The sequence below is a fragment of the Excalfactoria chinensis genome, chromosome 1, assembly GCF_039878825.1.
Source record: "Excalfactoria chinensis isolate bCotChi1 chromosome 1, bCotChi1.hap2, whole genome shotgun sequence".
Taxonomy (NCBI): domain Eukaryota; kingdom Metazoa; phylum Chordata; class Aves; order Galliformes; family Phasianidae; genus Excalfactoria; species Excalfactoria chinensis.
Window position 1 is genome coordinate 174,145,535 of NC_092825.1, and position 130,059 is coordinate 174,275,593.

The 130,059-nt window shown below is 40.3% G+C and overlaps 1 protein-coding gene across 2 annotated transcripts; it reads left to right on the top strand.

The window, feature by feature from the left end:
• Positions 1–19,333: 19,333 nt before the first annotated feature.
• Positions 19,334–108,123, top strand: SLC36A4 (solute carrier family 36 member 4). 2 transcript variants are annotated; one of them, XM_072337727.1, is made up of 11 exons: positions 19,334–19,411; positions 27,932–28,052; positions 29,522–29,612; positions 30,783–30,871; positions 31,893–31,988; positions 33,543–33,627; positions 38,933–39,157; positions 40,167–40,265; positions 55,802–55,971; positions 60,428–60,597; positions 104,127–108,123. In XM_072337727.1, the coding sequence occupies exons 1-11, from the start codon at positions 19,384–19,386 to the stop codon at positions 104,432–104,434; spliced, it is 1,482 nt and encodes a 493-aa protein (XP_072193828.1). In that variant the 5' UTR covers positions 19,334–19,383; the 3' UTR covers positions 104,435–108,123. The 2 variants fall into 2 exon arrangements, with proteins under 2 accessions (XP_072193828.1, XP_072193836.1); XM_072337735.1 differs by having other exon boundaries at positions 19,349–19,411; positions 30,783–30,842.
• Positions 108,124–130,059: the final 21,936 nt, after the last annotated feature.

The following is a 130,059-nucleotide window of genomic DNA, read 5'->3' on the forward strand; positions in this document are numbered from 1 at the left end:
CCGGCCCATTGGCCAAAGCAGTCAGGTGCTTGTGGCAGTCCGCTCCTGGATGGTGTCACACAGAAGCAGCAGTAAACCCATCTAGCCAAGCCCAGGTGAAAAATAAACTACAACAAATTTGCCTTTACATTTTGTGCTATGCAGAGTTTGTGCTATGCAGAGTGAGTAAGGTTGGACTATTCTTATATTTGTTCAAATAATTCTAGTTCCTCTCTTTCTAACATGTCTAAGTCTGTCAGGACAGCCCTACTGGCACTTTTCCTCTGTGTAGTTCATCCTTAACTCATGATGACCTCTTGCACCCCTCTCTGTCATACTGCATCATTTGCTGAGGTTGTTTGCTTACAGAAATCTTTGTGGGACTTTTGAGCCAGAAGTGAATAACTGCAGCTGTGGGAAGCAGTGCAGCAATGAGCATGGAGGTTAACAGCTCCTGCTGCCTACAGACACAAAATCTTACCCAGCTGACATTTTACAGCTGTGCTAAGGAAGCTAACGTGATTGCTGGCAATTGGCTGTCACGTAGGAGGCGATGTGCTAAAAAGGGCTGTGACGTTCAAAGGAGCTGAACAAAACAACTGATGTCATTGTTCAGACAAGAAAAGGTACTTCTGCTGATGGGATATTGGTTCTGTCATGAGAAACTGAAGTCCCTTAATGGACAGGCTGGGAAGTGATTACGGCTGATACAAAGAACAGAAGGTGTCATGCTGACCTCAGAGTGCGTCTGTTGGTATACAGACTGCCCTCGTGTCACACTGGCTGGAAATGTGAGTTGTCAGAGGGTGCTTTCCTTACGCTTCCACAAAATTGCTTGCATGATGATTTGTGCTAAAAATAATTTGCAGATCCCAAGAGCTAAAGGGGAGATCGCAGCTCTTTGAGTTGCCCAAGGCAGCCCCGGGTCACCCTGGTGAAAAGCACAGGACTGTGTGCAGACTGGGCTCATCCTTCCTGTAAGTCACTCAGGTGCTGGAAGCCTTTCCACAGTTAACACAGGTCTTCTCTATCTCAGTGTAATTTCTTTACATCTAAATGCGATCATGACGTAGTTGGAGTAAAGATTACTTTTTTTTCCTGAATCAGGACAGTTAGAGAAGTAATTTGAACTGGTACGTTTAAGCAGGAGGAAGAATAGCTGGGAAGGAAATGATACAGCCACTATCAAACTTCTGCATTCATTTGCACTAGTCAAGCGATGGCTTTGGTCAATAGGATTTTACTGTTGCACAGCTCTCCTACAGAGCAGCTGTAATCCCTCATAGCCCATTTGGCTACCATGAGATACAATTAGAAATACAATTATTGATACTAACTTTCCATTTCTTTATTCCCAGGGGGACTTCAATGAACCTTTTTCAGCCTTAAGACTGTGCAGCAAAATAATATGTCTTATTTTGTGGAAGTAAATAGGAATTACATTTAGTGAAAACGGCATTCTTCATGGGTCGAGAGATGTAGACTGTATGGCAGGTACTTTAATAAATGCATTGCTTTCCATAAGGAAGGAGAGAACCAACCACAAAATCACAGAATCACCAAGGTTGGAAAAGACCAACACGATCATCCAGTCCAACCACCCACCCATCACCAAGAGTAAAGAAGTAAAATACACAAGCTATGTAAGTACTTGCTTCTAGTTTCACATGGATCTGGAAAAACATATCTAAAGAATTACCTTATGTCCAAATAGCCTTTCACCTACATTCTAAGGAGTACCTGGGCTACTTCTAAGGAGTTTTCTGATGTAATACTGATGGCTGAGTAGCACAGCATGTTGCAACATGGTGACTTTTCGCATGGTCAGTAATCTCTGACTTGTTCCCTCCATCCTCCTCAACTCCAAATTAAGTCACAGTACAGGGGTAAGAGCTTGGGTTACCATGACCCACCTACTGCAGATCTTCTGTTGGTAGGCAACAAGTTCACTGAGCACTAAATAACCTTGTTTGTTTTACACCCAGGATTCATTTGGCCCATTTGATTTTGAATGATGAATCCTCCCATTGAGAACAGACCTGGACAATTCATTTTCTGAAAGACCCACCAGGGAATCTCTTTTTTTCCCCCAAAAGACTTTCCTGTGTCAGATTTACCAGACTTACAGCTCCGGAAGAAGTTCTTCTCCATAGGAGAACACAGGAAGAAGGTGGCAGGAGAGGTTTCCACCTGGGACCTCCATCCCTAAACATTCAGGATCACTCGGGAAAAAGAAGGTGACAAGTCATGGCTTTTCTCCATATTTAAATAGTGTCGCAGTGTTGTAGGAGCAGCATCAAACATCATTCCCAGGGGTCAGCACTGGGGCCATCCCTGCTTACTGGAGTGTGTCCAGAGAAGGGCAATGAAGCTGTGAGGGAAAATGGAGCACAAATATTACAGGGGGCGGCTGAGGGAGCTGGGATTGTTCAGTGTGGAGGAGTCTCAGGGGAGACCTCATTGCTCCCTATAACACCCTGAAAGGAGGTTGTGGTGAGGTGGGGGTTGGACTTTTCTGCCAGGTAGCAGTGATGGGACAAGAGTGAATGGCCTCAGGTTGCACCAGGAGATGTTCAGGTTGGATATTAAGACAAAATTAGTTGATTAAAGCACCAGTAGCCCAATCATAACATGGATTTAAACTGGTCATTTGTGCTGGAGCATTTGTTATGTAAATTGCAAATTAATTGAATGTGTGAAGGGTGGACAGTGCCTGTGGATCATTCCTCAACAATGTTTAACTGATCTATTATGTTTGAAACTCAGTCAAGTGACAGCTGGTTCTTGCAGATAACAGCTGATCCTTACAGGGTAGATTCAAGCATGGACACATTCGAACATACGCACATCTTATCATCCAAAATCTCTCAGAGGATATGCTGTTTTCAGACGCAAATGTTAAAAAAGACTGATAAAAAATACACATTTTTTTCACAAGAACACATATATTTTTAATTTGATTTGTTTTTAAATGACTTAAATTCATCCATCAGTTTCTTTTAGCAGTCAACTGAGGACAAATATTTTTAGTGAAGCTGAATTTGGATTTGAGGACATGAAAACTGCAGGTTAATTGAAATCACAGAAATAACTGAGCTTAATTACTAAATGACTAAACACTCTCCCAGAGTGAGGATGTGCATGCAGGGAAGGCATTCGATGACAGAAATCTTTGCACAGTCTGTAGCACTGGGTACATAGTTCTGTAAGAGTGAAGCAAACTGAGAAGGGAGCTTAAGTTTGGAGGCATTACGTGTTTGAGAAATCAAGGCTTTCTGTTGAAAGTTAATCAATAGCCATTGCTCTATTTAATGATCTGTTCCAGTGACAATGTAATGATAAACTACACTTCTGCTTAAAAGTACTACAAGAGATAGGTACTATGCAAATGTGCAGGGATGAGATGAACTTGTGTTTCTTGTTAGCCATAAATACTGGATTGATGCTTCTGATATTCCAAATAGGAGCCATTCAGAAGTACTCTGCAGGCAGAATCTGGACACACGGAATAGTCTGTACAAATTCTTGCATTGCGCACCTGTGGAGCGGTACCCACAGGGTCTCCTATATTACTATAAGAGAAAAATGTGTGAAGTTATTGGAATTCAGAGTCAGGAAAAACTATCTCCAAAAATTCAATGTCTCAGTGCTGTAGCACTGGCACAGGCTGCCCAGGGAGGTGGTGGATGCCCCATCCCTGGAGACATCCACGGTCAGGCTGGATGGGGCTCTGAGCACCTGATGGAGCAGTAGATGTCTCCATTCATTGCAGCGGAGTTGGACTCGATAGCCTTTTAGTTTCCCTTCCAACTCAAACCATTCTATGATTCTATGAACTATGGAGGAGATATTTTGAATTCTTCTACCTTACTTTCAAACAAGCAAATGAACAAACCGCAAACCAACCAACAAAAGACCTTTTGTTTAATGAAGTAATATTTTTCCAGCACACTAAGTATGAAATCTAAAAAAACATTCTCTTATTGTGGGTAATGCTCTTATGTCTATTTCTGATGATTTAATTGATCAAAGAGATCAACCCTCTTTACTGATTCAGATCCTTGGAAAATCTGAGGATCTTCGTAGACACTCTCAGCTGATGATCCTTGAGTTGATGTGCAGTGCTTCCATGCCTTTCCACATGAAGCAAGATTTTCTTCGTTACTGAAGTTCTATAAAGCATTTTTGAGCTTACAAGAGAATGGAACACCCTGAAAAGTGCTGTTTATCTGTCACAACTCCTTCATTTTCTCTCCTTTCCCAGCAGTTTAATGAAGCACTACTGTATGACCAAGAGCAGGTCACACTATCTGCCAAGCTCTGACGTTTTTCACAAAGCCATACCAGATGTAGATTGTAAATGTCTTCCCATTCAGCCTAATGAAGCATTCTTCCCATAGGAATTGGGAAGAGAAGTTGAACTGATTTATGACCAAACTTGATGACTTTGTGAGTGGCGTTAAATGATAAGTTTGTCCTGTAATTGCAAGCAGCCCAGGTGTCCTGCTGGCTCCCTTGTCCGTGAAGAAAAAAATAGCATTAAAAAGAAAAGTGAAACATCTTCTACTGACTTGGGAAAGTTTTGTGGCAGTTCACCCCCTGCATCCCATTAGAACTTTGGGATAAACTTGCGCTTACACTCACTTATGGTACTTCTGCAAGGGGAACTGGGCCCTCAGCAACTTGCTTACTTCTGTCACCAGATGTAACTGTAGAGCAACACTGTTAGCAGCTGTTTTCCTCCACATGAGGCACTTGCCATTTTGCTCTAATTTGTACTGTTTACTTCTGTAATAGGAGCAATTACAGTATTTCATTAGCAGCATTCCTTAACAATGAACTCCTCAAGGAGCAGAACATTTACAAGTGGCCCTAGCAGCTAACACTAAAAAGCCCAATTTATTGTTTAATTATATCTTCATCCCGTAGGGATTAAAACATCAAGGTATCACTGAAGAAACTCACCTAGCCATGACTGAACATTAATACATAACATTAGGAACAAGAGAATAAGTCTTTAAATAAATTCAAACTCATGTTTATTTAAGCAAATGTCACTCACTTAAGAAAATTAGAACTTCTAACTAATTTTCTTCCAGGAAAGTGTCCAAAGAGAAGCTGTGGAAGCACTATGGGCATATATTAAAATATTCGCTGTGAGCATCTTGTGCTGTTGGATCTCAACGTTGTTTGAGTTCTACATAGGAATATTTAAGCTTTTTTCACTCTGCTTAGAAATGTCTTCCACATTCTGTAGACAGCAATTCACTGGGATAAAAAAATACATAATGGGATTTGTACTGTTTATTAAATGGTAAGCCAGCCACGCCTTATAAGCCTGAGAGTGTCTGTAACTTCTCTGTGAGGTGTGAGTTGGCATAATTTCATCTAGTTGCTGAATGGAAACTAATTCCAAGATCAAGACCTGAAAATGTTGCTTGTTTTTCACGTGCTTAAAATAAACTGGATGGATAGGACAAGGGGGAATCGTTTTAACTAGAAGAGGGGACATTTAGGTTAGACGTTAGGAAGAAAGAATTTACTCAGAGGGCAGTGAAGCCCTGGCACAGCTGCCCAGAGAGCTGTGGTGCCCCATCCCTGGAGGTGCTCAAGGTCAGGTTGGATGGGCCCTGGGCAGCCTGAGCTGGTGGGGGGCAACCAGCCCATGGCAGGGGTTGGGGCTGGGTGGGCTTTGAGTCCCTTTCCAACCCAAACCATTCAATGATTCTGTGAGATAATTTGCATGCATGAATCAAAGGTATCTTCCTGTGCAATAAAATAAACTATTTAAAAAGGGATACAGATAATTAATGCTGTGACTTGTCTACTGATCAACCCTCTCTCCTTGCTCTGAGTGTTCTTAGTTTGAGATGGAGCAGCTGAGGATGTAGGAGCGTACAGTTCCTGAGTGAAGATGTTCTTTGCAGAACATGTGCTTATCTGAAACAGGCTTTCTCAGAAAGAAAAGCACCAAGAAGGACATGTGTAAAGCTCTTCACACGCTGCTTATCAATCCTATGTCTGGCACAGCATCACTGCAGGCAAGCACTGTGTTTGCAAACAGCACCGATAAGAGCTCTGTTTTGATACCAAGTCCTGTCTATTATGGATATAGCCTAAATCTCCATAACATAGCAGAAGTGTTTGGTTCATCTCTACACAGACTTCAATAATTAGTCTGCAGCAGAAGTCATAAGGGTGTTTCATGGCTTTTCCATCTCACTGGCTTGCTTGCACAAGCTTGTGCTTTAACTCGTGATGTCTATGTCTTGAGCATACCTAAACTTCAGTTCGGAGCTTGATTTCTGGTTATGAAGAGATTGGGCTGGTACTCAGGAACGGAGTTCTGGTTTCTTGCATACTGCTACATGAACATGAAAAATGGCTGATGAAACAGCAGTTTATGGTGCTGAGTTCACACCAAAATCAGTTCAGGGAACTACATTTCTGTAAAGAAAATATTTTACTAGACTGTCCAAACTGCTGATCACCCATAAATGGCACAAAATCTCTGGTTCTAGAGAGCTTTCCCAGATTTGCATGTTCTTTCAAGTTGGAGCCTTAAAAAGATGCCAGCTGTTTCCCAAACCCTCCTGAGTAGATGAACCTATCTTGATATTTACGCCAGAGAAAGAGTAGTCTCCTGGATTTACAACACCAATGATTCCAAGGAATGCAACATGAAATAACCAGGACACAATCAGGACAGAGTCAAAGGACAAAGAACCTTTATATAGTTCAGAGGGATCAAAAAGTCATTGGAGCTCATTCCAATTAGAGGTAGGATCATAGAATCATTTGATTTGGAAGGGGCCTTTAAAAATTATCTATTCCAACCCCCCTGCAATGAACAGGGACATCTACAGCTCAGATTCCTATCCAACCTGACCTGGAGTGTCTCCAGGGATGGGGCACCCACCACTCATCTCCCTTATTGTAAAAAATACTTTCTTTACATCCAGTCTAAATCTCCCCTCTCAGTTTGAAACCATTTCCCTTGTGCTGTCACAACAGATCCTGTTAAAGGGTCTGTCCCCTTCTTTCTCACAGCCCCCCTTTACATACTCTTGGGTCTCCCCAGAGCTTTCTTGTCTCCAGGCTGTACAGTCCCAGTTATCCCAACCTGTAAGAATGATGTATTTCCTCATTCTCAGAGCAAAGAGCATTGCATACCTGTACTTACACTACAGTTCACAACAGCACTAAACCGTTACCATCCCTAGAAAATCTTGTACCATTTAGACAGGCTTCAACACTTAATGGGTTGTCTGGTTTGGACAGAAACTCAATGGGTTTGATGTGAAAATGAGCTTGGTAGCTGTGTGCTGTCCTTGTGTAGACATCACACTAATGACTCTGATTTGCTGAAAACTGCAAGGATCTGTGGTATTTCCAAATGAATCTCAACACAGAACTACTGCTAGAGATAAAGAGCCAGCTGAGGCTTTGTTGCCAGTAATGCTTTACAGAACCAATCACACCATGGCCACCACTGCAGCATAATGTCTGGAGGAATGCAGTTCCTAGAAGCACCGACAGTTAGGAGTGCTGGAAGGAAAGTATATCACAGCCATTTTTAACATGGTATTGAAGGCTTTTCCAAGCACCATCTCTTACTGAGACCCAGCTCTGGCATTTTACTGCTACAGAAGTTGGAGATTTGCACACGCACACACATGTGTGTTCAGCACTGGAAATCAGATTAGTGAATCTCAGCACTCTAAGGACATTTTGTTTGGGGACTCTGCCTGGAGTACCATTTATTAAACAGATCTGCTTGGCATTAATCAATGCCAAATTAATAAATAGCTGCATGTTATTTTCCTAAACTTGCTTGATTATTCTTCTGCCTTGGATCAGCTATGATAATATTTATTCCAACGGGATCTCATTAGTTGCAATGCAGGAAATTACTGCTAAATTAACTGGCTCAAAATATTAGTTCTGTATATACTTATCCATAGAGCTATTCTTAAAAATTCTTGGGTTCAAGTAAGTATAAGCTTCTTCATGAATGAACTGATGATCCCATATTAGCTCCTCAGTCTTTTGGGTCTGTCATTATTTAAGGCCTAACACTTGCTGAAGTTGCAGTTCCGTTATCTTGGATGGACTTTCTAGATCAGGCTGACTGTGAAATTCTCTGAGATAACATTATGTGTGAAGGAGAATAAATGCTGCAAAGAGACTGGAGGTTAATTTTACCTGTTTGCAAAGGTCTCCAAAGCAGAAATAGATCAAGCAAGATTTGCAGAGTAAAAAAAGATGCTGGCGGATTTTGGAATAAAGTTTAACTTGGTAACTTCTTACGAAGGTCTAGACATTTTAATACAGCATTTTCAGCTCCCTCCTTTCAGTCCTTCTCAGGCCACGTTTACCTCAATAGTATGTGGTGCATTGAAGGGCAAATAGTTGGAGGACTCTACAACTTTCCAGCGTTTTTTGTGTTCATTCACAATCACCCGTGATTAGTTCTTTACACACCTATAATACAATGATCACTCCTGCAATTGATACAAAGATCATTCCTGCAATTGTCAAGGCAATAAGCCTTTTTTTCCCTCTCTTTTTTTCCTAGGTATGGTCAGTATCAAGTATGCAGCCTTTCTTATTTGAATTGTTTCATGTAGAATGATGAGGTCAAATGTTAGACACATTCTCAGAGATATTATTTATCACTGAATCATAGAATGGTTTGGGTTGGAGGGAACCTTAAAACCCACCCACATCCAACTCCTGCCATGGGCTGGTTGCCCCCCACCAGCTCAGTCTGCACAGGGCCCATCCAACCTGGCCTTGAGCACCTCCAGGGATGGGACACCACAGCTCTCTGGGCAGCTGTGCCAGAGCCTCACCACACTCTGAGTAAATTATTTCTTCCTAACATCCAACTGAATTGTCCCCTCTTTTAGCTAAAATTCATTCCCCCTTGTCTTACTGCAATGAGACCGAGTAAAAAGCCAGTCCCTCTCCTGCCTGTAAGCTCCCTTCAGGTACTGAAAGGCTGTGAGGAGGTCTCTGCAGAGCCTTCTCCAAACTAAACAAGCACATTTCCCTCGACCTTTCTTCATAGGAGAGGTGCTCCAGCCCTTTGATCACCTTGGTGACCCTCCTTTGGAAGTAAATTAACCGAACTGAACAAAACTATTGGCCTCGTAAAGGAAATATTTCCCCAAAGCACTGCTCACTAAAGATCCAGAATACTCTTCCTGGAGAGTACACACTGGCAAGAGATTTCTTGTCCTTTGCATAAAGAATAGCAATAAAAATAAGACATTAAATCTAAATTCAAATTTTACTACACATTTACCTACTCAGGAGGGAGGAAGATACTTACATGCAACTGCTCCAAATCTTGGCAGGGCTACTGGACTCTGCAGGCTGCTTGTTTTGGAAACAAATCCTATTTCTGAACCCGACGACAAGAAGCTGTTTACAGAAGCTCACTAAACTCGGTATTTATGTGTGTTGGAGGGCATTATTTAAACTTTCAATCTGTCTCTTTTATTTCCCCATGGAACGGATGCAGCCAAGGGCTATGTCTGTATCACCACGTTAAGCACATTCTCCAGCACTTGAACCAACTTTCAAACTCTTTTTTCCTCCCAAATAGAGTGACTGTTTAATTGAGAATGGCCTGTGCCAAGTCCTAAATTATGCCTGGGAGTTGGTTAGGAAGCTTTAAGCACAAAAATACCCCAGGCACTGCCCACCAAATAAATAGTATAAACGATAATTTGTTAGTGTCTAAGACTGTGCCCTAGCACCGTTTAATTTACTGTTACTGCTTATTGCAGTACATGCTGATAATACAAAGTACTTCAGATGATAGCAATGCGAGCCATGCTTAGATGTCAAATATAATTCAGAGATTCATTGGAATAAACACAAAGGGAGCTATTTCCTACTTTAGAACTAGAGATATTGAAATAGATATTCATTAGTTATCCATGTTAGTATTAGTTCTGCCTGCTACGCTTCTCAAGAGGGTGAATGATGACCATTCACAGATGGCCAATAAAAGTCACATTTATTTAGGCTGTTACCCAAAAGGGCGAGCACTTAAGTGAACTCTGTCGGGCAGAACCCATCCCCATGAGCACGCAAATGTGACCAGGAGACGGGTTCAGCCATATACACTCTTCCCACAACATCCTGGCTGTGGGTACAGTGATGTGAGCCAGGTTGGGCTTTGTGGCCAGATGCTACAGCTGCTCCCTCCTTGGGAGCCAGATTCTAACTACCAGTCAGAGGAAAGGGCAACAAGCTTTTGCTCCTGGGATTTTATTGTAGGTCTTACAATCCCTTAGGTTTTTCTCTTATAGTCACTCTTCTTGAGTAAACTTCCCACACAAGACTTTACCTAAGATGGAAAGCAAGCTTTCTGTTTTAACAGTGGCAGTGGGAAGCTCAAGAACACAACTTCCTTACAAGGCTCAAAATCCTGGAAGCAGCAAAAGAGATCTACAGTTAGATTAATTGATTTCTATTTAAATCTTCTTGCTTTCCAGCTCCTGTGAAGATAAATGGAAGAATCAACAGTATTTTAATTGGGTTTGTTGATACATACTGAAGTTCTGTATAAACTAATAAGAAACCAGGCCACTGTGTTAAACTGCCAACTGAAGTTATCCTTCTAGCATTTCACCACAAAGAATCATGGAACCAACCACTGAATGGGCTGAGCTGAAAGGGACCTCACAGCCCACCCAGCCCCAACCCCTGCCATGGGCTGGTTGCTCCCCACCAGCTCAGGCTGCCCAGGGCCCATCCAGCCTGGCCTTGAGCCCCTCCAGGGATGGGGCACCACAGCTCTCTGGGCAGCTGTGCCAGGGTTGTAAAGTCTTTCCCCCTGACAGCTAATGTAAATCTCACCTCTTTTTGTTTAAATCCATTCCCCTTTATCCTACCAATATTCACCTCATGTAAAAAAATGTTTCCCCTCCTGTTTATAAGTTTCCTTTAAGTACTGGGAGGCTGCAGTGAGGCGTCCCCAGTGCCTTCTTTTCTCCAGGCTGAGCACTTAGCAATTGGAAAACAATCTAATTGACACTTCTGCTTAAAATCACTTGGCTTACAAAGTACTTCGCTGCTCAGTACATTCATTAAAAAAATAAAATAAATCATCAGTGTTGAAAGAACGATACACGAATGTAGCCACTAGATGGGGAACAAGAGCTGGTCAGAGAATGAGAGCATCAGCTTGGATGAACTTGGGGAGCTCTCACCAGCCAGCCTCCCGCTGATCGCTAATACCTCCATAACTTACCACACTGATGCATCTCGGCACTTCTATAGGCATTTACAAGTGGGTTGTTCAATGAACTGGAAAGTCTCTCTCTCTCTCTCTCTCTTTGTTTTGTTTTGTTATGATTTGGGAATGGTTTTGATGAATTGGTGAGGGAAAAGAGTATTTTAAGATAGCTGTGATAATTCCTTGCCTTTCAATGGCGCTGCCTTAGGAAATGATTGAAAGGTGGGCCTTTGTGAACCTTAAGATGTTCCACAAAGCAAAGTGCAAGGTTTTGCACTTGGGTTGAGGTAATCCCTGATACGTGTACAGACTGGGAGAAGAACTTCAGAGCAGGCCTGCTGAGAGGAACTTAGGTAGATAAAAAGCATAATGTGAGCTGGCAGTGTGTGTTTGCACCCTGGAAGGCCAATAATATCCAGGGTTCCATCAGTAGGGAGGGACCAGCAGGGCAAGGGAGGTGATTGCCCCATTCTGCTCCATCCTTATGAGCTCCCCCCCCTTTACTGAATCCAAGTCTGTGGTCCCCAAAACAGGAAAGATATGGAGCTTTTGGAGAGGGTCCAGAGGAGGACCAAAGATATTCCAAGGACTGGAGCACCTCCCCTACAGGGATAGGCTGAACAAACTGGCCTTGTTCAGCCTGGAAAAGAGAAGGTTGTGGGGAGACTCATTGCAGTATGTAAAGGGAGTTCATAAACAGGAAGGAAAATAGCTTTTCACAAGAACAGATTGTGATGGAACGAGGCGGAATGGCTTTAAACTAAAGGAGGGGAGATTTAGATTGGACGTCAGGAGGAAGTTTTTTACTGACAGAGTGGTGAGCTGCTGAACAGGAAGAGAAGTTACGGGTGCTGTGTCCATGGAGGTGCTTAAGGCCAGGTTGGATGGGGCCCTGGGCAATCAGATCCAGTACTTGATCTGGCAGCTGATAACACTGCCTGTGGCAAGGAGGGTGGAACTTGGTGTTCCATGTGGTCCCTTCCAACCCAATTCATTCTATGATTCTATGTTCTCTTGCATTATCTCATCTACATGACACCTTATAGAAACACAGCTGCCAAAAGCAGGAGTGATAGTAGTCAGTGTGTTAAGGGAGTGCAGTTCAAGTCCTTACAATGTCACAGATTTCTCTTTAGCTTCGGCCTTTTAAAAACCAACCAACCAACCTTTTTTTTCCTTTGCAAGCATCATATAATGGAATTTTCCTTCCTTATATTTTAACTTTAGCCAAGTACCAGAAATGTGGTCCAGCTTATTGCATAAAATTAAAGGTAACATCTGACCAAAATGAATAAAAAATGAAAATGAAATGTGGAAACATAATTTTAAACCGAGAATTTTAAACAAAAAGATACGTTGGTGTCAGTCAAAATCTGTCTTAAGGTGTGACATTCAAAAGGGGTCTGGGCTGTGAACTAAAAATGGTCATAGAAGGAATTAAGTCTAAAGGAAAAGTAGATAGAATCATAGAATCATGGAATCACCAAGGTTGGAAAAGACCTAAAAGATCATCCAGTCCAACCGTTCACCAATAGCTCCCACTAAACCACGTCCCTCAACACAACATCCACTCGTTCCTTGATTAATTAATAAGACAAAAGGCAGATTGGGTCAAAACTATTTGCTGAAGTTTTTAATGTAGTGAGACAGACAGAACTAAGTCTAATTTGACATCTTAACAAATGACTTCTCCCAAGTCCTGATAGGACTTTGAAGTGCACCTATAATATGAGCGTACTTTCACAGTGCCAATTTTGGGAGCAGCAATAACAGTCTGAGACAGAAAAAGGGAACCAAAAGATTCCTTGTCAACATCTTTGGCAGCGTCTTGGCTTCAGACTGAAAGGACTGGCTCCTCAATAAAGGACTGGCCCTGTAGGTTTATTGTGACGATTGGCTACAGGTTTGTTTTTAGCACGGTATTCTTAGAAATGGTGTAATCTGTTAGCTGTGCTGCCATTAGAAAGATCAACCAAATTTGGACCAGAGGGTTCATGACCTCAAATATAGGAAATTTCTTCCAGAAGAAGGGACAGATCATTAATACTGTCTATGTTGTCAATGCTTGTCTTGTGGATCATACCAGGAGGTACCAGCTAGCCAACTTTACTGTAGCAGATGGACACAGAAACCGAGGTCAGAGTCTCCTGCATCCAACTCTGACGGCCTTTTTTTGGTAATGGCTGGCTCTATGACACCAGACTTGGTGGTAGTCAGACCAATGACAGTCACTGGGGAAAACAGGACAGAGTTATTTTTACCTCAGCCTGTTCAGGCAAATTAAGATAGTGTGAAAATAAAAATATAAGCAGCTGACATTTTTCAGTTGCTGGTTCTGGTAGCACAACAGTGGGAGGTTTTGGGGAAAACATGAATGTGATTGAGGCTGTTTGTGTAGGAGGGGAGAGGCCAAAGCAGGAGACCAAATACATCTGGGCTAAATGGTGATCCTAAACAAATCATTCCTACAGCATGCAGTAAATATAGAGTTGATTTACAAGCCAGAGGGAGAAAGGAAAGGGTATCTTTCTTCCACATCCAAGTATATGAGGGTTTTAAATGTCCATCAGCCCTCCAAAACCCTCTCCCTTCTCCACTTCCATTCATTCTGTTCTGGATACCAGTATTTCATAAATACCCTTGATGCCTTTTTGACTTTTTGTTTTTGAGATAATGTTTACTTCAGCATAGCTTTATTGATTCTGGGAGGTTTAACTTCATCTCACACTATCATTAGTGTAGGTGGACATAAAAAATTGATCAGCATGATGGTAAGAAAGGCTTCTGCAGGCATCCTGAGTTTCTGAAAATGATACAAACACATGAGTACAATCTGGGGTTAGCACCCAGGAAGTGGTTTGGCGTGGCAGTCACAAGAACGGAGTTAGAGTTGTAAAAGCCATTAACAAATTTCCATGGCCTTTTCTCTCTTCCTAGAAGAGGCACTTCCTACCTTTACAGGATCCCAGGATGGCTGAGGTGGGAAGGGACCTCTGGGTCCATCTGCTCCAACCCCAGCTCCAGCAGGGACACCCAAAGCAGGGTGCCCAAGGCCTTGACCAAGTGGCTTTTAGGAAGATCTCACAATGGTGGAGATCCCACAGCCTCCGCAGTCAATCTGTGCCGGTGCTTATTCAGAGCATTCTCTTGTTTCACAGAATCACAGAATCACAGAATCACAGAATTATAGGGGTTGGAAGGGACCTCTAGAGATCACCGAGTCCAACCCCCCTGCCAAAGCAGGCTCCCTACACCACGTCGCACAGTTAGGCGTCCAGGCGGGTCTTGAATATCTCCAGAGAAGGAGACTCCACCACCTCCCTGGGCAGCCTGTTCCAGTGCTCTGTCACCATCACCATAAAGAAGTTCTTGCGCACATTCGTGCGGTACTTCCTATGCTGAAGTTTCAGCCCATTTCCCCTAGTCCTGTCCCCACGCACTACTGAAAACAGACCAGCCTCGCCACTATGGCTCCCACACCTCAGGTATTTATAAACCTGGATCAAGTCCCCTCTCAGCCTTCTTTTCTCAAGGCTAAACAGACCCAGTTTGGTGTTTGGTGGATAACATGAGAAATTTCTGAGCAGATCTGGTATGAGGACCCAGCACTATCTCCAACGTGTGTAGCAGAGCAGCCCTGAAAAAATGACTTCCAGAGGCCCCTTCCAATCTTCCAAATCTAAAAGGAGCAGAATCTGAAGCAATGCTTAAACACTGATGGACAGGAGTCACACACAAGGAAAATAAATGGTGGCTATTCTCCATTTCCATGGCTAGACTGCAGTAGTCCAGATGGCTTATTGCTTGCTCACAGATTTAATACACTATGCAGGCAGCAACAAGTCATCGGTCATTTTCTGAATTACCTATATTGGGTCTGGCTATAAAGACAGTGTGCGTGATTGATTTTTATTTTGTTTAATAGAAGGGCTCCTATGGATAGAAAGACAGCTTCTAAATGCTTCCTGAAGATATGATGCTGACCCGAATTTCTAAAATGAGTGCCAAATGGAAGCCTTTTCAGTTTGCATGGAGTATTAAATAAAGCTAGGAGCAGATGAAAAAGAGCTGGATCATCACGTTCACTGAACAAATCAGTCCTACTGCAAGTCTTGCACATATGGACCAATTACAAATTTCAGAATGATGAACTGATCCCAGGAAAATTCTACAGGCCTATTTACCATAGAGCTCAGCTGGCTGATGGTTATGAATTTCTTAGGAGCTTTCTGGCTCCTTCTAATATTTCTTGTTTGATTGAACTGAATTATATGGAAAAGTCGTATGTAGCTATTGTTCTGATTTCCATAACCAACATTTCCTACAGCTTTCACAAATATTTTCAGTAACAGCTTTTTACTATTGGCTAGCAATGATTTTACAGTATCCCATTACTAGTTTTGCTGCTGGAAGCTCAGTGAGGCAGATAACCCTCCCCCTCATCACGCTCCGCTTTGAACACTACTTCAGAGGAATACAAGGGCCACAAAAGCTGCTGGATGGAGAATTCCCACAAGATGCATGAAAAGAATCCCTGCAGTGTATGAGGTGGTGTGGATTTTCAGTTGCTCTGAGCTGCAGTTCTCTGGAGGTTTTCTTAAATTAGATCAGGCTCTGGGAGTAATGCTTCGCGCCATAGGCTATGATAGTTCCCAAATCACCAACAGCCACCCTAGGGCTCTGCTGCTGGGTCACATCTTTTTTTGTGGTATCACAGCCAGTGCCTTCAAAAGAGATCTGGGCTTATATACTGTCTAGATGTGAGAACCAGGAATAGTAGTATTCTCTTGTAACAGGGGGAAAGATTTATCTTACCATACCACAATTCTTGTCCTTTACTCAGCCATTTACTTTCCGTTCTTGTGTGTGTATTAAATGCCCAGAGAACACTGTGGGCAGTGAGACCAGGTGTGGGCAGCCTGAAAGTGCAAAAGCTGCTGGGGCAGTAGTGGGAGAGTATGGAAACGGAGGGTGCCAGACTGTGCATTCTTGTCATCAGTGCTTTTTGGGAGCAGGCTTGAAGAGAACTGTCCCTTGAACAGTGAATGGACTTACAGAAATCTGGTTAGATATCCAGAACGTGGGTGCTCCCCTGATCAGTGTAGCACAAAACACAACAGACCATATGCTGGAGGCAGATGTCAAGACCTAAAGGCCACGTGCAGTATTTTACACACCATTTAATAAACATTACGGTAGGTCCCTACAGATGCTCAGACTAATCTGTGTTATATCTGTAGGACATCCATAGGCTTCACTGTTCTTCAGCTTGTAACACAGGTGAATTGAGTAGAATAATGTGGAAAAACATTACAAATCTGAGACGCTACCCAAAATGATCATATTATCTTCTTTAGTGTGGCTTAGTAAGTTTGTCATGCACTACACCTGGATTTCTTTATTCAAGAGTAGTGATACATGACCTGGCAAAGATTTGCTAGTATCTAAACAGACGATCTGCTTATTGAAGGGATGCTGCACTTTGACTTTGAACAGTACTGAAAGTAAGTTGACAATGGCAGCCCATTACATTAAACAACTAAAGAAAACCTTGATATTGGCAAAACTTGACCGACAAGTCCCTTATGCAGATCCACATGCAGATACAGATCTCTTATTTTCATTAAGCGACAGAAAAATATTGTACTTGTGCCTTGTGACAATGAGTCATGTTGGGAAACATCCTGCTGGCTTTCTCACATGTTTCTGATATTTGAACGGTGCCGAGGATTTCTGTTTGAAGTATGAACCACCGACAGCTCTTGTGACAGCTGCAGCATCTTCTGTAATCATATTTATTCTTCATCAGAGCTTAAAGAGAATCAACACACTGCGGGCTTTAAACATTTGGTTACTCAACAGCCCAATTTTACAGACTTTAGGATTTATTTCTCATCACATCTATGGCAATCAAATCTGCGAACAGCAGTTTGGGAGTTTTAAGCATAGCTGTTGAACACGGTGGTCCCTTTAAGATTTGTTTTCTTAAGCAGTGACAATGAAAACACACATTCTTTAGCTACACACCTCATGAACAACCTCAGGACACACCATGTGCCACCCAGCTGAAAGCAGCCCATCAGAAAAACCACCCAGGGCTCCTGGTGAACCTCAAATAGGATGTGAATCTATCAGACACAATGAAAACCAACCTGTGGAGCTTCTTCCAAAAGACTCATCATGCTGAAGAAATACAAGCTGTTCCATGCTTAGCCTGAAACTTCATAGCAGGAAGATGTAACAAAACAGTTTCTGAGCCAACACACATCAAACTAACACCCCCCCTAAAAACTTAAGTCTGCAAGTTATAGTTAATAGTTAATAGTTATTTTGCCAAAAACCAAAAATAGGAATGCTTGGAAACTGGCCATTACATACCAGAAAAGAGAACATAAGGAATTTATAAGAAAGGAAACTCACAATTTTGACTGGTGAATTGGAAATATATATAAATGTTTTCATGTCAGCCATCAAATGAGCCGTTGCTCTTTGATTCCTAGGTAAGCAATAAGCTGTTTGGGACGCAATGAAACATGGATACAGCATTCGTATTCAAGGTGATATCAAAGCGTGCTCATGTGGGCATGATATGTGATCATGTGGTTATAACAGTGATATAAACCTTGGAGCAATGCCAACCGTTTGCCAACCAGACAGGATTACAGACTACAGGCAAACAGATGGCAACATAATTGAGGGCTACCAGTGGCTCATTAAAGCATCACGCAAACTAATCATCTTGTAACTTAGAACCTGCATCAAGTATTAAAATGTGAACTGCTACAAAAAGGAGAAGTATAACTCGTCAGATGCAGGCAGAAAGCTTTTCAGTGTGTTTGTATGTCTGCACTTCTGACGCATCAGGTACAGGTTCAAGAGGACATGCCTTTTTGGATGACATACGATTCAACTATAAGAGTTATTGCCTCAGGGTGGTCTGGAAGACAAATATAAAGAGCCTGAAAAATAAACTCTGCAAAGAACTGGAAGAAAAGTCCCTCAAAACTTGAGAAACCTCTAAACTAAATCTAGTTTATATCTGTGTGGAAGAAACCAGTAAAATCAACGAGTTGAATTCATGACTTCTAAAAGGGATTCTACAAATGCTATTCAGAATACGAAGCTTAAGGTAAATATGCATTCGTTGACTGCAATATTCGTAGCATGAAATCATTTTGCATTGATTTATGGATGCAGAAATAAACCAGATGCCTGTATTGAAGTAAATCCTCCCATTGTTACTAAAGAGGAACAATACAAATATAGTAAAACCACGAATATCCATCACAGCGTAGACTCTCCTAAATTTTCTGAACATTTATTGATCTCCACCAGTTATCTGATACATTTTTTGGACCATACTTGATAAATCTTACTCAGTACATCACAAGCCTCTTCCCTGAGGAGTGACCTCTGATGCAGTAGTGGAAAGCAGTAGAAATAAATGGCTTTCCACTGGATAGAAACTGATGATAGAAAGTCACAGTTTTTCTTAGTGGAACTTTGTAGATAAACTGAATTCATGATGCCTATATAGAATGGCCTGGGTTGAAAAGGACCTCAAAGATCAAGTTTCAACCCCCTGCTGTGTGCAGGGTCATTAGCCATCAGCCCAGGCTGCCCAGAGCCACATCCAGTCTGGCCTTGAATGCCTCCAGGGATGGGGCATCCACAGTCTCCTTGGGCAACCTGTTCCAGTGCATCACCACCCTCTGGGTGAAAAACTTCCTCCTCATATCTAACCTAAACCTCCTCTGTCCCAGTTTAAGACCATTCCCTCTTGTCCTATCGCTATCCACCCTTGCAAACAGTCATATTTCCTCCTGTTTATACACTCCCTTCAAATACTGGAAGGCCACAATGTCTCCCTATTCTACTTCACCCTGACCAGGGATTTAGACTGATCACAAGGAAGCACAGGGTGAAGCTCAGGTATGTCCCGACGCAGGCGCGTCTGACAAGGCGTCAACGCACCCAACATGGCGGCCACCGCCAACCCACCCCGGAGGACCAAACCCACTCTCTCCCGCGCGTCCTCTCCTTCCGGCCGCTATCTATGGTTCGCCCCCGCCAGGCGCGGCTCGGCGCATGCGCAGCAGCGGGCCGGCCGGCTCCACATTGGCGGAAGGGCGCGGAGAAGGCGGTGTGAGATGGACGCCGCTGGCGGGGAGGAGCTGGGTGAGCTGCGCCGTGCGCGTCGCCGGCGGGAGAAGCCGGTGGGCAGAGAGACGGCAGCTCGCCGCGGGGCGTAGAGAGGAGCGGCGTGAGGAGCGGCCGGACGATGTCCTTCCCCCTCCCCTGGAGGCGGAATGGTTCGGCCCACGGGGGGATGCGCTGCGGCGTTCGGCGCATCGCGGCGGGCGGGAGGAACCATCCCACAGGGGGAGGGGAGCGCTGCGCCGCCTCGCTCCTCATGAGCGGCCCGGAGCCGGTCCGGCGCTGTGGGGGCACCGGGCGGGGATGAGCAGAGCGGGGCGGGCCGGGGGCTCACGGGGGGCAAGTGTCGGCCTCGCTGCAAAGTGACAGGGAGAAGCTTCGTTGCTTCAGTCAGCTGCTCCGGTTTGCGTGAATGCCAGGGGTTGTCAGAGCCTCAGAACGAGGTTATTGCTATTATTGATGGGATTACCTGCTTAAAAATGTAGATAAACACATGATTAAACTTGAGATTTTTTTTTTTTTTTTGAAATTGCTGACCGGTCCCGTTGAATACATCTTTGGGTTGTACCTGCAGTAAGTTTGCAGATGGCACCAGGTTGGGAGTAAGTGCTGGTCTGATTGAAGGTAGGAAGGTCTTACAGAGGGATCTGGACAGGCTGGATCAATGGGCTGAAGCCAACTGCGTGAGCTTCAATGAGACACGGTGCTGGGTCCTGCACTTTGGTCACTACAGCCCCTGGCAACCCTACAGGCTTGGGCAGAGTGGGGGAAAGGATCTGGGACAGCTGGCTAATGGCTGGCTTGAATGCAAGTTAGCAGTGTGCTCAGGTGGCCAAGAAGACTGGTGGCATCCTGGCTTGTATCAGAAATAGTGCAGCCTGCAGGAGCAGGGAGCTGATGGTCCCCCTCTACTCAGCACTGGTGATGCTTCTCCATGAGTTTTGGGCCCCTCACTGCAAGGATGACACTGTGGCACTGGAAGAGGCTCATAGATGGGCAGTGAAGCTGTGAAGGGTCTGGAGCACTGGGGTTGTGTAGTCTGGAGAAGAGGGAGACGTGATTGCTCTCTGCAAGTGCCTGGAAGGAGGTTGTAGTGAGGTGGGGGACACACTCTTTTCCCAGGTAACAGCAATAGGATGAGAGGCAGTAGCCTCAGGTTGCACAGAGGAGGTTCAGATTGGATATCAGGACAAATTTCTCCTCAGGAATAGTGGTGAGGTATTGGGACGGGCTGCCCGGGGAGGTGGTTTCCCTTACCGTCCCTGGAGGTGTTCAGGAACCGTGGAGATGTGGTGCTGGGATGTGGTGTGTGGGCATGGAGGGGGTGGGCTGTTGGTTGGGCCAGGTGAGCTTAGAGGTCCTCTCCAACCTTAAGGATTCTATGAGTACTTAATAGCATTTAAGTTCTTAACCATGTGTCATCAGTTGATCACATATTAATCATGTAGAAATGCACACCTTGGTCTACATAGTGCGCTGGATTAAGTGAGACTTTGCAAATAGATGTGCTATTGTCAGCTGGGGTAAAAGAGCTTCTCTGCAGGAGCATAATAAGCTGTGAAGGCCCTTGGGTTTGTAATTCATGTCCTGTTGGTTTTCTGGATTTTGATGGTTTTCATGCAGAAGCAAACAATTCTTCCTGCTCACTCAGTGGCATTATCGACTTCTCAACCTTTATTAATAGAGAAAATCATATCGTAAAGCAGAATAAATTGGCTTCTACAGCACAGTCTGTAATGGAGAGAAACATACAATGCAAGATTACCTCCTTCTGCCCCAGATAATATTTAAAGCAGCTGCACTATGCATAGCACAGAGGGCGAGCAAAATATGTTAACTTTGAGTCTGTAAATAATGTTATCATGTAGCAGTTAATAAAAAGATAAATGGATCTTCTTTAACACACGAGTTTTCCTTTTAAATTTTAATTTTGGATTTTTTTTCATGTTTTCATTCCTCTTCATTCATCCAGATGGAGTTAAGGTAGCAGGAAATGAGCCGGGGGGCGTTGGTTGGTATGTGGTTGGATGGGATTATCTGTTAGCTCCCCCTGGGGCTAGGAAAGGACTCCTAAGCCATTCAGTCCAGGCAGTCGTGCTCTGGGTACTGCTGCTCATTAACCTCGTGCTCACTGAGAGCTGTTGTGGTGGTTGTGGTAGAGCTGGTGAGTCATGTGTGTTTATAGACAGTGCTGTGCAGTTCACCTGCAGAAAACACTGTGAAGGTTCTTCATAGGCTGAAGGTGAGGGTGTGGAGGAAAATACTTGTGGTTAAAGGCTTAGTTGAGAGTTATGTTGTGCGTTGCTTACTGAACTAGTTGTGGATTCCGAAAGCAAGTGTTAACTGTTTTCTCTGTGGCTAAATGTTTTGAGAGCCCTGGTGCTGGCTGCTGAGCTGAACAGCTTCTCCACGACTTCCAGATGATAAATGGACATCTGTAAATCAAATGGAATTGCTGTGCAAATGCCTCATCTTGCAGTGGTGGCTGTTGCCTGTGATGGTGCTGTGTTCCTGTGCTATGGACCAGGAGTGTATCTGCTGTGCACAGGCCTGGTTGTTAGTCTTGTCCCATGTAGAAGCCACAGCTTGGCTATGTGTGTGGGTTATCAGCGTAGCCCATGATAAAATACCAGCTTCAAATCGTATTTAGGCTAGTATATAGAATCAGTGCTTCTGATTTTTGCTTTTATGAAGCAATTAAAACAATAACAAATTAAATAGAGTCTGCATTCCTGTAACATACACTGTGAGTCACCCTCTGTTTGATAAACACTTTGTAGGACTGTGAATCTCCTGCTGTGTTTCTGGCTGTGTTAGAAGTTCTTGTGTAGGAGCTGTGAGTAACTGAAGTATCTGTAAGATTCAGTTTAATTAATGCTTTTGCCAGGCGTATAATGTACATAGATTGCTCCAAAAGTAATGCCTCCTATTTGTTTCCTTGTAAACGACAACAGATACGAAGAGCTCAGTGACACTGTTTGGTAGAGCAAAACTCTAGTTTTCAACATAGTCACCACTGCTAAATGTTTATATTTTTTTGCCAGTAATGAATGAGAGCCTGCATGCTACGCTCATAAACATCTGCACTGTGACCCACTGTCAGCATTGCTGGAACATACCGTTGCCTCAAACAGTGTCTATGATCACGATGCTCTCCATAAACGTTCAGCAAGCATTAATGAATGTCAGTGGGAACCATCTTTTTTCACACAAAAGCATCTAGTTGCACACTCTGCCCTTCCATGTTGGATACCGTTCTGCCCCTCTGCTGCCCTCTGGTGCGATGCCATAACACCAGCATCCACCTCCGGTGTTGTGGGCCGACAGAATAAAATAGGAGGCATTACTTTCAAGTAGTTACTCTAACAAGATCTGTCGTCTTCCATAAACAGAGTAAAACCAGCTGATACAAATGATGATAAGCCATATCCTGCCCTCAAATCTTTTTATGCTTACATGTCAAATCCAGTTCTTGCTGTTAGATCACGCTTCCCAAACCCTCAAGGGAAACAAAAACAAGTTGCTAAATTGATTTGGAAAGCAGGTTTTAGATAAGAATTTGCCCAGGGGGGTGAACTTCACTGAAGGAACAGCAGGAGATTATTTGACTGCGTTTTTCATATTTCTTTGTCTTTTAACTTGGTTGGCAGCTGTGGAAACAGCCTCATCCTTTTGTTGCTCTTTCAGCTATAGATGATGGAGTTTAGTTTTGTCCTTAGTGGAGCTGAGGGCTTCAGTTAATTTTTGGAGCGTTAATTGCTTGAGCAATACAGAGAAACTGACTGAAGTCCTTAGTGAAAATACGTTCGGTTGCAAGACTTTCTAACTAAGGGATTCCTTGAGTGTGCTACAGATAGGTTTAGAATTAAGTACATTTAGTAACAGCTCAACAGTTTCTTTGGCAGTAAGTCTATAGAGGTATGGTTGAATTGTAGGTGGTAGGAAGATGCACTGAACAGGAAATATTGGTCAGCATAACTTAAACATTGCATTACAATCACCTGCTGTATAGTAAGTGATTGCCTCATGGCTGAAGTTCCTCAGACGTCTGAGGATGCAGGATCGATGTTTGTGTGATGTAGCATAGCATGCATCTGTCATGGATCAGTGACGCCTTGTTGATTGTAGCAGTAACGCTTGCAGAGCTTTTTAGCATCCTTCTTTTGTGGGTGTTTGCAGAAGAGTGCAGAAACAACAAGAAATGTTGAAATAACAGGTGAGGATGAAGTGCTTGGTTTGACATGGTTTCTGTAGTAGGGCAAGCAGGAAAGGGGTTTGTATTAGCTGATAGAAAGACATTTGATAATTGTGTGGTACTTTGGCTGAGTAGAAGCAAAACATGCGTAGAAGTGAGTTGTCATTCTGTGCTGAATCATGAAATGTAATGCAAAAATCACGGAATCCACTTCCAGCCCCCTGCTGTGGGCTGGTTGCTGCCCACCAGATCAGGCTGCCCAGGGTTCCTGCCTATCAGAACCTCCAGGGGTGAGGCATCCACAACTGCTCTGTAAATACCATTATTGGAGTGGATCTTGAATAGTGTATAATGTTGGGTTGCATGTGGAGCAGGTACCTAAGGAAGACTGAGATGTATGCTATACCATATGCTTCATGAGGCAACGGTCAGCCAGGTTCACTTCCAGCTGAGGCTTGGCATGCTTGTGCTGGTCTTGTAGTTTGAATTTAATGCCCTATTTATGCTTGTTGGATCATGCTAGGAAGCAGTCTAAGTTAACACGCATATTCCATGCTAAAGCTCTGGCAGTGACTGTGTACTTCTCACAGACGGTCTCAGGCAGGCTGAGTACTTGCTCTTCTACTTTGTGGGTATGTATCTGCTCTGCAGGACAAAGGAAGGTTAAATTATTTTCACCAATGTGCTCTACACAACATGCTTGGATCCATTAGATGTGTGTAATATCCCAAATAAGCTCTCAGCAGAAGTATGGACTGTGCAGCTGGGACGCAGCTGCAGTACCTCAACAGTAGAGATCTACCATCAGACACAGAGGGATGCTGAGCAAGCTGCATGATCCAAAGATGATATTATGCCTTACTGCTGTCACTGGTGGCTGATTCATTCCTATACTGTAGCCCTAAGCTGTCCACGAGTCATGGGATCAAGGAAGAGTGATGGGAAGAAGGAGGCAATTCAGGAGCTTTGGAATGCCTAGTTATAGGTGGAGAGGTTGCAGTCCCTTTTTTGGATGATGAATCATTCTGGAAAGTCAGCATCTTCATTTTGTAGATGTGAGAACATCCTTGTGCTTCCATGCATGCTAAATACAGGGAGTTTAAATAAATCATGATTGTATATTTTGACTGACCTGCGTATGTCTTCTGTTTTGTAAATTCTTACATTCAAAAGCACTTTACTGTTTGTCACAATCAACTGCTGAGTGGGACAAATGAGTTCAGGGCTCAAGCCCAGAAGGTAAAGCTGACAGGGGAATGGAGCAGTGAGTGTCTGCTGCAGGCAAGTGATGAAGAGGTGGATGAAGCTGTCTTTAAACAAGTGGAAGAAGCCTTCTGCTTGCAAGTCCTGGTTATCGTGGGGGTGTTTACCCTCCTAATGCCTTCTGGGAGGCAGTGTCACAGTGTGCAAAGAAATGAGGATCTGAATTAAATGACCGGTTATTGCAAATATGAGTGTTTTGCTTTGTACAGTGGTTCACACGTCTTTGTGGAATGTACTGAAATAATACTGACTTTGTAAAAAATATAAGACCAAATAAACCATAAAAACATGCACAGTTCTTATTTTCTTAGAGGGATCTGCTTTGAAGTAGTCCCTCAGTGAGCTACAAAAGAAAACCCACAAGGCCAGGTTGGCTGGGGTCCCGGGCTATGTGATCTACTGCTTGATTTAATAGTTGGCTGCCCTGCCTGTGACACGGGGGTTTGAACTAAATGATTTCTGTCCCTTTCAACCCCAAGACACTCTATGATGGTTCTATGGTTGTTAGACTCACTGTTTCAAAATATGAATATGTTCCTGATTGTGTGCCTGCTGGGTGAAACCTCAAGAATTGGCACTTTGTTTGGGCTGATGTTAGAGGGGAAAGACTTGGTGAGCACTGAAATGAGCACAGCAGTAACTCAGCTTAGGGAGACAGGTCATGGTGTCCTGCAGTACAGCTCAGCTCAATGCACCGGCAACAGAGGGAGGGCACCTCTTTGCTGACCCTTCTTCTGGTCAGTACAGATAGTATAAACCATATAGTGAAAGGTGATTAAATCTATCTCAACTTGTGTAATTAGAATACGGCCGAGTATCAATTTGCTGTACACTATACTGTCCATTTAGATATCTGACTTCTGACACTGCGTTCCACTGCGCTCCTCTTGTTTTTTTCCAAGTGCCTTCAATACTGGTGTCATTGACACTTAGTTCAGATGAGTTGGTGCTGTCTTTAGGTGAGGTTGATCTACACGCTTGGGTTTTAACTAGCTGGATTTCAAGGTGAGACTGGATCAGGCCATGGGTAGCCTGATGTAGGTGTATTATCCCTGTTCATTGCAGGGGAATTGGACTAGATGGCCTTCAAAGTTCCCTTCCAACTCTAAGGGTTCTATGATAAACTGCCTTCTATCTTATTGGATACATAACACCTGTTCAATAGTTGTTTGAAGTTCCTGGTGCTTGTGTTTGGCTTCATTGCCCTGCTGTGGGGTTAGACTTAAGGTTTAATAAAGATCTTTTTGAATAGCTGATTTTCAGCGTATTCAGTATTTCCTATCAGGCTTTGTACACGTATCTTGTTTTTACATCAAGTAGTGATTTTATTAGGTTGATTACAAGAAGTCCCTAAATAAAGCTTTTACCTGGCAAGTGTGTGTTCCGCCACGTACTTTGGAAATGCCATCCCTTCTTTGAAATGCTTCTGCAGTGGCACCGGTGTTACACATCTGTTTGAGATCTGTTTTATGAATGGGTGCTGCAGAAGGCAAATAACCTTTTTGCTGTTGGCAGGATTTGGTTTATTTAACTGTAATCATTTAGAAATGGTTATAGTTTAATCAACATGGAACTGGCAAAAGCTGTTAGTGTTGTCTGAGAGGCAATTTTCACTGCAGGCTGCTTGCTGTTGCTTAGAGCTGTTATTTAACTGGATAGCAAGATTGCTTATGTTGACTGCAGCGTCAGTTTATGCTGCTTTAAAAGGATCTTGAAATTACAGTTCAAGCATGTAGTGTAATTCAGTTATCTAGGTTCTCCTGACAGTGATAGGGGATATCTTTTAGTGTACCTGTTGTACCAGTCAGTTGTCTTGGATACAGGACTCAAAGGTGTAATGAGTAGGTCTGTGATGATACTACGCTGGGAGGAGTTGTTCACTACCTCAAGGATAAAGAGGCATTGCAGTGAGATCCTGATGATTTAAGAGAGCTGGATGACCAACCATAATGAGTTTAACAGGAGAGAGCGCTGAATTCTGCATCAAGGTGGGGCAGCCCTGAATGAGTGTACAGACGTGGGGATGTAGATGCTGTAGAGCAGCCTCAGGGAAAGGGATCTGGGGGTTGGTTGGCAAGTTGGATGTAAGTCAACAGGGTGCAGCCAAAGGGGCCAACAGCACGCTGGGTGCATCAGGCCTTGCACTGCACTGCGCTGGTGCATCCTCACCTCCAACACTGGCACTTGTTTGAGAACCACAATACAAGAAAGATATTAAAGAGGATCCAAATGAATGTTACAGAGATGGGGGAGGGTCTGGAGGACAAGGTGTATGAGGGGCGGCTGAAGTCCGTGGTGTGCTCAGCCCAGAGCAGAGCAGGCTGAGGGGAGGCCTGATGGTGGCTGCAGCTCCTCACAGGGAGTGGAGGGGCAGCGCTGAGCTCTGCTCTGTGTGACAGCAACAGGGCTCAAGGGAACAGCATGGAGCTGTCAGGAGGGCAGCTGGGGGTGAGGGAAAGGGGCTGCACCAGAGGGCGGTGGGCAGGGAACAGCCTGCACAGGGCAGTGGGTACGGCCTCAAGTGCTGGAGCTCAGGGAGTGTTTGGATGCTGCTCTTAAACATTGGGTTTGATTTTGGGAGGTCTGGAGGTCCTGCATGGAGCTGGAGAATCAGCTCTATTTGATTCTTGTTGGGTCCCTTCCAACTTGAGATACTCTGTGATTCAGTGGTAGGATGGAATGGCCGGGTGGAGGTTGCCCTTACTTTCTGCTTGTAAGATCTGGGCATTCAAGATCAATTTTGTCCTTTTCTAGCACTGGATGACTTTTCTTCCCGTATGTTGTATCAACTTTTGAAACTGTATAAACCATCATTGTTTTGATGATACAAAGTCGTTTTCCTTAAATCTGTGGTGTCTGGCCATAAACCAGCCTACTTTTGAATAATGTGAATGTGCACCCCTTTAAAGTGAGACAGCATTTCTTCTGTAGACATGTGATGTAAATAGCTATCTCTCCAAGCCAGCTTTGTACTTGGTAACATAAAGGAATCTCAAGGACTGGCAAATTACTTAAAATTGTCTTTTATTTCTAAACAATACATTTCTGCCTAAGACTAAGTTTGTTTTGACTCTGTTGTTTAGACATGGAAGTAATGAAGCCCTTGATTGATGAACAAAATTCAGATGTTTCGGATGAGGAGCGCGAAAACAGTTTGCTGCCAGTTGAGAAGCATTACCAACTTGACAGTGAAGAAGGCATTACGTACGTATTATTCTTAACTATCAGCTTGTTAAAATTTGTTGCCTCCAACTTTCTTCTCATAAGTAGCTTACCAAACTCTTAAGTGGTTTACCTGCAGCCACGCTATGGTTCTGTAGGTATACTTAGATACATTGATGCATAGATACTTAAGATACATTGGTAATAGATTATTTGTTGAAGCTATGTTTGAAGAACTTGTAAGGTCTGTTTTTGTTGTTTTTTATTGTGTAAAGCTGTCATAGTCACAAAACACAATTCTGACAGGTAATTATTTTGAGTGTTGTTATTATAAAATAGCTTAGATGAAACTTTGAATCTTTCTGATACAGAATGACAATAAAATTACACAGAAAATGGCCTTTAGCAAGCTGGAATTGGGACCTGGAGGTCAGATTTATATGTCCTATGCGAAGGAACTCATTTCTAGAGAATAATAAGAGCATCCTTTGAATGTGCTGTACCACTTTAAAGTAGGTAGAGCAAAGAGATGGTTTACAGATCATCCTTATCAATGATCTAGACAGTGGGATTGAGTTAACCCTCAGCAAGCGTGTTGATGATACCAAGATGACACAACAGGAAGGAAGGCTTCCATCCAGAGGGATCTGGACAGGCTCAAACAGTGTGCCCATGTGAACACAGTGAGGTTCAAAAACACCAAGGGCAAGCTGTTGCATTTGAGTTGGGGCAGTCCCAGGTATGTCTGCAGACTAGGAGAAAACACTGGGAACAGCTGTGCAGAGGTGGAGAAGAACCTGATGGTTGAAAAGCTGGAAGGCCAACTGTATCCTGAGCAGCATCAACAGTGTAGTGGACAGCAGGATGAAGGTGGTGGTTGTCCCCGTCTACTCTGCACTCAGGAAGCCCCATATGGAATACTGCATCCAGTACAAGAAAGACATAGAGCTGTTGGAGCAGGCTCAGAGGAGGGTCACAAAGATATTCAGAGGGCTGGAACACTTCTGTGAAGAAAGGTTGAGGGATCTGGGCTTGTTCATTCTGGAGAAGACAAGGCTCTGGGGTGGTCTCATCACGGCCTTTTGTGCTTGAAGGGAGCTTGTAACAGGAGGGAGAAGTGACTTTTTGCATGGTCTGATGTTGATAAGACAAGAAAGAACAGTTTTACAAATATACTTAGATTGGATGTTAGGTAGAAATTTTCACTGAGAGGGCAGTGAGGCCCTGGTACTGGCTTCTCAGAGAAGCTGTAAATGCCCCATCCCTGGAGTTGTTCAGAGCCAGGCTGGATGGGACCCTGGGCTGCCTGATCTAGTGGGTGGCAACTGTGTTCATGGCAGGGAATTGGAACAGATGTTCCTTAAGGTCTCTTCCAACTGAAGCATTTCTTATATGCTAATAAATGATGGAGTAAAATAAATATGCTAATAAATGATGGAGATAAATTTTCCCCATCCAGCGTGAGTGTGCTCCTAATGTGGTTGTGTGATGTGTTCTGTTTGTATCCTTAGGTTTGTACAAACGCTTACCCACCTTCTCAAAGGAAACATTGGAACTGGGCTTCTTGGTCTACCACTTGCACTAAAAAATGCTGGCATTGTGGTAAGATTGAATCATTTTTCATAGATAGTAAAATTACCTATGAAGATCTATAAATACGTGACGGAGCCTGAAAGATGATATAGTTGCCATGTGTACCTACCTACTTTGGGTTGTTTCCTATTTTTCCTTTTCAGTGTGGTAAGGATGTAAAAGTTGACCAAAAAACGAAGTTTTTTCTTTAAATCTCGGTAATTCTGTTAGAATATGTCATATTTTTGCTTGGCCAAAACGTTGCTTTTTCTGTAGAAAGCAACAGCAACAAAAAAAAAACAAACCAACAACAACAAAAAGAAAAGTCTGAAAACAGAAAAAAATTGATTCATTCAGGTTCTTGTGAATGGGATTTGGTTCTGGGTTGATCTCATCTTTACCCAGACTTTTCTGTAGCCAGATTGTATGTCAGAGGGTGTACTGCTTTCTTCTTAAATTAGTCTTCCGTTTCTGAGCACAATTAGTTTACACCAACTAACAAACAGTATCATTTTCTAAGGTAGTGCAAATTTCATCGAGTGTAATTTTTAACTAAATGAGACAGTTCTTTATTATAGGAGGCTTAATGTAAGGACGAAAGTTATGTGTATAGCAAGTACCTTCCGTGAAAACTTGTGGTCAATCTTATGTTCTAAAAGAAATTGCTTAATTCAGAAATTATCTGTGACTCAGAATGGTAAAAGTTAGCAGGGGACTGATTGTGACAAGGTTATTTTTTCCCCCCTTTGTTTTTATTTTTTATTACACTGCACATCATCAGCTGTTCTAATGTAATGGGAACAAGCCTTGAAAATGGCAATGCTGATGACAATGAAATGGGATAGAAATGTTCAGTGTTCAACCTTCTCTTGTGGTAATTCTTTTGATGAATATCTTAATGAAACCGTTAATGGGGGAAGTTGTTTGTGCCCCCTTGCTATTCACTGCATGATCATCTCTAAGACATCGTCTATCAGACAGTCAGTTAAAAGGGAGGAATGCCATAGAAAGTCAGCTGCAAATCCTCCAGTGGGTTGGGGGAGGGGAGGTTGCATAACATTTGAATCCTTAAAATCTATTTATGTGCTGAAATGTGAATTTTTTGCATGTAAAAATTTTACTCCAGTGTATTTTCATGAGAAGTTCTGTTTATATTACTTTTGTTGTTTATATCCTTCCTTCTTTTTGTCTCGACACCAGGTTGGACCAGTCAGCCTTGTGATCATAGGAATTATATCCATTCATTGTATGCACATCTTGGTACGTTGCAGCCACTGTCTATGTCAGAGGTAAATGTGGAACTACTCACTCTGTTGCTGAGTTGGAATGTTATTTTTTTTCTTCTCCAGTTCTGATTTTTGGTCTGTGGAATGACACGACATTGTGGCAATTTCTTCAGCTCAAAATCTTGTACTTAACAAAAGGGATGCACATAGTTTTGGTACAACTGCAACTGATAGCTGTGCTTTGAGCAACACTACATTAATACATTGCAAAAAAATTATCTGCTCCTACACAAAATTAAGCTGGTTTAATATATATTGTCCAATTTCCTGTTCCCTCTCTTAATAGGGAGGTAATCAGGTCTTTGTCATTACAGTATTAGTGGCTTACCTTCAGTCCTTTAGCCCTCTTTTATCTGCATAATTTTCTTAGCTTCTGAAACTTCACAGCTCTGAAAAATGTTCAATTTATAAATTGTCAGTTTATGAACACAGAATAAACAGAGAGTTGTTAATTTATTTTATGCTTACATGTGAGCTCCATTTCTTTGGACTGTGGCAATTGGATTCTTCAAAATCGTGGTGCTAAGAGATGTGTTAAAATGATAACAGTGAACAGATAAATGCTACACATTATTCCAAATGAGATCTAGAACACTTTGGGAAAAGTGGTTTCAAATTGGGCAGACAGTATTTCCATTAGTAGTCGTTGTCATTAACCACTTCTATATTGGTCAGGTGTTAAAGGGCAGCAGTGAAAATTCTCATACTAATGTTTCTGAACTGAAATCACACAAAGTAGTGAGCATCCATGTAGCTGGGAAAGCTGTCATTCAGAAAAAAACGTAAACTGATTTAGTGTTATTGAATTAATGGGGAACAGCTTTGGTTTACTTGCTTAGGGAGTGCTAAGATATTCCTTCGTGTGAGAAGGAAGCCCAAGCTGTACTTCTAAAATTCAGTAACTGCAGAGTGGAGTCACAAATGATTCCTTATAACCCTGTGAGGCCACCAGCCTTCTCAGGGTGGAGATCTAGGCTCTGATTGTTTCTATTAACTCCATTCTTTCTTCATTTCTTGATCTCAGGTTGAAAAAATCCTCACTGGGTTATAGTGATACAGTTAGTTATGCCATGGAAGTGGGGCCTCTGACTGCCCTTCAGAAAAGATCCTCTTGGGGAAGGTAAGTTGACAGTGGAATTTAATTTAATAAATCAGTTATTAAAATGAATGGCTACACTTGGAGTGGTTGGGAGATTTGCCTTTTATTGAGATGTAGCTAGTTCTAAAAATGTGTTCTCCGTACTTGGAACAACAAATACTGTCACATAAAATTACTTCCTGGAGTCAACTTGTACGCTGGGAATGACTGGGGAGTAAGTCTGTCTGTAAGGCATTTCATTTGTAAGGAGCTGTGAAGGAAGGAATTCTGACATGTAGAACAGGAAGGCATATGGTATAACAAGAAGTTCATTCTGTATTGTCTAATGTAGCAATGAAAGTTTCTGCCGGCTTTTACCACAAAGGCGTTTCACTGCATCAGACTTTGCTTTCTGAGCGAGTTGATACTGCAAACATGAATGACTTTGTGTGTTTAGTTCAGAAGGGATCAAAGCCATCTTTTATTTCTGAAAGATCATAGAGAAATAGTTACTACATTGTAACAATATTATTCCAAATGAGAACAATAGTTACAGGAGCAGCCTGCAGGTATTGATAGCTTGTTGTCTCTCTTAAATACTTAATCCCTCTTGGAAAAAAAGAGCATCGTGTTGTCTTTGCCATCTGTTGCTGTATAGCTTACGGTATGACTACACAGTGAAACTGAAAATCTGAGTTGCTGTTCCATGTTAATTGTAAGGTTTTTTTTCTTCTCCTGAGGAGAAGAGTATTTTTGTCTTGTTATTTTCAAGGATTTAGCACTTCGTGTTGTGTGTTTTGGTTGTCACTTGATTTCACGTGGGACCGAGGGAAGTTGTGTTTCAGGATCTTTAGTGATGACTTCATAGGAATGGACTAGAGCTGAGAATAGAGGGAGATTGGGCTGCAATAGAGTGGAAATACTGTAACACACCAAAGAGTTACATGCCACTCGTGACAGTTCTGTATCCACAATCACTGTGCTTCTGCAAATCTGTTCACTGGGGCATTTCTCTACTGAGGAACTATTAAGAGAGTTTCATTATGATGTGTCTTCAGGCCACCATCCTATGAATCATTATTCAAAAACAATATGAACCATAGTTTAGAATGTTGTTTTTTTCCCAAGAGACACAGCGTCTGAATGTGTATGTGGATACGTTTGTATAGATCCAATTAGCTGTGAAATGTTTGTCATCTTGAATTGCTGGAGCTTATGTAACTAAGACTGTATGAGATATTTCATCTCTGGTATCAGTGGAAGACAGCTGTGTTGTAGTGCTAAATTACTGCAGCAGAAGTTATTTGCAAACTGAGTGTATATGTCCATTGCTTATATTTGTGCAACACCGTTAAATGTTTGATTTTCCTTTTATGACACTTTAAAGCATGTGATATACCTTAAAAAAAAAAAAAAAGCTTACAAAATCACTTCCACCACCAAAAAAGCCACAAAACCACTTTATTTTTGTCAGAAGAGGAACCTACATTCCAGTGTTGGTGAGATTAATTTACAGGAGTTATAATTGTGTGTTAGATAGAAATAGGTTAACATATGGGAACTGTAATGTATGTTTGTTTGTTTTTCCTTTCTCAGGTATATTGTGGACTTTTTCCTAGTGATAACACAGCTGGGATTTTGCAGTGTTTATGTCGTATTCTTGGCAGAAAATGTTAAACAAGTGAGTAAAGATACTGTATGGGAACAGCTTTGGCATTAGATTTCTTTTTCATTACTTTCATTTCCTTCTGCAGTCCAGAAGCACTTGTAGAGTGTGGAGCTGAGAGATGCACAGAATACACACTGTCATGGTTTCCTCCAAATTGCTTTTGGAAAAAAGGGGCAGTGTGCAAAGTGATCTAAATTTGCTTATTGTGCAGGTGGTTGTAGATTCATTGCCCTCTGATTTGTTTGTCAAATTTCAAAGTGAATGTTAAAAAATGGTAAAAAAAACCATGACTGCATCTGGTCCTGCATCCAGTTTTCTCTGAACATTTCTGTTTTATCGGGTCTCGCTGCTGCCTTTTTTTAAACCTCTGATCTCCTACGTGTGTTTCACCCTTTTTGTGTTACAGGAATCTTTCTTTTAACCTGTTTCTGTTTAATCTCTTCTGTTTTCCACACCTGTCTTGCAGTTTTTTGGCTGCTTATTGTCTCACAGAATCTGTTGAATCTAAACCAGTCCTGATCTTGCTCTTAAAAAAATACCTGGTCTTGGGATTTCCATAGCCTCTCAGTTAATTGGTTCCAATGCTTTGTCATCTGTTAGACAACTTATTTGTGTCTAAACTAGAATTGATTATTTGCAATCTAAGTCTGTTGTTTCGTGCTCTGCCTCCAAGTATTTTATTGCATTTTAAGTATGGATGCCTTTTACATTTTTGAATATTGATATCACATCTCTCCTCATGTCCTTTTTAATCTAAAATTTCTGATTTCTTCCATCTTTATTTAGATGTTTTCTTACTTTCTGTGAACATTCTGCAGTTGGTTACGTTCTTTTTGCTAAGTTGTATCTGAGCAGTTTTTTATGCTAGTCCCGTTGAAGTTTTACTTGTGACCAGTAGACTTGAGAGGTTTTTTAGCAGGTCTTGAAGTTCGTATTCCAGAACTGACATTTGAGTGTAATGATCATCTTGCAGGAGCATGTCGTTATTTGTTCATGATTGATTTGTGATTCACTGTGACTTCTTGATCCTTCACTGCACAGTTACATGCTGGCATTTCTTCTAGTTCATTTTATACTGATAGTTTTTGCTTGCCTATGAAATTCTTTATTTGTCCTTACTGAATTGATGTTTGGCAGATCTCAAGGCTGAATTTTCCTTCTGCATTCTTTCACTTTCCATTTGAAAAGACGTTTAACCCATGCTTACTACATCCCTGCTATTAATGAAAATGTTAAATATTACTGCTTAAGAAGCATTTCATGTCTTCATGTAGTATTAAACGGATGCATACAAACACGTATCAAGATGTTGTATACTTTAAATATGAGTATTAATCATTAGAGAACTACTGTGATTAGTTTATGCAAGCTTTAGATGTCTCAGGCTGTCTAAAAGTCAAATATTTTGTAATGTTGGATTTATGAAAAAGTCAATTAAAACTTGCAAGTTTTAATGAACCGCAGCCAGGAATGTCTGTATACCTCCCAAGCTGCCCTCAAACTTTTCAATAAAACCAGACTGTCCTTTTTGTGCCACACAGTCATTTGTCACTGATAAAACCAAACAAAAACATGCATGGGAACACACACACTGGAACTCACCTGAAGCATTACTGCTCTAACACACACAGCATGAGGAATAAGCAAGACCATCTAGAAGCCTTTGCTCGGTTCTAGAGCTACGACATTGTTGACATAAGTGAGATTTGGGAGAAGTCCTGTGGCTGTTGTGTCACGATGGACAGTTGTAGGCCCTTCAGCAGCAGCAGTCAGGAAGGGCGGTGAGGGCTGGCACTGTGTGTGAGGGAGGAGTTGGGCTGTTCCTTATTCAAGGATATCTTGAGATTGGCTACCCTTGCTCTTGTGGGTAACTTTTAACTTCCCACATGTTAACTGACAACACGTACATTGGTGTTGTGCATGTACATCTAGCAATACATACTGATCATACATCTGATACAAACAGGCCTGGAAAATTCCTGAGGTGCACTGAAGAGAACTTCATAGGTACAAGGGGTTCTAATAAGGCACAGGTATGTACATTTGTTGCTTGTAAAAAGAGAGGGCTTTATGGGAGAAGTGATGACTGGTGATTGTCTTGGCCATGGTGACCATAAAGTAGAATCATAGAATCATAGTAGTCAAGTTTTAAATTTTTGGTAATAGGAGGAAAACTGCCACCAAAACTTTGACCCTAGATATAGGGAGAGCAGACTTTAGGCTGCTCAAAGAACTAATTAGCAAGGTCCCTAGGAACCTGCTTTTGAAGATAGCGGGGTCCATCAGTGCTGGTTGCTTTTCAGGAGCCATCTCTGAAGAGTTCAAGAGCAGGTAATTCCAAAGTGTCAGAAGTCAAACAGAGGGGAGGACTGATGTGGCTGAGCAAGGATCTTCTAGAGCTTGGTTGGGAAAGTTAATGGGTGTTAGAAGTGAGGCTGGGCAGCATGGGAGGGCTACAGAGATGCTATTTGCCATTGTAGGGAGGGGGTCTGTGCAGCCAAAGCTGTGTTAGATTTGAAGCTGGCCAAAACTTCAAGGGACAACAAAATGTTTCTTTTCCTTTTTTTTTTTTTTTGAAGTATGTTAACAGCAAATTGTTCCATTACTTAATGAGGATGGTCACCTAACAGAACAGGGACACAGGCAACGTAGAGACACTTGCTGACTTCTTTGGCTCTGTCTTCAGCTCCAGTGATGAGTGCTGGGATGCTCATAGCCCTGAGTTATGGAACTTTTACTGGAGTAGTGATGGACTTCCAGCCAATTTATTTTGACCTTAAGCAAAAGAAAAGACTGATCACCTGTTTTATAAGTTTAGCTTCCAAAAACTTTTACAGAAAACCCATTGCTGCTTTCTCGAAGAGCTGAAAGCTGGGAACAGAACTTACAGAGGAAACAAACTCTGTAAAAGCAGTAGCTGTGGAGACTCATGATGTGTACCCTGTGAGTGAATTCAAGTCATCAGCAGTTCAGAAGTGCAATTTACAAGTATATATGATGTACATTGCCCTGTGCCCTTTCTTATGGGAGGGAGGTGGTGTTTGCTTCTGGGCAACTTTTCTGTTTGCAGAATTCTGTCCCTTAGAGGGCACCAAAGAACAGAAATTAAACAGCTTTAAATCTGTTTATTTTGGTTAGTGGAAGAATGAGGTAGGTGAGCAGGAGAAATGAGGGAGTGGAAAACTAAGCTAAAGGAAAATCATAGTATTGGTGTTAATGATCCTAATCCTTGACCAGTACTCTTGCTATTACGAATAGCATGCATTCTGATTATCATCAATGCACAAAATGTCTGAGGTTAGCAGGGATCTGCCAATGCCTGCTCCAGCTGTGCTCCAGCAGGGGAACCCAGGGCAGGCGTACCTAGGGCCACATCCAGACAGCTTTGGAAGACCTCGAAGGAAGAGACCCCACAACCTCTCTGAGCAACCTGTGTCAGTGCTCCATCATCTGCGCAGCACAGAAGTGCTTCCTGGTGTTTGGAGGGAGCCTCTTGTGTTCCAGTCTGTGTCCAGCTGTTGGCAAGTCAGTGTGTGCAAACTTGACAGCCACACGGAACAAGGCAGAACTTCCACTGACATCTCTTATTTGATATTCCTAGTTAAAACTAGTACCAAGCCAAACTTTGCAGTCTTTTTCCCTTGTTTTATCTACGATTTCAGAGTGGTGACAATGTGAGTCTAAATATTTATTTAATCTTTTGAATTCTGGAATGTTGATACACCCTTCTCACTGCTGGAGATGTAGTGTAGCTTCTGGTTCTAAATCTATTCTGGTTATTCTGTGGGATTAGAACAATGCTGACTGCATTACCTTGGATTTTTCGGGATGATTTGTGCTTCAAGTCTGTTTCTAATTGTATTAAATTTCAAAGAAAGTGTTTCTAAAGGAGTTTCTTCCTGGGGCATCAAAGAAACTCGGGCTTGTGATTTCTAGATATGTCTGTCAGGATGCAAGTAAGGTCTTAAATGTAAAGACATCTAGAATCTGGGAAGAATGGCAAAACTGGAACAAAGAGTGGGGGGTGATTGCAACAAGACTGGACAAGGGACACAGTGGGATAGACAACAGAGTCTGCCCAGAAGATCACAATCTCCTTTCTCTCCACAGTTACTTTGCTTTTCCTGCTTGAGTAACAGAAGACCTCAAGTGGAGAGTCTTGGCTCTTATCTACTTGGCTCATGAATATTTGCTGAGTTTGCTGGAAAGGTGTCATTTTCTCATTGTTTGGTGATAAAGCTAAAATATGCAAACACATTCTTTCTGTGTGGGAGCATTTTATTGGATCTTTGGCAGTTTGAAGATGACCTGTCAATAGGATGAACTGTGAAACATTTTTGTGTCCTTTTCATTGCGAACTACAGGACTACAGTGACAGAAAGAGTAGGATTTGGAATATAAGCAAGAAGAGTGGTCTTGGTTGAAGCAACTAAGGAAACTGAATTCTTCTGACACTGTTCTTACATGAAGCATGTTTGTCAATTAAACTGAATTTTCTACACTTGCTAACTGTGCGTGCCTCGTATCAGGAGTATGTTGGCCAATTTTGCACAAGTGCATAATCTTCACAGATAGAGCTGAAGTTAGCGGATGCTGTGCTTGGGATATATAAATGAAAAATGTAATGAAAAGTGGAGTATATAAATAAAATTAAGTGAAGCACTACTGTAAAGGAATCTGTTTCAGACATCACACACCATCATGAATTTCTGATTGAGGTACTGTGACACATAGAATAAAAGTTATTAGGTATCAGAAGTTATGCTGCTTGCTTAGAACTGTTATGACTAGATACAAATACTTGTATGTAATAGTAGTACTAGCAATGGGACTACATGGAATAGCCTCAAGTTGCTCCAGGAGAGATTCAGGTTGAACGTTAGGGAAAATTTCTTCTCCAAACAAGTGGTTAGGAGCTGGAATGGGCTGCCCAGGGAGGTGTTGGAGTCACCATCTGTGGGGGTGTTAGAGAAACATTTAAATGTTGTACTGAGGGACATGGTTTAGTGGGAAGTATTGGTGGCAGCTGGATGGTTGGATTGGATGATCTTGGAGGTCTTTTCCAACTTTGGTGATTCTATGATTCTGTGCTCATGTAGATTTCTTCTTTAGTCACGAATGGGATTATGGTGAGGTCCTTTATGGCCCAGTTTCATCATTTATCTTGAGGATGAAACATTTGCCCTTTCTCTTTGCATTTTGAGTATAGAGAAACCCAAATGCTTGACATTCAGTGCCGGAAAAAACTGGAGCATGATGTCTAATGTGACCACTCAATGCTGCTTCTATTGAAAACGTTTCTTTTTTTTCCTTATAGATCCATGAAGGATTTTTGGAAAACGAAGCTGCTATAAATGTCAGTGTTACCAGCAATTCTTCGGAGAAAAGGAGTACTGATTTACGAATATACATGCTTTGTTTCCTGCCATTTATAATCCTTCTGGTCTTCATTCGTGACCTGAAGAGGCTGTCCTTGCTTTCATTTCTAGCCAATCTCTCCATGGCTGTCAGCTTGGTGATCATTTACCAGTATATTGTTAGAGTGAGTACAGAACAGTTTATTATTATTATTATGGATGTGGTTTTTACATGTTGCTTAGGATAGTTAATCTCTGACCAATAATTTCTGACAATTTCTGAAAGTCAGAATTATCTTGTAATTTGGGCTAACGGGCACCTTACCACTCAAGACACACTTTAAACATATTTTTATGGTATTTTTGAAATAATGGTTAATATTGCTGTACTTAAGATACTGAAAATATGGATTATACAGTTTATTGAGTCTTTGAGTGGAAGAGAGTGGAGTGCACTCAAAACTGCAGAGGTCAGTCCATCCCAATGCATTCCAATGGAAGAAGAGTTTCAGAGTTTGTTTCTGGTGTTTCTCCAGTACAATTACTTATTTAAGGACAGGTACTGCATTCTTCTGTCTCCTAAGATGTTTTTTGATTTTTCTGGATTGCTGCTGTTTTTAATGTTCCGGGGCACTTGGAAATAGAACAAATTGAAATGGTGGCTGAAAACATATACAGAAACCTCTACATTTTTTCATTTGTACGATTTTGGAAAGTATAAATAGTGAACACCATTGCATGCACAGTACCTAGATATATGGTGTGTGGTGTATGGTGCTACTTGTAGAGAAAGCTTTCTTGCAAGTCATAATAGAGGCAGGAAACAGAGAATGAGGAGGAAGGCAGGAAATATAGCTCGAGGTGTTGGCTAGAGTAGAATCATAGAATCACAGAATGGCCTGGGTTAAAAAGGACCACAGTGATCATCCAGTTTCAACCCCCTGCTGTGTGCAGGGTCACCAACTACGAGACCAGGCTGGTCAGAGCCACATCCAGCCCTCCCTTGAGGCACCTCCAGGGTCTGGGCGTCCACAACCTGGGGTAGAAGGCAGAAGTTCCACACAAGAGATTGGGGAAGACTATTCTTTTGTCAACATCTGCTGATTTTTCTTTCCTAGAGACTAAAGCAGCAATCAGAACTGTAGGATCAACGGATGTTATTTATGTAGTGCTGTTTTGCTTTGTTTTCATTAGGATATAGCAGATCCTCGAAAACTGCCTCCCATGGTTGGCTGGAAGAAATATCCACTATTTTTTGGAACAGCAGTATTTGCTTTTGAAGGAATTGGTGTGGTAAGTTGTTATCATCGACTCTTCAAAATATGCCTGATGGTGAAATATAAACAGTTTAAAGACTTTTGGTATTTATTTTTTCTTGTTGAAGCAATAATCTTCCAGGTATATGAAATGTATTATAATTTATCTCAGCTAAAAGTTGAGGACAGAACATCCCTTTACAGGGGTATTTTAGTGGTTGCTGATTGCTAATTGAACACTTAGCATTTTCACATTTACAAGAATGTATGTAATACATAAATAGATGAAGACAGCAAGGTAATAATAATTAGTACCTTCATGTAACATTCAGCTCATAATATGATAAGACTATAATTATAATTCAACAGCTTAGTTTGAAGTGATGGGTGCACAGAAAAAAAACCCAACCGGTTTCAGTGTCTGTCCTTATCTTTTGAGGTCACAAAAGAGGACAGAAAATGGTTTATCGTAAAAGTATTATTTGTCTGGCCTCAAAGTTTTTTATAGGGATGGCTTCATGGCAATGGTGATGACAAGACAAAGTCTAGAAATTTCCAAATATTGTTTTGACTCATTGACTCGTGACAGTGAATCTCACTGTTTCCTGAAATATCTTAGTGATTTATCACTCCTAAAATACGTTTTTGGAGAGTGAGGTTTTTTTAAGCTTTTGTATTCGGATCCTGTTGCATCGAAGGACTTTCTGATTGCATCTCACACTAGCAAGGTTTGCAAGTAAGTTAGCATTTTTGTTCCATGTACTGTCTCTTTTTAAAAGCAGCCAAAGAAGCACCTAGGGATGGTAGGTCATAATGTTTGCAAACTGTTCAGAAATTACTGTGTACGCTCTATTTGTTATTACCATAGCTATGTACTTCACCAAGTGCTAGCGAAAGTCCTAACTCCGAGTATGTTATGAAAGTGTTTTCACAAAGTGGGTTTATGGGCCTAGTGATGATGAATCTTCATTTCTTAGGCTGTTTTTCACTGTTTCCTAAACTGAACTGACTGATGTAGAGGTTTAGCTACAATGTGATTGCACGAACCTAAACATCTTTTTTCATGTCATCTGGAAGTTCTGCCACAGCAAATGAACCTAGGCTGTTTGATGCCCACGGCAGCTCTTGACCGAAAAAACAACAACGCAACAAGTTAATCAAACAGATTGGGCTGTGTTAAACTTAATGCTCTTAAGTTGTATGAGGGGTGACCTCAGTGCTGTCTACAACTGCCTGAGTGGAGGTTGAAGTGAGGACACTGATCTCTTTTCTCAGATGATAAGGGATGGAAGGCCAGTCAGTGGCCATAAGTTGCACCAGAGGAGGTTTAAATTGGATATCAGGAAGGATTTATTCATGGAAGGGATGGTTAGGCATTGGAACAGGCTGCCTGGGGAAATGGTGGAATTGCCATCCTTTGAGATTATTGGTGGAATGTGAAGCTTATGGACATGGCTTAGCAGCAGACCTGTGGTGTTAGGTGGGTGGCTGGACTTCCATCTTGATGGCCTTTTCCAGCCTAAATGATTGTATGATCCTACACGTCGTGTTCTGTTTTCTAAAAAATTAAAACAATTTTTTATAGAATGCCAGTATAGTAGTTTTTAAAGTCATCCTAGAAAGCTGAGCCTTTAGATATTGATTTTTATGTATTAATATGATGACATGAGCTGTTCATGTCTTTTTGCAGGATCAACCCAAACTCTTGTTTGATGTGAACAGTTTTGTCATTTTACTAAATTTCAGGGAAGTTCTCTTGTAACACAATTCCTACAGCAGAAATAAAGTTAGTTCTGTTAGAGGGCTGAATAACAGTAATGCACACTCAGCTGAAGCAGTGCTGCACTTTGGTGTGCTTGCTATTCGTTTTTTGTTCAGTATGAGTATTCTACAGAAGCGGGATCACTGCTGGATTGTATAACGTACCTGCTGCAGCTTGCACTTGTCTTGGCAGCTGGGTGCTGATGATCCATCTGCTAACGGGAAGAGCTGTCAGCAGAGTAGGCAGTGATTTCTTAATGCTGAGCTGGAAACAGGGATTGAGTGCTTAGTATAGTAGATCTGGTGGCTATTGTTAATAATGATGGGAATCCATTTGGGATTTCAGCACGTCTAAATTAATGTTTTAAGGTGAGGATGGCCTTGTGAAAACTGTACTGAATAGTGGCATAAACAGCGGTAGCTCTGGGTAGATACAATAGATTGTTTTGGATGTATGGTTTTGCTTTAATCCTTAAAGCTTCAGTCTAGGAGGTCATTATGTGTTGATAAGCAGACATCAAAATTCAACCCTTTATGGATGTCTTTATGGACAGAGTGCTGCTGGGGATGGCAGAATGCACTGCTGCTTTCCCCTGCTCTATAGCTCCTCTCTGGTTGTGGGTTCCCTGCTCTGGATGAAGCTACCTGTGAAGTCACGAGGTTGATATTCAGGCCACAGGAGAGAAGAAAGTATAAACACCACTTTTTGAGTTCTGTAGCTGCAGGTGATAGATGGAACGAATGTTCACAGAATGTGTTATTTTGTTAGAATAGTGTTTGAGAGCATCTTTCATATTCCGTGGATGAGCGGATCTGTTTATATAAAGAATGTGAGATTTCTGTGACTGAATTTAGAAGTAGTTTCAGACTGTGCTTCTGAGTAGACCCAAAATACAGTTAAAACTGTTCTTTAGAAGAGTGTAAAACTGAAGCCTTCAGGCTTGGATATGTCTGTAGCATTACTGTGTGCAGGTAAGAACTGTATGATGTTGTACCTATGCAACCGCAGTTACAATTAATGAATACTGGGCAGTGAAATTCCAATTTACATTCTTGTCTGAGGCATAAAAACCAAATTCAAATAGCCAAGTGATGTTTTATTACAAACTTCAGGGGAGAGAAGGAGGATAAAGTAGGTTCATAAAGTTTAAACAATAAATATATATATTATGCGTTGTTTATAAATATGCTCAGTTAATTTAGTACTGCTTTTTTGGAGTGCTGCACACTAATCAGCATAGCAGGGAGAAAGTGTTACTAAACAGTATTTACACGTTTAGAAAGGAAGTCTGATATTTCAGCCTATTTCTTGAAGACATCTGTTAAAACTGCTTTTCAGCTCGGTTATCACAGCTTTGCAGTAGGGAGGTAAGGTGGTATTTGTATACCCGGTGACAGGCTCTGGAATCCCCTTTGGCAGCAGCTAACCAATTCCAGGAGCTTTAAAAGGAGAAAACTAAGTGGATTATAATTTTTAAAGTGTTGGTATTTGGATTTTGAAAGTGATGCAGATGAGCTTGTTAGGCCCATGGCATTGAGATAAAAGCCTTTCGTTCTTAAATTCTTTTGCCAGAGTAGTAATATTGTTTTAAATAGTTAATGAATCCCAGTGGCTCTCTGTTCTGTTGTCAGATGGGGTTTGGCAGAAGCAGACATTTAACAGGTAACATGACATAGTCTCTGTATATTTGGGTCATCTCTAGATTGGAGCGCATTGGTTTCATTGCTGTTCTTTCGAGACAGCTGAGATGCAAAGGCAGTATCATCAGAAGTTGCTTTTAAATTTGGTCACCAAAATGTAGGCATCGGCAGTATTTGTTGACTGTATGTATGACCTCCTTGTAAATTTATATGGTAATTGTGAACTTTAAATGTCATGTCAGTGAGAGGCATGCCAGAACTGCTGAACCCCTTTGTTTGACTCTCTTCTGAACATGCTGAAAAAGTGAGAAAGGAGGCAAAAGATTATAGACGAATGTCTAGAAAACAGTGTTACTGGGTGTAGCAGATACAGTTTTTTTGGTTAGAAACGGACATTCAAAGTCTCCTTCAGATTTATCTGAGTCTTGGTAAAAAGCTAGGCCCGATGTTGGCTCTTGTGGAGATTTCACAACAATGAGCAGCTCAGCGCTGCCATACAACTGTCTCACTTCTTTTCCTCCAAACAGCAGAGGGAGAAAATGTGATGGACAAAAAACTCATGGCTGGAGATAAGAACAGGGAGATTACCATCCAAGTGCAGGTGGTGGTCTCCTCTGTCCCTTCAGAGACAGGGAGGGATACTGAGAGGACCAGGAAAGCACATCTGATAATAAATGGCTGAGAGGATGGTGATAGGACAGTTTATTCAGCACCTGGCATAATGGCTGCAGATGGATCCCATCTGTCTCAAAGGGGGAATGGATCCTAGCAGGGCCCATTGAGAGGGTTTTTAACCTAGGAATGGAGGGGGACGGGAGTGAAACAAAGCTCACCAGAGGTGAGCCTGGGGGAACAATAATAGCATGGGGACAAGGCCAGTTTCTAAGCAGATGTGCATCTACACAAATGCACGCAGCGTGGGCAGCAAACAGGAGGAGCTGGAAGCGACAGTGTGGCAGGCAGAGTGTGATTTAGTTGCTGTTAGGGCAGAGGAGTCGAGGAAGACTTCTGTGTTTTAAGTGCGTGTAGTAAAGATGGAAAAACACTTCTTACGTTCATTGCACACATAATTGGGCAGTGCTGTAACTAATTTCAGGTAGAAGCATTTTCTGTTATTGTTTTTTTTTTTTCTTTTTGGTTAGGTTTTTCATCCTCTCTGTCCGTTATCCAGTAATGAATTGCTGCTCTTTTGCACTCATTTGCAATTGTCTTAGGTACATTCCTCCTTTCTAGCGTGTTCCGTGTGAGTACTGATCTGCAGTGGATTCAGTTGCCTAAGTGATATTTAACTATGAGTTTTCATTATATGCCTAATACTTTGAATAGAGCTCTGAAGCTGCAGAAGTGTTAGTAACTTTCCCTGAACTGAGCAGCTAATTAGGATAAATATTTGCATCTTAAATTTTAGAGTTTTGTAGCTCTTGTGTAATTGACAACAAGGGGAAAAGCTTCTTTACTTCGAAGGTGACAGAGCACTGGAACAGGCTGCCCAGAGAGTTGTTTTCTTAAATAGATGATGTTGTTGTATGGCTCAAAATACCAGTTATTAATATTTATGAATAAATATTGTGCTGAAAGAGCCCTTATCATCCACTGTTGAACTCTGACAAATTTCAGTAGTGGTTCTCTAATATATATTGTGACTTAAAAATTGTACACCTGGAGGAGAGATTTGTCAAGAGCAGGAGCAGAAAGTAGAAGACATAGAGAAGTGGCATCGTGATGAAAGCAGTTAAAGAAGATTACACTAAAAAGTGGCGTGTTGTGTATTCTTACACTTGAACTGTTTTGAGTGCTTCACGGAAAGAGTGACTGAGTAGTTTAGAAGTCAAGATGCTATGCAATCGTTTCAGATGAAAGTGTATGAAGCTTTCTGTTCTGAGAAAGGCAGAGTGGTCAGAGTCTTCCCTTCTCCTATATCAGATGGATTGATTTTCAGAACAGCATAGTTTTTTTTTGTTTTGTTTTGATGATATTGATGTTAAAATGTCAGATATGAGTCAAAAAAACTTGAATTGCTTGGGTTTCTCTGGTGGGGTCCTGTTAGCTTTTAACTGTCTTGATCCTGGGGGGTGTACTGCTGTTCTCCGTGCATCTTCCATGGATTCTCCATGAATTCTTTCTGCATCAGTAAGCATCTGTTGAATTACTGCGTATTTCACAAGTGAATTTATTGGGCTTATATTCCTTCTACTCTTTTGTTGCTGGAGGTAATATCGTCCCAGATAAATATTTATCCTCTGAAATAATGAGGTTAATTTTATCTCTATGTTAAGAAAATTTGTTTCTAAACCTGTTGGCTGTATTGACTTAAGAAACCAAAGCTAATATTTTTGCAAAACATTAAGATCAAGCTCTTACCTTGTGTGAATGCATCTTTTAAGCTGTGTTTTAAGTAAAGTGATTAAGAAAAAGGGTTAATACTTCTGGATAGATATATTTCTCTAGGTAGAGTTGTAAATTTTTGTAGGATCCTTAATCTTGTTTATTTTTAATGATGCTAGTTAATCCTTGAAGGAAAACACTGCAACCTGTTTTCACTTGTACAGTCATGGAGTGCTCTCAGCCTCATGAAAGACCTGGGAATAGCATGGAATCACAGAGTGTCTGAGGTGGGAATGGACCTCAGGATCTGCCTCTTCCAGCCTCTGCTGTAGCCGGGACAGCCAAAGCAGCATGCCCAGGACAATGCCCTGGCTGCTTTGGAAGGTCTCCAAGGGGGAGACTCTACAAACTATCTGGGCAACCTGTACCAGTGTTCCATCACCTGCACAGCACTGAAGTGCTTCCTGGTGTTCTGAAGGAATCTCCTATACTCCAGTTCGTGCTCATTGCCCCTTGTGCTGGCACTGGGCACCACTAAAAAGAGCCTGACTTAATTCTGACTGTATGCTCCCTTCAGGTATTTATAGGAATTGATGAGATCTCTGTGAGTATCCTCTTCTCTGGGCTGAACAGACCCAGCTCTTTCAACCAGTCCTCTTAGGAGAAGTCCTGTGATGAGCTTTAGTCACACACAGAATCACAGAATTGTAGGGGTTGGAAGGGACCTCTAGAGATCATCGAGTCCAACCCCCCTGCTCATTACCTTTGTGACCCTCCACTGAACTCTATGCAGTATGTCTAGGTTTGGTACTGGGAGCCCAGAAATGAAAGTAGGACTCAAGGTGCGACCTCACTTGTGCCAAGGGGAAGAATCATGTCCCTTGACCTTCTAGTTATACTTTGGTTAACGCAGCCCAGAATACCATTAGCCTTCTGAGAAGCAAGGGTACCTTGCTGATTCATGTTCAACTTGGTGTCTCCCAGACTCTTTTCTGCAGAGCTGTTTTCTGGATAGGTGCTCCCTACCATGTCCTGGTGTATGGGATAGTTCCTGCCCAGGTGCAGGAGTTTGTACTTTTCTTCGTTAAACATGAGTTTCACATCAGCCCACCTCCCCAACTTGTCAAGGTCCTTCTGGATAGAAGTGTGACTCTAATTAGGAAGCCACTACCCTGAGTTTTATGTTGACCAGAAATTTTCTGAGGGTACACTTGAGCCTGCTGATGTAGATCATGGATGAAGTTGTTAAAAGAGGAACGGAGCTAGTATGGACCACTGGGGAACTCTTCTTGTTACTTGTTTCCAACTTGACTTTTCACTACTGACTTGTAACCTCTGGATGTGGCCTTTCAGCTAGGTTTTAATCCACCTTACTATCTGCCCATCCTTCCACAGCTTTTCCACAAAGTTCTAATGGGTAATGGTGTCAGAAGCTTTAGTGAATACCAGAAAGACAATGTTCACTGCTCTTCCCTCATCCATCAGGCTGGTGATTTCATTACAGAAGCTCATCATGTTGATCAGACGTGAATCACCCATTGGTGAATCCATGCTGACTATCCCTGATTTTCTGCTCCTTTATATGCCTAGAAATGGTTTCCAGGATTAACTCCTCCATCACCTTCCCAGGTATTGAGGTGAGGCTCATTAGTTTTCCAGGTCTTCCTTCTTGTGCTCCTTGAAGATAAGAGTGACATTTACTTTTCTCCCATTTACATGTTGTACTGGAGGACATGGTTTAGTGGGGAAATACTGGTGGTAGGTGGATGATTGAACTGGATGGTCTTAAAGGTCTTTTCCAGCCTTGGTGATTCTAAAAGGCGTTTCGTGAAGCTGTGAATGCTTTTTTTTCAAAGCATTTGCATTGAAGTGAAGTTCATATATTGGCAACTGTCTACTGAAGAAGCAGATTTGGATGACTGAGAATTTGCTATTGCAATGGAATATACTCTTCTGCAACATTTTTTGTGTTTCTAAAACATATTTTCTTTTATCACTTATCCTGTAGAGGTTTGAGACTAGCGTAAGTTATAGAGGATGTTAGAATATACTGTTTTATAGTCTACTGAGTACATTTCTAAATGCAACAGAGTTGGGAAAAATAAAACTGAAGTGTATGGCTGGAAGTGTCTGATTAATTATGAACATAACTTTTGTATTGGTATATATCTTACAGCAGGATGACAAAGCCTGTAACACTTGAATAATTTTGACAGGCCAAATACCTTTAAATATTTTTGTGTGCATCTTAGTTCTACTTTATAGCTTTTCATATACGTTGTAGAGAAATATTCTGGATTTTATTCCTGAATAGAATTATTAAGACACGGTAGTACACAGAATGATGTAACTGCAAGCTAAAGTTTGAATAGATTTCATAAGAGGGAGATGAATAAAGTCTTAAGCATTTATTTTGTGTAAACCATTTACTATAACAAATGATGCAGAATTACCTTCTGTCTTGCACCTGTTCTTGGGCATACTTCCATTTGCAGCCATAAAGGATACATTAGGGAAAATGATTTTGTTTACTGTACTTCAAGTAAGACAGTAGAGTTCTGTGTTTTCCTCAAGAAGGCGAGTTGTCCTGGACACTTCAAAATTCATCAGAAAGTGTTAGAATAAAATATTATTGAAAATTTTCCATAAAATATTTTGTCATCTAGAGGAACCTTGATGGGCTGGAGAGGTGAACTGGGAAGAACTGGAAAGAATTGTGCTGAAGTTCAGTATGTGAAGCACCCAGTGCTGGGGAATCATAGAATCATGGGATTACTCAGGTTGGGAAAGACCTCAAAGATCATCAAGTCCAACCACAGCCTGACTGTAGTACCCTTACTAGGTTCCTAGGGGGGGAATACTTCAGACATCAGTTCATGCTGGGGGCAACCCATCTGGAAGGGAACTTGGCAGAAAAGGAGCTGGTATTTAGGATTCCAGCTGGACACCAAATTGAACATGAGTCAGCAATGTGCCTTGCTGCTGAGAAGGCTAAATTTGTCTGATGCCCAAGCTGTATTAGGAAAGTATCATCAGCAGGTCAAGAGAGACGATTCTTCCCTTTTCAGCACTGGAGAGGCCATACCTGGAGTGCAGCATACAGTTCTGGGATCCCGGTACAAGAAAGACTGGGATATACTTGGACACAATGGAAAGGGTCCAAAGTGGAATGCCAGAATGTTGAAGGGACTGGAGCATATTTCCTGCAAGGAGAAGCTGAGGGGTCTGAGTCTGTTCAGCTTGGAGAAGAAGAGGAGGCTCAGAGGTGACTTTAGAACGTTTAACAGGAGTAAGCACTGGATTCTGTTCCTGGAATGGGGCAAATATGGGTATATGTTCAGACTGGAGGATGAAATGATGGAGAACAGCCCAGCAGAAAGGATCTCAGGTTTCTGTTTGTTGGAAAGTTGAATATGAGACTGTTGCGGTGTAATCTGAAGTACTGTGTGCTGTTTTGGATGCCACGGTGTACTAAGAACATAAAACATAAAACCCAGAAAATATCCAAGTGAAGGCTACAAAAATGGTGAAGGGTGTGTAGCAAAGGTGTATGAGGGGTGGCTGTGGTCTGTGGTGTGCTCAGCCCAGAGCAGAGCAGGCTGAGGGGATGCCTGGAGTGGAGGGGCAGCGCTGAGCGCTGCTCTGTGTGACAGCAATAGGGCCCGAGGGAACGGCATGGAGCTGTCAGGGGAGGGCAGCTGGGGGTGAGGGAAAGGGTCTGCACCAGAGGGCACTGGGCAGGGAACAGCCTGCACAGGGCAGCGGCACGGCCCTGAGCTACTGGAGCTCAAGGAGACTTTGGGCAGTGCTTTCAGACATTGGGTTTGATTTGGAAGGTCCTAGGTGGAGCTGGGAGTTGAAGTTGATGCTTTTTGCATCTCTTCCCACTTGGGATATTCTGTGATCTTAGCAATGTCTATAATTAATGAAAGAGAATGTGAAAGAGGACAGAGCCAGTCTCTTTTTAGTGGTGCCCAGTGCCAGGACAAGGGGCAATGAGCAATGGGTACAAACAGGAGCAGCAGAAGCACTTCCGTGCTGTGCAAGTGATAGATCAATGGCACAGGTTGCCCAGAGAGGCTGTGGGATCTTCTTAGAAATCTTCCAAAGCTGTCAGGAAATGGATGGCCCTGGATGCTTTTGCTGGGGTCAGAGCAGACCAAGAGGTTACTTCCCACTCTGTGACTCTGTACATTGCTGTAGGATATGAGCAAGAACAGACGAGTGAAACAAAGCAGATTGAGTAGAAGTTAGGTAGTAGAATTTGCATTTGTATACCTTGAATATTTTCATATCAGCTTCATCGGTATTTTGTTTTATAAACAAGTCGTAAAGAAAATTAAACTTATTTTTATGCAGGCGGACATGATTATAGGTACTTTTTTTTTTTTGGTAAATGAAAATATTGATAAATACATAATATGAAATTTTACAAAATGCTTGACCTGATTCTGTACTTTAAACTAATTAAAATCACCATTTGACTGTATTGTAGAATTGTAGAATGGTTTGGGTTGAAAGGGGCCTTTAAGATGATGTGGTTCCAACCCCCTGCTATAGGCAGGGACACCTCCCTCTAGCCCAGGTTGCTCACAGCCTCATGCAGCCTGGCCTTGAATGCTTCCAGGGAGACGGCATCCACAGCCTCTCTGGGCAACCTGTGCTAGTGTCTCATCACCCTCACAGTAAAGAATTTCTTCCTGATATCTAGTCTAAATCTACCCTCTTCCAGTTCAAAGCATGCTATCACTACATGCCCTTATAAGAAAAATCCTTCCCTAGCTTTCTTGTAGGTCCCTTTCAGGTACTGGGAGGCTGCTGTAAGGTCTCCTCGGAGCCTTCCCTTCTCTGTTCTGAAGGATCCCAGCTTTCTCAGCCTGCCCTCACAGGGGAGGTGTTCCAGCTTTCTGATCATCTTTATGGCCCTCCTCTCGGCCTGCTTCAGCAACTCTGTGTCCTTGCCTTGAGGACTCTAGAAGCGTATGCAGTACTCCAGGTGGGGTCTCATGAGAGTAGAGGGGCAGTAGAGGGGCAGAATCACCTCCCTTAACCATCTCTTGATGCAACAGAGGATGCAGTTGTCCTTCTGGGCTGCAAGTCCATGTTGCCAGCTCATGTTGAATCTTTCATCAACTGACACCCCCAAATCTCTCTCCCCAGGGCTACACTCAAGCCATTCTCCACCCAACATGTATTTGTGCTTGAGGCTGCCCTGACCCAGGTGCAGGACCTTGCACTTGGCCTCGCTGAACTTCATGAGGTTGGCATGGGGCCAGCTCTCAAGCCTGTCCAGGTCCTTCTGGTTGGCATCTCTTCCCTTCTAGTGTATCAACTGCACCACTCAGCTTGGTGTCTTCTGCAAACTTGCTGAGGGTGCACTTGGTCCCACTGTCCATGTTGCCTATAAAGATGTTAAATACACCAGTCCCAAAAAATGCCTGTTAAATACACCAGTCCCAATATCTATCCCTGCGAAATGCCACTCATCACTGGTCTCCACTTGGACATTTAACCTGGAATGCTCATTTAAAATCAGTAAGGGAGGGAGGATGGCTTCTTGTTTTTTTTGTGGCAGTTCATGAAAAATGGGAAGATGAGCATATTTAAGCACACGCATCTGTTACAGAGTTATTCATGACAAGATTAGTTTTCAGTCGCAGTGACAATTAAATCAATCTGATTATCTGCAGGCTGAATTCTTGTGTTCCTGTTATTTTTGGTCGGGTAATAAAAAATATACAGTTGAGATTTCTAATTAGAAAGCTCCATTCCCCTGGAGCTTACTTCTAAAAGGTGAAGTCTAATTGCAACCAGAATATTCAAGTCAAGTAGTGAGGAGACGGTATTATTTCTGGGGAATGATTCTAGCTACTGTGAGCAGCTTGAAATGAAAGGGTAGGTGCTTCACATGATTTGTGATTGTAGATTAGGCAGGTTATTTCCAATACTAGATTATGCTGCTTTGCCAGTAAATTGTGGATAGTTTTAAATTAACCTTTTGGTGGATTAAGGGGAGGTGGATTTCTTGTAAGTTTATTATCTTGGAAATTAAGAAATCAAAAGTTAATAGTCTCTAAAGGAATCAAGCATTAAGTTCTAAGTAAGATATCTTTAACAAAGCATGTGTCTCACAAATGACAGTTATCTCTCTAAAACAGATGAGAAAGAAAGAAAATTGATTAACTGAAAAAAAAAGGTGGAAAATAAAAATTAGGTAAATTATCAGATTTTGGCTGGAATAACTAATTTTGTAGGTATTTAGGGCTGTGATGGGGAGCCGCTGTGAATTGGGACCTAAAGAGCGTGAGGAAAGCAGAGAAAATATGTAAATCATAAGCAGGGAGAAGACCGACTGAGAGTCCCAAACCACTGAAACTTTTATCACCTGATGAGATCTTGGGGTTCTCTTGCCTCCACTGTTCTGCCTCTGGTAACTTTGCTTGGGAGACAAAATTATTCCCCAAAGTTCTCATGAGGAAACTGTTTCATATGTGAGGTGGTTATATATGTGGTGATAGTTGATAGATCTGAAGAGTGGGGAAGAACTAGATTAATGATACTGTCTGATAGAGCAGAAATATTGTTTGAGTGAGTGGACAGCAGCATTGAAGCCTTGGCATGAGATACTGAACGAATGCAACATTTCTCTTGAGAGAATCTGTTCTGATGCAAGAATGGGACAGGTAGAGGGAATTGGAGATGCGTTTTTGCTCCTTCAGTGCCCTTCGATCATCTCGTTCAGCTGTCAGCTTTTTAAGAAAATCATTTAAAGAATTGAAGAGTGAAATTAATTTCTGGTTCCAGGAAAAAAAAAAAAAAAAGACAAGAAAAATAATGTTCGGCTTCAGTGTTTCAGAAGGAAGTTAAAGAAAGAAACTCAGAAGCATTTTCAAAAAGATTCTTATCTCTATTGCGGCTAGTAAAAATGTTAGGCAACAGGAGCTATACAGGAACCAAAAGGAAATGCAGAATGACAATCTCTGCAGCATCTGCCCACGAGCAGCACAGGAAGAACAAACCCTAGCTTGTGTCACTCCTCCCTTCAGCCCTTGTCTGCATCTGAACCGTTTTGGACATCTTCCACCTTCTCTGTTCTCTGGGAAGGGAGTGGAAACTATTCTACAGTTTGCCCCATCCCTGGAGGTGCTCAACGCCAGGTTGGAATGGTGCTGGGCAGCCTGAGCTGATGGGGGCCAACCAGCCCATGGCAGGGGCTTGGAACTGGGTGAACTTTAAGGTCTCTTCCAGCCGAAGTCGTTCTATGACCCTATGATGACGAATTTAATGTAAAGCACAGTGTAAAATGTCATTTCTGATGATTCTTTATTAAAATAACCGTGCAGTCATATAAGCATCTTTGTTTTTTAAATTGTTCTTCAGTGTGTGTCATAAATATACATCATTTTGCTATTGAATTGAAGATATGGCCAAAAAGGAAGAAGTTTCTCTCCTGCAATTTTTATGAGTAGTCTGCCAAGAAATCGGCATGGCTTTTTTTGTTTGTTTAAAGGAATTGAAGATAGAAAAGGACCCCATAGTAAATGAAATCATAATGGATAGCCCAGTGGTACCAGTGATAGGTCTTTGATTTGAGCTCCCTCTGGCAGTGATACCACAAGATGTATCTGCAACCTGGGCAAGCAATTGCTACTGCGGTTCTGTATGGTTAATATAGTTTGGAGCAAGGACTAATGCAACAGTTAAACTTACCAGGACTCCCTGAAAGCTGTAGAACATCTTAGAATTTAGGCAGAAAATGTGTAGCATTTGTAACTACCAGAGAATTAACAGGTATACAACAAATCAGCAGGCCCAAATGCTACCTACTGATTCTTTGTACTAGAATATTTTGTAGGAATAAAGTATGGGAAAACTCAGGTGACGAGAAAAATAACCTATAACTACTTGCATTCTTCAAAGTTCTTAATAAGCAGTTAGGGTAAAACAATCCAGTCCTGACTCAGGACAACAAAATCTGAAGTGTTTTCTGTCCTACCTGGCAGTTCTTCATGTGAAATACAAAAATACAACTTGATGTGCACTGCGCTGTCCCAGAAGCTTAATCCTTTTAGAGGAATGAGTGTCTTTGCCTCTGTGACAGTAAATTTAATATCTGTGGCTTCATGTCTCCTTTTGTTTTTTTTGTTATTTTTTTTCAGTCATTTAATAATTAAGTTTTGAAGTGCTTCTTGGTTTAAATTCTGCCATCTTCTCAACAAGATTCAGTTACAGCGCAAGCTCGTGTTGCTTACTGGGGGAAAAATTTAGCAGTAGAAGCTCTGAGGATGAAGATTCTCAGTTAACGCATTTCATTAATTGGGGATGAGCAGAAAACTTGGAAAAAAATTGTCTCCAAATTTGCATCTTCTTAGAGATCTGTTCCCAACTAAAGATTGTTCCCAACTAAAATGACCTCATTGGGATCTCCAGTGTGTGAGAAATACAACATGGAATGGATAAATAGTTGTGATGTTCAGTGGTAGGTCAGGAAGTATCAGTGGGTGAGCAGGAGGGATGGTTACTGCGGAGAAAATAATATGGCAGCAATTCATACATAATTTCTGTTTACTTATTTGGGGAAACCTGAGTTTTTTGTAACGTGTATTTGTTAAATTGAAGGGTAAATTTTCATGCATTTAAAATCACGAAAAGGAGAGTAGCTCTTACAGGATAGCCCTGTTGCACTGAATATCTGTATTAAGACTCGCATCAGTGGAACCCAGAAATGAAAAGCTAGTTTAATTCACAGTGCCATACCAATTGCAGAATATGAGCTACCTGCCTACTTGAAGATAAGCTGAGCTGCATTTTTAATTCCGCTGACTGTACTGGCTAGATCTTCATTACCCATCTTTATTACAGAAGCTTAGATATTTTACTTGTGTAGCCTAGAAAATCAGCTGTCTTAATGTTGAATTGTATCCCATATTTGTGAACTGAGATGAGTGTAGACTTGAGAAAGATATTAGAAAAGCATGCTTGTCTAGGAATGTCTACCTACTTTCAGTTTGCATCTTCATTATAGCAATGAAGGCTCATTACACTGCTGGAAATCAAGGTGAGAGCAGCAGAACTATTTGGCACTTATTGTGCGTGTGTTATTTGGATTTCCTGCCCTTCTTTGAAATTCTGTGTTGGCGGCTGAAAAATCACTGCATATGTTTTCCTATGTCCTACAAAATACATGTAAAGGGGGTGCAGTCATGGTTGCAGTGCCTGTTTCTTCACTTTGAACTGATGAGCTTTGCAAGCTTGCTTGGCTACAGTTGAGACTCAAAGCACCTATGCTACATTTAGGAAAAGCAGCTTTCAGTATGTCTGGCCATATCAATGTCAGCAAAGTGAGAAATAGCATCAGCCCATGTTCTGGTAGTTCATGGATTCGAGGTAGAGCCAAGGCTGACTGCTGAGCATAAGTGCAAATCACTTGCACGATCGGTTTGTCTGTGATGAAGACTACCAGTGCAGTCATAATGGCAAAAAGAAGATTACTCTTGGATACTGAGCATAATCTGTTTAAAAAAATACCAAAATCATGATATTCGTACTGTGTAAATATTTTCAACCGGGCATCATCAGTTTCTCTTTTCATTTTTACTAACCTATAAATACTGCTTTATATATTCAAAGTTATGCTGTTTTCCAGCCAAGATTGGTGCTCTTCAGTAATCGACTGAATATTTCCACTGTGTATACAATAAAGCTTCAAGACTGTAAAATGTTATTGTAGAGCAATCATGTTTATTGATAACAACTCTTTAAATTTCATAAATCATCTCTGAAAGGGGGGAGAAAACGGTTTTATTGTGAGGATATAAAATGAGTTTTTTCTCCCTGTGTTTCCAGGTGCTCCCACTGGAAAACAGAATGAAGGACACTGCACGTTTCCCACTGGCACTGAACATTGGCATGGGGATCGTTATGACCTTGTATATCTCATTAGCCACTCTCGGGTATCTGCGCTTTGGGGATGAAATTAAAGGCAGCATAACGTTAAACCTACCACAGGATCAATGGTAAGTGGGAATGTGACTTCAGAGCCCTTAATCTCCACATGCAGAGCCCTTAATCTCTTATATGCTGAAGAGGTACTAAAGACTTTTACCCGGTTAGAATTCATAGTTCTGTATCCACCTATGACTTGCATGCATGTGATAATTCTTACAGTCATTGTGCAGTTTGAATGTTTTCAAGAAGTTCTGTTTCATTGTGTGATTCCAGTGATAAATACATGAAAGTAAAATGTGTCATGAAGGATGAAGAGGCTTTTTGCTTCCTAGAATTCTCATTTTTCTGTTATTTTTGCTTTGTTAGTGCGGCGTTACTGCATAAACTTTGACGAGGTTCTGTTTCTTGAGGCATGTTGCTCATAATATATATTTAATTGTGGCCTTTCGTTAGGAATTTGCATACATTAATAACCAGAAGTCTTCAAACGCTGTATCCCTTTCCGTCTGTATGATGCATCTGAAAGGGAAATTACTTCTGTTTGCAGTAGCACACAGTATTAATCATTGATGAGATTAGTGAACCTTCTGTTTTAAGCGGTAGCCCTGAGTTCCTTTGTTGAAGTTGAAATTTGTTCTCTACAATGAGTTCTGTTAAAAGAAGAGAAGGAGGAGGGATGCAGAATAAGGCAAAGTTGCTCGCTGTCTTTTTCTGTTGCTTTTTGTAAAGCTCGGGCAAACAGGACGAACTTTATTAGCTGCTGTCTAACAGGGCTATTCAAATAGGAATTTTCAAATAGCTCTTGGCTACAGTGCAGATGTGATGATATTTATCCTCATGCCTTTACAGACCTAATACAAAGAAAGAGATAATAAAAGAGATGGAAACTGGTGCTCTATAAGGAGGGAATTGACATTATAAGCTAATAGCCTCAGAGCAGCTGCTCAGGGCTCAGATGTAGAGATAACAAATAGTCTGTTTTCCTCTTACCCTGGATGGTATCCCAGAGCACCAGGCAGAGCTAGGAGAAGCAGCTCAGGGTACACCCTTGGGTTATGATGCGCAATGTTATCTATAGCTTTATAGTACTTAGGGTCTACTTAAAACGTTATTGCTGAGCAAATATGTGCAATTAACTGTGCTATCAAAACAAATTTCCAGTGAACCATATGTTGGTATTTTGTTATTTGGTCCTCACATAAACGCCAATAAGCGGCTGGATTGAATGCAAGAAGCAGAGAAGTTTTTATAAGAAAGTGGTTGTTCAAAAGAGCTTGGATTGTGGCTGAGCAACGAGATTTGGTTTATGTGTTTAATTTCAGCTGGGCAATCCCTGTCTTTTGTGATAAAAATAACTGACATTCTGCTGCTTTCTGAGTTTTATTTGATGCGTGTGCAAAAAAGCTTTCCAGAAGGTATACACGGGCCCTTGATCAGTTAAGTCTTTAAGCTCAGTTCAAATAAAAGACTGCTCCTACTCTGGCCAGGTCAGAGTCTCGACATAAGAGACTTTTTACACTTCCAATTTAGAATGTGTTTTGGAAGGCAAAGTGTTGTCCAGCATACTAAGTAAAATATGGGGTTTTAATATTTTATGTTTTCTGGTCATCTTTAACATCTACTTCCTTATGAACTCAAAGGATTCTATTTTAGTACATCACTTTTTTTTTTTTTTTTTTTTTTTTTTTTTTTTTTTTTTTTTTTGTTCTGCACAGTTATTTATCTGGTTTGGAATAGAGTAACAATAACTTCTCATGCCCTTGGAATTATGTGGAGGAACTGGTTCCCAGTTTTTTTCCAGTAAGAAGTACAACAAAATCCAAAGTGCAGGCTGATGAGAGGTTCACTTTTCTTGACTTCTTCCAGAATCTATCGATGTTGTAGAATTTTTTTAGAAGGTAACCTATGGGCCATCCTTATCTGATTGCACTGTAGTAGCAAATTGCCAGTGAGTTCAATTTAGTAATGCAAAAAAATGATTTCCAATATTGAACTATATGAGTCCCTGTAAGGCGAGAAAAGAAGTGTAGTGGAGGCACATTCTTTGAACTACCGTGTATCTCTGTGTAGCTCAAGCTTTGAATCCTCTTGTTGAAGCTCTCTTTGTTTATTTTATTTATTTATTGTGAAGTTTTGGGATGACCTGAAGACTGAGGATTAAAGGTTAATTGAGGGTAGCTGGAAGGGTTTTTTTTGCCTTTTATTTTAAGCTACTCTGTGTACATCCCACTGTATGGAATCTGAGCAATGATTCAGCTGGCTAAACTGTGCCCATCTCTTTTATCTGAATTTCTTAGGGCTTCTGAGCAACCAAAAAAGTGAATTACCAAAGCAGTGGCTTCTAAATTACATGGGGACTTTAATGATATAATAGTTTTTACTATCCCTTTAAAATATGCCTTTAGGACTTGGTGTATCTGTGTATGATAATGGTCAAATATTTGATACCAATAATTTAGTTTCTGTTAGTCACAGTGAATTTTACTTTCCATGGATAGGCACTTGTAATTACTTCTCTATATTTGTTCAGATAATAAAAAATACTGACTTCTTTTTGTTGTTTTTAGCAGTCCTTTGTTATCATCAAAACTCAAGAGAAAACTTGATGAACTGTCTTGTAGATGTGAGGGGAGAAGCACTGCAGGCTGGACTGATAGGGCTATTAAAGCTCATCCACTACGTTCCTCTGCTCAGAATCACTCCAGCGTGACAAAACCATGACTCTTGTATAGCACATCCTTCAAAATGCTGAATGATGGAGTCTGTAATCCTTCAGGCAGTTATCTGGGACAGCATTTCATTTTTTCTTCTGTTTGAAGGCCTTTCCTCACACTGAAATAAACCTCTCTTGCTGCCATTTAAGCCTACTGGTATTATCATCACTTTTGTTTGAACATGGCAGAGGGTTTCAGCCTCGTCCAGCAGTCTCAACTTTCTGAAGGAGTTTGTTGTACCTTCTCTTAGGATTACCTATTCTAGTCTAAAAAATCCTCATCTACAAGCTTTCCCAATAGGTCATGTTTTCTAAACTTATAATTAGTCTCATCGTAGTTTTCTCTCTAATAGTTACATATGTTTTTAAGTGCAATTTTACTAAATCAGTGCCTTCCTAATGCTAAATGCTTGATGTGTGTTTGGACTATATTTCCTTCAAATATTACAGGATATTGTGGAAAAGGCAAATATCACAAATATGTTTTTTAATTTGTCCACCTTTTCTGAAGGCTTTATTTCAGTTTAAGTGTCCTATCTCATATAGCTCATTATGGAATCTTACCCTACTGTTTTTCCAACACTTCCTCCAATCTGTGGAAGTTATTCTGAATTGGAAATGTGACTTCACTCATGCTTACACATAGCTGTGTTTGGTAACATCAAAAGACGTATGATATGTATTCTTTACCTCAAGTTTCATTAATAAAATAAATTAATAACAAATTCAGTACAGATTTGGGTGGAATCACATTGCAGTTTTCCTCTTTTGAAACTGAACCTTGTACTGGCGTTTAGACCATCTCAAGGGAACATGCCATTACCTCGCTAAGTCTGTGACTGCCTGCCAGCCCATGTCATATTCATTTCATTAAACTGAAGAAGGTTCCTGGCTAGTTGTTTGGTTCTGAGGCAGGTTCAAATGCAAGCTTATATTCTAAGGTATTTCTGGAGGTTTTGACTTATGAAAAAGAAACAAGTAAAACATTTTCTTTGATTAGAATATTTTTCATAGTAACATATTGTTACATATTCTGCCAGTCCATAAGACTGGACAGTTTGGAGTTGTAGATCTTGATACTCATTGTTTTTTGTTATAAAATCCCTGAAGGCTCATGTCAGATGATATTTTGCTACAAACCAGCATTTTTTCCTATATTACTGACTTTCCATGCTGTGGCCACTACTTACAGGTTGACAGCCTCAAAAAATCTGACCCAACCCAACAACAAAATTCCTCAGAATTTTTCTCTTTTCTGACATGGCACAGTGATTTAATGGTGTTCTGTATTCTGTGTGTTTGAAGGGGAGGTTATAGACTGTAAGCAGATTGGGTTTATGGATATTTTCCAGCCTAAGAAAGCACTCCTTCCAATTTTGCTATATAAAATTGCATGGGATGTCGTCTCCCCAGTGTGAAAAGATTTTTAAGGAACACAGCGCTTACATCTTCCTTCTGTTTGGAAAAGATTTACTCTTAGGGATGACAATGCCGGTCACTTTACCTGTGTTTTTAGTTAACAGCTGTGGGGATTTGTGGTAGAATTTGCAATGAAAAATGTTGTGCTTCACAGCTTGAGTTTTGGTAGAGCTTACAGCTTGGTAATACATGGAAATTTCATGGATGAATAACGTATGAGATAAAGAGTCTGAATCTAATTAAAAATGCGAGGAGTCTACTTGCTAAGCTATTAATTAGTTCTCAAATGTCAGATGATAGAAAAATTCTTTGAGAGGGGAAAAAAAAAAGGCAAGCTAATTTTTAATGAAGATTTTGTTGCTTACATGAATGTATGTAAATGTTTTGAACAGGTTGTACCAGTCTGTAAAAATTCTGTACTCCTTTGGGATTTTTGTGACCTATTCGATCCAGTTCTACGTCCCTGCGGAGATCCTCATTCCAGCTGCCACCTCCAGAGTGGAGCAGAAGAGGAAGTTACCCTGTGAGCTTGTGGTGAGAGCACTGCTGGTCTGCTCAACCTGTAAGTATGCACAGAGCATCCAAAACAAGCTTGCTATTGCATGTTGCTGAGACCTGCTCACGTGTGTGTGTTGTGTTACGTATTTCTCTGAAGCTCAGCAAATCTGAATTTGTTTCAGTGATTCAGTATGTTTTGATTTTTGTGGACATGTGAATCTAATGTTGCCTTCATATTTTAAGCATGCTTTTCGTAGTAGACAATTTGACAGCCAAGTGTCTTTTGTCAGTAATAGTCTAAAGCAGGTAACCTGAAAGTAATTTTCTTATGTTATTAAGAAATAAATGCACATTGCCATTTCATGTTGGCGTTCCTCTATGCTATCTCAGTACATGCTGCTGACAGAGGAAGCCTTCTCTTTGTTTTGAAAATTAAGGCAGACATAGATTATAGATGTCTGCTCAGAGTGTTTACACTAGGGCCAGTTGTTTGAGATGCAAAACCACTTCAGAGCGCTGCCATCTCTGCCCTCAGTATCTGTCACTCCCTCTTCTGTGGATTGTTATTTTTGCCCCCTGCTCTTCCCATCCCTCCTGTTGCATCTCTGTGTATCTCACAGCTGGATGGAGTGCTGGGGACAGCAGTAGCAGTCAGCAGTGCTCACTGAGAGGTGAGCCATGCTGATGTTCCTGAAGGTGATAAACTGAGGAGGAAGTGAGGTTTCTCTTTACAGCTCTCATCAAAAGTGCTCAGTAACATTCACATCTTTTCCCGGAAGCATTATCAAAAGTTGTGTCCAGTCAACATTCTTGAATCCACCATTTTTACTAAAAACAGCTATTTACTTTAAAAAGAATTAAAAGCTCCAGTTAAGCAAAACTTACTAAACATTGCTTATTAGTGGAGGAAAGTATTGATGGAAAAGACAAATTTAGTCTTTGATTCTGTGGTGAATACCGGTTAATGGGTGGGCAGCAGCATATATAGTTGCCTGTTGTCCAAGGAGCTTGAAGTGAGATTGTCTTAGAAACAGGCCTGTTAAAGGAACTGTGTAATGTTGGTGCAGTTTAATTACAGAAGTAAGCAAAGGGAAATACCATTGATTTCATAACTTGCTGCTCTGAAAACTTATCTACTGTATTAAAAAAGAAAAAGAAAAGTAGAAAGAAAAAGGATGTGAAATGATTTCTTGCATAGGGGAGCGCAGATCTTCCTGAGGCACACTGTAGCCTATGGAATCTCCAAGGAACTGAAGTAGGAAAAGGAAATAAAGTAGCTTGAAATGCTGGAAGAGGAATCTGTGAAAGGTGAAAAGAAATGGAAGCAAATCAGAGTGGGATGGGTAGTTTGTGCTTGTTTTAAAAATGGACCAGTTGCCTGCTAGGTATAATTAATGACAACTGGGTGAACTGGGACAGGAAGAATCCAATAGAACATAGATTGTAGCGTGTCCCTTTCTCTGTTCAGAGCTATGTTGGTATCTTTCCTTCTTCTTTTTATTTTCAGACAGTTGTCCGTTGTGTTTTTTCAGATAGTTGTTTCATTAGCAGACAACGTGTAATAGTCTTTCTTTATTGAAGTCATAATAGATGCTTAAAATGATTTAATATGAAGGGAGTGCTACATCTCTCTCTTTTTTTTTAAATTATGTAAAATTGGACCTAATTTGTGTCAGTGGAACTCAACTGTGGTGCCTGTCTGTAAGCAGATCTGCTGCAGACAGGTATGAAATCATTTACTGCAAGGCACAGGAACGTCTTAAATGTTTAATCTTGGCAAAGCTATTGTATGGTCAGTTGTGTTTATCCTAATTGTAGTTTCATTTTTGGCCAAGAGGTTTATACAGACTCTGTGCGGGCTTGTACCTGTAATACTTTTTCCTCCAGTAATATTGTGTGTAATCTCCCATTTTTACACTCATCTCTTTGCCATTTTTCACTGAATTGCATTTTCATTGAATTTTGGTTATAAACCAGAACTGACTCAAGCAGTGCTTCAGATCACTGAACGCAGAACACGGCTTCTAAAATGCATCAGAAAGTGCTTCTATAGATTAAAAAAAAGAAAAACACAAACCCAAAAACTTTGAAATTGAATTTTAAAAGACAAATATTTCTGTATCGGTGACAAACTATGTTGTAATGTCTGGGCTGTTCAGAGGTCACACACCGAGGAAAAGGACTCCGCCTGCCTAAAAAAGTTGTTCTATTTAGAAAGATATTAGCTGTGTTACTAATAACACATTAAGAGGCTATTTGAAAAATCACTTTCATTATTCCTATTTTTATTTATTTATTTTTTCATTTCTCAAACAACCCATGAGGTCATGGTTTTATTGCTGCAGTGTATCATAAACTTTGCTGGGGAAATGCATACTCTGAAGTTGTTCTCTTTGGTCTGGAAATGTTTGTTAGAAGGAAGGACACCAACTGGCTGGAGAAGCAATGTGCATGTGAAAAACCATGTACCCTGGCTATTGTTTTTCATTGTTTACTTCCTTACTTTTCGACACCTTGTATTACAGGAAGATGGTCACAAACTTGCTTTGTGTTTCTAAATCGTATGTTTTGCTTCCTCTGCTAGTGTTTCACAAAAGACACCTTTATTCAAAGCATGCAATGTGGAAAATACTCTTCACCCCTAATGTCACTCATTTGAGCCAAACCTGATTCCAAACCCCTGGCCCAAGGGGAGGAATGCGACTGACTGCAGGTTGGCTGTAGGTCACTCTGGTGTAGCTCAGTCTTTCATCTGCAAACTGTGTAGTTCCTAAGGAGCAGTGAGATCACCTTGACTCCTTTTCTAGAGAAAATTGGTTATTAAAGCTGTTTAAGAGGTTATTATTTTTACTGTATCGGAAGGGCAGTTAATTACAAATAGATTTATAAACAATGATTCCTGTTCTTATCTGAAATATCAGATCTGTTCCTAGCAGTGTTTTCAATAGTTTGACAGTGTCATTCAAGGTACGAGCAAATATGAAGGGGTCTTTTTTCTGGGATAGTGCTGGGCTGCCAAAAACATGATTTTCCTTAAGTTATAATCCCTTATTTGTGTTTTTTGAATGAATGACAGTGCGGGTAGAAATGCAAGTTATATTGTTTTGAAATTAAAGAAAAAATGAGGGAAGAGGCAGATTTCCACTTCATTTGATACTGAATGCTTCTCTCAGTTTCATTTGCAAGAGATGTGAAGAGATCTCTTCATGCACCATGAAAATTGTCACAAGTTGAAGGATCTTGCTGTACTTCATAAATGGTAACATTAAGTCGTTGTTTTACAAACTTGGATGAGTACCTTGTGCACTGACTGGGACTGGAGGGATGAACTAGACTTGAGGTGAAAGTCCAGAGTGGAGCTGAAAACTTAGTTTGGTCTTTTGTATTAACTGCTGGAGACAGGTGGGAGCTGGTGTTGTGGATAGGAAGGCAGAAGTATGATTGAAAGCTGGGCTGAGCATCGCTGTGGTGGGGTGAAGTGAAAAACTGGAAACAAATGCAGAAGTAGTGGGCTGAGAGCCAGCTCAGGATCTGGAAAGCACAGCGAAGTGTGGAGGCATAGTGATGTGTGGATTGCTCTCAGGCTATGGCTGGAAGGTTATGAGTACAGGAAACCTCCAGGCAGTGCCTGAGGATCTCCAGCAGCTGCCTGAGCGGAGCTTTGCCAGCTGCCATCCTTTGGTGAGTCAGCTCAGCTCATCCCAGATGGTTCAGAAAGACCTCTTGTATGACATAAGAAAGACAAAAAATCTGTCTGATCATACTCAGGTTATATAACTGCATCCTTGTAGTTTCAGTAGATGCTGTTGCTGCTGCATTTGTCATTTTATTTGAAGTGTAAATGCTTTTCATTTATTTTTCTCACAGATTTTAGTTTGTGCTCCTGGTATTTGAAGTTCTCTCTTCAGTACTTTGAAATATTTGTTGGGGTGGAATTTTTATAAGACGAAAGTTCTCCTGGTGATTTCACCTCTTCATAAATGCGTCACAGAAATAGTTTGGATCTGTGCATGCTGTATCTGCTTGGATTATTGTTGGGCTTCCTGGCCAAACCTTGCTGTATTTCAGCTGAGTTTCTTCTGTGATGGGGCTGCTGTTACTGCACATTGGGACTGACTATATGAGTGTGAAGCCTTGTTGTTTATTTTTGAAGAATCTGACTGGATTTTTACTAGCTTTATATTTCCTTTCTCTTTTAAGTCCTTTCTCTTCTGTAACTTCAGAATGTGCTGAGCACTTCTGTGACTGTGAGGTCTGCAGATCATCCTCTTCAACTGCCAAGCATGGCTCAATATTGATACTAAATAGCATCAAGTGTACTCACTTCTATTGATACGTCTCAGTGATAAATAAATTTTAGGATAGAGCAAGAATGTGAGATTTTTAATGAATGTAAATTTATTATCTATTGTCTAGCCAAGTCTTAATCTTTTGCTTCCTGCCAGAAGGATACTAAAGATGAAACTGCTTGCTGGAGGTGTTGGAAGAATTACAGAGAAATGAATTATTGAGAAAGGAATAAAATAGAGAAGAGCAATCTAAGCAGTACTTAGCTTTTAAAGACTAAGTTACTTTTGATTTATTAGTTACAAGATAGTGATGAAATAATTGTTTTGTGAATTGAGAAGAGCTGCTGAAGAGCACTGGCAAATAGAACGGAGAAGCCTGAAGCTGAGAAATAATGGTATCTGTCATCTGCACAAGAAATAAAGCTATATTTTTCAGGGCTGTATTGTCAAAGCCGTGGTGCTCCTGTTAAAATGAAGAAATAACACATTTGAATATGGATGCCGAGTTATTAGTAGAATCGTCAGCTGTTTTGATTGCTAGATTGAAATGAAACAAATTTGAAGGGCTGATCCAGCTGAGTGTGAACTGAGCTATTAGTGAGCTGCTTTCCATTAAAAAAAAAAATAAATTAGCCTGAGCTTGCTGTGTAATTTTATCAAGAGAATAAATTCATTATTCAGTTTATCAGTTGTGCTTGTCTAAATATTTCCCAGTTTAACTCTACTTGCTGCTGAACAATTAGACAGAGGGGAACATGGTTTTTACCAGATCTGTTACACAGTTAAACACATTGTGCCAAAAAAATACTGAAGAGTAGTTGCACCATAGGTAAAATGGAGAGCTCTTCTATCTGTACGTCCTTACTAAGTTCAGATATTTTTAGTTGCCTGTGCTACAGAAGCAGTGTTAAGTGCAGGCTGAAGACCCATAGTGCTGTTAGGTAAAACTAAGTGGCAGCCCGTGCTCTGAAAGTTTTGGGTGACTAATGGCTGAGATGCAAAAAGATCTACTTTAACACAGAACCATAGGGTGGTTTAGGCTGGCAGGGGTGTTGAAGACCATTCAGTTCCAAGCTCCTACCATGGGCTGGTTCCTCCACCAGACCAGGCTGCCCAGGGCCCCATCCAACCTGGCCATGGACACCTCCAGGAATGGAAGGTACCATAGCTTCTATGGGCAGCCTATGCCAGGGCCTCACATGTCTTCTCTGAGCCTTTGCACCTGGAATAGTCATCCTAGTGAGACTCCTCCTGGGCAAGGGAGGGCACAGTTCATCTATTTTACATACTTGCTCCTGGAAGAACTGAATTGGGCCAAAGAAATGCTTCTTTCTTTCTTTGATCTATAGAAGAAATTTGGGTGAGAAATACATCGTAACATTTGTTTTGGTGAATCTTTCTCAGGAAGATTGCTTATTGGCTTTCAAGTAGTCTGTAAATGGTGCACTGCGAATTCGAAGGGCTGTGGACGTTTATTTGCTCACAGGAATGAACTTCTAAATTGGTAGGACAATACATGAGGCTGCTGACTGACAAGTAATCGCCGTAACTGCAGGAGCAGTGTGTGGATTTCTCCCTGCTAATACCTATACTCACTATATCCATCTGCAGTGCTGTTGCCATTCTGGCACAACTACTCATAGGATCGCACTGTGTAATGTTTCAATGAAGTGATTTGGCCTAAAAGTGTCTTCGATGTTTTTTCTTTCTTCTGTATTTTCTCTTTTTCTTTTTTGTTTTGTTTTCTTCCAAACATGGAATGGTTCCTAGACCTGATGTGCACAGTGGCCCCCAGACCTTTTATGCCTTTATGGAACCAGACGAGCTGTATCCTGCAGTTCAGGAGACAGGGAAGAACAGGGTTATCCTAAGAGTGTAATTTTATCATACATATTCAAATTAACAACTTTGTACTTATAAACACAGATATCATGCTTTTCTCTCCATCCTACTCTGGTGTGCAGTTCCATCTCTTCCTCATTCTGGCTCTGGCATTTCTTTAGAAACGAGCAGGTTGAAGTCACTGATCAGCGCAGGACCCCACACTGTATTTAAATATGTTGCATAATGTTTAACTCAGTAAATTTAGGGGTGTCTTGACTAGGTATTTTGACTTGCAGTAATTAGTGACTGATGTTGTTCTGCAACACTGTAAAATATCAGTTATTTTTCTTCAGAATTAAATAAATTTTTCATTTCTCATGGGCTGTTTTGGAAAGGTTATCAAGGATATATTTCTTCAGTAAAAATACACCAAATCACATTACTGCCCTGCAAACTGGTAGCTCATTAGCAATGTGCATCTCTGGTAGAACAAAGTCTACATAACCAAATAACCCTACAGTATCAGGCCATCCCTTCTAAATTATCCATTAAAACTTGCAACAGGCTCCTTTTGAAGTTTTATATATTCCACAGTGTTTCAGCTGAACGTACCTACTGATACCCCTGCTGTCAGAGGGCAGTTTTGACAAAATGGCTGAGCATCGACTACCTGCTCACTGGGTGCCTACAGCGCTGGAGGGTGTTGAATGATATTCTTCCGTATATTTTGGAATGGAGCTGTTAATTAGTATTAATTAGTGAATTAGTTTGCCTTATCTGACCTTTGTGCTGTTTGGTAATACTAAGTTCTTTGATTCTGCATTCAGTTTGAGCTGCCTTGAGCTCTGTAGCATCTTGGCAGGTTTTTGGAGCTGTGTTTCAGAGATACTTCAGAAGAGTACTTAAATGCATGTGAAGAAGTAGTGTGTCAGAAGTATGCTCGTGCTGGAAAGCTCTGTTTAATATTAAAGACAGGTGTAGAGGAATTTTCCCATATTAGAGCAGCAATGAGGACTCAGTGAAGACTAATAATAATCTTTAGTTTTTTCCTGTTTTTAACTTTTATAATCTTTGTCCTCCAAGTGGATCACATGACGTGTTTGGCCTGCTGATGTTGCTACCCGGTATGGTTAGTAAATGGAAATGTTGACATCCCTTACCATAGGGAATAAGTTGTTTTACTTTGTCTCATAGAAGGAAAGGGAAGGGGAAGGGGCAGTTTGTGATACGAAAGTGTGTATGGTTTCATCCCTGGATGTGTTTAAGAGCTGTTTGGATGTGGTCCTCAGAGATATGATTTAGCAGAGGGTTGTTACGGTACTATGGTTAGGCTGCGGTTGGACTTGATCTTTGAGGTCTTTTCCAACCTGAGTAATTCTATGATTCTATGACTCTATGATCGTGTTTCTCTGGAGTAAGTGAATTTTAGAATTCCCTTAGTGAATATTCTCTTATTTTCAGTGCGATGATCTACCACATTTCTGCACACCAGTTTGATAGATATAATGAATCTTCAGTTACAGAAACGAATTTACTTAATAATAGGACAAGTAACTTGGTTGTGTTATTGTTTATACAGAGCATTTCTCACAAAGACTAAAATGCAAGATGGCAAACTGGCATATGTGTAGTTTGACTCAAATTAACTTGGTTAGCTTTTGGGACAGAGACTGATTTTCTTTGCTTTCTTTTCTCTCAAGTACCTTATAATGCATGTTTTGTAAATGTGTGATATGAAGCAAGTAAACAAATTGCACAAATTACCATTTTGGTTATAGTTCTTGGACATTATGAGACTCTTGACGCTCACAATCAATTATCCAGCGCTACCACAACTACCAGTATGATTGTCAAGTAGGGCCTCTCATTATCTGGAGCACCATGTGTGTTGCACAATGATTTAACTTTTAATTGCTTGTTGGTATTTTTGTATTCGTTTTTATTTCATTTGAAGTGTATTACTAATGGAAACAATTATGTAATTAGTCTGAGCAAAGTTAAGGGGAATACACAAATTTATTATGTATTCTTGCATTCTGCCTGTATATTCTAAATCCAGCAGACTCTGGCCTGGCAGGTAATTCATAAGTTAAAAGCTTCCATGGTTAAGGAAAGTGTGCTTATATGAAGGAGCTGACTTTGGAGAACCTCTACTGAATCAGTATGGATAGAATGTTTTTAAAGATCAATAATTCATTACAAGTGAACGAGTGAAAATTCCGTATAAAATAAATATAATTTATTGCATGTTATCCGATACCTGTTTAAAATGAGAGATGGGGAAGACAGCTGTGCCTGTTATTTTTCTTGAATTATTTCAATGATCTGTGGTCACTTTCAGTTGCATGGTGCACATGTACGTTGTTGTACCACTGCAGTGCAGTTAATAGATGAACCAGTACACATTTGTACAAACATGCTCTTTTTGGATAAAAAAGATAAATGTCTGGTTAAAATGCTGTGCTCTGAATATAAGAAATTGTAACACGATTGCCATGATTATGTGAAGTGTTTGTTGGTATTATCCACTAAGAAAGAAAATGCGATACATTTAATTTAAAAACATGTCTTGAGCGTTTTGTTTGCGCTGTTGAGTTCCTTCTGCATGACTGGGTAATGGCTTCCTAGAAACGATTCACTGATACACTGTTGTATCAGCTTGGCAGGCTATAAAGAAAGAAATTCAACTTTTTCAAGGATAGGAGAGGAAACCTTCTTAATGGAATGCTGGATGCTTGGTAGATTTTTTGTTCTGTTTGATCTCATGATCTTGTGGAACTTGAAAACCAGGTAAGACAGTCACAGTAACTTGTGGTAAGATTGCAGACAGCTGCACATTGAGATCTGTGCTTACGTTTTGAGAGGATAACCAGCTTTTTAATGTAAGAATCAATATTTATGTTCTTCTTCATAAAGTATCTGTTTCCATTTAACGTCTTTTTTTTTGTTTTTCCTTGAATTCTGAATGTTGTAATCTTGTGAATGTGGGTGGTTTGCAGAAATGATAAAAAAAGACTTCCTGCCAGTTGCATTTAACTTAGTATCAGATACTGTGTTCCTCTGTATTAGCTTATAAAAATGAGGGAACTAGAAAAGTGCACTAAATGTTCCCGTTGTTTTGTGTTGCAAAGAAGAATCCAGGATGGGTAAACTGCTAATCTCTTAGTTCCTACACAAGCCCTTATCTCAGCTCTAATGAGCTATTTATATTTTATCTTGTGCCTTTACTCTCTAAAACCATTCACTAAAAAAGAATTAGGTGTTCTCAAGGAAAATGTGTCAAATTAGAAGATTTAGCTGCAGACGTGGACTGATTATGTTGAAACGTCATTTCCACTGCTGAAGACTAGTTGGTATGAAGTCAGGTTTCCTAAGGAATTAAGTGTGTTCAATTGTTCCTTCATTGTACCCCACTGATAAGTTGCTTTTGAAATCACAGAATAGTAAATGAAGGCTGAAAGGTGCCCTTGAAAATCACTCTAGTCCAACACTGTGCTCAGAGTTAGGCTGACTTCAGACTTGTCAGGCACTTCTGAAAGAAGGCTGGTGGTTTGAATAATGACTACATTAATACAATTTTTTCTTAAAATGTTTCTTACGGACAGACTGAAGAGCCAAGTGTTTCCACTGCATTAAAAACAGTGGGATAAGATACTGTGCATTATGTTCAGCAGTAAGTATTTCTCCTGAGTGCTTAACTGTGGACTACTATAATGTCTATTGGAAGGGGCAATAGGAAGAGAAATGTAGGAAGGTAATTGGAGGGAAAAGATAGAAATAGATGAGATTCTTCACCAGAGGACAGTGAAGCATGGAACAAGCTTCCCAGTGCAGTGGGCACAGCCCTGAGCTGCTGGAATTCTTTTAGACATTGGATTTGGATTTTGGATGGTTCTCTGTGGAGCCGAGAGTTGGACTCAGTGATTTTAAGGGGTCTTTTTCAACTTGGGATATTCTGTGATTCTATGAATGACAATGCTTTGTTCTTTGGAAGTATACTGAAAGGTTCTGTTAGCATACTAACTCATATTATTAGACTCCCAGCAACCAAAACTTCTAATGATTTCTCCTCTGTAAGTATTTCCCTAAAATGGATAAATTCCAGTATCCAGTAAATCAGTGAGAAACTTCTTTTAGAATAGAAACATCTCAGGAAGAAGTTATATGATGTGGCCTACTTATTGTCATCTGGGCTACTGCTTCATATCTGATATATCTATATCATATCTATATCTTCATCAATATATGAAATGGCTTATGTTCATTAAATAACACATATTTTTAAATTACTTCAGCAGCTCCAATACAGAGTTTTAATTCAAATGGTTAATGAAGGATGTGAAAAATGATTCACTGGTTTCCGAGCATTGTGCGCTTGTGCTCTATAGACCATGTAACATCCCAAAAATTTGGTTGGATCTACTTGTCTGCAATAGATCTGGAGTTTTAACATACATGCAGCAAACATTCAGCAGGTGTATTTCACCATAAATTTACCATGGTAAATTTGCTTCAAAGCATTGCTTATGCTTGCTGGGGGAAGGAGAGAAGGATAAGTTGTATTTATCTGATTGATCACACTGTGTTCTGATTCGTGGTACCTCTAGAGATAGAGTTGGTACCATATTGCTAGAGAAGTATCATGTCACTTAACTGAAGTTGATATTTCATTGCCAAGGAATAGGATCTCCGTGCATCTTTTTGTCATTTTAAAACTTCTGAGCGTGATAGGTCAAGAACATTGGCTATATCTACAGTGCTATTCATCAGCTTTTTGGTTACTCCTCAACTTCTGCAACCTGTGTATGTGTACATATATGAATATGAATATTAAAATATATAATGTAATGAAATGCAGAATGAAAGCCATGCTCTGCAGTAGCATAGCTAGCACGTATAAACTATCTCACGTGCATTGTGGTAAGTCTTGTCCTCCCATTGGAAACTGTCAACCCCTTGTTTTTTGCTATAGATGTATCACAAAACATCTGGTTATTCTCATTGGTAGGAATAAATCTGTCTGTTCGTATGATGATCTCGCACTGACAGCTCTCCTCTCATCCCTAGATCCCAGTGCTGCTTCTCATGCTGCAGGTTAGCAGAAATCCTGTGTTCTTGTCACGTTTCTTTCTTTATAGCCTCCTCCAAATCCCTTTGTCTTTGCAGGACTTAGTCCAGATGCTCTGTTTTTGTTGTTCTGCATAGCTCACTTCTAGCTTCTATAAGCTGGTGCTTTTCTCATTCTTCTGGTGTTAATCCACTCCTTGTCTAGTACTTGGAACCCTGTTGTTTGTAAGTTGTCTGTTTTTTTTTGTGTTTTTTCCCCCCTCTTTATTCATACACCTTTGCCTGTATCTTATGCTTGTCTGTATTTTAATTGTATGTCATCATTCATCTGTATTATCAGACAAGGAGCTAGAGGATTATTAGCTTAAAAGCACAGAATGAGCCATTATTATTATTATGTGTCATGTAATCAACTTGACAGAATATATTACAGATCTGAAGTCTAAGTGGTTTGGCTAAGAGAGCTACAATTACGTGGTTTGTTTCCTTTAATTATCCCTATTTGATAGTTACAGAGCATATTTCTTATTAGAATGTGGAGGCAAAATGCTGCAAATGCGCCACTGAGAATATGGTCACAGTCTAATTTTAACAGTTGGTGCTTAGAAATATAGGCCTGTCAAAGAGGATGCACTGTTCAGTTAAGTGTGAAGTGATACGTGGTACCTCTACTTGAGATTTGGTTTCAAAGTTTGATCTTGCTTCTTAATTGTCACCGTGAAGTTGGATATTGTGCAACAATGTCAAGTAGACTTGATGTGCTGCTCAGAGACCTGAATGAGTTTTGATTGCATGACTATGTTTTCTAATTTGTCACTGTTAGGAAAACTGAGTAATCACTTTGGATATTAACGCTTAAATTAAAATGTTCTCTGCATCGTGTTTGTTTGGTTTTTTAAATAAATCTGAAATAATATTTGCTGGGCTAGATGGAGACTGCAATGGAGCTAACTGAGTTTAAGGAGAGGTTTAAGAGTCAGGAATGAAACCTAAAATAATTCAATTTGGTGCCTCTGTTGAGCTGGGTATCTTTGATCTAATTTGTACTCAGCTTTGTGCCGAGTGAACTGTGGAGCACTGATATACAGCCTGCCTCCTGGGTCAGGGCAGCCTGATGTGGTAGTGTTAGTAACTGGAGATTGTTTGGCAATCAGTAGAGAAAAAGAAGCCATGGCCCTTCATGATTTGGGGCTTGTGCATGTTTCAGTGAGTCAATAAGTCTTTCAGGAAAGGCTCTGTCTCTTTATAGCTCTCTTTGCTATTATTGATAGAAAAAGCTATCATCCTTTACAACTGGCTGTGTCTCTTCTGAAGCTAGGAAGAGTACTTGAATTGTTGGTCATTTCAACCTCCATCAAAATAACTCTAGTGGTTTATTTTACCATTACTGTTTTGTTGTTTTTTTAAAGGTTCTTTTGTGTTACACTCCTCTAGCTTCAACTTCTAGTCACTGTGCCTGTTTACCTTTTGTTTGCTAGGCTTAGAGACACATCCTGTGGTGGTGACTTCACCCTGTGACTCGCTGAGCAGTCTGTTACAGGGCCTGACAACCCATTCTGATAAAAAATTCTTCCTAATACTGCATCTGAACCTCCTTTGGCACAACCTGAGGCCATTTCCTCTCATCCTTTCACTGTTATCGGGGAGAAGAGACTGACCTTCACCTTGCCACAACCTTCTTTCTGTTAGTAGTTATTGTTGGCCTCCTCTTTGTTAATGTAAACAGGCTGAGCGTAGGAGGCAATTTTCTGTCCATGCTTAAGAGAATCTTTCCCAGTACTCATACAGTCTCTTTCACATCTGCAAGCCAGAAATGGTTTTCAATACAGTGCAATAATTTCCCCATTTTAATAATGTTCTTTTATGTTTATGACCACATTATCACTTTTGGTTGTAGTACTAGCCTCATGTTCATCTGATTAGCTGCCATGGCTCCCCAGGACAGTAAAGCAAAATCATTGGTTCCAGACTTAGGTAGTTTATTAGTAGTAAGACCAGCAATGAGATTGTACTGCTAACTCAAAGCATTATGTTTGTCAGGAATACTGAGTTGACACACATCTCCCTTGAATACTGGTAAGAATTGTCCATGTAACTCTTTGTATTCTTTGCTGAGAATAAACCATTTTCTTATAAATGATGTATTTTATGTATCTGGTATGGTTACTTAAAGGATTGAAAAGGTTTACTACTTTCATCCTATCAGTTGGACTTAATGATAACTCTCATTTAGTCTAATTGTCTCTCTGCTGTATTGTTGTGTTTAAGATTCATGTCAGGTCTGTTTTGTCCTGTTCCAGACTGGTTTTATGCTGCCCCCAGGAAAATGTTGTAAATTAGAGATGTCTTCTCAGCCCTGATATCTGCTAATACATTTAGAATGAAATTCTTGCATTAAGGCCTACCTTCACAGCTCAAATGTATGAGATACCAGGAAAGAACAGTACTGTGGGGTTTTAAAAATATTTGTTATTTTGTTCCTTTTGTTTATGACTCATTTAATAATCCATGCCTTAGACTATGGATGAAATATCATAGTGCTTGCTTGCATGACTTGCAGCAGTAGCTGTTCCCTTTAGCTCCCATTAAGTAAGTTAATAAAAAGCCACTGTGCCAGAGTTCCATGGCTTTTCTGATAAGCAGATTTGGATAAACATTTTATTTCTGTTGCCTGTCCAGACAAACTCTATATAGAGTTTGCAGAACTCAGAACTGCAGCGCTCCAGTGGCCTCACCATGGCATAGCGGGGGAAGATGATAACCTCCCCCTACCTGCTGGCCATGCTCTTTTTAATGCAACCCAAGATTCCATTGACCTTTTTGGTCACAAGGGCACACTGCTGGCATAAGCCATTAGGTCAGCCTGTTGTTGCTGAGGACACTCAGGTCATTCTCATGAGGTCATTTCCATCAAGTCAGTCCCTAGCCTGTACTGATACATGCAATTGAATAATTGTAGTTCTGCAGGTGCAGAACTCTATACTTGGTCTTATTGAAGCTCATCAATCTCTTCTCCACCCAAAACATTTGAAGGATGATAGAAGGGCCCCACAGTAAGGGAGAGAAAGGGACTTCACAGAAACTGGGACAGGGGTAGTAAGAAGATTTATGTAGAAGTTGTTACAGGAATGGGGATTGCAGACACTGGGTCTGGAAAAACAAGGGGGATGAAGGCCGTAAAGATAAGAATGAAACAGTCTGAGAATGGTGGGGTAATTAGATGTCAGGGTAAACTGGAACCAGTCTGGGGGGTACTCCTTCCACAGGGTTGAAAGTTTACAGCAAGGAAGACAATGAGTCTTCATCCCATGACCACCCCCACGACTCACTACGCATACACAAGAGGACAGGGACCGCATGCTAATGGGGTCTCAGGAATGTAATGAATATATATCCAAGTTCCTGCGTACTATTGATTATGTATCAGTTCAGCCTATATCTGTAGCACGCTTTCTCATAACAGTGTACAAGTTAGGTGGAGCTATCCCCCTTGCACCAGGGTGTATGCACATCACTCATTAAACATACCTGCTTTATAGCTGCTTTGTGGCTATGGAGTTTTCTTTCTGCACGTCACACTAGTCTGTCCAGGTCTCACTGAATGGCTGCGCAGCCTTCTGATACGTTGACAACGACTCCTCCCAACGACTCCTTGGAATCACAAGGAGTGACGGTCTAAAACTTGAACATAGGAATTTCCATACAGACATGCGGAAGAACTTCTTTACGATATGGGTGATGGAGCCCTGAAACAGGTTGCCCAGAAAGGTTATGGATTTTGCAAATTCTTAACTATTTAAGATTTAAATGCAGTCTGGAAACTGAATAAATTCCAAGGTCTTTAGATTAGTTTTCAAATATATTGTGAGCTCTGATGTATATTCACCATTTTGTATGTAAAATGAGTGCCGAGAGTTAAGGGTGAATATAGTAAGTTCAGGCAGATTCTGTGATTGTAGGTGCTCAATTTAAACATGTAAAATGTGATTTTTCAGTATAGTTAGTTTTATATAGTGTAGTGCAGCTGTTCATGTAGATTCAAAGCAGACTTCTTTGGCATCAGCTGCATCTGAAACTGCTCTGAATTTGTGGGATCTCCCCATGTTCCTGTGAAGTACTTTCTTTGTTGTTGGCACGTACGTTCTCAGGACCAGCGCCTGTATCATCTAAAACATGGATGCAAACACTTAATCTCTAACAAATTAAGACCTAGTTTAAATTCACAAGGGGAGGATCACATAGGATCACAGAATTGCTCAGGTTGGGAAAGACCTTAAAGATCATCAAGTATTCACATTCTTACGAGCCCTAGTAGGATTACGTGTAGCCTAATGGTTTTAGTGACAAAGGCACCCTGTGTTGTGTTAGGTGTAAATATCTTCTCAGTCATAGGGCATAAGTATGTCCTTTTTGAGAGGGACGTAATGGAGTGAGAGGCAGTAGATAGATAAAGAGGAACTGTTTTCTGATTTCAGCCCAGTTTGAGCACTGTGATGTTAAGTTTCTTATTAATGGTAACTTTAAAAGCCATTTATTGGGAATAAATAAATAATTCTGTTACTTCAAAGAGGTATAAGGAATATAGTAGCTTTTTCATGTCCCTATTATAAGTTTTATTGACAAGTATGAGAGGGATAAAATAACATTATTTTCATTTTTGATGGTTGAATCCCAAGGAAAAGTATGGCTGAGCTATTAAATGTTCTGTGCCTGAGTAACTTCGAGTGCTTTACTCTTGCAGTGAGAGAGCTGAAATGACAGTAATCACAATAAGAATAAACACAGAAATCATTGTGAGCAATTGTTTTAGCTCAAATAACTGTCATCCTATATAATATAAAATTACAGGGTCAGGTACAATAGAAATAATTGCTGTGATTAAATATGAACAAAGTACATGATAGCAAAAGAAAGCAAGAACACTTTATTACTGATTTTCTGAGCTTCTCAGGACATTCATATGTATGAGTTAATTTGCTCTGGAAATTTGATTGCACGGTGTGGAGTCTGCTGTTGGCTTAGTGGTTCAAAGCAAGTTTTTGTTAAGAAAATGGACTGGAGAATGACAAAAATACAGTGATGTAATTGTGTGCTATAGGCAGGTAGTTTAAAAAAAAAACATTTATTTTGGAAGGATTTCCTTTTTCTGTCTGAAATTCATTACACTTGAATGTCTCATTGTTACGGGATAAGTCACTCAAGAAAAAAGCCATATATAGTTTGTTAGGTAAGGATATAGAGTATTTGGGGAGAACCCTTCCATATTTGGCTGTTAGATCCCAAATGAATAATGTCATTACCGTTCATTTACATTTGCTATCTTACGTTTTATAGTTGCTTCCTGATGTACCAGAATGGAGGCAACTAGATCGGAAATGCTGAAACTGTTCCAAGATAAATGTCTTGAGGTTTTCTTCGCTTGTTTTATGGTTGTGGTTAAGACAGGAGGGTCATGTATGTAGCTGAAGAACATGTTTGTTTATTTAATTTTAATTAATTTTAATTAAACAAATTATTGAAGATACTTTGAAGATACTTGATGTGATTATGTATTCATTTATTCATTAATTTATTTTTGAGGTGGCTTTTAGTGTCCTTAGAGGTAACAGACAACTGCTACTAGAAGAGTTTTGGGAGGGAAAGCTCTCACAGTTAACTTTGTGTAACTGAGGTCACGTTTTATGCACCCAGGCTCATCTTGTTTGACTTTCTCCCAGTAGTAAAGAATAGGTATTTCTTAATGGTAAGAACAGCAGTGATGTTATTTCTCTCTCCTGCTAAACAATTTAGATGGCGTATTTTGAGAGCGTGTAAAAGAAAACAAAACAAAAACCAAAAAGATAATAAGGAGAAATGGCATCTGAGAAACATTTGGAGTCATGAAAGAAAACATGTAATTTCAGATTCATCTTCATCATCTGGAGGAATACCCAGAGCTTTTCATTCCTTCAGCCAAACACAGGTTATATAATCTGTTTTTTTTTTCCTTTCAAAAAATACATTGTACTTAGAAAAACAACACCACCACAAACCAAAACAATAGTACAAGTTGTTATACATTGGGCAATACGTTCTGGAAATGGTTGGTATTTCAAGCTCATGAAAAATGTGAGAAAATTGTCCGAGTAAAATTCTAGCACATATAGGTTAATATTGCATGTTAGTAATTGGCTATTTGATTATTTTTTTATGTGTGGTCGGATGGAAAGTGTGAATGAAGTGCAGCAATGTGTACCGTTGTGAATGGCATTTAATGTGTGACTACCTGTTTTATTCATAGGGAGGAACACGTGCATGCTTCTCACTAAAAACCTTTGGACTCAGTAGGAAGCAAACAAAAAGGCATGAAAACACATGGTTAAACAGCTATCCAACAGTTCATCTGGGACTGGCGTTTGTCTGCTTAGCATTATCAAACAGAGTCAGCTTAATGAGAAATTCCTAGCTATCGTAAATATAAAAAAACACTTCCTGGAAAACAGGCTGGGAAGTTTGTGTTCTGCTTACTTAGTGTTCATGGTTCAGAGTGTGACTCAGCTGCACGCCAGTAGCTGGTGGCACAGCTTGTGCAGAGGTGATGAATTCAGGTGAAATTGTGAACTTGTATTAGCTTGGAAGAGATCATTCTTTTATGTCATTTCTTAGTTCTCTCTTTCATTACCAGCATTTATTTTCTCTGTCTTTCTTTTTCTGGTCACCCAATTCATTGTCTTCCAAGTCCTTTAAATGTTCTTTCATTTCCTTTGTGTGTTTGGAAAAATGGAAGATGGGAGATCTGTGTAAGTGTTATCTTATGTGGGTTTCCTAATAAATGCAGAAATTAAATTTCTTGGAAAACAAGCAGAATCAATACAAGCAACAAACATTTAAAAATACTTACCGAAGTGAAGACACAAAAAGCAGTCAGTGTGGGGCTGGCCTGCACTGTTCTGACAGTGGCAGTCGCTGTGACTTTGGAATTAAGTCCTGTGTGATTACCTTGCACTTAGCCTGAAATGCTGTGTAGTCAGATCAGTAATTATGTCTTACAAATTAAATCACAACTACTTGTCAGTTTCCATCTCATTCCAGTGAGAAAGCTGAAAATTAAAATGCGATTGTAGTGTTTCCCTGTTGCGCTGTGCTAATGGATGCTAATAGATAATAGGAAATTTAAAATAAACAAACTGTTCTTATTAAGTGGTTGTTAAGCAAAAATAACTTACTTGCTTTTAGGCTAATCCCAATCCATTGAACTGAATTAAGGGTTTTGGGATTGAGCCTTCGTGATTTCTGATGATAGATTCTGAGTCATCAGATGACTGAGTAAGTCTGAGAGCTGTAGCAATTTCTGGAAGAAGAATGGGAAAAGATGAATCCTTATTTGAAAGAAGATATTGGTTGTAATGAAGTGAGAAGTCAAAGTAAAGGTGTGTCAAAGAAAAAAATTTAACGGCCATACAGGCATGGAAGAAGTGTAGCGCAAACAGCAAAATGATGTAGGTCTGAATGGAATTATCTCTCAGCTCTTCTGAAGCTGTCAGTATTTTGTGTTCTAATGCCACCACAGCCCAGGTATATATCACAGTTCTGTGATCAGCAATATCTTCTTTATTGTGATAAAATAGGAGAGCAGGTAATGATTCTATATCTAGGGTTAGCTCAAGTATTGATTGGAATCTATTCCTGAATTTTACTCTTTTTATTTACACTCAGAGTTATTGTTAGTCTAGCAAATATTTTACAAATTAATTGAAATACTGTGCAGTTGTTAATAGCCCACTTGTAGTCCAGAAGATCTAGTCAGCCTCTTCTCCTGGGTAGTAATGATAGGATGAGATGGAATGGCCTGAAGCTGTGCCAGGGAAGGTATAGGCTGAGAAGAATTTCTTCTCAGAAGGAGTGATGAGGCATTGGCACAGGCTGCCCAGGGAGTGCTGGAGTCACTGTCTTTGGTGGTGGCCAAGAAGTGGGCAGATGTAGCACTGGGTGACATGGTTACTGGGTGTGGGAGGGTGGTTTAATCAAACTGCCCCTTAGATGATATAGGTCTTTTCCAGCCTTAATGATTTCATAGTCCTGTGACAAGCTCCCTCATTAATTACTGAAATTGCTTTATAAAGTGTAAGGTCAATCAGGAGGTACATGAGTTTGCTAAATTGTTAACATAAATTATGTTCACAGAGCTAAGCTAGAGTGAGTTAGGCAAAATCTGTTTGACTGTCTGATGGGCAGATAATTGATCTCACTGCTAAAACAAACTAGAATGAGCTCAAGCTAATACAGGTCCAGACAAGTGCAGAAAGCCTGCGCTGTTTGGGCTGTGCAAAGCCTGTGGTCTTTCATTAGTATTAGCAAAATCATGTTTGATGGGCTACCTAGTTTTAATGAAATAACATTTTTAAAGTTCATTATGATGGCTGCTTAACCAGATGCAAAGCTGTTGTAAAAAATTACTTTAAATGTATCAGTAATTTTAAAGATCATACTTACGCTTCTTCACAATACAATCCTGTGTTGTCTTTTTGTAGCAGCAGAATATTCATAGAGTGGCCTGCATTGATAAGGACCACAAAGATCATCCAGTTTCAACCCCTCTGCTGTGTTCAGGGTCACCAACCACCAGGCCAGGCTGCCCAGAGCCACATCCAGCCTGACCTTGAATGCCTCCAGGGATGGGGCATCCACAGCCTCCTTGGGCAACCTGTTCCAGTGCGTCACCACCCTCTGTGTGAAAAACTTCCTCCTAATATGTAACCTAAACCTCACCTGTCTTGGTTTAAAAGCATCTCCCCTTTTCCTATCACTATCCACCCTTGTAAAGTCATACCCCTCTTGTTTATAGGCTCCCTTCAAGTACTGGAAGGCCACAATGAGATCTCCCCAGAGCCTTCTCCAAGCTAAAGTCCAGTTCCCGTAACCTTTCCTTATAGAGGCTGGAGAGGTGCTCCAGCCCTCTGATCACCTTAGTAGCCCTCCTCTGGACTCGCTCCAAGAGCTCCACGTCCTTCCTGTACTGGGGGCCCCAGGCCTGGACGCAGTACTGAAGATGGGGCCTCACAAGAGCTGAGTAAAGGGGGACAATCACCTCCCTCTCCCTGCTGGCCACTCATACTAGACAGTCTTCTTTTTGTTTGGATGAGAAGTGTTCACTTAGTCTTTTCCTTACTCTAAAATGTTCTCACGTGTTCAAATATTGGAGTTTGATTTCAGAATGCAAAATGTTAATGGAGGAACTAAACGCTGCATTCATCTGTTGAAGCCAGATTTTAGTTTCAAGACAGTATGTTAAGTAGGCTCTGTCAATGCCAGAGCTCTCTTTCATATTTTTGACTTGCTGATTAATAATTGAAATATATAATGTTGGTGATACTGATTGTGAATACTTACACATTTTTATTTTAGGAGGATTTTAGTGTTAAGAAATTAATGGCACCTTTAGTAGTAAAATTTCTTAGTGAAGTGCGTAGTGCTTTAACTGTTTCCAATAATGCACTGTAGACACAGCATTTACCTTGAGTTAACTAAAAAAACTGAAGATTCCTGTTAGTTTGAAGGGCAAGATTTGCAAATGTGCTGCAAAATTTGGTCCCCTTAGTTTAATAATAGAATCATAGAATCACCAAGGTTGGAAAAGACCTAAAAGATCATCCAGTCCAGCCATTCACCTACTACCAATACCTCCCACTAAATGTTTTTCTTAAGATCACTGCACGTTCACAGATCCTAAATATGACGTTATTAATTTTTGCTTGGTTCATAAAGCCAGGCATTACTTAAGGAATGTTGCCTGGCAGTTATGAGAGTAATGCAGAAAATGGGATTTGGTGATAGCGTGAGAAGAAATTTTATTTACTTAATTTCTTCCAAGTTTGCTTTTTAACAGTGAGTGCTGTTAAAAACCACATGCTACCCAAAGTTATTTCTGTTTTCTCTGTTTTACATCAGTAGCATCTTTGTTCTGTTAAGTAGCAGCATGTATGTTTTTGTCGAGTAGAGATGTGGAAACACAGTACTTACACTGTCTTCATTATGCTGTAACTGCTTTGTAAGGGATGGCCACTGAGCTGATGGAGCATATGCATGTTGGGAAAATTAGGTGTTCCTTTATTACTGTCTTATGTTCTTGCCACCTACTTATCTGTCCAAGTGTTCTCAAGGGATATCCTAATTAGTAGGTACTTTGGAGTGCTAGGGAATTAGTACTGTTTAGCACACAAATGGCTCATTATAAATACACTGGTTTTGCTGGTCTGTTATTACAGTGCAAGAATACCTCTTTCCACCTGCTGCTAGTTGAATGTTTGAGGCACACTTTTAGGGCATTTATAAAGATCTACAGATTGAGGTAATTATACACACGGTGTCCCATGTAGTGTTTTTCTGATAATAATAAAATTTGGATTTCTGTTGCTAATAAGGGTGGTATTCACAGTGCCTGCCTTTCAGAACTGTATGTATTTTACAATCACACAATTCTTTAGAGTCTACTCGTACTGTGTAAACATCCTGATTCCAAAGGTTCCAATATGGTAAAATCCATTCCCTCAGTTTATAAGCACACAGAAATCAGGTTTGAGAAAACACAGTTTGATAAACTTCCATTAGCTGTGCTGCCACACTGAAAAAGGTAAATGCTTGTATTACTGAGTTAATGTAGGTACTTCTAGTGCACTTCAGTTTGGGCTTTATGAAACTAACCATTATTCTGTCTTTATGTTCGGTATTACCATTTAAATTGCTTGTGTTATACTAATCTGTCCATCTCTGTGAACTGGAAGAACTGATACAAATAGTTATTTCTAAGCAATTTCATTATACAGGTAAAAGACCAAACGATATCCCAAAATATGAAAGCAAATCTAGAATCACAGAATAACTGGGGAAGGCATGAATGCAGATTATCTGCTCCAGCCTCCTGCTCAGAGCATAGCATCCGTGCCCAAGTGGGTTTTGAACATCTCCAATAACGGAGACTGCCGAGCTTCTTTGGGCAACCTGTGCCAGTGCCTACATGGTGAAAATGACATGTTTAAATGGAACGTTTATTTCAATTTGTGCTTCTTGTCCTAGCACTGGGCAAGAGCCTGGGTCCATATTCATTGCACCCTCCCTTCTGCTGTTAATGGACACTGATGTGATGAGATTCCCCTGAGCTTCTCCAGGTTGAGCAGCCCCAGCTCTTTTAAACTCTTCTCCCAGGATAAGTCTTCAGTCTCCAGTCTTTGTGGCCTTTTTCAAATGCTCATGAACTGTGCAGGCATACATCCCCCAGATGTAAAAACAAGATTTTAAAATGCACTTAGGTGTTTTAAGAGCAAATCTTCTTTAGGTTATAAGTATATCAATAGCAAACAGTGTTGGAAACTCATTTTTAAGTATACCTTCTGTTTGATTGAATTTCTAACATTTTAGCCCTACGGAGTTTTTTCCATTATGTTGTACAGTTGTATCTTTTGCATCAGTCCAGATAAACTGGCAATGAACAGGCTATGATGAATGTACATATAAAAAACTATTTTACCCCTTTACCACAAGTAGCATCTGGAAATCCTTAGGTGTGAAATAGATCAACCTATAAGCCCTTAGAAATCGGCAGGTTGGTTATTGAGAAAGCTGTGGGATGTGATGCAGCAGTTCCTAAAACTTCCTTTATGTTACAGTGTGGAACTCATAAGTCTAGGAGTGTTTGATACCTGTCATCTGTAAGAAAGAGATAAAAAATGGGTTGATTAAATGCGTACAATTTAGTTCCTGTAAGTATCCAACATGGTAAATGTATCTGAAGTGTGGTTTGTTTTTGTATATCTTATTCTAAGTGCTTATTTTCTAAGTTCTTATAATGGACAACATTTTAAAGAATGAAGTCTTTCAATTAATGCAGCCTGGATGTAAGCATTTACTATGGAGATCTAACGTGCACCCAGCAAGTGCAACTGAAGCCAAGTGGTAGCCATTTGGTGATGTCTTTTCTTTTTTTTAATCCTTCATTATTATGTTATTTAGCAAAATTGGGGTATCCGCCCTTAACCGTGAAGATGAATGTAATCTTTCAGCTTTGCAGCTATTTGCAGCCATTTGGAAATGCTTGTAAAAATGATGTTTACTGAACAACAGAAGCAGTAAAGGGACTCTTGTGGAGTGGCTGCAGGTATTGGAATTGTCTCTGAGGTTTTTACAGATGTTATAGTTTTTAAGTAGTTCCCACCTATAAGGAGTGGATATACGCTGTGCCTGCCTTCCTGTACCATTAAGTACTGGCAGTTCCATCATCCATGACAAGCTTGGGCTGCTTTGTTTCTCCCATTTTGTTTAGGGGGATGACTCTTTCCTCCTAGCATTGCATATATATATATATTTTTTTTTGCTTTGCCATTTTCTGTTGCTTTGAGACCGAGATAGGCTGAGCTAAATCAGTTCCTCTTTATGTCATTATGGAGAACAGCATTGCAGAAGTGAATTGGAAATCGTTTTATTACTGAAAAAGAATTACAGCTTCCTGATGAGATACTTATTCAAAGAAGAGACAAAATTGCATACTTAAAAACTGGTTAAATTTTTCTGTTTTGTTGCAAGGACTGCATGACATCTTAGCTTTTTTCTTTCCTTCTGTAGTTCAGAATCCTAAGACTCATTCAGCTCAACAGTAGACACGTACCTCTTGTGCTGAAATTGAGTGTCGATGCCACTGGATTCCCTTGGAGGTGGGAAGTGTAACTTCAAATCCAGAGGGACTCACTTCTGCCTCAAAGGCTGTGATCTCATATTTACATTGGGAAGTCATGATTCCAGAAAAAAAAGTTTGAGAAAGAAGTAATAGTGACTGAAGTGAAATACATGACGATATATGAAAAGATACGTCATTGTTAAAATACATCTAAAATGCTTCCAGGTAATTTTTCATAAGCATCTTTCACGCTTTAGAAATATCTGGTGGTGAGATAAGTAGTATTTCTAGGTGCTTATTGAGGATGATTCAACCTTTCAAACTCAGCCCAGTTAAACTTTATGCAAGCATGTCCTCTCAGGCATGCAGAACTTCATTCCCTTCACGGTGTGTTTTTTAGTTTGTACAGACCTTACTGTGGTCCACTGTTCATTTCCTGCAGATTCAGTTCTGCTATTTTCTCTCTCTTTTATTTTTTTAACCAAGAGGATGGCTCCTCCAGTTGAAGCTGTATGTGTTGGAGTGCCGCAGTCACAGATCACCAAGTTCTCTGTAATTATTTCTGAAGTAATGCCATGAAATTACTTTCCAAAGACGTTTCCAACATCGAAAATGGATCTTCGTGCTTCACATACGTGCGTCATGTCCTTAGAGCACCTTGCAGGCATCAGTTAGGTAAACACAACTCACGTGGCAATTAAAGCATTCATAAAATATTATTGATGTTGCAAGTTAAAAAATGCTCTCAGAAAATAGCATTCGTTGAAATATATAATGATGTTCATTTCTCCGTTACCACAGAATTGCCCCTGAAATGTCATGCTGTACAGAACTATCTGTTTTGCATCCATATACATGCAGATTGATCTGAACTGAACACTGGAATTAAATGTAATAGTGGAATAATGAAAATACCTGTGATTATATACTGTGAATTTGTCTAAAGAACTCTTTAAAGGAAATAATTTGATTCAGCCAAGGAATTAAAGTAGTGTACAGGTGTTGTTTGAACACCTAGAAAAACAAAATTGATCCTAAAACATAAGCACGGTGATGATTTTTATCCTGATTGCTCTTGATGAGAACGAAAGAAGGAGAAGCAGAGAGGTGGGATGTGTGGTAGTGTGCCCAGAGAGAGCTGCATTGAGAGCTCAGGAGTAGGATGGATTATGAAGGGGAACAGAGTTCAGGGAGTTTGCCAGCAGTTCTGTGGAGGGAATTGCACTCATCTCACTCCTTCAGAAACTTTCTGTCTGAATGGTGTTGTGATATTTCACCGTATCGTGAATTTTCCTTATTAGTGCCATGAGAGTCTTCATCAGCACCACCCATACCATACACAATGTGGAAGAGGCATCTCTGATTAATGAGTACTTCGAGATGCTTCATTGCACTTGGGCTTGAAATGAATTTGTAATGCTAAGCATGTTACAAGTATTAAAATCGTGGCATCATCACTGCATCTCAGGAATTCAGGTTTCTTAAGTCAATATGTGAACCTGAAAATCTTCTGATATTATTATTAATAATAATCATTCATGATTCTTAAGCATCTCTGCTTATTCCTGTGAAGAAAATAGACTAATGACATCAAAAAAAAAAACAGTGGCCAGCTCTTCAGTGAAGCAAAAAACAACAACAAAAAACCCTCACAAATAAAATAATCAAAGCTAAATAATTTTTGTACCTTCTTCTACTCCTCTAATGCAATGAAAACTGATTCTTCAAAGTTCTGTGAGTTGGTGCACAAATGGAGCAAGTAAAAAACTGGGAAGGGAAGCAGGTGACGCATAGCAAGGCTTGTCCTTGGCAATAGAAATGCTTCTGAAAGCAGAGATGATTCTTGGATTGCTTTTGTGAAAGAAGGAAATGATGAATAGAAATACATGCAGTGTGCTTCATATCCGGTGTGTTCCTACTGAGGAAAAAAATATTGTCATCCTCAGGAAACAGATGTGTGTTATTTGCATATTAATTATCACGACATCAACTTAAATCGAGTCCTTCAGGAGAATTCCATCTACTTTGGAAAGTGTAGTGGAAATTTCATTTCTCTTGCACTCAGATCAGCAGCAAACCACTGGTTTCCTTTGCTGCTCACTGCTCAAGTAACTTATGGAAGGCAAAACCTGTTGCAAATGTCTGGTGGCACTCTGAAGGCTTTTTTTGTGTATGACTGATACCGATCCTTTTTCCACATGGAAATCTTAATTGCAACAATAGTTCTTAAATGTACCCAAGCAAAGCTCAGAAAGAATTCATTTGCAGTCCCTAAAAGTGGAGTACAACTGTAGTATAGTCTTGGTGGGCCTTACAACCCCATGCATTGCATTAGCTGCACAGTATGTGATGGCTGAATTGAGGAGAAAAAAGGGATGAAGGAAAGTGGCTGCCTGGGGTAGCAGAGATTCCTGTCTGCAGTTAGTAATAGTCCTGACTGTCTTCCTGGATGAAAGCAGAGAATTAAGACCTCAAGAACAGGACTGTGGCATCACAACATTTTTCAGTCTGTCAGTTTGTCTCTAAGCACAGTTGGCTGTACCTTCTAGGCTTCAGTTCTTAATTTTGCACGATGAACCATCAGGATTTTGCGGGTCAGTTGCAGATTTAACATCACTGAAGGAATGCTTAAAGCGACACTGTAAACAGAAACCTTGAATTTTACACTGACCTCAGCTGTAGAAATCAGGCATTTCAATGATATGCCCAGCCTTGATGGTTTGTGCAATACAGAGCTTTAACAGCATTTACACCGCACTGACAGTTTGCAGGGTAATTGCTGTGGAAGCTGGCAATTAGATTGCTCCGCTAATCCAGTTCAGAGAAAAGAATCACAGGTATTGACTGAAACATTTGGAGTAATGGCTTGTAGCAAGTGCAGCACCAGGTTTTGGCAGTAAGTAAATCTGAATTTCTAGTGGCTTGTTACTCGCTGTGCTTCTTCTAAATTGTCTGCCTTTAACAGATTAAGAAAGCTACTTGGAAATTTTGCTTTTAAACTGTTTCCATGAAATAAGTACTGTTACACTTTTCAGTGTTGGCTAGGAAGTTTGTGAAAGCCTGTGTAAGCAGAAGGAAGCCTGTTGATGTATATGTTTCTTATGTTGAAACTGTGGTATGTCACTTCAGGTTTTTGTTTAGGAGGCAAAATGAAAACTATGTTAAATGTTTTGCATCTTAATTAATTCCATCATCTAGATGATGAACATTTACCAAAACACTGTCCAATGAAATGAGGGAATAATATTTTTCGTGTTAGTGCTGTTGCTTGGCCTTTTTTTTTTCCTGTTGACTAAATACATTTGCATGAAAAATAAACATGTGTAGTCCCAAAGGTTCTTGTATGACCACAAAACTGTAAATGCTGAAGAACTGATAGATTTCTGTCCGGAGAGGGAGGTGTCCTTGCCTATTGCAGGGAGGCTAGAGCTTCATTGTCTTAAAGGTACCTTCCAACCCAAACCATTCCATGATTCTATGAGTTCTTACAGTTCCGGGGTGCTTCATCTGTAATTGGTACAGCTAAAATAGGTAAGATTTTTTATCTTCAAATTGAATTTTGCTCATTTATTGAAATATCTCACATTGAATGGGATTGATATTTTAATCCCAGTCCAAGTCACAGAAGTTTGTCTGGGTAAAATGCAGTATGCTTTTATTTTCAGCAGAGGCTTATGAACCAAAATGAATAGGTTTTTCAAGCTATATATTTCCTTTCTGACTGTGTTTGACTTTTAGGCGTTGAGTTTTGAATCATCATCCTCCACAAAAATCAAATTATATTACTCCATTTATTCTAGTATAGCTTAATCAGGTCACTTCTCAAATTGTTCCTATTGTCTGTTCTGCCTTCTGATCTACTTGGCAGCAAACTTCTTCTCTCTAGCTTTTCAGTATCTTTTAGTAATAAGGATACAAGGAAGCGGTTTTATGGTTTGATGGAGCTGCCTGAGTGGCACGTAGTTTTGACTGTGTGGCAACACTGATGTTCAGAGTGTAAGAATGTGTGAGATTTTAACGTGAGATTTCTTAAGTAAAAAATAGTTATTACCAAGTACTATAAAAGGCTTGGCTCCAGAATATCTGCACAATAAGCATGATCACAAAGGCCCAGATCTTTCAATTAGTTTGTATTATTTTTGTATATTCATTTGATAAAAGCGTAAGTATTTAATAGCAGAAATTACAAAGCTTTTGGTACTTCTGAATATGTGTCTGTCAAGAAAACAAGCAGATTGCATTTCATTCCTAGACGTGGAGAGGCAAAACTCCATTGAGTGTGTGTGACAGCATGGGGTTGGTGTGTTAGCAAATGCTCTTTGGTAAGACTTCTTTTAGGGTGCAGGGTGCGCAGTTATTTCAGTTGAAATTCCAGGCAGTCTACAGGGAAGACAACACCTAAATCTCATTTATAAGGTAATTCTCAAACTGATTACTCAGTATTTAATTAAATTGTAAAGGAAAATGAAAACTATGTTCTTCTGTAGTGTTACAGTCTTCCTGTGCTTTACATTTATAGTGGCTGTTCTTTTTTTCCTTGTGTTTGTGATATCCTTTGGTAGAAGCTTGAGTAGCATCTGGGACTTCCAAGTTCTACTGTACTATTTTCACTTTACCAACATCTCCAATATAAAAATTGAGCTTATTTGTATTGTTGTTGAGTGTCACCAAACTGCAACTACTACATTGCACTATGCCTTCCTCCTAGATAAGACATAACTGAGCAGCGCTAACATGCTGATTGCAGCTTGTCAGGCATTTCAGGCTGCTCCTGTATGCTTAACTAACAGAGATATTTTCTAAAAGTATGGCTCTAGCAGCACCACTAAATTTCAGACTGTGCTAGTTTTTGTTTTATTCCATTTTATACTGTAGTTTTATACAGGAAAAGATTTTCTTGAAATTGATTTTTGCATGCTTGGATGGAGAAACAGAATTGTTTTGGATCCTTTTCAGCATTATCTCTGAAATGTTTCATTTTTAATGTACGATTTAATGGGCAGCTGAATGATAATGTAGAACTGGACTGCCTTTTTATTTCTGATGCTATCGTGCAGGACTAACAAGATATGAGTCTGTTTAGCATTGAAGTAAGCAACTATTTTTGTGCAACTGCTGCGTCTCCTGTTAGCTGCTTATGTGTGATTATAACAAATCTGTGTAAAGTTTATTCAGCGGTAACATTAATAATATAATTATCTTCTCCTTGCAGTCTGCCTGTGTTTCTCTGCTGATGTTTCTGTACACGAAAATGCTGCTGAAGTCAAAAGAGATTCTTTTGAAGGCAAAAGGGATTTTCTGGAAGGAAGGAATGTGTGAAATAAAATTGTGTTTTTATGCGGCACTTAGCGTAGCAAACTCCTGCCATAGTTTATATGTTAGATGTCCAAATATTAGTCATCGGCGTCTCATTATCGCGCTCATTATTACTCTGATATTTTCCTTCCCTGAGAATCATTACTTTCTCTTTTGTGTTTCACCTCATTTCATCTCCATTTCTGTAACTGCAACTAATTCAGCGCTTCTGGAAAAGCAGAGTTAAGACCAGGGACTGGAATCAGTCAGTGCACTGCTCCTTTCAGCTGCTCATAGTGGCACAACTTTGCGTTTGTCTTATCTGAAGTGAGAGTGAGAAATTTACAAGTACTAAAAGTTGTCTGTTCAGATGGAACAGTGAAGTATGTTTCTTTGCCAAACTAAAGGAAAATTTTGGCAGAAAGTCATTTAAGCAGTTACAGGGCTGTATGATTCAATGTTTAACTGTCTCTCTGGGTGCATCATCTTGCTGCTTCTGCAACTCCTGCTCAGATGGTTTCTCTTCATCTTTTGATGATATATTACCTGGGGAGGAAATTCAGCTAGGGCTTTTTATCACATTTTCTCCTGAAAATTTTAAGTTTTCAAGTAGAGAAAAGAGATAGAAACAAAATGATGCTTAGTTTTACTTAAAAGTCACCTCATATGCTTAATTTAGTAACAAGGTTGCATGAAAAGCTTACATTTATTTGCTGTCTTTGACATCGTAAAGAGGGCCTTATCTAAGGTGGTAGATGGAATAGTGCAAGCTATTAAGCTACTTCAGTTCTGTTTGCTAAAATGTGGAGTTTTGCTTCATTCCTTACTTCTATATTGCTTTGTATTTACATTGGAGAAGTATACAGAAAAAATTCATCTGCAGTGCCAGTTTGTACCTTGCAGTAGAGCATTTATTTTTAGTTTCTTACAGCAGGCAGCAAAGATGTTATTGCTCAACTGTAGCTGAAGTGGATCTGTTGGCCTTCAGAAATCAGGCTGCTGTGTTAGAAGCCTAGAGCAAATTTTATGTCCTTCTTAAAGATTTAAGGCATCAGTGACAGAGTCTGTAAGAATAACTGTTTTATCTGTTTCCCGATAGAAGGCTGTAAGTTTGTTTGCAGTTTGACAACTTAGAATAAGATCCTCAGTCACTTTGGATAACTACATGAGATAGACTTCTGTTGAGATTTTGCTTGGGACATCAACTCTGTTTATTAAGAACTTCTAAATTCTTTCTATGACATAGATTTTGGCTGATTGTTTGCCCCACATTTGTTCTAATGTGTTCTAATTAAAGCCTGAACCAGTAGGTCAAATTTTTGTTCACCCAGGTCCTTGCTCTCCTGCAATGTATCTATTCTAAAGACATTCTGGGCTTTAGAATTGAATGTGTAGACTTTTCTAAGATTCATAGAATCATAGAATGGCTTGGGTTGGAAGGGACCACAAGGATCAAGTTCCACACACTCTGCTGCAGGTAGGGCTGCCAGTCTCCATATCTAATATTAGACCAGGCTGCCCAGGGCCCCATCCAACTTGGCCTTGAACACCCCCAGGGATGAGGCATCCACAACCTCTCTGGGCAGCCTGTTCCAGCACCTCACCAGTCATAATAAAGAACTTCTCCTGAGATCCAACCTAAACCTTTCCTCCTTCAACTTAAAACCATTTCCCCTTGAGGCTCAGGAGGGAGTTGTGCTGGGCAGGGTTTGGTATGGGACTTCGAGATGAAAGGCTTTTGCTTTCTAGTGCAGATGTTTTGAAAAAGAGCTGATATTTAGAGAAAATTAAATCATTAATTACAGTCAAATCATAATAATGGAGAGAAAAAAACAATGAAAAGAACTGTAATCTGAGGATAAAGGATTCGTTGTGGTAATAAGTCTTACTTATTAGTGCCTTACTCCTCGTATTTGAGCAGCAGTCAGCTACAATGATACCTTTTTTTTTTTTTCTTTTCTTTTTTTAACAGCAGATAATCCTCCTTTAATTTTGGTTTGGTTTGGTTTCTCTCTGTTACTCTTTCCCAGTACTTTGCAGCTCTGTTATCCTTTTGGTGGCTTACATTTCAGAAATTCTTGAGAACTCATTTAGTTTTAGCAGAAAACAAATTTTCACAGGGTGTGCCAGTCTCTTTATGGAAGCCAGTTTACAATAAATGAACAGAGATAGCTTCTGTTTAAGAGCACTCAGTGAAATGAGCCACCTTTTTGTTGTTGCTGTTTTATTGTTTATTTATTTATTTTAATTATTTCTTGGTATAGCAGAAGATGGAGTCTGAAGAAATTGCTTCTTAAAATTCCAGGCATAAGTGTCCTTCTTAGGGCTGATTGATCTCTTATGTCTGTACCTGTTCTCATTGTTGTGCTGCTGAGTCAAGCTGGAACTAGTTCCTAGTTCCACTGAGGTCTATCACAAATGATCTTCCCTTTCTTATGAAGTTATGTTCGTATCCTGGATGGCATCCTGTCAGCCTGGAGTGATGTGAGTTATTTGGTCAATTGGTCCTGCCCCTGACGCCAACTCCAACCCATATGGAACTGGTAGAGATATGCAAGCTGGTCGGTAAGATGAAGGATGCAGAGCTGTGTCCTCTCCTCCTGAGGAGGTAGCTCAGGAAAGATGAATGCTTTAGTTAATGCACAGTTCAACACTGGATAAAAGTGGGTGCAAAACAATATCCAGCAAAAGCCCATTCAGCAGTATTTGCTCAAATGAATTCCTGTGACTAATTGGTGAAGTCTAGCAAGTACTTAACTCATAAGGATCCCTTATGATATTATTTAATATACTTTTGAAAGTCACTTAGACACAATTCCAAGCTGTTTTCAGATACATGCTCTAAGTTTAGAGAGCTTGCAAACATGCTGCTAAGCAAGGGAAAGAAGATGACTGGGGAACAAAGTAATTCTATGAGCAGAAAAAACTGAAAAGCATCGTCAAAAACACCGGAAGTGTTTGTGTTTCTCCTCAGGACTGTATATAAAACGTGGGGCAAAACATGAAGAGGCACTGATGATACCAGTGCAAGCTCATATAAAAATAAGTGGAAAAGATTCTAACTCATCTGTATTGCCAGGTTAGCGTGAGAAAGGGCTTAAAATTTCAATATCAATATATCACACTTAATGTATACTGAATGAAAAAAAAATAAATAGAAATCAACTGTCAGTCTCTGACCGTGAGCTCCAGCATGATGTCTGTTGCAAAGGTTGGGTTGGTTTTAGCAAGACAATTGCTACTAGTCCTGAATACAGACTTCTGATGAGAAAAACCCTTAATTTTCAGAATTACTTCCTAAATGAGGAAAAATGCACATATAGGGTGATGTGCAGAGAGCCAAATGAATCGGGTTTTTCTCTGATTATTTTTTCCTTTCTAAGTCAATGTTATAGGCACATAAAAAGTAAGCCTTTGAAGACTTACTGTAAAATATAAAGATACTGAAAGCATTTCTTGAAAATATTCAAGAGCTTTATCATTGTATGCTGAAAACAATTAGCAATAAAGGAAATACTCAGGAGCTTCAAAGTATAACTATTCTGTTAGTTTGTATACTGGCGTCCTGGTGCTTCTTTTTCTTTTCAGTAGAAGTGAATCACTGCTTTGAATTCTTCCTTAAAACTTATTTCATTTCTGGAATTAGTCACTCCAGGCATTTTCTATCCTACTGCTTCAAATAAGCATAGGAGGTAAAATATTAATGATGCCTTGGTGTTATTCATGATCAGTGACTCGACAAGCTGATTCTTGCAACATGCTTTAGAGCATCTCTACTCTTCTATAAAGAAGTGGAGATGAAATGGCTTGGAAGTGGTTGTTTGTTGTTAATTCTCCATTGTCATAGGTGAAAATGAACAGTTTTGCAAGTTTTGTTTCATTTTCTCTACCCCCACCGTGTATAATGGCAAACAAAATTAACTTTGAGTCTTGAGGTACACGTATGGGCCTGAGAATTAAATCCTCTGTGACTTAATTATTATGTCTTCACTAGCCTGCAGGAGAGTTAGGGCTTTGAAGATCTGTTGCCATCATAGAGGTATATTGCTTTAAGACGTCAGAACAGCCAGCATGAAGCTACTGTTAATAAAATTATGAATAAATGTGTAGCATATTTTAATGGATTACATCCCCAAATGTTTTATTTTCTTTTGGTGTCATTTTCTTTTCCCTGCCTTAACAAACCATTGTAGCTCACCCTGAAAAGGAAGATGCTCGTGAATGGCTTTGTGATTGGCTCATGTGAATGTACGTGATAAATTCTTGCATAAATGGAAGGGATGGATGAGACTTTCTCATTGAAATAACTGGTGGAAGCTGTGCACCAAGTGCCGTGCTGTGATCAAGGAAAGGACATAGCCCTTATGTGATTCAAGCAGTAGAAAGTCTCATTAATAACAATATACCAAAAAGATTAGGGAAAATCCACTAGATAGGATTACAAAATGCAGTTCATTATATACAGTGAATAATTAAGCGTGATAATGGTTAGAGCTTTGATAATCAAAACCAACAAATGTTACTTGTCTTTAATTTGAAATGACTCAAATTCATGTTGGAAACTACAGTGGCAAAGGCAGTCAGGCCCAGAAGAAGTGCAGCTGTGGAGGCAGTGTGTTTTCTCAGTAGGACTAGCACTCAGTTCTGCATGGGACTCATAAGTTCCAGATGAAGAAAGCGTAGGTGCTTACATGCAGTGTTGTATGAGCAGGTATGCGGCATAACTTCATTTCTGTTGCACCTCCTGGTGCTATGTCAGCTTCTGACACACAGCCCAGGTCATCAGGGAACTCACCTGGGGAATCACTTTGGTCATATTCCCTGTCTACATATTTTCATTGACACATGTTTAAAAAGAGATGGTACTTCTCTGCAGCCCTACCTGATGTTTGGCACTCAGCTGGGAAATGGGAGCTGGCAAGACTGGCTCATCTGAGATGTAGATATTGTGCTGGGCTTGGCAATATGAGAAAACATAAAGCAGCGTCATAACAGCTTCAGAGTCTGCAAAGGGCAAAAAACGTAGAGATGACAATTCAGAATCCTGGATCCACTCATAAGAAATGAGATTTTAGGTTCTTTTAGATGCTTACTTCTTGAGAACAAAATGGAGATTGACTCAGCAGTAACTGGTATAGGAAAAAGTAAGTGTGTGGTTGTTGTTGTTTTTCCCTTATGGGAAGTTAAATAACGATCATCTAAAGAGCTATAGGATAGACATCAGTACCATGCTTACCTCTCATTTCAGATGAGCTCTAACTGGAAGCATGCTCACTTGACTTGCCAGGTTTTTATGCCTTTATTTGAAACATTACCAGTAAGTACTATTTCTACTCTGAGTAATTGATACTTTCAAAGATGACAGCAGTGATTTTAATACTACCTGGAAATTAAAAGATGGGATTGTAATACAGTAATATCTTATGCTTGATATCTAATATTGCATTTTATCCTGCGGGAGTCCGTACTGTTCTACAAATTGTATTTAGACAGAATTGTTTTACCTCCGTGTAAAAACATTATGAAAGTGTTATGGTAGAGTTTGGAATAAGAAGAAAACCATTTCTAAAGTAGAAAACATTTGAGGATAGCCAATAAGGATGTCTGATCACATAACAGGAGCTTGGTTATGTACTATGTGAGCATGTGAACAATTATGAGTAATGCTCTTTTATGTCAGAGTTCCAGCAGAAGTATTAAAGCTGTAAAAGTTACTACAATGATATTAAAGTTTATTACTTTCATATTGTTTTTTTATCTGTGAGTGTCAAAGTGGCTTACAAAGAAGCTCTTGCAGATAAAGAAGCCAGTGATGGGAGGGGAAAGGATAAGCCCAAGGCTACTAAGTAGATCTGTGCAAGTGAAATGAGCTGAAAACAGGTTTTCTATGCATAGATTTAAAGCTCTGTTTGTAAGGATGTGGTGCCTTCCTGCTGTATATGGAGATAGAAAATTCTAGGAGGTACAGTCCCAAGTATTACAGCCGTAGCGGGTTTAGAACCTATTCAAGGGATCATAGGGGTCTGGTACTTTCACAGCGCTGAAAATCACTTCCATTGACCAGTTATTTAGGTCAGTTTCATTACTTGTCTCCTGAGAGGCTGAATATTCATTCTCCTGTCAAGGTGCTTGCTGGTTCTTTGCTGCTTTTTCTTTCCTTCTCAGAGGAAACAACTCTTCTGTGTTGTTTCTGAGCTGCCTGACCATATCCTGTGCAGATCTGTTAAATCACTGGCTCTTATGAGTACCTTCATCAGGTAGGATATTTAATTGATCACTGCACAATTTGTGGCGGAACGAAACTAATGATGGTTTAAATTTTAAAACTGAAAAAAAACCAAACCCTTCAAACAATCTTTTCTATCAAACACAGTACTATTTTTAACGTTTCACCTACTCTCTTCATTAAATGAATAAGTGATGAAGGAACAGTTTCCTCAAATACCATTGCCAAGAAGAATTCTATATAAAATTTCTAAAATTTGGGTCTTTCTGCCCACACTGAGTCTTCTGAGGCCAGTTACTCCAAATGAGTGGTTACTGAAGCTTATCCTTTAAAGGGAGAGCGGGTGATGGAGCAAAGTTGGTGTCATCGGTTTAGAATAATGCCCTTGGGAATTGTTCTTTTCACGAGTATTAGCAGATCAAGTAGGAGGTGGCAAAGTGTATCTGTAAAAAACATTACGGGTGTTTTGTTTTTTTTTTTGCTCAGGGTTCTGTGGAGGGAAGATTTAGGCTGGATGTCAGGGAAATTCTTCACCAAGAGAGTGGGGAGGTGCTGGAACAGGCTGCCCTGAGAGGCTGTGGATGCCCCATCCTTGGAGGTGTCCAAAGCCAGGCTGGATGGGGCCCTGGGCAGCCTGGTCTAGTATTGAATGTGGAGGTTGGCGGCCCTTCTTGTAGTAGGGGATGTAGTTTGATGATCCTTGATGTCCCTTCCAACCCGGGCCATTCTGTGTGAGGTACCAGTACCATATTCTTAATGTCTGAGGAATGAGGTTACTCATTTGCTTATGCCATTCCCATCTTCATTTCTGGGACATGATTTTCTCTTAGCTCCCATTGTATAATGTTTAAAACAATGGTGCAGGCTGTTTTCGAGGTATCATTATATATCATTATGTTGTGGTTGTAGATTGGAATATGAGATTAGTAAAGTGAAAAGGATTTGTCTTCTCTGTTCTCTGGCTTTAACTTTTAGACAGAGTAAATTAGGGGAAACAAAAAAAAAAAAAAAAGTGGTGGGTGAAAAACAAGGTAAAGTAAATGAGAAGCTGAATACTGTTGCTAAGTGCTTTTAACAGAACATTTCTTGACATAAAGACTGCCCACACTTATACAGTGACCACTGTAGGCAGGAAAGTTAACAGCCTCATTCTTAAATAAGACACCTATGTAAAATGTGTTTGTTTGCTAAACTTGACAAGAGCAGAAAATATCTTCAATTCAGAAAGCTGATGCCTCAGAAATCGCGATGAAATTTTTATAGGTAGATTATTCATATTGTGACAGCAGTCACAGGTTTCAAAATGTTTTCTTTCCTCTAGAAATGTTGAAATGAAGCTTTAATTCAAAAATGCTGCAGAAAACTCAAGAAATTGTCTGGTAAAGCATCAATAAATCAGCAATTTTGAATAAAACAGTTGAATATAATCATATGAATCAGCAGTAAAATTATTATGGGTTTTTTTGCAAACTTCTTCAGGTGATTTAATTAATGGTATTTGTAATGTCTAGAAAAAAGGATTTGAAAGATAATTTTGTAGGTGAAAATTATCAGTCAATTAAAAATACAAAGTTTTAGAGGTTAGACATTAAAGTGGGAAGTTTTTCGTAAGTCTCAGTGGATTTATATTTCACTCTATTGTTCTGATTTTCAAGCTCCAAATTTGAGTTAATGCGTATTTTGTCTTTGAAAATTTGTGGCAATTAACAGGTCCTGTGTTCATTAAAAGTGGAGGAAGTCATCATGAACAGGAAGAGTTCAGGATTAAAATGCAGATCTTGTAGCTCCTCATCCAGATGCCTCTTGAACACTGGCCAGGGATGTCCATTCCACCACCTCCCTGGGCAGCCATTCCACCACCCTCCTCTGAGAGAAAAAGCTTTTCCTTATGTCTAATCTCTTCTGGTACAATTTTAAGCCATTTCCTTGGGTCCTGTTTGTTCCCTAGGAGAAGAGGCCAAGCCCATCCTCATCACAACCTCCCTTCAGGAAGTTGCAGAGTGCAATGAGGTCTCCCCTGAGCCTCCTCTTCTCCAGGTTAAACAATCCCAGCTCCCTGAGCTGCTCCTCATAAGACTTGTGCTCCAGACCCCTCACCAGTTTTATTGCCCTTCCTTGGACATATTCCAGGGCCTTGATGGCTTTCTTGTAGTGAGGGGCCCAAAACTGAACGCAGTACTTGAGGTGCGGCCTGACCGGTGTTGAGTACAGGGGGATGATTAGCTCTCTGCACCTGCTGGCCACACTGTTTCTAATGCAGATAATTCCATTCAGTGTTTTTAAACTTCTTTGTAACCTGTTGCTGTCTCCACCTGATACGTGGTGCCTTCTTACAGTTGAGCACTGCCATGAGTTCCCTCCTTAGGCAAGCTGGTCTCTTGATACATCATCTTGTTTGGAAATATTGCTAATGAAGGCTATAGCACATACATTTCCCCTAACATGGGATAGAGAGTCCTAGCTCAGATATTTTGTCATATTATCCAGAGCAGAATCACCTTGTTCTGCAGTTTATTGAATACTGCACTGGGAGGATGCTACAGTAATCTTTTATATAATAATTTTTTAATGCTTTAATAGTGGAGAAGTTATTTAGCAAAACTGTTACAATTCTTGGCATTCTGATGGATGTACTTCTAACAAAAAGAACAATAGCATAATTTTTTTAATCCTAATCATCAGTTCCTTTAGTCATCATTAACAAAGAAATATAAGATTTGATTATAATGGGGCACGAAGACTGAATGATAAATGTACGTAGTTTTAACCATTCACAAAGGTGTCTGTGGCAATGTTTCCCTCTCTCTTATATGTAATTAGCAAGCAAAGTATAGTAGTTTCAGTTTATAAGTAGATTTAATTGCGTTTTTTTCCTCACCTTGTATAGTAATCAAGAGATATGCAATATTTTTTGTTTGGTTGTTTTTGAGGGTTAAGGTAAGAAAAAATTTGTATGAATTTGTAATTCATACAAATTGATTTTACCTTGTTACTGCCCAGGTCTTACATTTGGCCTGAGCTGGCAAAATAGCTATGGATGACTGCCTTCTCCCCTGTGATGCAGCCTGATATATATAGCACAGCAAAGAGAAAGATGGGGATTAGGGAGTGAAGGTAAATATGACTTTCCAGCACAGTTGAAAACTGCACGGCTGACTTCTCCAGGCTTTGCCACTGCGCCAACTCTTTTCTTCATCTTTCCTTCCTATGGCAAAAACAGTCTTGTCCTTGAATGAGCAACATCCATTTCTGCTTGCGCTGTCGGGAGCCCTTCAGCTGTCTCAGAACAGGAATTTGTTTTAAAAGACTGAACCAGAGGGGACAGTTAAATTGCAAACTCATTTCAGATGCCTGAAAGAGAGTGATTGGCAGTGGGAACAGTGTCAATACTGTAATGGCTAGGATCATCCATTTGGAGATCAATATTAATGTTTTGTTGCATGCTTTGTGCTCATTTGTTGGATCTGGCTGCATATTGCAGTTGTATAAACTATTGTAGCATAGTGTGTCTGAACAGATTTGTAAGTATCAGTAGCAAAGCTGGAATAAATTTGCTGCTGAGACAAATGAATAAATACAGCATTTCAAATGTGACCGTCTAACCAGATGCCATTTGTGAGCCCACAGATTGTACTTAATGGAATGTTGAAATACATTTGCAGATAAATCAGTGTGCTGTGCCAAGCACCTGTGCACATTAGCTTTGGGAAGGTCACTAAATGTTGGAGCTCAATCCAGAGGGTCTCACTGCCTAGTTTGCTTTTCACACTGGACTCCAAGAAAGGTGCTTTCTGAAAGCATGAATTCCGAAGGTCTGATGAGGAGGACACAACTCTTTGTGAACAGGGCAATAAGGCAGGGAGGAGCATTAACTACAGCAGTGTTTTACTAGGAGTGAGCAAGTTGCTGTAGGTAGGTGAGTTGAAGGGGGGAGTTCCCCTATGGACTTATGACTGCCACTTCTCCTTGTCCCTATAGACACAGCCCTCCACACAGTCTCCTCCTGCATGTGGCAGTTGTGACACCAACTCCTGCTTAAGTTAAGTGTAAATCTTGAAGCCTGAATGAATTACATGCTTAAATGCTGGGGTTGTATAAAGTACAGACATAAATTACTAACCTCTTATAACAGCTTCAAAATCTGTGCTGCGAAATGCTATAAAGAATGAATTTGATTCCACATCTCCAAGATGTGTACATGGAGGACTCCAGAGAAGGAACAGAGCTATCTGTGCACTGAGCAGGGCTCAGCTGCTGGCTGGTGCAGTGCCCGTGGTTACCTCTTGTGAAGGCATGTTACAGGCAGATCATGGTGAAGGTTTTTCACTCCAGAGGGACCAGAGCCAAACCATATGGTGTGTGTGGTTCTCCTGCATGCTAGCTGTGAAAGTGTAGTGTTTCACCTTGTAAGATAACTGTCATTTATTTTCTCCTTTGTTTTGTTGGATTTTGGTTTTGTGATTGAACTGGTATTTAAAAGTAGTCATTTAAAGGAGTTGGGTTAAGAAAATGAATTTTCGTGTGTTTGAAAATTGGATCTAGATTTTAAAAGCAATCATCTTCTGTTTGTGTCTAATGGCCTTTTGATGCTTCAAAGGACAGTTGAAACAAACAGCACCTCAAACCCAATGTTAATCAGCATTTGTAGACAGAAAAAAAAAAACAACCACTCTAATTCACAATTATGTTATACCAGGTTCTTTATCTGGAATCTTTTTTCCTTAAACTTTATCCACCAATGTGTAGAGTTTCTTCCTGCATATGTGCAAAGCTCTGTAATTTATTCACAAATGCTCTTAACAAATTATTTGCATTAGACAGTTTTGCTTCAGATTAATAACAGGTTTCTGCTTTGTCCTGTAGTCTTTTGTATATTTATATGAAAACACAGTTTTACAAGCTGCTACTGCGGAACTCCCAAGGAAAGCATTCTCTGTTTTGGTGAGCAGACGTTTGGATATTAGCACAGAAAGGAGAAAATGGGCTGGCATTTTAAGGTGCATTTTGCCTGCAGACAGAGTTCTTTGGCAAAAGTTCCATTGCAGGCATCTTTTCCTCCTTGAAGGAACTCGATCTTGACACATTATAGGCATCTGTCTCGGTTAAAAATACAGTTTTGGTTTTATGCTTTGGGAAAGCTGTTAAATCCAATTGTCTTTACAATGTATGTCAGGCATCCATTCCTAATCCATCAGTGCTGCAGTCTGCTGATTGGATCTTGGAAAAGTGATAGTAAAGAGATGGCAGAACTGCTTTTTTTCTCCTTGGTGATTTAATCAAAATGACGTCAGCATATAAAGTCTGTCGAGCAGCGAAGTGCTGATTCTTTAACAGGGAGAGGAATTTATAAGAGAAGTGCTATAAAATGAACAGAATAAAATTAAGGCTGGCTTTCCATTGGCTTGATAGGTCCTTTAAGGAATGGAAATGTTCTTTACTGTTTCTGCTGTTTCCCAGTGCCCCAAGTGGTACAAGTATGCTACTACCACATGGTTGAGACATTTTGGAGAATTAGTTACTGTTTGTTTTTGAGATTAGATGGCAGGGTTTAAATTAGAATCAACGTGTATCTCCGTGAGATGCTCTGTTCATCGAGCACTTGCTCTTTGTTTCAAACCTTCTTTCATTCAACATTTTGACTGTTGGCCAAAAGGTAACTCTGAAAGGTATATTGAAGGACTTAATTCTTCAGAGGGGATTCCCACAGCCTCCAAAACAGAAAATTTCCTGGCTGTTGATAAAGCTTCAGAATTTCCTCTTGACTTTGTACTTTTAAACCGTTATAGCTAGAAAAAATCAGGCTTTGTGCTTTCTGAAATGCCTCTTGTTTACTTCTCCTGGAAATAAGGAGAAGAAGCTGCCCCCATTTTTCTTTATTTGGAGGATAATAAAAGTGACATTTCCCCTGGATTGTTAGAGAAGAGATAAGAGTGTAATTAAAACCTTGAAACATGTTTCCAAAACTTCCTCCCACAGCAGTATCCAGTTTAATACAAATCCATATGAGCCAAATAAACATTCGACAAGATCCAAGCCAACAAACAGAATTTTGCTTTTCTGTAAGCTGAAACATACTGAAATTTTGTTGTTTTTTCCAATTGATGAATACTGATAATATTATCATTATTTTTAACAAAGCAGAAGATTTCAAGCCAAACTTTGACCTATAAATTAATGAGTATCTTCCAAATTCTGAACACATGTAGATTTGAAAGAAGTCTATTACAGAAATTGACAGTCTGTGTTTGATGAATACACCCTCCACATCTATTAAATTGGCAGGATAATAAATGTTCAGCCCTCTCTTCTGCTTCAGAAGAACACTTTCAGTTTATTCATTACCTGGGATTTTTCCAGTCATTGCAGATGCCCTTTAGCCACAGTTTACACTTGCTTACCTGTTGTGAGTTGTTGTGCAAGCATTGACGATAGCCTGTGGTTCTAGTCTGGGAGCTCAGTCTGTGTTGTGTGGGCACTCACAATACCTGCTTTTGTGGCCTGAACAGAGTTAGAGAGTCATATTCTCATTAAGGCTGGAAAAGACCTCTGGGATAATCTAGTCCAACTGTCGACCCATCACCACTGTGACATCTCCAGGCTTTCTCTGGTGACACTGTGTCTCTCAGACCTCTGTAGAATCACAAAGCGTTAACAAACTATAATAATGGAAGGTTAGAATCAGTAAATAGATTTATCTTCCGAACAGGATGGGCTGGAGATTCCTTTGTCCCTGTTTAGTTTTGTACATTAAGCCAGCCCTCCTTCTTGGGGTTTTTATTAAAATGCATAGCAAATGGTGCTGGTAGCAGCAGGTAACTGTTGTTTGGAACTGTTTGGAAGTGAATTTTGATTGTGTCTTCACTAGACATGACTGAACTCCTTCTGCTTATGCTCATTTTAAACTGGAAGTACAGAGAGATTTGATACAGCAAAGGGAAAGCTCTTGGCAGGATAAATTGGATGCCATGATGTACCTCATTGGGAGCCAACAAAGTTGTTACTGTGCTGCACTTATTAATCTGTGTCTCTGCTGGCATGAGTGTATTTGCGAATGCAGATTTCTTCAAGTTCCATATTCTCAATGGAGAATATTAGCACTAACATAATTTAACTACGTTGCCTTTCATAACCAGATGTTGTCTGAATTTGAGGCAGTTGGTGGCAATCAGCCCACAGGGAAGAAACTCTGCAAGTGGAAAGTTCAGCCTGGGAAATTAGGAAGCTGATAAGCACATTGTTTTTATTTGTTTATTGCCATAAATATTATTTGCAGGATATTTAGTTGGTAGGATGCATTCACAGAGGAGAAAAAAGACAGCCATTTACAATGTGTGGCATTATACTGGAACCTGCACTCAGGTGGCCTTGGAAAGCTGGCTTCTAACAGAACTGAAATTATTACATGACAAACTGGCATATCTCAGTTATACTTGGGTATCTTTCCTAGCGTTGCTGGCCAAGGGGGTTAAAAGCAGTGGTTCTGCTCCTTCTGTAATGCTGGGCTCCATTCCCAGGAACACTCCAGCTTCTTGGTGAGACCGGCCATGCCATCCTACCATGCTTACTGGGCCTTGTCTTCGGACTCTGCTCTTGGTGGGACTAAGTTCTCATTCAGCTAACTGGGCAACTGCTTCCTTATTTTTTACACACAGTGTGGTGGTGTAGACCAAGATTTTTCAACAGACAAGCCTGTAGATAAGTGATGGAAATGTCTGTGAGGCTGTCAAGTGGCCAGCAGCTTTTGTGCTCGTTTTCAAGAACTTTGCATCATTTCATATTATCAGTAGTAGCGTATTTTTGTCTGCTGTCTCCTGTGTAGCATCCAACGTCCCCTTCCACTGTTCTGCCTGGACTGTTTATCTTTTGGCTTAAAAAGAAACCCGTGAAATAAAAAGCTCAAAATGTCTCTGTGCAGTTTCATGTATCTCACGGCTGTGTGATCTGCAGGCCAAGTTTATTCACCCTGTAAGTATAACAGAATTTTAACCTAAAGCTGTGCCAGCTCATGAGGAAATTCAAAATTGAAACTGAGTGTCACAAATGAGCATGAAAACGTACCTTACTCACAAATGTAAGTAATGAACTGTGCAGCGCCTGCCAATCTCATCTGGATAAAATAGTGAGTGATAGAACATTTCTAAAGGCATGAATCACTGCGTTATTTGTTTATCATGATTGTTTTTTTTCTCTTCTTGTTTCATGAGGATGTCAAATCTGCAGCCAATATTGTTCTCTTTATGTTTTAGGTGCTGTAGCGGTTCTGATCCCTCGCCTGGACCTGGTGATCTCTTTGGTTGGAGCTGTCAGCAGTAGCACTCTGGCACTGATTCTGCCACCTCTGGTCGAAATTCTCACTTTCTACAAGGAAAACCTACGTCTGTGGACAATACTTAAAGATGTTTTTATAGCTGTTTTTGGAGTGGTTGGATTTTTAATGGGGACGTACGTGACAGTTGAAGAAATCGTTTACCCTGCATCCACAGTTCTAGCTAACACAACTGAGAGCTTTTCTGCTGTTTTAAATGCTACAGACTTGGTGGCTGGTTTAAAGTAAAAGTGTGATGCTGTGAACAGTTTTGTTCCTTATTGAGAATCCAGGATGGATGGCAGACCTACACGTGGGATAAATTGAAAGGGATTTTAAATGAATTCGTGAAAAATCACATGCAGGCCTCTGTTCTTTCTGTCATTACTTCAGGTTTACTACCTGAGTTAACCCCTTTGTTCTCAGTCTTCTCTGCTCATCTCATTAAAACTGAATTGGTCAGGATTTAAGATATATATATGGATGTAGGAAAGAGATATGATATTGGATTATTTGCAAGACAGAGGAACAGTTTTCCTAAAGAAGTCAAAATGCTTTCCTCCTCAGAAAGGTGGAAGTCTGTTCATTCATCATATCTAGATGCAAAGCATAGGCACTACTGTTTTCTCTCCAGCCCTGTTTTAAGGGCTTAGGTGGGAGTTAAATGATGCATTGACCTGCTCTTGGCTTTCTCCAGTAGGGTCACCCCCATGAACCAGAGGCACTGTATTTTTATTTTCATTCTGAGGACTTTGATACTTGCTTTGGAGAAGCTTTGGGGTGGTTGCAGTTGTGTGTCTGTGGTCCCTGGGAGCTGGTTTGTCTAGAATCCCAGGGCACTGTGCAGAACAATGGCTCTCATTCCCTCATTTCACATTGGCTCCAACTGGAAGGGCTAATCTCTCCTAGAATAGGCTGGAGGAACAGCATGACCACTGCTGCTGGTGAGCTGTGTGACAGCTTGGTAAAGACATTTTTTCATGCTGACCATATGAACACTTAAGCTGAAAAATGGACAAAGCTGACAGAGAAGCAAGGCTTAGAGGTAAAGGTAGGATTCTTTGTTAGATTGAAAGAGACAGTTAGGTTTGCTCTTTCTGTCTTGTGTGATCTGTTACCATGAGGTGCTCAGCATGGTTATGTCCATGCTCCATGAAAATGGCATTCACGGGACTCACCAGAACCATAGAGGTTTGACTGCCTAGAGTAGCTTTATGTTTCAGAAAGGATGAGACGCTGCTTTCTAGAATGGAGCTTCTGCTGTCTTTTCACACAAATAATCTATGGGTTATTTGTGAAAGAACTTACAGTTCACAGCACTGTGAAGGGGGCACAGAGACTTATCGGCTTTGGAGCCCGTTCTGCCTGCCTGCAGGTTGTCTGAAGATGTTGGTTATCATCTCAGAACTTGCTTTCAAATACAGCATGGAGAGGTACAGCTTATATGAGACACAGGGTACACATGTGAAATAGGACTTTTTTTAGAAAGTAAGTATTTATTTTGACTGAAATGTTACAATATGTTGTTTAGCAGAGCAATATCGCTTTCTTTAATGATATGAAAAACATTCAACACCACAAATAATGAAGTAAGTAGTTTATTTTTGTATATTTTGGTAACTGCCGCCCTAACGTTTTTTATACCATTATTTTGCTCTTAATTACAACTCTTCAAATGTATAAAACTATATTTTTTCCTTTACATCTTGCTAGAAGTCTATACATTATATTTCTATTAGAAGATAATTATTTTTGCATGCTTACATTCTGCCTTAAATAGAATCGAACATGCCCTTCACTGATTTTTGATTCTTATTTCCATTTTGGAAGAAGAAAAAGAACATGTTATGAGGTTGGTAATTAGGTCGAAATGAGTTCTGTCCAGCCAGCCTGCATACCGAGTCCTCAGCTGAAATCCTGCTTTTCAGGGCTCATATTTGACTTTCTGGCTCACATTGCACAGATGAAATTCAGTCCAAGTGCCAAAGCTTTATTTTTGGTCTTGTTTCCTAAAATCACTCTATGTTTTGTAAAACAACAGAACTATTTTTATCATAGTCTTTCTTTTCGTGAGGAAATTCCTTCTCTAAAGGATGTACTTCATTGTAACATTCCTCTGAGAAACATGGTATGATAAAACCTCCCTATTCGTACAGGTTAACATAAGAATATATATAATATTTGGTTGTCCTTAGTATCTGTCTCGGAAGTCTACCATTTGGTAATCTACCATTTGGCATTAGAGAGCTAAAGTAATATAGTCCTAGATACATCTATATTTATACCTTCTGAATAGGTCTCCAGTCATCTACCACGTAGTGACTGTATTTGAGCACTTTCTTCTCCATGCTTATAAAGACATTTCTGTTAGGAATTTCTGCACGTGGTTTGAGCTGCCTGTATTTGTTCAAGCAATAGTTCTGAGCAATGCTCTTATTTTTCATTTAGTTTTGACAAGGTGAAATACTTGGCAGGCACTTTAAAGGCACAAGTCTCAATGGGTTTAATGCTGTAGTGTTAACTTCTTGTGTGAAAGTGTCACTGAGGAGCAAACACAGGTAATTACCAGAGGGGCATAAGGTAGCTTCAGCTTCATCTCTTAAAGGCTTTTTGGTCTTTAAGCTGTTTGAAAAGACATCAAAGCTAAATGTCTCTGTGCTTGGTAATAAATCTTTTGTAAACCGTACACTACATAACAATAGGCTATTTCTGTGCGGCAAGTTTCGTTTGATATAAATATTCCGACTGGAACCTGTTTCAGTAGGATTGTTAGAATTTAAAAGGAAGTTATTTTTTCTTGTTAGTTTTGCATCTTTCTCTGTGTGTTTGGAGAATAAGAGATGGTCGAGTCCATTCGTATCATCTCTTCCTCAGTGGCTGTGTCCCAGCCATGTGTCTCAGCTCTGAGAAAGCCACGGTGCAGCAGATCATGACCAGCTCCGAGTTTGGAGGTACTTTTTGACCGGTGCAAGTGAATACTGATGTGAAGATTTGTTGAGCTCGGTAGGTGGCCATGATACTCTGGTGAATGCAGCAACGTTTTGAAACCAAGATCACCTGTTTAGAAGTGTGGTAGGATTGAGGAATCTGAGCTGTCGAAGTTTGGATAACCTGGTTCAAATACAGGTTTCACTGCTGTGTCTCACCGTGGATCACCTGGTGAAGACTTACTGCCATTGACTGGCCAGATATGAAGTAGTGTTTTCATGCAGTGGGTCAGTGTTGCTGTGTCTAGTGATGTTTTATCTTTTGAATCTTTAAAATGTTTGTTAATATATTTTACACAGTGTTTCTCCTACAGTGTAGGATTTTTATGGCTTTAACACTCGCACAGAGCATTTGTGTGGCCTGTTCTTTCAAATAGAAAGATTGAAGGATTGGAATATCTTCCTTTGGATGCCACTAAAATTGTCATTAGTACAACTGAAATAGAACTACTCTGTCTGAATAATAGGAGCGAATAATAAGATGCTGTGAAACATTGCCAAAGACTTAAAAGATGGGAAATCTGACAGAAGGCTCTTGTGAATTACAAGGGCGTTCATTTAGCTTTTAAAGTACTGTAATATAAATTTCAAGTTAAGATGTGGGGAGTGAAACTCCAGATTTAGTGGTTATGGTTTACATTAATATATATTTAAGAAGGAAGTGTACTTGAGCTCAAGCTAACTTAAGCAGAAAAATGTGGTTGCTTTATGTTCTCGAGAAGGAACTGAAAGCTGTGTTTATATACTGTACATGCAGTTACATTTAACAATATGATATTGTCAACTGTTTCAATGTAATTTAACTATTAGCTTCATTGTAAGGACCTGGATCATTTTCTTGTCTGTAGCTGTTCATCCTGAAATACTGGGCAAGGAAGGGGGTGGCTTTGCCTGATGTTCTGTAACTTAAATCTTCTGCATCAATAAAGACTAAAATAATACCTTCCTCCTAACTCACTGTTGTCCCGCCTATCCCCACAGTACAACACTAGAAGAAACTGATACCTTAATTCATTATCTACATTTGTTTTTATTTTGAACTTATCCAGGGAGTGCTGGCTAGTCGGCTTGGAACTGTCAGACATGCTCTGGAGCTGAAAGTTCATTGATAAAAAATCTCACTTCAAAGTAAGTAATGTGGGTGCTACGCTTTCTAACTAAAATTGAAATTACTAGTTGGAAACAAAAACAGCGGTATAAGCTTTAATGTGTTCTGCAATTATCAGATATCAGTTTGGAGAGATGACTTGCAATCTTCCCAGTTTTAATACAAGGCACTTTGAAGGTGTGCTTGCCGAGGCATCCAGAGTCACTCAGCCCATTACAGAGTCTCTTGTATAAATACAGTGAAGACAGAAGCAGTGGTACAAATATCCATCAGGAAGTTTTATGTTATGAATAAGACATACAAGATAGTTTGAAAGTCCCTTCACACCAGCAGGCAGGCAGATGGGAAGTTTGCTTCCAGATGACAAATTAATTGGCACCACTAAATTCCATTATTCTTCACTAGCGTGTGGAGAACAAGTGATTTCTAAGAGGGCGAATGCACCTTATTGCCCTCAGCTCGCACTGTAGATTATTATTTACATCTCACGCGTGAGACAAAACTGCAATTCATAAGCTTCAAAAAAAAAAAAAAAGTGAATCCAAGAACATAGAATAGAATCATAGAATCACCAAGGTTGGAAAAGATCTAAAATATCACCCAGTCCAACCGTTCACCTATTACCAATAGCTCCCACTAAACCATGTTCCTCTACACAACATCCAGTCGTTCCTTGAGTACTCCCAGGGTCGGTGACTCCACCACCTCCCTGGGCAGCCCATTCCAGTGCCTGACCACCCTTTCTGAGAAGTAATATTTCCTCATGTCCAGCCTGAATCTCCCCTGCCATAGCTTGAAACCATTCCCTCTGGTGCTGTCACTAATGACACGAGAGAAGAGGCTGACCCCCAGCTCACTACAACCTCCCTTCAGGTAGTTATAAAGAGCAATAAGGTCTCCCCTGAGCCTCCTCCAGGCTGAACATTCCCAGCTCCTTCAGCCTCTCCTCATATGTCCTGTGCTCCAGACCCCTCACCAGCCTTGTTGTCCTAGGTTTCATTTTGCAATGCTCATGTTTATTAAGGTATTCATTCGTTTATTTGAAGCCACAATCCAAAAGGAATAAAATCATTAAAAACTTTTCACCCTTCTCCACTTTCCAGCTTCAATCACGCAGTGAGCTTCATGTATTACAGATAAGGTAGCAAACAGCGTTTGAACAGGACTTTAGAGGCATCAGTGTGAGTATTCAGACATCATAGGATATTTTGCCCACGTATCTACATATCTTGTCATTTTAGTCACGGTAGGATATCTTGCATCACATTCAACTACTCTTATGTAAGAAAGGCTTGAGTCTCCTGTAGATCCTGTTCTGTATTGATCTCTCTGTGATTATGGGTGTCTTAGACAGCAAAGGTCATTTCAAACAGCAGCAGCCATCTGTGGTTAGGTAACTGAGTCATAGTCTTAGAAAATATCAGTATGAACTTTTATAAAGGATCTATGGCTTAAGTGCATTGCTTAAACGTCATTCTTGGAGCCATTTGAGTACATCAGGGCATCTAGACATCCATTGCAGTTCGTAGACTGGATAAGAGATCTGAGCCCTTCCTGATAAGCAGCAAGACACAAAGCAAGATACAGGCTAGGGCATCCCAAATGGCAGACTGATGGTCTGCAAACATCATTTGTGCTATCTTCTTCCAAGCCCATGACATTATTGCTGTTAATGGGTGCATGTCGATGCGGATTAGCAGAGCAGCTCTGGGCTCACTAGGGAGAGGATCATCTAATTCCCACGGTTGGGCAGGCTCTGGAGGGGTCAGCTGGCCTATGCAGATTTATTATCACTGAAGCAGCTAAGTGTGACTCAGCTGTATACACAGAACTGCTCTGCCAAGGAAGAGTTGGCATCCACCCCATCAGCTTTGTAGGCCACGCTTGAAAGGGCATGCACTATGTGGGCTTTCCCGCATATGCATCATGTTTTACAAACACAGGCACTACTTTACTTTCATTGCTGTGGCTTTTACAGACTTTTCAAAGTGTTTGCATGGCTCTTTGGATCAGATTCAGCTGCTGCCTTTCCCCCCACAGGCTCTTTGTTGTCTCAAGCTTCTATCAGAACATGTGGTGCATATTCAGAGTTCTATACTGCTGTTATAATTGCTGAACTCCTGTCAGCTTGGATGAGAGATTTTTATTCATATCTGTAAATAGACATCTTTTGTACGTATTTGTTAAAATCCCACATTCTCTTCCTGCTCAAGCAATTTGCTTGCGAGTCACTGCTTTGCCTGCATCCACCACTGTTTCCTGGCTCAAAATGCAAGGCTCGTTCTGTCCATTGCTCTCAATTTTAAACTGTCATGCTTCTCGTCATCCTGCTGTGGGCTGTTATTATGCTCTGCTTTGTTCATTCAAAACACCTACGTATTGTACATGCGTATCTGCATTAAATTTCTTCCAGAATCTCCGATTGCTGTGTATTTTGTCGAAAGCAGCACAGCTGATTTTAAAAGATGAGGATCAGTGGGAGTTCAAGGACTTGGTTGGCAATGACAGAAGAGTGTGCTCACAATGGTGGAGTTATCTCAGAACCAAGGTGTTCTGTTGTTCTGGCCCTGAACTACCTGTACCCTTCTATTAGAGCAGTGCCAAAGAGGATACTAACAGTGGTGCCAAGAAGATCATATGCACAGCATCGCACTGATTGCTGCTCACAGTTCCAAGTGTTAATGGCTGAGGTCTCCAAGTATTCCCCAGTGTTTGTCCCCATCCATCTCCCTTTGCTTCCTAGTTTTCCCCATCTGAATGGTCTGTATGCAGAAGCACAAAACGTGATCAGCCTCCTAACAGAGGAATGCACGGTTTTGCTGCAGCAAACTCATTTTCTCTTTTTGTTAAGCATTTTGGATCCTGCTTCATCCACAGAATTCTGCATCAGACAGTCAAGCTCTGGTTCTTCCTGTCATTTCTTTTCCTCCTATTTAGCACAACATCTTCTGTTTCCATCAATTTTAGCCTGTTCAGCTGATTATCTTTTCTCTGTATAAATGTATTTCTGCCATGTTCCTTTTCTATTCATGTAACATGCCTTGCCTTGTATTATCATACGCAATGCCAGATGCTATTTACAACCTCTATGATTTTGTCATGTTGGCATTTGTTTGTTTTGGAGGGAACGCTGTAGTTAGAAAGGCGATTGTCAAACATTTTATTAGGGTCCTACACCTCTACATTGGAGACGTTTTGTTCATAATGTGGAACTGTTTTTCATTTCTTAATTAAAATACAGCAGGACGACCCTTCTGAATGTCCTGAATTATAATGCTCCTCATTTTTTTTGGACAAAACAAAGACATGAATCTTGGAACTGCTGGAGGCGGCAACTCAAACAGAAATGATCGCTTACAATTGCTGCAATGCCAGCAAAATTTGTTGATATAGCAATATTTTCCCATTGCAGTTTATTCCCTTTGGCTTCATTATGCAAGGAAATGTGCAGCTTGTCTTGCAGCGAGGAGAACAACAGGATATCAAATGGTGTTCCTACATGCCTGGAGACATTCCCTTCATACTGTGCATTTTCTGGTCCCATTGCATTTGTTGTCTTCCATATTTCAGTCTTCATTTTTATATATTGTAATTTATAAGTTGTTTGTCTTTTTTTCTTTTTCTGTTTGGGACTGTGTGGGTTATCTCTCTCTGTGTTGTGTCAGAATTAGCTGGGGTGGTTTGGCTTCTAACGGTACTTTGTGATAAAAACATGTGAATCAAAATACTTAAAAAATAACAATAATCTAAAGCTGTCACGATATCCTGAAAGTAAAGTAAGGCCTCTATCAATACTAAAGACAAGGTGCTGAGTTTGATAGACAAATACAAAAACAAAGACTCCTTTTTTCAGTAACTCAAGCCAGGCAACTAACTAAGATGCTCAGGTCTGCCTGGCTCATGCTAATGTAAATGTTAATACATAATGTAAATGTTGTAAACTAGGAAAGGATCACCAAGCCCATAATTATGGCAGATGTTCAGTGCTCTACACACGTAAATGTTCCTACGATTGACTCTCTTCATTTTGCTGCTAACTGCAGATATTTATTGTTTTTTATCTTCCAGATGTTCCCCTGTACAGTATTTCATGAGCACTTCTATAGGTATTGTCATCCCATGTTGGATTACCTCTTAAAATTTGTGAAAAGAATGTTTGCTTCATCCATCAAATGCGTGTTCAACACATCCATTTTCCTCTTTGCAGCACACACGGCAGACACAAATACATGCATTAGGGAACAAGACTTCCAGACTTGAGGTCATCTTGAGGAATTGTTGGCTGATGTTTCCTAGTCTTCTCTTCTGCTGGCTTGGTTACTGTCTGTAAACTCAGCTGGGACTCAGAACATTTATCCTTGTTCAATTGCTGTGAACTGACATGACAAAGGGCACTGCTTCTTGCTAGCCATTGGCTCTTGGTTAAGTAGGTGTTTTGTTTAGATCAGTTGTGCTTTACATCAGTTGAGCTTTGCTGTAGCATATTGGAGGACACTTCACACCATTAAGTATTGGCCAAATGCTGGAAGACTGAAAAGTCTTCTAGTCTGTGTCTTGTTCACATGTGTTGCTGTTCTGGGGAGACATGGAATGGAGACTCTGGAACTGAAAAGTAATATCTGAAGGGGAGTAAAGACTAACACTCAAAAATGGTCGTATTGTCTGTTATCCATTACTGCCAAGGGACAAATCAGAATTTTTTGCCTGTTTTCTCTTCTATTTTTCCTTCTTTCTCATTAATATTTATGGTCTCCTGAGCTATTATTTTTGAGCAAAGTAAATTTATTACCTGGAGGTGAGTTCAATTTTATTTTATTTGGCAATTATCTATGAGTAATGGCTGTGTAGGTGCATTCACAGTGTTCTCAAAGGCTTGCTTTCCATGAGGCTATTCCTGGCAAAAAAAACCATACACCTTGGTGTTTATTCAACTGTTAAGAATACAGTTGCTTCAGAACTATGATACTGTCAGCATTGCTTCAACGTAGGCCATTGCAAATACCTTAGCAGATTGGTGGCTCCTGTTGTGCACTTAAGCCCATTTTGCATTAAGTTATTGGCAAGAATTAGCTTAGTTCCTGCCTGGAATAAATATGATGTAAATACAAGACAAATTGTGGAGGGAGAAATGTGGTACCCAAGAAAGACAGTTGATGGGCCTGAATTGTGTAGACAAATATTAGGCTGAGGTACAGGTACCCAATGGTATCATTACTGTGCTGTCCTCCACCTGTGCTATGTGCCCTGCAGAAGCTTTGTGTTCTGTTTTCTTTATCAAGGTAGGACTTCCTGATTCTGATCCAATGCAAAGCCTGCTTGCTCATTAAATCCTATTTTTAGGGCTTAATTCTTAGCAAGAACAAAGGTTGTTTTGGGACAGTGCATTCTGTTTTGACAGAACCTCACCTTTCTTTACTGCAGAGAGATCTTTTCTGCTTAGCTTGGAAATTTTTCTGGACTTGGCTGTTGCATTGGATGAGTTTGTTTTATGTCCAAATACTGTTTGAAAGAAGAAACAGAATGGACTGAAGGTATCAGGCTCACCTGTGCAAGCAATTAGCCATTGCTTGTGAATACATCTACCCTCGCTTTGCCTAGTTAGGTACTAGATATCTGGAAGTCAGACATTTGGAAGCACTTATCCATTCCCGTTTCCTTTTTCTGTCAGCTGCTTCTGATTAAGGCTGGTTGAGTTCTCCAGTGGTAAGATGTTTTGCTTTTGAGTTAAACCGTTTTCTTCTGCTTCTCTGATTGTGAATCTCCCACAGCCTCTCTGAGCATTGCTTTTATCACTTACCTTTTGAAGTTGGCTCTAATTGAAGCCCAAGGAAGAGAAATAAAATCAGATTCTCCTGTAAAATCTTTGTTACTGCATTTATTACTTTATTATTATTGCAATTCAGAGCACATTTTTTAAAAATGCTTTTTTCGAGTTGATTTTGATTGAATTTATAATACATTTACATACAAATATCTGCAGGAAATAATGCAGTTCAGGGTAATGACAAGCTGTTCTAGAGCCTCCCAAGCAATATGAAAAAGAACCTGAAGAATATGTATATATTTTTTAATGCTGCATAGATACACAAAATAAATTGTTTATTTGGTATCGCTTGGCAGAGTTTAGCTGTTGTTTGATAAAATATGGAAAGGTACTGAGCAGAAGTGGGAGTGGAGAACTAAGCCCCCTCCTTTTGTTGATGTGTATTAATAAAACATGCACTGCTCATAGTACTGCTAGGCAAAAAGTGTTGCATTTTTCAGTTTGGCTGAAGCAAGAAAAGGAGCAGCTGCTAATGTGTAAAAGCAACAACGTTCACGTATTCACAGAGCTTAGAAATGAAATAGCGATCAGGAGGAGATCACCATCATGAGGCTCGTGTGTTACAGACTGTTACCTGACATCCAGTGACCTCAGCCCTTAATTAAAAAGGCATCAGTCACTACATGAGAACTTCAGGAGGATGAAAATCTAACATTTCCTGTGATATTTGGTTCACGAGTTTCGTCTCCCTTACATCTAGTATTTTGGTTCTAGTTTTACAATTGTATTTCTCCGTGCTTCCAGGCATCTTTTTGTCGTTGTTGCTGCTGTTTTCTTATTCTTCACTAGATTAAGAGCCATTCAGGACTTAAGACGAATTTGCTTCTCAAGAGGTATAACTACATTTGAATAGAATTGTTTGTTGGTGATTTTGAAAGCATTCTGAACTCCTTTGTCTCTTGCTGAAGAATAACCTTTTGTGATCTTCTATTTTTGCAGTTCTTCACCCAGCTATGCAGTGAGTACTCACACCGAACTGCCTGTCCTTTTTAACCCTTATAGATTTTACCATTTCCTCTTAGTGCATCACTACTAAATTTCCTTTTTCCAGATGCATGAATTTGCACTTATCTCATTGAATCAGAGTGGCTGAGGTAGGAAGGGCCCTGGATCCATCTGCTCACTTAAAAACTGTATTTTTTTTTTTCTAACATAATAGTCCTTACTTCAGTCCATAACCACAGCATCTTAGTATGGTGTTCATCTGGCACAGAGAAGATGCTTTGCATCCATTTCTCAAGCAAATGTGAAATCTTAGAATCATAGAACGTGTTGGGTTGGAAGGGACCTTTCAGATCTTGTAGTTCCATCCCCCTGCTACAGGCAGGGACACCTCCCTCTAGAATAGGTTGCTCAAAGCTCCATCCAGCCTGGCCTTGAATGCCTCTAGGGAGGGAGCATTCACAACCCCTCTGGCCAACCTGTTCCAGTGTCTCACCACTCTCACAGTAAATAATTTCTTCCTGGTGTCTAGTTTATGTCTATCCTCTTACAGTTTAAGCCATTTCCCCTCATCCTGTCACTACATGCCCTCCTAAACGTCCCTCCTCAGCTTTTCTTCAGGTACTGGAAAGATGCTATAAGGTCTTCTGGAGCCATCTCTTCTCTATACTGAAGAGCCCCAGCTCTCTCAGCCTGTCCCTGTAGGGGAGCTGCTCCAGCCCTCTGGTCATCTTTGTGGCCCTCCTCTGGATCTGTTCCAACAGCTCCATGTCCTTCTGTTGGAGGCCCCAGAACTGAACACAGTACTCCAGATGGTGTCTCACAAGAGCAGAGCAGATAGATAGGCAGAATCACCTCCCTCAACCTGCTGGCCAGACTTCTCTTGATCCAGCTCAGGATATGGCTGGCATTCTGGTTTGCAAGCTCACATTGCCAGCATCCCCAAATCCTTCTCCTCAGAGCTTCTCTCAAGCCATTCTCCACCCAACCAGTGTCTGTGCTTGGGGCTGCTCTGACCCAGGTGCAGGACCTTGCACTTGGCCTTGCTGAACTTCATGAGGTTGGCATGGGCCCAACTACCAAGCCTATTCAGGTCCCTCTGGATGACATCCCTTCCCTCTAGTATATCAACTGCCCCACTCAGGTTGGTGTCATCTGCAAACTTGCTGAAGTTTCACTTGATCTCACTCTCCACGTCATCTACAAAGATGTTAAATAACACTGGTCCCAGCAAGGATGCTTGAGAAACACCACTTGTTACTGGCTTCCACTTGGACGCTGAGCTATCGACCACAGCTCTCTGAGTGTAGCCTTCCAGCTAATTCCTTACCCTGCAAGTGGTCCATCCATCAAATCCATTTTTCTACAATTTGGTGATAAGGTTGTCATGGAGGACAGTGTCAAATGCTTTGCACAAGTTCAGGTAGACGATGTCAGATCTGAATTATTAGCACTTAATTTTCTTTGATAGATTAATATGTCAAGTGTCTCTCTCTGCAGAGTACGTTGACTATAGGCTACATTATTTCAATCAGGTGACATTTTCCTCTGGAAATGCTAAGGTTTTTATTCTGCTTCTCCATTGCAGTGATGGAGAGTTGCACATATTGCCTACCATACCACCTTTAACTAGCCCTGACAAATTCTGGCCAGTTCACCAGTCTGGCACAGGACATAGCCATCACCATTTTGACAGTCTAAATTGGTGTCAAAACTGGAACTCTGCAAAAGAGGCTCAAATGTGTGGGTATGATCACCTACACTGATGATCCTGCTCACTTACGGAGCCTACTGGCCCAACAGCTCTGCTCCAACACCTTGCAATCAGCAGCAGCTCGAGCCATCTTTCACTCCTTCAGTTTCTGGTAGATGGATGGGGAGTTTTGCAAATGGAATGAAAGAAACAAGGGGCAGTAAGGGTCGTTAGGCACAGATCTGAGTGATATCAGGTTTTTGTAGGTTTATTCTCTATGAAGGAATCCATTCACATGGTAATGCTGTGGTCTTCTAGGAGGATGAGGTAAATGAAATTAGTTCACTTGGTATTTTTTATTGTTATTGAGTCTCTCTTCAGAATCTGTCTGCATGTATAATCTTTCATTTGGAAAGAGAGGGAACAGATACACTATAAAGCACAGAAGTGTTTTCAAAGAGAACAGGAAATGACTGAAAGAACATGAAGAAACTCATTATTTTTAACTTGGTTTTGAAATTAAAAGGACTACGGATGTTGATAATGTCAGAGCTTTGATCTTATTACCACAAAACCTGGAGAGAAATGGAGAAATGTGACTGAGAATTTTCTGGACTGCAGTTGTTAAAGTGAAAATAATTGATTTATGCCATTAGTTTCACACAGGCAGAACAGAGTGTTGGTCATCTCTCTTCTACTGATATGTAGCCTGGAAAGTCTTCTACAGGACAGATGATTGCAGCACAAAGTGCTAGGGAGAACCTTTGGAACATATCCCTTGATGAGAAGGCTGACATGTCTTGAAGGCTTACCATGAGCTTGTTACAGAGCGGACTCAATGTTAATTGATTGGTTTTCTGAGAATTAGGGTTATTTTTCAAACAGTACAGAGAAATAAGGTATATTCTATGCTGCGACTTGATGGCAAAAATTATCAACTCATAGGTGTAAACCTTGTGGCATAATTATTAGTACAGAGAGATAAAAAAGCCCCAAACTAACTGTTTTAGCAGCTTAAAAGTCATACTTGGTTTCACTTATAGCTCTGGATATATCTCCTTCCGGCTGTCTGGATAACTCTGCAGTCAATCCTACTTTTGTGGCTTTTATGGTGATTTCACCCTGAGCGGTAGATGAACTCTTCAACCACTCTCGCACTTTCCCTCCTCAAAGGAGGAGGGAGAAAATATGATGGAAGAGAGCTCAAAGGTCGAGATATGGGCAGGAAGATCACTCACCAATTACTGTCATACTGTCACAGGCAAGAGACTCAACATATGGAGATTAATATAATTTGTTGCCTATTAATAACAGACTAGAACAATGAGGACTAAGAGCAACTTACAAACAACATCTGTGACATTATGCTATACAATTCCTTTTAGAATCATAGAATCAGAGAATCACCAAGGTTGGAAAAGACCTAAGAGATCATCCAGTCCAACCGTTTGCCTATTACCAATAGCTCCCACTAAACCATGTCCCTCAACACAACATCCAGTCATTCCTTGACAACATCCAGTCATTCCTTGACAACATCCAGTCATTCCTTTTCTGGCTCTGTCTTGAATAAACAAGTCTTTTAAGAACTCGAGTAGAACAGATGATTTCCCTTCGGGGAAGGGAGAGAGGGAGGACATAATCCTGAAAAGGTGAAAGTGAAACTGTGTGACCCTTGCAGTTTTTTTGGGGTATTCTGCTATTAGTCTACATCCCTACTGAGTGTAGCAGTGCTATAATAAGCATAGCAACCTTCCCTCTTTTAAGTCTAGAAATTCTGAATCTCTGAACTTCTGGAAACATTAATGCTGATGGAGCAGATTTGCTTATTTAGGAAAGGCTGAGTCCCTTAAGTAGAGATTTTCCTAAAGCATTATTTCTTGTTTTAAATTGAGAGGGATCTGGATAATATAAGACTTCTAGTGAAAAAAGAAACATATCTATCATTAACTATGATTTTAACAGATAAACTAAATCTTCTCTAGACATTTTTATCCAGAAATGTGGTCTCTCTCCCTTTGGTGTTTACTTTCTTTCAGTCTTAGACAATTGGGCTCTGCAGGGTTACCAGTGAGTGGAATTTGGTTCCAGCTGTGCAACTGCACAATGACTACATGCCACTCAGAATTAGCTGTAAGGACATCAGTGAGTTCCCTTCCATGAAAGAATAGTAGGAGTCATGGTCTTTCTCCAAAAATTGCTGTCATTCAGTTTGAAACATTCCCTCTTCCACCATACACTGAGTCCAACTAAGCAGGAGTTAATAGTATTCCACTGAGAAAGGATATTAAAGTAATTCTCATTGGTGATGACACAGCACACTCAAGAAATTTAGCCCCCACTTTCATTTTTTCCTATTTTTCCAAAGTGATTCAACCTCCTACATCTTTTTTTTTTTTTTCTTTTTTTTCCCCCACTGTTTCATGAATAATTTCTCTTCGTGTGCATCAACAAAATGTAATGCTGTATAAAAGCTGGAAACCGCTGCTTTTGTATTGTAGTTACTATTAATATGAGTGGTGCTGACTGTTCTCTGATCAGCGCAACCTGATTTTTCCCTTGTGACATGTAATGTTCAGTTCATAAAAACTGGAAAAGATACAGGTCATGCATTTAGAGCTTTTCATAACTTGAATGGGGTCTTACATACGCCCTTTGCTTTAGCATGTCATTAGTAAGTCCGTTCCACAGGAATACCTTTTTTGAGGTAAATATGCTTATTGCTCTGCAGTAATGTTGGCCATGCAAGTATAAACAGTATGAGAAGGTTCACCAGTTGACAAGGCATTATCTTGTCAGCTTTCTTCCCAGTGTGGGACATGGAAAGGATGCTCCCTGGTAAAAGAAAAAGGTGCAGCAGCTTGGGATTGTTACAAGGACAAATTCATAGAGACATGTTGAACAAAGTCTGGCAATGTGCTGGCAGTGATAAAGGGAACAGAAGCCACTTACGAGCTCATTTCAGCTTATTTAATGGCAGCCATCTGAAAATAAATCACCAGTTTCACTTTGCTGAAAGTGAACCAACACAGGCTCCTCAGGAAATCATTAGTGCCACCCATGGGTGAGACAACTCTGTGTAGGTGCCTGCTTCTCTACATTCAGTGCAAGGAGAATGCAGGCAACCATGAGCAAATGCACCGAATTAGGCAAGAGAACTTCTACTTTGCAGTGTATAAAACTGAGAAAAGGGAAGGGGAATTTACAGACCCTCCACTCTTACAATGGGAAGAGCCAATCTGGTATCCAATTTAAATAAATGCTGTATCATTTTTTTGGACAAACTGAATGAATCTGTGAACTCCAACAGCTTAGAGAGGAGCACTATTCCCAGAACATTTCCCTTCTAACTATTGTTGATGGGAGGAAGTGAGATCTGGGCAGTGTACACAGCTTACAATACAAAGCAATTTGCGTAGCCGAATCATAGGGTGATATAATTTTGATAAAACGCGTATGCCTTAAATAGATTGAGGGCCTTTAATGATGAGTTGTGAAAGAACATGTAATTATTCACTGCAAAAGTGAACAGACAAATGCGTTTAATTTTGTGATTCAGAGAATTCTGTACCAAGAGAACAAAGCAGGAGGTCAAGGCAAAAGAGTAAGTCAACAGTTGCCATTCCTTGGTACTGCTGTACCCTCATACTGAGCCATTCTGGCAAGGCAGTGAACAATTCCTACAGGTTACCAGTTACCCCAGCTTCCTCCAAGGTTCCTAACACTGCCCATTGGGAAAGAAACTTTCTTCATATAGTGTCAGTTTCATACAAAGTTCAGCCAATTGGCCCTGAGCAGAAGTCAGTGGAAAGACTTTGTTTGACTTCGTTGATTACTGTAGCAGGTTTTGCATTTACCCTACCTAACTCTGTTAATCTGAAAATAACTGTCAAGTCTGAGCAAGATACCCAAGCCTCTTTTACAGCCAACGGTGAGGGAAAATAAAAGCATAGGAAATGAAAGATTGATCTCAATTATCTTACCTACAAGTCTCAGAATATGAAGAGATGCCCTTGAAAACTCCCCACTTATGATCTTCATTTGTCATGTAGAGCAGAGAAATACTACATACCTGCTTGAGACTGTTTTCCCTGACTTTAAGATGGCTCTCTTGAAAAACAGCTCAGTGTTTTCTCTGTGGAGGAGAGGAGCAGTCCAGGTATGGGAAGCAACAGACTCTGAGATTAGTCAACAGTTGCCGTACTAGTTTTTTAAGCCCTCAGTACTAGACCTTACACAGACACCCTTGTTATTTAGGTCTTTTATAGTAAATGAGCAATGATTCTGTTGCCCCTTTAATGTCTTTGGAAGGAAAAACTAAATTGCATTGCAGGAGATTACCTTGGTGTTGAAAATAAATACAAAAAAAGGACTGCAAATGCCATAAGTCATAAAAATAGTTGCAAATGTCGAGCTGGTAGAATGGGTCATTTGGAGGAATTACAACTTCGTAAGCCTTAGATTTTTCTGCTTTGGAATTAACTGCATTACTGAGAGAACTTCAGAAGGTCTGAAGGTTCCAGAAGTTTTATGCTGTAGATCTATTTATCTGCCGCTGGAAGATCCAAATTGTCCTTCCAAACCTACAAGAAAAATATTTTTTCTTTATTTTTCTGGGCAGCTTTCAGAAGAACCCGGGCTGTGTCTCTCACACTAACTATGAGATATATGGGATATATCTGTTCTCTGCTGGAGTGCAGCTTCAGCTACGTATCTTATCTTCTCCCTGATGTTCTCTTAATTTTAATCTATTGAAGTCCTGGTAGCATTTCTAACCTTTAAAAATGATTCTAATGAAAGACACTGTACATCTCTCTGCTACATTAGCACTGGTGATGCAACATTTTGATGTGAAACCTTAAAATGTGTGAAATGATTACTTTAATATTAGGAGTTCTTTTGCATTGGGATACTGAGAACATTTAAGCACTGAAGGTAGTTTTTTTTAATCTCTCTCTCCATGTATAAATCTCTTCATACTTTAAAGACTTGTAAAGCAACTTCAGAGTTAACCTTTAGACCCTGTCCTGGATGGAGGTGTTGGCAAATGACATTACGATGAGAGACTGAATGTCAAATGGCACTGTGATAATAAATATCTGATGCTGCTGTCTCTCTGATTTAGTCATCATTTCCCTAGGAGCCTTAATCAAAAAAAGGCAAATTCAAAATTAGAAAGGATGGGTCAAAAGCAGGGGTGAGAGCTATAGAGTGTCACTAGCTTCCAAGTAGATGCAACAAATGTCAAAAGTCATGATGGAATTTGAAGTCGCTTAAGACCTCGTTTGCTTCAGCTTTCATTAGAAGAATGAGCTGCAAGTAAATCCATATCACAGCATCAAGTAAACAAAGATAAGACCAGAGCCCAAACTAAAGCAAAATGAAGGGTAATGAGATTAACACAGTAAAGTTGTCCATAAAATATGTTAGACAAATTAATCTCTAATAATTTGTCACTTGTTAATTGCTGAAGGAACATCAAAATCTTTACTTATTAGCTCTGAGAAGCTTTGCAGGGTGAATGGGGGCTGGAGAAAGGCAAACATACTGCTAGTCTTTAAAAAGAAAAAGAAAAGAGGATCTGGGGAAAATAGGCTGAGACAGCCTCATTTCAAATCCTGAAAGGGAGCAGAACAAGTAATTAAATGATAAATTTGTCTATCTGAGGAGAAAAGGGAGATGAGAGAGAGCAAGCACAATTCTGTCAATAACAATTTGTGTGAAACCAGAATAGTTTCCTGTCCTTCCATTTAATTGGTTCAGTGGATGGGAAAGAAACTATTATAATAGTAATAGTAATAATAATGTTATTATTATTTAGGAAGGATTTTGGCACTCCTTAGTATGGAAAACAATATGGCCTTCCTTATAGAATCATAGAATCACCAAGGTTGGAAAAGACCTAAAAGATCATCCAGTCCAACAGTCTACCTACTACCAATAGCTCCCACTAAATCATGTCCAACTCCCATTAAACCATGTTACCATAAGGTGGAATACTGTTATTAGAAAGGATTTTGACACTCCCTAGTTTGGAAGGCAATATGGCCTTCCTTATATTATTATAGGGTGGATGGACTGTCGGCATGAACAAGATTCCACAAGCTTGAAAGGCAGTGAAATTAGATTCCCTCATAATTTTAACCCCCTTCTTCAGTGTTCTATGGAGATCATTTGAATTTGCTGATGACACTTGTGTAGGAACGGCTGCAGGCATTACTGGGAAAAGGTTTAGAATTTCCAGGTCTTTTCATTAGAAAAATGGGACGAAATCAATTATAAAGCAAGGAAACATGAAAAAAAGAGTCTTCTCAGGGAAGCACATGGACAAATAGGAAATAAAGTGCATGGAAAGGAACTGGTAAAGTAGTGAAGCACAAAGGAATGTATAGATGTGGCACTTAGCAGCATAGTCACTTAATGACTCTGATTCTAAGAAAAGAATCTGGAGCAGTGTGAGACAGGAAGGTAGCACAGGTAATTCTAATGCTTTCAGACCAGAGTGAGTTGAAATCCATGCATCCGCTGCTTCCAGCTGTGCTCCAGTCTTTGTGCTGATGTACCATAGAAGGCCTCTCTCAGCAGTATTTTCAAGATGCTTTGCATTACTACCACACATTTTGCTGGATTTGAGTCTGTATGCATGACCTCATCTCCTAAGGAAATGCACTGGTTACAATTTGATACAGGTTTTGAAGGTTGCATCCTTCCGTATAGCTGCCAACCTATGTTTTACCATCTGTTTAAAGGAAGTGCCTCAGTGCTTTGCATTTATTTTCTGAAATAGTTTTACTATGCAAGCACCCATTTTCCAGGAACAATAGGATTCCAGTTTAAGTTTGGGCAGCATCATACAAATACATGGAATAAGCAGATGCTCTTCAGCATGAAAATGGTATCTTTTCCTTTCGCACAGATGATCAAATTGTTACTGGGGTTAAGTGTGTCTACAGGGCTGTGCTGAAGGTTGGATGAGGGGGTTTATGAGCAAGCCCTCCTCCTTTCAGCCTTGTTTCTGTCCAGGTGCATGAGACAGAGGGGTTTGCCTAATGTACTGCTGGGCAGGTTGGCTTGCCTGGGTAGGTTTGCTCGGGGGGTGTCCCAAAGAAGAGGCTTTTCTGTGTAAGAGGACTAAAGGGCCTATCGGGGCCTGGTGGTGGCTTATGCCTGTGCAAGCTGAGGGCTTTCAGTATAGGTCTTGTTTTTTGCATGGCCACGTACTGAAAATGGGCTGCAGGAAGGGAGTGCAGCCAGCAGCAGAGGAAGGAAATTGCTGCAGGGGGCTTTTGTCAGAAGCTCAGTGCTGAGCACAGGCACTTGAGTGCTTTGCTATAAGAGGCTTTGAGTGCATCAATGCATAGATGATAATAAGGCCCTTGATTCTCTAACAATGAACTAAGAGTACTCTTGACCTATTGCCTGACCTATAATGCCATAGTTCTAGCATTTTAGGAAATACTTGAGCCCATGTTTGAGAGAGATTTAGCTGCGGGAAAAATAGGAGGTTCTTTGCTCTTATCACATCAGTGTGAAGAATGGACTGTGACTTAGGGCCACGTTTTCTATCACAGTGCAGCTTTGCTTGGAGAGAGCTGAGGTGGCACCAAGTGAGATGATAGCATTTCTTCATGGCAAAACACAGCATGGAAAACACAAAGCTGGTTCTACAGCTGAATCTCTGGTCCTGAAACAGACAGAAGAGAGAGTAAATATCCTTCTATGAAGGATGTAGGTTTGATTTTCAGCTTGTATATTAGGAAGAGTTTCTTCTCAGGAAGTGATGAGACATTGGCACAGGCTGCCCAGGGAGGTGGTGGAGTCACTATCCCTGGATGTGTTAAAGGAAAGAGTGGATGTAGTACTCACGGACATGGTTTAGTGAGCAGTATTGGTGGAAGTTGAACAGTTTGATTTGATGATCTTAGAGGTCTTTTCCACTTTATGATTCTGTATTCAATGAGCTTTGAGTCGCTGAGCTGAGCTGTATTACAAAATTAATAGAGGGAAACATGAGCATGATGGAGGAAATAAAAGGTAATCGAAGTGTTAAGGTATCATTTATTTGCCCTTAGGAACGTATGGTTTTCAGAAAGATTTTACGTTTACATGTAAGATAGTCTGGATATAATTGCATTTACTGTTGCAAGTGTATGTTGTCTATTGTTCTGTTTAGAAAGGCAATGTACACACATAAACACATTTAATAGGTGTTTCACAGTGGAAGAAGAATGAATGTGATTTTTCTATGCCAAGACATTTAGAAAAGTATGGGTTTAAGGAATGGACTGATGATAAAAACAATAAATAATGAGATTACATAAAAGCAGCAAGTAAATGGGTACAGAAGACATGATTTAAAAGAAGTTGGAACTCTAAAAAAAGGAGAGGAAGATGAAAGATAGAAGATGAGTGAAATGAGAGAAAAAAACAACATATCAAAAACAATTTTTTTTTGTTTGTTTTTGTCTTTGTTTTGCTCCTACCATAATGAGCACAACTGGGAGAGAATGTCCTCCAGCAAAAGGACCCGGGTTTCATTTAGGTTAGGTGTCAGGAATAAGATTTTCATGAGAAGGCAGTGAGGCCCTGGCAGAGCTGCCCAGAGAGCTGTGTGCCCCATCCTTGGAGGTGCTCAAAGCCAGGTTGGATGGGCCTTCGGCAGCCTGAGCTGGTAGAAGGAAAAGCAGCCCATGGCAGGGGTTGGAACTGGATGATCATTGAGGTCCCTTCCAACCCAAGCTGTTCTATGATTCTATGATAAAGCTAAATGCTATTTATTTGGTTGAGGAGTGTTGTGCTGTCACAAATTAAGTGGTGTTTTCACTTGCCTCTGCTGGCTGCAGTCACAGCATCAGTGAGGGAACCTGCAGTGGCTGGAGGCATAGGAAAAGTGGGCAGTTACCAAACTTTTTTAGGTCATCTTCTCATGTAATCACAGAATCACAGAATTATAGGGGTTGGAAGGGACCTCTAGAGATCATCGAGTCCAACCCCCCTGCCAAAGCAGGCTCCCTACACCACGTCGCACAGGTAGGCGTCCAGGCGGGTCTTGAATATCTCCAGAGAAGGAGACTCCACGACCTCCCTGGGCAGCCTGTTCCAGTGCTTCGTCACCCTCACTGTAAAGAAGTTCTTGCGCACATTCGTGCGGAACTTCCTATGCTGAAGTTTCAGCCCATTGCTCCTAGTCCTGTCCCCACGCACTACTGAAAAGAGACCAGCCTCGCCACTATGGCTCCCACACTTCAGGTATTTATAAAACACTTCAGGTATTTATAAAATATAGCATTGATGGCCATTGATTTTTGTAGAGCCAGCAGAAGGCATGTTCCCACTGTTTGCAGCTCTCCCTAAACATTTCATTTCCAATGTGACAGAAACTAGAGTGGTCATTGCTGACTTCCATAATGGAAGCTGAATCCTGGTCCTTTAGAGAGGCAGGCTGTGGCCAAGCACAGATGAGAAGCATCTTTTTTAGGTGGAAAGCTGGCAAGGCTCAAAGCAAAACCAACCTCACCCACCCTAAAATCAGAGTGCTTCAGCCCATGCTCTCTCATGCTGAATTGCTTCCTACTCTTGTGAAAAGTAGGTTTGGAACCTATACTCCAAGCAATAACTACCTTACTTCTCGTGCGAATAGCACTGCAATGGTCCTTAGTGCTGTTGCGGTAAGGAGAAGGCAAGGAGACACAAGGACCGCATTAGAGTTGCTGCGAGTCTGTAAGAAGCTGAAAGAAAATCCTGCTTAGCATCTCTACAAACCCAGTTTGGTATTTCTGGAGCGCTTCCCACAGATACAGACTCTGGGACTCTGGCTTTTTCACAAGCTTTTCCTTGAGTAACGTGTCCCAGCCTGACCTGCGGAGCATGACCCAGGGTGCTCTGTGCAGGACTGATGCTGGTGGGGAGCACAGTGTGCTTCCAAACCCATTGCTGGTTTTCTGAATGTATCACTGCATCCCAGGGAGACTGAACGTGTCCTGTAGGTCTCCAGACCTGGGCACCTGTAATCCTTTTTATTCTGGATAATTTGCCCTTTCCTTCCTTTTATGAGTCTAAGGGCAGTATGTGCACTCCCTGCTTTCATATAACAGCTCGGTCAGTCAAGAACTTATTCAGACATAAGGGATTTCTACTTAATAACACCTGCTCCTGGCAAAGCCCATGTGATGAATAAATGATTCGCTGGAGGGATAAAGATGGAAAAAAGAAAATGAACAAAAATCACATTGGCTTATATCTAGTCTCTGAAACAAATTACTTTATTTTTTTTATTTTTTTTGCATTACTTTACCCAGTTTCTTCATCAGACTTTTCCAAACTTTTATGCTGCGTAAGTTGTGTTCCAGATCTTTTCTCACATTTATTTGCAGATATCCTATTAGTGTATTGAGGGAATCATTTCATTTTATGCTCTCATGTTGAAAAAAAAATTAGCAGAGATGTAATTTCCTCTGCAGCCTTTTATAATGAGAAATGCTTCAAGAATTGGCAATTTAAAACCTCATAAACTGTTTCTCCCCCTAGCAAAATACCTGCAGTCACTGATAGAAGGGCCTTCCTGTTCTGCACCAATTGTGAATGAGCAGCAGGACAACATCTCCACACCAAATTCACACCAAATATGCTGGTACTTTTCTTACCCATGGCGAATGAGCAGCCACCAGGGAGCAACTACTGCCTCTTTCCTGAAGCTTGAAGTATCCAAAATCTGCTTTAACAAGACAGGCTCAGTACCCTCTTCACTGGCTGGCACTTCTCCTGGTGGGAATGGCCTTGCAATCTCTGAGATGGACACAAGGGCCTGATCAAAATTTCAGTCCCTGTGTATGATGTATGGTGATGGGAAATCATTTGCAGAAGAGATCCTCATGTAGGAGTAGATCAAGAAAAATCGTCCCTCACTCACTCCGTAATAGAGATGTGGTACTTTTGCTCTGTTATTATATCATACTACTTTATGTTGTCATAAAGAGAGAAGGAAAGACTTAATGCAAACTGCCACAGAGGTTGTGGTTGTTATATTGGGTACAGACCCAGATACTGATCAATCATCCCCTGAAAAGAGATGTCAAAAAAGGCTTCCAGCCTTCTGCACACAGCTCTGACTCAGAGCCACAGTGCTAACAGCTCTGAACAGGTGTTACCATTTGGTGTGAAGAAGGGTACAAAAATCTGTTTTTTTCTTCAAAAAAAGAGGTTCTGGATTCTCTCTTATGATCAGTCTTTCTGATCTATCAAAAAATGCACCACATCAACATTTCAGACCCTCTTTAAGACCCTTTTCCAGCTCTTCCAGTTTTCCAATACAGTGGAATAAGTTGTTCAGTGCAATAAGTTGTCTCACTACTATAAATTCCTTGGCTCTGTACTTCATTGTTTTTATGAAATGTGCATCCCTCCAAGCACTGTTCACTTGCCAGCCTCTTCTCACCTTTCTCCGACCCAATTAATTAGAGATGATCTGTTTCATCCTTAGATGGGTTGTGCAGATCACATCATTCCAACTCCTGTACATCTTCCTCTGGACGTTTCTCTGCCAGTGATGGATGCTTTGTGTGAGCTCATGTTGCTTGTTCAGAGCTATGTCAACATCTCAGACAGCAAACAAGGGCGCTCTTCATTCATACAATCTTAGCCCATGCAACCTTGAGCAACTTCATGGGAACGATGAGAAGATGTTATCTGTGTTTTTTATTTTGCAGAATTTGTGTGGAAATTATACTAGCTCTAGAATATGGCTTTCCATTGATCTATTGGTTTGGCTGAATCATTTTGGGGAGAGGAGGAGAGGAGCCAAGGTTGCCCTTCCCTTGAGTTGTTTTAAAAAATGTGAGGCATTTCATGAGGTAAATGTTAGTGAGTTTTTGTGATGTATAGCAGTGCTTTTGAAGATATGAACCTCCTGCCAGTAGCTAAATGAATAGCGTTTTCCAGATTAACTTCTCAAAATGAGTTCAAAGGAGTTGGTCCACAGCCAGAAGCAAAGCAGAAGAAAGGGAAGAGAGCTACAGTAAAAAGCAGTCAGTAGCAGGAGGCTCAGGGGAGAGTAGTATTGTGGGTAGCATTTAAAATGGTCACATTTACATTGCAGCACCATTTAAAGGCTGCAGTCAGAGGAGAAGCCCCTTTGGGCAGTCCCTGTGAACATGATAGCAGATGGGTGGCAAGGGGCCAGACAGAAGAAAGCAATATGGGGCACACAGAGGGGGGGAAAGATGATATGATTAGTGGAGTGTAAGTTGTGTGGTCACTGCCAATCCAATCTTGACCTCTTCATGACTGCTATGGAGATGCAAAGTGCTGAACAAAATATCAGCAATCCTGTGCCAGTATTTTAGTAGAAGACTGGATATTTGAAGGGTTGCCACAACCACTGTCCTTTGCTTGGATCCCATCCTCTGAAATCCTGTCCATTCACAGAGCTATATACATTGGAATGGACTTCCAGGTTCTGTAGTCTTAAAACAAGGCTGGTTCAGGTGGTTTGCTATGCTAGGTTGAGTTTTGGATACCTCCAGCGATAAAGACCTCCTCAGCCTAATCCAGTCTTTGACCATCACCATGACGAAGGCAGTATTTTTTACTTTGTCTGTCTTTCTGGAATTTCCCATACTCCAACTTGTTTCTCACCTCTTGTTTGAATGCTGTGAACCTCCTACAGAGCCTGGATTTGCCTACTTTCTACCTCCTATTGGACAATCAGGACAGCAACACTATTCCCACCGTGTTAGATTTCTTTTTTTAAGGATGAGTAAACCTGGTTCTCTCAGTGTCTCCTTTCATGTCATGTCCTCCAGCTCACTGACCACTGTGGTCAGTTGGACACTACAGCAAATAATTTTTAGCACAAACAAGACAAAACCTGGAAGTAGAACTCCAGATCTAGTGTGACAATTCCTGTTTACAGAGGTTGGTTTTGAATCCCATAGCCAGACACTGTCTTCTTTCCTTCTCAGTTTTCTAACACATGAGGTCATTAAAAACCATTGCCAAGATCTATGAATCTTTCTCCTTGAAGTTGAACCTTTAATAAGTTTTCTTCCTTGCAGGTATGAAAATAAGAAAGATTTTTCTTTTCTTTCTTTCTTTCTTTCTTTCTTTCTTTCTTTCTTTCTTTCTTTCTTTCTTTCTTTCTTTCTTTCTTTCTTTCTTTCTTTCTCTTTCTTTTCTTTCTTTCTTTCTTTCTTTCTTTCTTTCTTTCTTTCTTTCTTTCTTTCTTTCTTTCTTTTCTTTCTTTCTTTTCCTTTCTTCTTTCTTTCTTTCTTTCTTTCTCTCTTTCTCCTCTTTCTCTCTCTTTCTCTCTCTTTCTCTCTTTCA

Excerpts from the sequence above, each read along its gene's own strand:
- SLC36A4 (XM_072337727.1), top strand. The coding sequence starts at position 19,384 with ATGGACGCCGCTGGCGGGGAGGAGCTGG. Across the intron at positions 19,412-27,931 it reads CGCTGGCGGGGAGGAGCTGG|ACATGGAAGTAATGAAGCCC; the intron begins GTGAGCTGCGCC and ends TCTGTTGTTTAG. Across the intron at positions 39,158-40,166 it reads TTTACCAGTATATTGTTAGA|GATATAGCAGATCCTCGAAA; the intron begins GTGAGTACAGAA and ends TGTTTTCATTAG.